The sequence below is a fragment of the Silene latifolia genome, chromosome 3, assembly GCF_048544455.1.
Source record: "Silene latifolia isolate original U9 population chromosome 3, ASM4854445v1, whole genome shotgun sequence".
Taxonomy (NCBI): Eukaryota; Viridiplantae; Streptophyta; class Magnoliopsida; order Caryophyllales; family Caryophyllaceae; genus Silene; species Silene latifolia.
Window position 1 is genome coordinate 93,276,317 of NC_133528.1, and position 144,179 is coordinate 93,420,495.

At 37.2% G+C, this 144,179-nt stretch overlaps 1 long non-coding RNA gene across 1 annotated transcript; it reads left to right on the forward strand.

The window, feature by feature from the left end:
- Positions 1-73,205: 73,205 nt before the first annotated feature.
- On the forward strand, positions 73,206-75,609 carry LOC141646174 (uncharacterized). The gene is made up of 3 exons (XR_012545403.1): positions 73,206-73,470; positions 73,583-73,654; positions 75,437-75,609. It is a non-coding gene; the product is annotated as an uncharacterized LOC141646174 (long non-coding RNA).
- Positions 75,610-144,179: the final 68,570 nt, after the last annotated feature.

Here is a 144,179-nt window from a genome sequence, read left to right on the forward strand (position 1 = left end):
GGAAATGTCAATGGAAGTAGCTTTGAAAGGAGGGCTGCCCTCCCACAAGTGTTCAAGCCAAACTGTGGTCTTGAAAGGGAAGGTAATGAGACCAAGAATCAAGTCGTGCCATTGTCCAAAGGTGACCAAGGATCGCACAAATTGAATGATCAAGCCAAGTCGTCATTTGGAGGTTTGCTCTTTGCTTCTCCTACAATTTCTGTCCCAATTTTAACTAATTCGTTTGGGAATGGTGCAACACATCTCTTGCCATTCACCATTCTAGTCTATGATCCGGGAGGAAGTCATGAGAGCCATCTCTTGAAGTGTGCTAGGTGATTTGATAAGTGGTAAGACAAAAGTCTTGGCAACAAGTCTCTTTAATTTGAACCAACAGAATTTGAGGACAAATTCTTTTCAAGAAAGGGAGTTTGAAACAAAATTGTTTCATTTTGATTCATTTTAAGGCCAAAAGAAACAGTCCAAGGAATGGTTAACAATTGAAAGTGTTTCATCGCTTTTTGAGGTATTATTCCAGCAGGCCTGACTTCCAATCTCTATATCTAAAGTTCTAACGGTTCAAGTCATATGATTCCTATGCCATTGGAAAGCTTAAGGTCTTATCTAAATCAGGGATTTGGAATTACCATCATAGCTATTTTATATCTTGAGATATGGCGGATGCAAACAGACTGCGCATTACTGGACAGCCCATGACCTACATGCACTAAACGTTCAATAACTCAAGATTTACTCAATGATTAAGGTTGATTCCTTTTGGATATGAAAGCTAACTCATTTAGCTTTCCAGTCAGCTATCATGAGCCCTTAAATTCATTGTGAGCTATGAGATATGCCCTCTACAAGATGCACCTGGTTTCCTGAGAATGCTGTCAAGCCCGGTTTTGGACACCATCACAATTCAAGGTCCAACTCCAAATACGTCTAACAAGATGTGCTGAGTTATGACTCTAGACTCTTCTATGATGAATTTTGAGACTTTTTGCCTAGGGACTTTTATTTAAATAAGGATCCAAGCTGAGATGAATTCGCAAGACAAAACCGAGTAACGAGTTTATCGGTTTTCAACAATCGAGCTTAGTTTGCTTCCAATCGGTCCCATCTTTTTATTAATCAAATGAAGACCATCCTAGGACTAAATCCAGCTGCTTGGACCGACCAAAACAATCCTAGGAGGCTGCTTTCTTTATTTTGAAGAATTTCAGCAACTTTTCCTTATTTTCTTGCTTGTTTTCTTGCTTGTTTTCTTGCTTTTTCCTTGTTTTCAGCAACTTTTCCTTGTTTTCTTGCTTGTTTAATGATTAGCCATTAGATGTAATTTGGATGGTTAAGATTAGAAGGACTTGGGCTATAAATAAACCAAGTTCCCAAGTGTAATATTCAGATTTGATTGAGTTAAAAAACGAGAAAGAAACCAAGTGTTTTCTTCACAAAAATCTCTTCTTTGCTTTGTGCTTGAAGAGCTCCATTGCTTTGTGCTTGGGGTTGGTAATTCATTTGCTGTGTGCTTTGAGTTATCGAGGCTAGTCCTATTGCTTTGTGTTCGGGTCTAGTCATATCCAAATCGTCCTCTAAGGACACGCCTAAATAAGGGTTTGTTTCATGCAAACTTAGGCTCATTTCTTTTTTCTTTTTCCGCTTAAATTGTCGAGTGGGAGGTTTCACTCCAGGTTCACACAACGAGTCACATATACTAATGAACAAGTACAATTGTTTAACACAACGAGTCACAAGGACTAATGAACAAGGACAAATGGTTCACGCAACGAGTCACATGGACTAATAAACAATTACAATTGTTTAACACAACGAGTCACATGGACTAATGAACAAGTACAATTGTTTTAAGACAACGAGTCACAAGGACTAATGGTTCACACAACGAGTCACATATACTAATGAACAAGTACAATTGTTTAACACAACGAGTCACAAGGACTAATGAACAAGGAGAAATGGTTCACACAACGAGTCACATGGACTAATAAACAATTACAATGGTTTAACACAACGAGTCACATGGACTAATGAACAAGTACAATTGTTTTAACACAACGAGTGACAAGGACTAATGAACAAGGACAAATGGTTAACACAACGAGCCACCAGGACAATGGGTTCGTACAACGAGTCACATGGACTAATGAACAAGTACAATAGTTTAACACAACGAGTCACAAGGACTAATGAACAAGGACAAATGGTTCACGCAACGAGTCACATGGACTAATAAAGAATTACAATTGTTTAACACAACGAGTCACATGGACTAATGAACAAGTACAATTGTTTTAAGACAATGATTCGCAAGGACTAATGGTTCACACAACGTGATATGTAAACACCCACCCTTACAATGATTTGACAAACTATTAAACCAAGACTGACAGAAAATGGGACAGTAGGACAGTGTGGGTGTTATTGTGAATAAAAGGGACTGTTTTTGGGATATAATTGTTTAACTACCTTCCACAGCAAGCACAGGAAGTTAACTTAACAATTTAGGTTGTTTAACTCAAGAGAACCACAGCTTAACACAGGAATACTTGAGTTGAAACAGACAATAAAGCTCAAACAATCCACAGCAAGCACAGGACTGTTCTCACCCTATTACTGGTCCTTATTCAATACTCACAAACAAGCAAGAGTATTAATAAGCCTGACTCTACCCTATGTTACTAACATAAGATTAAGAGATTTGAATTGAGAGTAAAACTCAGGTTTCATTCATGAAATCAGCTGCCTCTAACAGACTGATGCAAGGGTCCTTATATAGGCCTTGCTTTTAGGTTAAACATGAAATAAAAGGTTCATCTAAGGGCCAGGATTGTCCCATAAGTCAGGACAAGAGTCTAACTAATATATTACAACGACAAAAAGATCATAAATGTAAACTAGAGTGAAAACAAATTGAGTTTGCAGAGGACAGACAGGTGACAGTGACATCTTTGTTGCCTTTCAAGCTTTTCTGTGGTAGTTGTTGCTTTTCCTGCTCATGTGAGGACTAGTGGTCTCCTTAGTCTTGACTTGGTGTCCCAGTACCCTCTGATTTATGGAAATTTAAGCCAAAGAAGCTTCCCACACAGCTTTTCCTTGGTTTGTCCAAAAATGGCAATGTTACTTTTTGGAATCTCCCCATTTCTGCAACTTGTTTTCAGACTGGTTTTTCAATGCTTTGCAATGAGAATTTGGCCTGGCTCCCTAGGACTTTTTAATGCTCATATGAGTGTTCTATCAGCTGGCCATGGTGGCAGCTGATGATTTGCCTTGTGCTGGAACTTATGATCCTGCAAAGTAGACTGGTCAGTGGCCAGGTAGGAGTGGTTGTGGCCTGTAGTTGCCTGAGTTGCTTGACTATGGGATAGTTGATTGTCCTGGTTACTAGCTCCTGCATCAACCCCTCCTGGTTGAACAGGGCTTGTCCTCAAGCCTGTAACCTCCTCATCTCCGGAATCTTCATAGTATGGACTGAGATCACCCACATTAAAAGTCCCATGCACCCCATAGTCACCTGGCAGGTCAATCTTGTATGCATTTGGCCCAATCTTTTCAACAACTTCAAATGGACCATCTGATCTTGGCATGAGTTTACTTTTTCTTTTTGCTGGAAATCTTTCCTTCCTCAGATGTATCCATACCAGATCTCCTGGTTCAAACTCTTTCTTTCCCTTAGGCACCTTAAGATGCTTCTGGTATTTCTCATTTGTTCTTTCAATCTGCCTTTTCACTGTCTCATGTAGTTTCAGCAATTGCTCAGCTCTTTTCTTGGCATCCAGGTTGATGTTTTCCTTGGGTACAGAAGATAAATCCAGGGGCATCAGTGGATTGACCCCATAGACTATCTCAAAAGGACTGTGTCCAGTTGCAGATGATGGTGCTCTGTTGAATGCAAACTCTGCTGCTGCTAGCTTTATGCCGAGAGTGCATGACCCTCCAAAGGAACAAACTGTGTCCTGTGTCAGGATGAGCAACAATCTGGTCTGGACTGGCTTCTTTCTCAGGCTCCACCTCCTCTAAAACAAGAGCCTCATCCTCCTCATACTCTATCAAACCTTCCCTTTCCCATTCTGCAACTTCCATTGCAGTGAGTGTCCTAGCAGAAGGACAATCCTTCCTGAAATGGCCAAATCCATGGCACTGGAAGCACTTAATCTTGTCTCTGGATAAGGGTGGGTTGATTTTGGGGTTCATGGGTGCTTTTCCCTTATCCACAGTGGGTTGGGGGGTTATTTTGGGTGGTTCATTGATTTTGACACTAGAGTAAGGTCTGAAAACAGGTTTGGGTTTGACTGCAATGGGTTTGGTCTTCCCCATTTTCTCCACTCTTAGAGATAGGTTAACCACATCATCATAAGACCATAAAGGTTGCATTCTGACCTCTGTAGCAATACTCTTGTCAAGACCCTCTAAGAACCTAGCAATTCTTTGTTCAGGTTTTTCATTAATTTCACATTGAAGTGTTAATTGCTCAAATTCTCTTAAGTAGGCTTCAACAGTTTTCTCCTTTTGTTTAAGGTTGGACAGTTTGATGAATAAATCCTGAGTATAGTCTTTGGTGACAAACTTAGCCAACATTTTCTTTTTAAGTTTGGACCAAGACCTAAGAGGATCCTTACCCTCCTTTAACCTTTGATGCTTAAGATTATCATACCACAGTGAAGCATAACCTTTCAATTTTAAGACTGCAACTTTACAAGCCTTAGCATCATTATAATTTTTATACTCAAAGATTTTTTCAACATCTCTAATCCATTCTAGTAGGTCATCAGGGTTCAAACTACCAGAAAATTCAGGGATTTCTACCTTTATATGCCTGTCTGTTTGCTCAAGATGTTCTTCTTGTGTCCTGTTGCTTTCATCAGAGTCTGATCCATATTCTTCCTCTGGTTGTGGGTATCTTCTTCCTGCTCCCATGGCAAAGCCTCTCCCTCTACCCCTTCCTCTGGCAGGTTGCCTCCTAGGGTCCTGGGTTTGGGATTCTCTCCATGACAAAGCATGCATAGCATTCACCGGTGTATCCACATTTCGGCCGATTTCCAACTCGTGGCTTCAATGCCAGCTAGCCTCTCTTCACTCATGGTTATTTTTTGTGTTTTTAATGTAGGTAGGTTGATGAACTCACTATTCTCTCAATTCCCAAGATAAACACAAGATGGAATTGTGTTTAGCCTGGCTCTGATATACCAAGTTGATATGTAAACACCCACCCTTACAATGGTTTGACAAACTATTAAACCAAGACTGACAGAAAATGGGACAGTAGGACAGTGTGGGTGTTATTGTGAATAAAAGGGACTGTTTTTGGGATATAATTGTTTAACTACCTTCCACAGCAAGCACAGGAAGTTAACTTAACAATTTAGGTTGTTTAACTCAAGAGAACCACAGCTTAACACAGGAATACTTGAGTTGAAACAGACAATAAAGCTCAAACAATCCACAGCAAGCACAGGACTGTTCTCACCCTATTACCAGGTCCTTATTCAATACTCACAAAGCAAGCACGAGTATTAATAGGCTGACTCTACCCTATGTTACTAACATAAGATTAAGAGATTTGAATTGAGAGTAAAACTCAGGTTTCATTCATGAAATCAGCTGCCTCTAACAGACTGATGCAAGGGTCATTATATAGGCCTTGCTTTTAGGTTAAACATGAAATAAAAGGTTCATCTAAGGGCCAGGATTGTCCCATAAGTCAGGACAAGAGTCTAAGTAATATATTACAACGGCAAAAAGATCATAAATGTAAACTAGAGTGAAAACAAATTGAGTTTGCGAGAGGACAAGTCAGTGTGATGACATCTTTGTTGCCTTTCAAGCTTTTCTGTGGTAGTTGTTGCTTTTCCTGCTCATGTGAGGACTAGTGGTCTCCTTAGTCTTGACTTGGTGTCCCAGTACCCTCTGATTTATGGAAATTTAAGCCAAAGAAGCTTCCCACACAGCTTTTCCTTGGTTTGTCCAAAAATGGCAATGTTACTTTTTGGAATCTCCCTTTTCGCAACTTGTTTTCAGACTGGTTTTTCAATGCTTTGCAATGAGAATTTGGCCTGGCTCCCTAGGACTTTTTGATGCTCATATGAGTGTTCTATCAGCTGGCCATGGTGGCAGCTGATGATTTGCCTTGTGCTGGAACTTATGATCCTGCAAAGTAGACTGGTCAGTGGCCAGGTAGGAGTGGTTGTGGCCTGTAGTTGCCTGAGTTGCTTGACTATGGGATAGTTGATTGTCCTGGTTACTAGCTCCTGCATCAACCCCTCCTGGTTGAACAGGGCTTGTCCTCAAGCCTGTAACCTCCTCATCTCCGGAATCTTCATAGTATGGACTGAGATCACCCACATTAAAAGTCCCATGCACCCCATAGTCACCTGGCAGGTCAATCTTGTATGCATTTGGCCCAATCTTTTCAACAACTTCAAATGGACCATCTGATCTTGGCATGAGTTTACTTTTTTTTTTTTTGGAAATCTTTCCTTCCTCAGATGTATCCATACCAGATCTCCTGGTTCAAACTCTTTCTTTCCCTTAGGCACCTTAAGATGCTTCTGGTATTTCTCATTTGTTCTTTCAATCTGCCTTTTCACTGTCTCATGTAGTTTCAGCAATTGCTCAGCTCTTTTCTTGGCATCCAGGTTGATGTTTTCCTTGGGTACAGAAGATAAATCCAGGGGCATCAGTGGATTGACCCCATAGACTATCTCAAAAGGACTGTGTCCAGTTGCAGATGATGGTGCTCTGTTGAATGCAAACTCTGCTGCTGCTAGCTTTATGCCGAGAGTGCATGACCCTCCAAAGGAACAAACTGTGTCCTGTGTCAGGATGAGCAACAATCTGGTCTGGACTGGCTTCTTTCTCAGGCTCCACCTCCTCTAAAACAAGAGCCTCATCCTCCTCATACTCTATCAAACCTTCCCTTTCCCATTCTGCAACTTCCATTGCAGTGAGTGTCCTAGCAGAAGGACAATCCTTCCTGAAATGGCCAAATCCATGGCACTGGAAGCACTTAATCTTGTCTCTGGATAAGGGTGGGTTGATTTTGGGGTTCATGGGTGCTTTTCCCTTATCCACAGTGGGTTGGGGGGTTATTTTGGGTGGTTCATTGATTTTGACACTAGAGTAAGGTCTGAAAACAGGTTTGGGTTTGACTGCAATGGGTTTGGTCTTCCCCATTTTCTCCACTCTTAGAGATAGGTTAACCACATCATCATAAGACCATAAAGGTTGCATTCTGACCTCTGTAGCAATACTCTTGTCAAGACCCTCTAAGAACCTAGCAATTCTTTGTTCAGGTTTTTCATTAATTTCACATTGAAGTGTTAATTGCTCAAATTCTCTTAAGTAGGCTTCAACAGTTTTCTCCTTTTGTTTAAGGTTGGACAGTTTGATGAATAAATCCTGAGTATAGTCTTTGGTGACAAACTTAGCCAACATTTTCTTTTTAAGTTTGGACCAAGACCTAAGAGGATCCTTACCCTCCTTTAACCTTTGATGCTTAAGATTATCATACCACAGTGAAGCATAACCTTTCAATTTTAAGACTGCAACTTTACAAGCCTTAGCATCATTATAATTTTTATACTCAAAGATTTTTTCAACATCTCTAATCCATTCTAGTAGGTCATCAGGGTTCAAACTACCAGAAAATTCAGGGATTTCTACCTTTATATGCCTGTCTGTTTGCTCAAGATGTTCTTCTTGTGTCCTGTTGCTTTCATCAGAGTCTGATCCATATTCTTCCTCTGGTTGTGGGTATCTTCTTCCTGCTCCCATGGCAAAGCCTCTCCCTCTACCCCTTCCTCGGGCAGGTTGCCTCCTAGGGTCCTGGGTTTGGGATTCTCTCCATGACAAAGATGCATAGCATTCACCAGTGTATCCACATTTCTGGCCAGATTTCCAACTGTGGCTTCAATGCCAGCTAGCCTCTCTTCACTCATGGTTATTTTTTGTGTTTTTAATGTAGGTAGGTTGATGAACTCACTATTCTCTCAATTCCCAAGATAAACACAAGATGGAATTGTGTTTAGCCTGGCTCTGATATACCAAGTTGATATGTAAACACCCACCCTTACAATGATTTGACAAACTATTAAACCAAGACTGACAGAAAATGGGACAGTAGGACAGTGTGGGTGTTATTGTGAATAAAAGGGACTGTTTTTGGGATATAATTGTTTAACTACCTTCCACAGCAAGCACAGGAAGTTAACTTAACAATTTAGGTTGTTTAACTCAAGAGAACCACAGCTTAACACAGGAATACTTGAGTTGAAACAGACAATAAAGCTCAAACAATCCACAGCAAGCACAGGACTGTTCTCACCCTATTACCAGGTCCTTATTTAATACTCACAGCAAGCACAGAGTATTAATAGGCCTGACTCTACCCTATGTTACTAACATAAGATTAAGAGATTTGAATTGAGAGTAAAACTCAGGTTTCATTCATGAAATCAGCTGCCTCTAACAGACTGATGCAAGGGTCCTTATATAGGCCTTGCTTTTCGGTTAAACATGAAATAAAAGGTTCATCTAAGGGCCAGGATTGTCCCATAAGTCAGGACAAGAGTCTAACTAATATATTACAACGGCAAAAAGATCATAAATGTAAACTAGAGTGAAAACAAATTGAGTTTGCAGAGGACAGTCAGGTGACAGTGACATCTTTGTTGCCTTTCAAGCTTTTCTGTGGTAGTTGTTGCTTTTCCTGCTCATGTGAGGACGAGTGGTCTCCTTAGTCTTGACTTGGTGTCCCAGTACCCTCTGATTTATGGAAACTTAAGCCAAAGAAGCTTCCCACACAGCTTTTCCTTGGTTTGTCCAAAAATGGCAATGTTACTTTTTGGAATCTCCCCTTTTCTGCAACTTGTTTTCAAACTGGTTTTTCAATGCTTTGCAATGAGAATTTGGCCTGGCTCCCTAGGACTTTTTGGTGCTCATATGAGTGTTCTATCAGCTGGCCATGGTGGCAGCTGATGATTTGCCTTGTGCTGGAACTTATGACCCTGCAAAGTAGACTGGTCAGTGGCCAGGTAGGAGTGGTTGTGGCCTGTAGTTGCCTGAGTTGCTTGACTATGGGATAGTTGATTGTCCTGGTTACTAGCTCCTGCATCACAACGAGTCACATATACTAATGAACAAGTACAATTATTTAACACAACGAGTCACATGGACTAATGAAGAAGGACAAATGGTTCACACAACGAGTCACATGGACTAATGAACAATTACAATTGTATAACACAACGAGTCACATGGACCAATGAACAAGTACAATTGTTTTAACACAAAGTGTCACAAGGACTAATGGTTTACACAACGAGTCACAAGGACTAATGAATAAGGACAAATGGTCACTTAACGAGTCACATGAACTAATGAACAATTACAATTGTTTAACACAACGAGTCACATGGAAAAATGAACAAGAACAATTGTTTTAACACAACTAGTCACAAGGGCTAATGAACAAGGACATATGGTTTTCACAGCGAGTCATATGAACTATTTAACAAGTACAATTGTTTAACACAAAGAGTCACAAGGACTAATGAACAAGGACAAATGGTTCACACAACGAGTCACCTTTACTAATAAACAAGGATAAATGGCTCACACAACGAGTCACAAAGACTAATGAACAAGGAGAAATGGTTCACACAACGAGTCACATGGACTAATGAACAAGTACAATTGTTTTAACACAACAAAGTCACAAGGACTAATGAACAAGAAAAAATGGTTCACACAACGAGTCATATAGACTAATGAACAAGAACAATTGTTTAACACAACGAGTCACAAGGACTAACGAAAAAGGACAAATGGTTCACACAACGAGTCACATGGACTAATAAACAAGGACAAATGGTTCACACAACGAGTCACAAGGGCTAATGAATAAGGACAACTGGTTCACACAACGAGTCACATGGACTAATGAACAAGTACAATTGTTTTAACACAACGAGTGACAAGGACTAATGAACAAGGACAAATGGTTAACACAACGAGCCACCAGGACAATGGGTTCACACAACGAGTCACATGGACTAATGAACAAGTACAATAGTTTAACACAACGAGTCACATGGACTAATGAACAAGTACAATTGTTTTAAGACAACGAGTCACAAGGACTAATGGTTCACACAACGAGTCACATATACTAATGAACAAGTACAATTGTTTAACACAACGAGTCACATGGACTAATGAAGAAGGACAAATGGTTCACACAACGAGTCACATGGACTAATGAACAATTACAATTGTATAACACAACGAGTCACATGGACCAATGAACAAGTACAATTGTTTTAACACAAAGTGTCACAAGGACTAATGGTTTAAACAACGAGTCACAAGGACTAATGAATAAGGACAAATGGTCACTTAACGAGTCTCATGAACTAATGAACAATTACAATTGTTTAACACAACGAGTCACATGGAAAAATGAACAAGAACAATTGTTTTAACACAACGAGTCACAAGGACAAATTGTCCACACAACGAGTCACAAGGACTAATGAACAAGCACAACTAGTTCACATAACGAGACACATTTACTAATAAAAAAGGACAAATGGTTCACACAACAGGTCACAAGGGCTAATGAACAAGGACATATGGTTTTCACAACGAGTCATATGAACTATTTAACAAGTACAATTGTTTAACACAAAGAGTCACAAGGACTAATGAACAAGGACAAATGGTTCACACAACGAGTCACATTTACTAATAAACAAGGATAAATGGCTCACACAACGAGTCACAAGGACTAATGAACAAGGAGAAATGGTTCACACAACGAGTCACATGGACTAATGAACAAGTACAATTATTTTAACACAACAAAGTCACAAGTACTAAATAACAAGAACAAATGGTTCACACAACGAGTCATATAGACTAATGAACAAGAACAATTGTTTAACACAACGAGTCACAAGGACTAACAAAAAAGGACAAATGGTTCACACAACGAGTCACATGGACTAATAAACAAGGACAAATGGTTCACACAACGAGTCACAAGGGCTAATGAATAAGGACAACTGGTTTACACAACGAGTCACATGGAATAATGAACAAGTACAATTGTTTTAACACAACGAGTGACAAGGACTAATGAACAAGGACAAATGGTTAACACAACGAGCCACCAGGACAATGGGTTCACACAACGAGTCACATGGACTAATGAACAAGTACAATAGTTTAACACAACGAGTCACAAGGACTAATGAACAAGGACAAATGGTTAACTCAACGAGTCACATGGACTAATAAACAATTACAATTGTTTAACACAACGAGTCACATGGACTAATGAACAAGTACAATTGTTTTAAGACAACGAGTCACAAGGACTAATGGTTCACACAACGAGTCACATAAACTAATGAACAAGTACAATTGTTTAACACAACGAGTCACATGGACTAATGAAGAAGGACAAATGGTTTACACAACGAGTCACATGGACTAATGAACAATTACAATTGTATAACACAACGAGTCACATGGACCAATGAAGAAGTACAATTGTTTTAACACAAAGTGTCACAAGGACTAATGGTTTACACAACGAGTCACAAGGACTGATGAATAAGGACAAATGGTCACTTAACGAGTCACATGAACTAATGAACAATTACAATTGTTTAACACAACGAGTCACATGGAAAAATGAACAAGAACAATTGTTTTAACACAACGAGTCACAAGGACTAATGAACAAGGACAAATTGTCCACACAACGAGTCACAAGGACTAATGAACAAGTACAACTAGTTCACATAAGGAGACACATTTACTAATAAAAAAGGACAAATGGTTCACACAACGGGTCACAACGGCTAATGAACAAGGACATATGGTTTTCACAACGAGTCATATGAACTATTTAACAAGTACAATTGTTTAACACAAAGAGTCACAAGGACTAATGAACAAGGACAAATGGTTCACACAACGAGTCACATTTACTAATAAACAAGGATAAATGGCTCACACAACGAGTCACAAGGACTAATGAACAAGGAGAAATGGTTCACACAACGAGTCACATGGACTAATGAACAAGTACAATTGTTTTAACACAACAAAGTCACAAGGACTAATGAACAAGAACAAATGGTTCACACAACGAGTCATATAGACTAATGAACAAGAACAATTGTTTAACACAACGAGTAATAAGGACTAACGAAAAAGGACAAATGGTTCACACAACGAGTCACATGGACTAATAAACAAGGACAAATGGTTCACACAACGAGTCACAAGGGCTAATGAATAAGGACAACTGGTTCACACAACGAGTCACATGGACTAATGAACAAGTACAATTGTTTTAACACAACGAGTGACAAGGACTAATGAACAAGGACAAATGGTTAACACAACGAGCCACCAGGACAATGGGTTCACACAACGAGTCACATGGACTAATGACCAAGTACAATAGTTTAACACAACGAGTCACATGGACTAATGAACAAGTACAATTGTTTTAAGACAACGAGTCACAAGGACTAATGCTTCACACAACGAGTCACATATACTAATGAACAAGTACAATTGTTTAACACAACGAGTCACATGGACTAATGAAGAAGGAAAAATGGTTCACACAACGAGTCACATGGACTAATGAACAATTACAATTGTATAACACAACGAGTCACATGGACCAATGAACAAGTACAATTGTTTAAACACAAAGTGTCACAAGGACTAATGGTTTACACAACGAGTCACAAGGACTAATGGACAAGGTCAAATGGTTCACACAACGACTCACATAGACTAATGAACAAGTACAATTGTTTAACACAACGAGTCACATGGAAAAATGAACAAGAACAATTGTTTTAACACAACGAGTCACAAGGACTAATGAACAAGGACAAATTGTCCACACAACGAGTCACAAGGACTAATGAACAAATACAACTAGTTCACATAACGAGACACATTTACTAATAAAAAAGGACAAATGGTTCACACAACGGGTCACAAGGGCTAATGAACAAGGACATATGGTTTTCACAACGAGTCATATGAACTTTTTAACAAGTACAATTGTTTAACACAAAGAGTCACAAGGACTAATGAACAAGGACAAATGGTTCACACAAAGAGTCACATTTACTAATAAACAAGGATAAATGGCTCATACAACGAGTCACAAGGACTAACGAACAAGGAGAAATGGTTCACACAACAAGTCACATGGACTAATGAACAAGTACAATTGTTTTAACACAACAAAGTCACAAGGACTAATGAACAAGAACAAATGATTCACACAACGAGTCATATAGACTAATGAACAAGAACAATTGTTTAACACAACGAGTCACAAGGACTAACGAAAAAGGACAAATGGTTCACACAACGAGTCACATGGACTAATAAACAAGGACAAATGGTTCACACAACGAGTCACAAGGGCTAATGAATAAGAACAACTGGTTCACACAACGAGTCACATGGACTAATGAACAAGTACAATTGTTTTAACACAACGAGTGACAAGGACTAATGAACAAGGACAAATGGTTAACACAACGAGCCACCAGGAAAATGGGTTCACACAACGAGTCACATGGACTAATGAACAAGTACAATAGTTTAACACAACGAGTTACAAGGACTAATGAACAAGGACAAATGGTTCACGTAACGAGTCACATGGACTAATAAACAATTACAATTGTTTAACACAACGAGTCACATGGACTATTGAACAAGTACAATTGTTTTAAGACAACGAGTCACAAGGACTAATGGTTCACACAACGAGTCACATATACTAATGAACAAGGATAAATGGCTCACACAACGAGTCACAAGGACTAATGAACAAGGAGAAATGGTTCACACTACGAGTCACATGGACTAATGAACAAGTACAATTGTTTTAACACAACAAAGTCACAAGTACTAAATAACAAGAACAAATGGTTCACACAACGAGTCATATAGACTAATGAAAAAGAACAATTGTTTAACACAACGAGTCACAAGGACTAACTAAAAAGGACAAATGGTTCACACAACGAGTCACATGGACTAATAAACAAGGACAAATGGTTCACACAACGAGTCACAAGGGCTAATGAATAAGGACAACTGGTTTACACAACGAGTCACATGGAATAATGAACAAGTACAATTGTTTTAACACAACGAGTGACAAGGACTAATGAACAAGGACAAATGGTTAACACAACGAGCCACCAGGACAATGGGTTCACACAACGAGTCACATGGACTAATGAACAAGTACAATAGTTTAACACAACGAGTCACAAGGACTAATGAACAAGGACAAATGGTTCACTCAACGAGTCACATGGACTAATAAACAATTACAATTGTTTAACACAATGAGTCACATGGACTAATGAACAAGTACAATTGTTTTAAGACAACGAGTCACAAGGACTAATGGTTCACACAACGAGTCACATAAACTAATGAACAAGTACAATTGTTTAACACAACGAGTCACATGGACTAATGAAGAAGGACAAATGGTTCACACAACGAGTCACGTGGACTAATGAACAATTACAATTGTATAACACAACGAGTCACATGGACCAATGAAGAAGTACAATTGTTTTAACACAAAGTGTCACAAGGACTAATGGTTTACACAACGAGTCACAAGGACTAATGAATAAGGACAAATGGTCACTTAACGAGTCACATGAACTAATGAACAATTACAATTGTTTAACACAACGAGTCACATGGAAAAATGAACAAGAACAATTGTTTTAACACAACGAGTCACAAGGACTAATGAACAAGGACAAATTGTCCACACAACGAGTCACAAGGACTAATGAACAAATACAACTAGTTCACATAACGAGACACATTTACTAATAAAAAAGGACAAATGGTTCACACAACGGGTCACAAGGGCTAATGAACAAGGACATATGGTTTTCACAACGAGTCATATGAACTATTTAACAAGTACAATTGTTTAACATAAAGAGTCACAAGGACTAATGAACAAGGACAAATGGTTCACACAACGAGTCACATTTACTAATAAACAAGGATAAATGGCTCACACAACGAGTCACAAGGACTAATGAACAAGGAGAAATGGTTCACACAACGAGTCACATGGACTAATGAACAAGTACAATTGTTTTAACACAACAAAGTCACAAGGACTAATGAACAAGAACAAATGATTCACACAACGAGTCATATAGACTAATGAACAAGAACAATTGTTTAACACAACGAGTCACAAGGACTAACGAAAAAGGACAAATGGTTCACACAACGAGTCACATGGACTAATAAACAAGGACAAATGGTTCACACAACGAGTCACAAGGGCTAATGAATAAGAACAACTGGTTCACACAACGAGTCACATGGACTAATGAACAAGTACAATTGTTTTAACACAACGAGTGACAAGGACTAATGAACAAGGACAAATGGTTAACACAACGAGCCACCAGGACAATGGGTTCACACAACGAGTCACATGGACTAATGAACAAGTACAATAGTTTAACACAACGAGTTACAAGGACTAATGAACAAGGACAAATGGTTCACGCAACGAGTCACATGGACTAATAAACAATTACAATTGTTTAACACAACGAGTCACATGGACTATTGAACAAGTACAATTGTTTTAAGACAACGAGTCACAAGGACTAATGGTTCACACAACGAGTCACATATACTAATGAACAAGTACAATTGTTTAACACAACGAGTCACATGGACTAATGAAGAAGGACAAATGGTTCACACAACGAGTCACATGGACTAATGAACAATTACAATTGTATAACACAACGAGTCACATGGACCAATGAACAAGTACAATTGTTTTAACACAAAATGTCACAAGGACTAATGGTTTACACAACGAGTCACAAGGACTAATGAATAAGGACAAATGGTCACTTAACGAGTCACATGAACTAATGAACAATTACAATTGTTTAACACAACGAGTCACATGGAAAAATGAACAAGAACAATTGTTTTAACACAACGTGTCACAAGGACTAATGAACAAGGACAAATTGTCCACACAACGAGTCACAAGGACTAATGAACAAGTACGACTAGTTCACATAACGAGAACACATTTACTAATAAAAAAGGACAAATGGTTCACACAACGGGTCACAAGGGCTAATGAACAAGGACATATGGTTTTCACAACGAGTCATATGAACTATTTAACAATTACAATTGTTTAACACAAAGAGTCACAAGGACTAATGAACAAGGACAAATGGTTCACACAACGAGTCACATTTATTAATAAACAAGGATAAATGGCTCACACAACGAGTCACAAGGACTAATGAACAAGGAGAAATGGTTCACACAACGAGTCACATGGACTAATGAACAAGTACAATTGTTTTAACACAACAAAGTCACAAGGACTAATGAACAAGAACAAATGGTTAACACAACGAGCCACCAGGACAATGGGTTCACACAACGAGTCACATGGACTAATGAACAAGTACAATAGTTTAACACAACGAGTCACATGGACTAATGAACAAGTACAATTGTTTTAAGACAACGAGTCACAAGGACTAATGGTTCACACAACGAGTCACATATACTAATGAACAAGTACAATTGTTTAACACAACGAGTCACATGGACTAATGAAGAAGGACAAATGGTTCACACAACGAGTCTCATGGACTAATGAACAATTACAATTGTATAACACAACGAGTCACATGGACCAATGAACAAGTACAATTGTTTTAACACAAAGTGTCACAAGGACTAATGGTTTACACAACGAGTCACAAGGACTAATGGACAAGGTCAAATGGTTCACACAACGACTCACATAGACTAATGAACAAGTACAATTGTTTAACACAACGAGTCACATGGAAAAATGAACAAGAACAATTGTTTTAACACAACGAGTCACAAGGACTAATTAACAAGGACAAATTGTCCACACAACGAGTCACAAGGGCTAATGAACAAATACAACTAGTTCACATAACGAGACACATTTACTAATAAAAAAGGACAAATGGTTCACACAACGGGTCACAAGGGCTAATGAACAAGGACATATGGTTTTCACAACGAGTCATATGAACTATTTAACAAGTACAATTGTTTAACACAAAGAGTCACAAGGACTAATGAACAAGGACAAATGGTTCACACAACGAGTCACATTTACTAATAAACAAGGATAAATGGCTCACACAACGAGTCACAAGGACTAATGAACAAGGAGAAATGGTTCACACAACGAGTCACATGGACTAATGAACAAGTACAATTGTTTTAACACAACAAAGTCACAAGGACTAATGAACAAGAACAAATGATTCACACAACGAGTCATATAGACTAATGAACAAGAACAATTGTTTAACACAACGAGTCACAAGGACTAACGAAAAAGGACAAATGGTTCACACAACGAGTCACATGGACTAATAAACAAGGACAAATGGTTCACACAACGAGTCACAAGGGCTAATGAATAAGAACAACTGGTTCACACAACGAGTCACATGGACTAATGAACAAGTACAATTGTTTTAACACAACGAGTGACAAGGACTAATGAACAAGGACAAATGGTTAACACAACGAGCCACCAGGACAATGGGTTCACACAACGAGTCACATGGACTAATGAACAAGTACAATAGTTTAACACAACGAGTTACAAGGACTAATGAACAAGGACAAATGGTTCACGCAACGAGTCACATGGACTAATAAACAATTACAATTGTTTAACACAACGAGTCACATGGACTATTGAACAAGTACAATTGTTTTAAGACAACGAGTCATAAGGACTAATTGTTCACACAACGAGTCACATATACTAATGAACAAGTACAATTGTTTAACACAACGAGTCACATGGACTAATGAAGAAGGACAAATGGTTCACCCAACGAGTCACATGGACTAATGAACAATTACAATTGTATAACACAACGAGTCACATGGACCAATGAACAAGTACAATTGTTTTAACACAAAGTGTCACAAGGACTAATGGTTTACACAACGAGTCACAAGGACTAATAAATAAGGACAAATGGTCACTTAACGAGTCACATGAACTAATGAACAATTACAATTGTTTAACACAACGAGTCACATGGAAAAATGAACAAGAACAATTGTTTTAACACAACGAGTCACAAGGACTAATGAACAAGGACAAATTGTCCACACAACGAGTCACAAGGACTAATGAACAAGTACGACTAGTTCACATAACGAGAACACATTTACTAATAAAAAAGGACAAATGGTTCACACAACGGGTCACAAGGGCTAATGAACAAGGACATATGGTTTTCACAACGAGTCATATGAACTATTTAACAATTACAATTGTTTAACACAAAGAGTCACAAGGACTAATGAACAAGGACAAATGGTTCACACAACGAGTCACATTTACTAATAAACAAGGATAAATGGCTCACACAACGAGTCACAAGGACTAATGAACAAGGAGAAATGGTTCACACAACGAGTCACATGGACAAATGAACAAGTACAATTGTTTTAACACAACAAAGTCACAAGGACTAATGAACAAGAACAAATGGTTCACACAACGAGTCATATAGACTAATGAACAAGAACAATTGTTTAACACAACGAGTCACAAAGACAAACGAAAAAGGACAAATGGTTCACACAACGAGTCACATGGACTAATAAACAAGGACAAATGGTTCACACAACGAGTCACATTTACTAATAAACAAGGACAAATGGTTCATACAATGAGTCACAAGGGCTAATGAATAAGAACAAATGGTTCACACAACGAGTCACATGGACTAATGAACAAGTACAATTGTTTTAACACAACAAGTCACAAGGACTAATGAACAAGGACAAATGGTTTACACAACGAGTCACAAGGACTTATGGTTAACACAACGATTCACATGGACTAATGAACAAGTACAATTGTTTAACACAACGAGTCACGGGGACTAATGCACAAGGACAAATGGTTCATGCAACAAGTCACATGGACTAATGAAATATTACAATTGTTAAACACAACGAGTCACATGGACTAATGAACAAGTACAATTGTTTTAACACAACGTGTCACAAGGACTAATGAACAAGGACTAATGGTTTCCACAACGAGTCACAAGGACTAATGAAAAAGGACAAATGGTTCACACAACAAGTCACATGGACTAATGATCAATTACAATTGTTTAACACATCGAGTCACAAAGACTAATGAACAAGGACAAATGGTTCACAGAACGAGTCACATTTACTAATAAACAAGGACAAATGGTTCACACAACGAGTCACAAGGGCTAATGAATAAGGACAACTAGTTCACACAACGAGTCACATGGACTAATGAACAAGTACAATAGTTTAACACAACGAGTTACAAGGAGTAATGAACAAGGACAAATGGTTCACGCAACGAGTCACATGGACTAATAAACAATTACAATTGTTTAACACAACGAGTCACATGGACTATTGAACAAGTACAATTGTTTTAAGACAACGAGTCACAAGGACTAATGGTTCACACAATGAGTCACATATACTAATGAACAAGTACAATTGTTTAACACAACGAGTCACATGGACTAATAAAGAAGGACAAATGGTTCACACAACGAGTCACATGGACTAATGAACAATTACAATTGTATAACACAACGAGTCACATGGACCAATGAACAAGTACAATTGTTTTAACACAAAGTGTCACAAGGACTAATGGTTTACACAACGAGTCACAAGGACTAATGAATAAGGACAAATGGTCACTTAACGAGTCACTTGAACTAATGAACAATTACAATTGTTTAACACAACGAGTCACATGGAAAAATGAACAAGAACAATTGTTTTAACACAACGAGTCACAAGGACTAATGAACAAGGACAAATTGTCCACACAACGAGTCACAAGGACTAATGAACAAGTACGACTAGTTCACATATCGAGAACACATTTACTAATAAAAAAGGACAAATGGTTCACACAACGGGTCACAAGGGCTAATGAACAAGGACATATGGTTTTCACAACGAGTCATATGAACTATTTAACAATTACAATTGTTTAACACAAAGAGTCACAAGGACTAATGAACAAGGACAAATGGTTCACACAACGAGTCACATTTACTAATAAACAAGGATAAATGGCTCACACAACGAGTCACAAGGACTAATGAACAAGGAGAAATGGTTTACACAACGAGTCACATGGACTAATGAACAAGTACAATTGTTTTAACACAACAAAGTCACAAGGACTAATGAACAAGAACAAATGGTTCACACAACGAGTCATATAGACTAATGAACAAGAACAATTGTTTAACACAACGAGTCACAAGGACTAACGAAAAAGGACAAATGGTTCACACAACGAGTCACATGGACTAATAAACAAGGACAAATGGTTCACACAACGAGTCACATTTACTAATAAACAAGGACAAATGGTTCACACAATGAGTCACAAGGGCTAATGAATAAGAACAAATGGTTCACACAACGAGTCACATGGACTAATGAACAAGTACAATTGTTTTAACACAACAAGTCACAAGGACTAATGAACAAGGACAAATGGTTTACACAACGAGTCACAATGACTTATGGTTAACACAACGATTCACATGGACTAATGAACAAGTACAATTGTTTAACACAACGAGTCACGGGGACTAATGCACAAGGACAAATGGTTCATGCAACAAGTCACATGGACTAATGAAATATTACAATTGTTAAACACAACGAGTCACATGGACTAATGAACAAGTACAATTGTTTTAACACAACGTGTCACAAGGACTAATGAACAAGGACTAATGGTTTCCACAACGAGTCACAAGGACTAATGAAAAAGGACAAATGGTTCACACAACAAGTCACATGGACTAATGATCAATTACAATTGTTTAACACATCGAGTCACAAAGACTAATGAACAAGGACAAATGGTTCACAGAACGAGTCACATTTACTAATAAACAAGGACAAATGGTTCACACAACGAGTCACAAGGCCTAATGAAAAGGACAAATGGTTCACACAACGAGCACATGGACTAATGAACAAGGACAAATGGTTTACGCAACGAGTCACAAGGACTAATGAACAACGACAAATGGTTCACACAACGAGTCCTATAGACTAATGAACAAGTATAATTGTTTAACACAATGAGTCACAAGGACTAATGAACAAGGACAAATGGTTCACACAAGAAGTCACATGGACTAATGAACAAAGATAAATGGTTCACACAACGAGTCACTATTACTAATAAACAAGGACAAATGGTTCACACAACGAGTCACAAGGGCTAATGAATAAGGACAACTGGTTCACACAACGAGTCACATGGACTAATGAACAAGTACAATTGTTTTAACACAACGAGTGACAAGGACTAATGAACAAGGACAAATGGTTAACACAACGAGCCACCGGGACAATGGGTTCACACAACGAGTCACATGGACTAATGAACAAGTACAATAGTTTAACACAACGAGTCACAAGGACTAATGAACAAGGACAAATGGTTCACGCAACGAGTCACATGGACTAATAAACAATTACAATTGTTTAACACAACGAGTCACATGGACTAATGAACAAGTACACTTGTTTTAAGACAACGAGTCACAAGGACTAATGGTTCACACAACGAGTCACATATACTAATGAACAAGTACAATTGTTTAACACAACGAGTCACATGGACTAATGAAGAAGGACAAATGGTTCACACAACGAGTCACATGGACTAATGAACAATTACAATTGTATAACACAACGAGTCACATGGACCAATGAACAAGTACAATTGTTTTAACACAACGTGTCACAAGGACTAATGAACAAGGACTAATGGTTTAAATAACGAGTCACAAGGACTAATGAATAAGGACAAATGGTCACTTAACGAGTCATATGAACTAATGAACAATTACAATTGTTTAACACAACGAGTCACATGGACAAATGAACAAGAACAATTGTTTTAACACAACGAGTCACAAGGACTAATGAACAAGGACAAATGGTTTACACAACGATGCAACAAAAGTTGTTGCATTGTGATTCATTTTTAAGCCAAAATAAAAATTCCAAGGGATGGATCACAATTGAATGCATTTCATCGCCTTTTTGAAGTGTCCTTACAACAGGCCTGATTTCTTTGTCTTATATCTCAAGTTATACTCATGCAAAACCTTTGATTCTTATGTCAATGGAAAGCTTGGGATCTTAGCTAAACAATGGAATTTGAATCACCACTATATCTGTTCTATAGCTTGAGATATGGCGGATGCAAACAGACTGCGCATTACTGGACAGCCCATGACCTACGTGAACTAAAAGTTCAATAACTCAAGATTTACTCAACGTATAAGGTTGATTCATTTTGAAAGTGAAAGTTAACTCCCTTAGCTTTCAAATGAGCTATCATGTGCCCTGATATTCATCCGGAGCTAAGAGATATGCCTCTTACAAGATGCGACTGAGTTCCTGAGATGTTCTACAACCCGGTTTTGGCTCGTCTTCTGTTTTGGGGTCACACTCAAAATCCGTCTAGGAAAGCATGGTAATTTTTGTCATGTCTCAACTCTATAATGAATTTTGAGACTTTTTGTGTAGGGACTTTTATTTAAATAAGGATCCGAGCTGAGATGAATTCACGAGACAAAACCGAGTAACGAGTTTATCGGTTTTCAACAATCGAGCTTAGTTTGCTATCAATCGGTCCCATCTTTTTATTAATCAAATGAAGACCATCCTAGGACGAATTCCAGCTGCTTGGACCGACCAAAACAGTCCTAGGAGGCTGTTTTCTTTATTTTGAAGAATGAGCTCAAATGTCGCTTTCAAGGAAGGTCCAAAGTGTCACTATCATTCTTACAATTGTGTAAGAGCTTTGGGGGCTGCTCTCAAGGGCTTATACCAGCCGAAATTTGACTAAGGAAGCCTCCAATTGTGTGTTCCTAGGATAGCTCTTATGTCCCTTTCATTGTAAGACCTTGAGAAGACCATTTGGATTGTTCTTGCTTGGTTGATGCTCACGGCTGCCTAGGAGGGGATTTCAGCAACGTTTTCTTGTTTTCTTACTTGTTTAATGTTAGCCATTAGATGTAATTTGGATGGTTAAGATTAGAAGGACTTGGGCTATAAATAAACCAAGTTCCCAAGTGTAATATTCAGATTTGCTTAAGTTAAAAACCAAGTAAGAAACATGAGTTTTCTTCATTAAAATCTCTTCTTTGCTTTGTGCTTGAAGAGCTCCTTTGCTGTGTGCTTGGAGTTTGGTAGTTTACTTGCTTGTGTGCTTTAAACTATCGAGTCTATTCCTATTGCTTTGTGTTCGGGTCTAGACATATCCTCAATCGTCCCTCAAGGACACGCCTAAAATTTCAGTTTGTTTCATGCAAACTTAGGCTCATTTTCTTTAGTTTTTCCACTTAAATTATCGAGTGAGAGGTTTCACTCCAACTTGGTATCAGAGCTTTGGTTAGTCTTGTGAGTTCATTTTCCTAACTACATTTAAAAACATAAAAAAAAAGAACCCAATGAGTGAAGAGAGTTTATCAAAACTTTGGTTTGTTGTTTGAAAAATCTGTTTTTATTAGTGTTGTCATTCGGTTTTTTCCATTGGAAAATCAGTAGCAATGGAGTATGTCCCTCATGTTCCATGCTCAAAGATGAAGCCTTGTGACCTTGGTTCCATCTCCAAGTTCTTAGAAGCACCTATGGTGAAGTTGCAAGCTCTAACAAGAAGGCATGAAGATGATGTGCCTACAAGGAGTGCAACCGGATGTCATAGAGTTCCGAGAGAACCAAAACCTCCTGATTTGTGCCATGGAGAACACCTCCTTGAAGGAAATGTAGATTCATATACATATAAACATACTCATATATGTCAAAACTAATTTGTCATAAAATTAAAACGGATTTTATGCATGCAAACAACAATATAAATAGAGGAGAAATCATATCCTTACATAGATGTTTCGGTTTTATGGGGCACAAAAGAAATCTCCTTTTCTTTTGTTCTTGAGCTTTCCTTATGGATGAACAAGATCTAAGTTTAAGATCTCTCCCCAAGCTTTATACCCAAGGCTAACTCTTAATCTAATTAATATTATTTGATCTAGTATAATATTAATCTTATGAAAAATTGAACCAAAATATTTGGTATTTTAGCTCTCAAAACCGGTTGAGAGAAGAGGAGAGGAAGAGAAATTATTTTTATCTCTCTAAAAATAATTATGTTTAGTGAATGAATCATTATCTTACACCCACTATGCATATAGTGAAAGATAAAATAAAAATGAAAAAGAACCCTTGTTCTTTCCAAGGGAGAACCGGGTAGGGTGAGGGAATTGGCCTATGCATGGCCTTTGTGCTCTTACACAAAAGGCACTAGGTGTGCATGCCTACATTAGATAAATGATGATTAATCCCACTAATCTAAATTAACATAATATGTTAATAATTCCCAATATTTTGGTCCACATTATATTATGGATTCCATATTATTTTTGTCAAATGTCAATATGTCACATGTCATATGTAACATAAATTGTTTATGTATTTTTAACATATTAAAAATCAACGTATTAATAAAATACGTCATATACAAAATTGACTTAGTAATTCATAATTACTCGTACCAAAATATTTTACCGTTTATAAATCGCATTTATAATAATTCATTCAAATTCAATTGTTTCTTTAAACAATAATTTCATCCGAGTAATAATTTGATTACTCAGACCGTATCTCATTTAATCATATTTCAATTTGATACGTAAATTTTACTTCCAAAATCGTCCGTCAATTTTTCAAGTAATTTAATTAACTCGTAACATTATACGATTAATTAAATGATCAATTAAGAGTATCGCCCTATAGGTATGACCTAGGGGGTCAACTGATCACCACCGTCACACGACAGTAATGTCAAACTCTAGTCAGCCAATCATTACCGATATATGTTGACCAGTTGACAGTAACAATATTACTTCCCAATTGTATTCTTTAAAATGAGATTTAATAATGATATTTAAATCATGTGATCGCACTATTGTTGAGGACACATTTCCCAACAATCTCCCACTTGTCCTCGACAAGTGTGCGTCACCAATTCTCTTGTCCTATTACTATCTCCCACTCAATGCAAGGTGTCTTTCAGGTCGTACTTGCAAGTGATCATATCGAGAGTGGTTTCCTCGATCTGGAGAATAACTGATTGACCGGACTTATCTATCATAGATACTTTCCGAGCGTGGCCACGCATTTCCAGTTCATTACTCCTCGAGTGGCCCTGAGATATTGTTTTAACCCTGACAAGGGGGTGGACAATTCCTATCGCACTCATTCCCTTCGACTAGCCACAGCCATCATAACCCAAAATATGCCCATTTGACCCCATTTACGAAGGTCGTAGTAACACAAATCAAAGTTAACAAGTCGTGCCATCTTAGGTGAATAGTCTTTAGTCAAAAGAATCGACTCATTAGAATACTATAGTAGCTCTCGCCACGACCAGGCTATATAAATTTGCCAGAACTCTATAAGCGGTCATTAGGCCCGACAAAATGTTCTTAACAGTCTGCCTATGTGATCGACTAGTCATCTCACATGACTCTATGACACTTGAACTTGCCATCAATCGCCTCACACTCTAGTCACTTCGAGACGTCACCTCATACAAGTGACTATGGGCAAATACAATGCTAATCCGTGTTCACTTTAACGGGGTTCAATTGTCTCTACAACCCGTTTGGATGTAACAAAGTATAATAAAAGAGTTTTAAAGTAAAACTCGAACGACAAATGCGATTATCACATATGAATAGTCAATGCCTGATTACTATTTCATGTTCTATAATCTAATTTGATCTTGTACGTAGTTGTTCATTTCAATTCAATTGAAATGACATGACTCATCATGTTTAGCCTTTGAGAAGGCTTTGGTTAGTAGGTTTTATCAATTTCTTGTACCTTACTCAACCTCACTACATACTCGTTTTCCTTTGTAATGTATACATTTGCATCACAAAACTTTCTGAGTACGTGTCGAGATCCAATCAAGACATAGGCCTTCTATCCTTAGAACACTCCCACTTTGTTTTTCGCAGTGTGCGGGACTCTTCCTTCTTGCACATCCCATGATTGCAAGTGTACTCAATTTCCGTTATAAATATTTCTCATTGTTCTTTATTTCCTAGAACGATTCTAGAAAATCTACTTCTTAATTAATATAGCCACAATGGTATCTTAACCATCTTAATGTGTTTTGATTATGGTTTTGTCGGAAACCATGCGCAATCTCAATTGTCAATTGTCACTTGTGTAACACCCTTACACAACATTGCATCATAAACACTTTGCTTTACTTCTTTAATGCTTCTGCAAGCACTTAAGGGTAATCTTTATAGCTTACTTGGTAAAGATTACTTAAATTCGATTTTGAAAACAATTCATCATACTCAAAGCATATGAAGTGTTATACATCATTTCCTTTTAATTGATTCGGCAGCGGAAGCAAATGAAATCAATCAAATATGTTCAATTTAATTGAACTAGTCATGAATCTTATCAACATAAGACTTCTTGCTGACGCTAATATCATGTGGATTTATCTTCATAAATCCGGATATTCAAGATGTATTATAATACTCCAAAAGTCTTGAATCATTCTTAATGATCAATATGTCATCCACATATCGGACTAATTAAAAATTCCGTAACTCCCACTAAACTCCATGTATAAACACAACTTCTCGACTTATCGAGAAATGTTTTATCACATGATCAAAATGTTGATTCTAACTCATTGATGTCCTACTTAAGACTCTCTCTTAAGTTTCACATTATCTTAGGATTGCAAGAATCTTCAAAACTCAAGACATGTATTGAATACATTCCTTCTAATTGAAGAAGTGAGTTTTAGATTCACTTGCTATGTATTTCATAATAATGAAATACAATCCCAAAGAAGATCCAAATAGACTTAAGCATTTCAATTAGTGCAAAACCCTTTGCAACCAATCTTGCTTTGAAATATCTCTTTATTAGTGCAAAACCCTTTGTCACTAATCAAGCCTTTTATTTTGGATTCTCATGGCTCTAAGCCTTGTATTGAGTTGTGACTTAAAAACTCTTATTGAAAGTCATTTGTTCATTACTTACCAGAAGTAATCAACTTGAATCAAACAATTTCTTTTGTAAGTTATAAGCTCTTTACTTTCTTAAAAGTATCATGAATTCATCATTTTCAACAAGTGACGAATTTAACCTCCTAGGTTTTAAAGAAACAACATCTTACACAAAACGTCTCATGTAGCCAAGAAAGACCAGTTTCTTGCGACATAACATTCTTTGTGGCTCTTGAATAATTTCTCCCACTCTGTCTTCTAGAAATAAACTTGTATTTTAGAAAGACAGCTTCACGAGCCGCAAACCCGTCGTACTCGTGATAATTGAAAGGGAAAAATGAGCATTTGTTTCTTTGTGAAAACTTACAAATATGGCACATTACCATTTCATATCTCATATGATTTAGTGGAAAATAAATTAGACAAAAATGATAAATTCCCCAAAAGGATCAAGTAACTCAAATTTACTTGATTGAAGTCCAAACCATATCGAATGGCGTTTGAATTCATATCCAACCACACATTATTCAATAATGCGTGTTAAGAGAGATTAACTTGTGATACTATATCACATTTCCTTTGGCTTATATCAAAGTCTTCACTTTGATAATCCCATCACGACTTAAATCGTGATTCCTTGAACTCTTTGAAATTCTTCAAAGATTTCTCTATTTACCTTATTAAGTGAACACATTAGCGTCAACCTAAATCGTTGGTAAAAGAAAATGATCAACCTATTTTGGATCAATGATTTAAAACCTCGATCTCCTTTTCAACCAAAAAGCACGAGACATCTTGCTTTGAATACAAGATACGCATATACCATTAACAATCTAATGGTTTCAAGAGTACTCGTTAACTCTTTGCGTTCATCATTCCAGAATTTAAGATTTAATCTTGGGTTACCAATTTGAGTCTTGCATCATCTTCATGATATATCATTCTAGTTTGGTTTAGAATATAATCACCTTGATGATGGGCTAGCCATTCATCAAATCGTGGTGTATAGGGTCACAAAAGTGAAAACTTCTTTTGTATCTTAACAAATTTGTATTCTTATTTAGAGTTTATGTACTTAATAGTCACAATTAAGTACAACTCCAAACCCGAAAACTAGATTGAGTACACAATGACTCTATCTCTCGACATCATTGATGCTAGTCGTCATATTCTAATCATCCTATGTATCAAGTACAATGATGAAAACCTCCATTGGTTTCTAATATTGATTTAAGTAGTACTAGCAAAATTTATGTTTAATCAAATAAACATTTAAAGAAGAAGGTCCCATTAGATGTCCCACAACTAACTTGTTGATTCTTTAATAATTTGGGGTAGTTTCCTTTCTCGTGTCTAACATTTAAGACAACGGAAACTTTATCGGTCGGGATTGATAGGTTTAGTATCGTCATTCTCAACAACTTTACTTTTAACATTACCTTGTATCAATTCCATTATAATCCTTACTTCTTGAACCTCGTTCTCATCTTAACGGTTTAAGAGAATGCTCCCACTCATTTCAATGAGTCTTTGCTTTGAGAAGCAAAATTGAATTCATGAAGAACACTCTTCATTTGTTCGTTTTAGTCTTAAAAACTTTCATTGAGTTGGTTGCGTTATTTTGGTCAATTACGAATTCTTGACAAAACTAATTACCAAAATAATTTATCGCTTCAAGGTACTTAATTCAATTAAGTATATGAATAACAATCCATTGTAAGTAGAAGTGTTAGTCAAGAATCAAAAACCTGTTTGATAATGAATAACTTTAATCTATACTCTTTACAAGAGATCCTTAGCAATGGTTCATACGAGGTCTTTAGAAGAAAATTCATATTTTGTCTTTAGTTACGATGTTTTAATGGAGTTTTGAATCAAAATCGAAATGATATCGTATATGAATAGTGGTAAAGAAATAGAACAATATGATAACGGAATAGGGGAAAACAAAACATTCATCGTTATATTAATACTTGTAAACAAGTATAGCATTTACATAGTGACCTCTACCCAACTATGATAAATGATTCCAAGATCCAAATTCATATTAACTTGGGCACGGGGGAGCCGATGAAACCCTTATCAATATAACTCGGTGGATTAACTCTTTAATCGATTCTACTTTTAGAACTCTCGGTCGATAAAATTACTCTAATATTTATCTATAGCCCAAAACACATCAACAAGGGCACGGGGTAGCCGATGAAACCCTTATCAATTACTTTTGTTGAGTTCAATCCAAATTTCGAATAAATGTGTCCATTATCCAAACCCATATTAATTTAGGCACGGGGTAGCCGATGAAACCCTCATCAACATGAATTCGGTGGATTAGACATTTATCACCCACTTCCCCTACGTAACAAGGTTTGTACCCCGGGGTAGCCGAGTGCACTCCCTCGCGAAATAGGTTTTCATGGTTTCTACTATTTGGTAAGGCTATGTCTCAATTAGTTGTTTTAGCGAGAGGTCATGTCAATTTATTATCTATCACGTTTTAAGTGAACTAAAGCGGTGAACTACGATAATTCGAATTGACACGGTCGATAAACTCGATAAAATAACAATGCATGTTTAGTTATGGCGATTTAGCGATGCATGTGACATAAAATAAAATGCAAGCATAAAATAAATAAATCCTAGTATGGCCTTTCCTAAAATAGAAAAACTATTTAACTATTACATATTCGGAAACCAACTCCATTGGTCCCTTGAACTTCGGTTGTGGCACACATCTCGAGGTAACACCGTCTTTATGAATCGCCATTCTTGAAGTAATCCGTCTTTTGGAACTCCGGAATGAATAAAATTACATAATAAATTACATAATTTCCTATTATACATTTGTAATTAAAATAAAATAAATCTATTAAATTACAAAACGGTGATACGAGATCACAATAAAAATTACAACCGAATCGATATTCCCATACATTTCGGGAAATATCAATTAAAATCTAAGGCCATACTAAGTAAAATTACATAATTCAAAATTACATAAATTAAAATTATGACAATCATAAAGGAAAAATGCAGCATTATAATATGTATGAACATGCTCAATTTTTTTTTTATGCTAAATCGCCTTTAATTAGCCAATATCATATATTACTCGGTTTTTACGGATTTGCGTGATTTCAACATTTTATAATCACAAAAATACATAAACTCATATTTATGCATAAGTTAATTACCCTAACCTCTTAGGACTCAAAATATAGTCTTCACTAATAATTTTGACCATAATTAACTTTTATTTACAAAATTGTTCATAAATGGACCAAAATTACAAAAATAAGCTATTAAGCTTCAAATAAATCCAAAAATTTCAAATAAATTCAAAATTTGAAATTTAAATTCATGAACATTCTGGAAAAATTCCACGACACTCATAATGTTCAAAATCTTAGGTTAAAAATTTCGAAAAATTTCCGGAAAAACAATGTTGCGGTTTATCGATATTTAATAAAATAATCATAAAAACATGGAAAAAATTATTTTCATTAACTTTTCAATTTTAGATCTGAAAAATACAATAGAATGCAACATTAGACGTTTTTCCTAAGTCATAGATTATGTTTTATTAATTTTACACTAATAATGTCACTATTTATGCTAATTTTTCTTCAAAAATTCATAAATCATGCTAAAAGACTTCTTTATATCCAATTATTTTACACACATTTTGTAAAATTGCATGTGACAACATATTAATTTTCTATGACCAGATTCGAAATTTAACTCATATTAACCTATTTTTCTCTTAAATCCGAATTTAATGATGAAAAAATCATTTTTCGAGCATAACAAGTCCAAAAATTATGAAAATTTACAGGTTATCTCAAAATAATATATGTAACAACATATCCAAAAACCAAGTGAAAATTCGAAGTATAGCTATTTTTAAACCAAAAATGACATTTTTATTCATAAAATCACATTTAAATGTCATTATTGTAAATTATGAACAATAAAAAACCGAAAAATTAACCAAAATATCCTAAAACATTTTAGGACCAGAAATATTAACATGCATGTAATAATTTCGTGATATATCATAATAACACAAATTTTACAAGTTTTATTTTGTTATTCATATAACTCGGAAAAACTTTTAACCAATTTGCATGCAAACAACCGTGGCTCTGATACCAATTGAAGGAAATGTAGATTCATATACATATAAACATACTCATATATGTCAAAACTAATTTGTCATAAAATTAAAACGGATTTTATGCATGCAAACAACAATATAAATAGAGGAGAAATCATATCCTTACATAGATGTTTCGGTTTTATGGGGCACAAAAGAAATCTCCTTTTCTTTTGTTCTTGAGCTTTCCTTATGGATGAACAAGATCTAAGTTTAAGATCTCTCCCCAAGCTTTATACCCAAGGCTAACTCTTAATCTAATTAATATTATTTGATCTAGTATAATATTAATCTTATGAAAAATTGAACCAAAATATTTGGTATTTTAGCTCTCAAAACTGGTTCACACAACGAGTCACATGGACTAATGAACAAGTACAATTGTTTTAACACAACGAGTGACAAGGACTAATGAACAAGGACAAATGGTTAACACAACGAGCCACCAGGACAATGGGTTCACACAACGAGTCACATGGACTAATGAACAAGTACAATAGTTTAACACAACGAGTTACAAGGACTAATGAACAAGGACAAATGGTTCACGCAACGAGTCACATGGACTAATAAACAATTACAATTGTTTAACACAACGAGTCACATGGACTATTGAACAAGTACAATTGTTTTAAGACAACGAGTCACAAGGACTAATTGTTCACACAACGAGTCACATATACTAATGAACAAGTACAATTGTTTAACACAACGAGTCACATGGACTAATGAAGAAGGACAAATGGTTCACCCAACGAGTCACATGGACTAATGAACAATTACAATTGTATAACACAACGAGTCACATGGACCAATGAACAAGTACAATTGTTTTAACACAAAGTGTCACAAGGACTAATGGTTTACACAACGAGTCACAAGGACTAATGAATAAGGACAAATGGTCACTTAACGAGTCACATGAACTAATGAACAATTACAATTGTTTAACACAACGAGTCACATGGAAAAATGAACAAGAACAATTGTTTTAACACAACGAGTCACAAGGACTAATGAACAAGGACAAATTGTCCACACAACGAGTCACAAGGACTAATGAACAAGTACGACTAGTTCACATAACGAGAACACATTTACTAATAAAAAAGGACAAATGGTTCACACAACGGGTCACAAGGGCTAATGAACAAGGACATATGGTTTTCACAACGAGTCATATGAACTATTTAACAATTACAATTGTTTAACACAAAGAGTCACAAGGACTAATGAACAAGGACAAATGGTTTCCACAACGAGTCACAAGGACTAATGAAAAAGGACAAATGGTTCACACAACAAGTCACATGGACTAATGATCAATTACAATTGTTTAACACATCGAGTCACAAAGACTAATGAACAAGGACAAATGGTTCAGTAAGCGAGTCACATTTACTAATAAACAAGGACAAATGGTTCACACAACGAGTCACAAGGGCTAATGAATAAGGACAACTAGTTCACACAACGAGTCACATGGACTAATGAACAAGTACAATAGTTTAACACAACGAGTTACAAGGAGTAATGAACAAGGACAAATGGTTCACGCAACGAGTCACATGGACTAATAAACAATTACAATTGTTTAACACAACGAGTCACATGGACTATTGAACAAGTACAATTGTTTTAAGACAACGAGTCACAAGGACTAATGGTTCACACAACGAGTCACATATACTAATGAACAAGTACAATTGTTTAACACAACGAGTCACATGGACTAATAAAGAAGGACAAATGGTTCACACAACGAGTCACATGGACTAATGAACAATTACAATTGTATAACACAACGAGTCACATGGACCAATGAACAAGTACAATTGTTTTAACACAAAGTGTCACAAGGACTAATGGTTTACACAACGAGTCACAAGGACTAATGAATAAGGACAAATGGTCACTTAACGAGTCACTTGAACTAATGAACAATTACAATTGTTTAACACAACGAGTCACATGGAAAAATGAACAAGAACAATTGTTTTAACACAACGAGTCACAAGGACTAATGAACAAGGACAAATTGTCCACACAACGAGTCACAAGGGCTAATGAACAAGTACGACTAGTTCACATATCGAGAACACATTTACTAATAAAAAAGGACAAATGGTTCACACAACGGGTCACAAGGGCTAATGAACAAGGACATATGGTTTTCACAACGAGTCATATGAACTATTTAACAATTACAATTGTTTAACACAAAGAGTCACAAGGACTAATGAACAAGGACAAATGGTTCACACAACGAGTCACATTTACTAATAAACAAGGATAAATGGCTCACACAACGAGTCACAAGGACTAATGAACAAGGAGAAATGGTTTACACAACGAGTCACATGGACTAATGAACAAGTACAATTGTTTTAACACAACAAAGTCACAAGGACTAATGAACAAGAACAAATGGTTCACACAACGAGTCATATAGACTAATGAACAAGAACAATTGTTTAACACAACGAGTCACAAGGACTAACGAAAAAGGACAAATGGTTCACACAACGAGTCACATGGACTAATAAACAAGGACAAATGGTTCACACAACGAGTCACATTTACTAATAAACAAGGACAAATGGTTCACACAATGAGTCACAAGGGCTAATGAATAAGAACAAATGGTTCACACAACGAGTCACATGGACTAATGAACAAGTACAATTGTTTTAACACAACAAGTCACAAGGACTAATGAACAAGGACAAATGGTTTACACAACGAGTCACAAGGACTTATGGTTAACACAACGATTCACATGGACTAATGAACAAGTACAATTGTTTAACACAACGAGTCACGGGGACTAATGCACAAGGACAAATGGTTCATGCAACAAGTCACATGGACTAATGAAATATTACAATTGTTAAACACAACGAGTCACATGGACTAATGAACAAGTACAATTGTTTTAACACAACGTGTCACAAGGACTAATGAACAAGGACTAATGGTTTCCACAACGAGTCACAAGGACTAATGAAAAAGGACAAATGGTTCACACAACAAGTCACATGGACTAATGATCAATTACAATTGTTTAACACATCGAGTCACAAAGACTAATGAACAAGGACAAATGGTTCACAGAACGAGTCACATTTACTAATAAACAAGGACAAATGGTTCACACAACGAGTCACAAGGCCTAATGAAAAGGACAAATGGTTCACACAACGAGCACATGGACTAATGAACAAGGACAAATGGTTTACGCAACGAGTCACAAGGACTAATGAACAACGACAAATGGTTCACACAACGAGTCCTATAGACTAATGAACAAGTATAATTGTTTAACACAATGAGTCACAAGGACTAATGAACAAGGACAAATGGTTCACACAAGAAGTCACATGGACTAATGAACAAAGATAAATGGTTCACACAACGAGTCACTATTACTAATAAACAAGGACAAATGGTTCACACAACGAGTCACAAGGGCTAATGAATAAGGACAACTGGTTCACACAACGAGTCACATGGACTAATGAACAAGTACAATTGTTTTAACACAACGAGTGACAAGGACTAATGAACAAGGACAAATGGTTAACACAACGAGCCACCGGGACAATGGGTTCACACAACGAGTCACATGGACTAATGAACAAGTACAATAGTTTAACACAACGAGTCACAAGGACTAATGAACAAGGACAAATGGTTCACGCAACGAGTCACATGGACTAATAAACAATTACAATTGTTTAACACAACGAGTCACATGGACTAATGAACAAGTACACTTGTTTTAAGACAACGAGTCACAAGGACTAATGGTTCACACAACGAGTCACATATACTAATGAACAAGTACAATTGTTTAACACAACGAGTCACATGGACTAATGAAGAAGGACAAATGGTTCACACAACGAGTCACATGGACTAATGAACAATTACAATTGTATAACACAACGAGTCACATGGACCAATGAACAAGTACAATTGTTTTAACACAAAATGTCACAAGGACTAATGGTTTACACAACGAGTCACAAGGACTAATGAATAAGGACAAATGGTCACTTAACGAGTCACATGAACTAATGAACAATTACAATTGTTTAACACAACGAGTCACATGGAAAAATGAACAAGAACAATTGTTTTAACACAACGAGTCACAAGGACTAATGAACAAGGACAAATTGTCCACACAACGAGTCACAAGGGCTAATGAACAAGTACGACTAGTTCACATATCGAGAACACATTTACTAATAAAAAAGGACAAATGGTTCACACAACGGGTCACAAGGGCTAATGAACAAGGACATATGGTTTTCACAACGAGTCATATGAACTATTTAACAATTACAATTGTTTAACACAAAGAGTCACAAGGACTAATGAACAAGGACAAATGGTTCACACAACGAGTCACATTTACTAATAAACAAGGATAAATGGCTCACACAACGAGTCACAAGGACTAATGAACAAGGAGAAATGGTTTACACAACGAGTCACATGGACTAATGAACAAGTACAATTGTTTTAACACAACAAAGTCACAAGGACTAATGAACAAGAACAAATGGTTCACACAACGAGTCATATAGACTAATGAACAAGAACAATTGTTTAACACAACGAGTCACAAGGACTAACGAAAAAGGACAAATGGTTCACACAACGAGTCACATGGACTAATAAACAAGGACAAATGGTTCACACAACGAGTCACATTTACTAATAAACAAGGACAAATGGTTCACACAATGAGTCACAAGGGCTAATGAATAAGAACAAATGGTTCACACAACGAGTCACATGGACTAATGAACAAGTACAATTGTTTTAACACAACAAGTCACAAGGACTAATGAACAAGGACAAATGGTTTACACAACGAGTCACAAGGACTTATGGTTAACACAACGATTCACATGGACTAATGAACAAGTACAATTGTTTAACACAACGAGTCACGGGGACTAATGCACAAGGACAAATGGTTCATGCAACAAGTCACATGGACTAATGAAATATTACAATTGTTAAACACAACGAGTCACATGGACTAATGAACAAGTACAATTGTTTTAACACAACGTGTCACAAGGACTAATGAACAAGGACTAATGGTTTCCACAACGAGTCACAAGGACTAATGAAAAAGGACAAATGGTTCACACAACAAGTCACATGGACTAATGATCAATTACAATTGTTTAACACATCGAGTCACAAAGACTAATGAACAAGGACAAATGGTTCACGTAAGCGAGTCACATTTACTAATAAACAAGGACAAATGGTTCACACAACGAGTCACAAGGCCTAATGAAAAGGACAAATGGTTCACACAACGAGCACATGGACTAATGAACAAGGACAAATGGTTTACGCAACGAGTCACAAGGACTAATGAACAACGACAAATGGTTCACACAACGAGTCCTATAGACTAATGAACAAGTATAATTGTTTAACACAATGAGTCACAAGGACTAATGAACAAGGACAAATGGTTCACACAAGAAGTCACATGGACTAATGAACAAAGATAAATGGTTCACACAACGAGTCACTATTACTAATAAACAAGGACAAATGGTTCACACAACGAGTCACAAGGGCTAATGAATAAGGACAAATGGTTCACACAACGAGTCACATGGACTAATGAACAAGTACAATTGTTTTAACACAACGAGTGACAAGGACTAATGAACAAGGACAAATGGTTAACACAACGAGCCACCGGGACAATGGGTTCACACAACGAGTCACATGGACTAATGAACAAGTACAATAGTTTAACACAACGAGTCACAAGGACTAATGAACAAGGACAAATGGTTCACGCAACGAGTCACATGGACTAATAAACAATTACAATTGTTTAACACAACGAGTCACATGGACTAATGAACAAGTACACTTGTTTTAAGACAACGAGTCACAAGGACTAATGGTTCACACAACGAGTCACATATACTAATGAACAAGTACAATTGTTTAACACAACGAGTCACATGGACTAATGAAGAAGGACAAATGGTTCACACAACGAGTCACATGGACTAATGAACAATTACAATTGTATAACACAACGAGTCACATGGACCAATGAACAAGTACAATTGTTTTAACACAACGTGTCACAAGGACTAATGAACAAGGACTAATGGTTTACATAACGAGTCACAAGGACTAATGAATAAGGACAAATGGTCACTTAACGAGTCATATGAACTAATGAACAATTACAATTGTTTAACACAACGAGTCACATGGACAAATGAACAAGAACAATTGTTTTAACACAACGAGTCACAAGGACTAATGAACAAGGACAAATGGTTTACACAACGAGTCACAAGGACTAATGGACAAGGTCAAATGGTTCACACAACGACTCACATAGACTAATGAACAAGTACAATTGTTTAACACAACGAGTCACAAGGACTAATGAACAAGGACAAATGGTTCACACAACGAGTCACATGGACTAATGAACAATTACAATTGTTTAACACAACGAGTCACAAAGACTAATGAACAATTACAAATGGCTCACACAACGAGTCACATTTACTAATAAACAAGGACAAATGGTTCACACAACTAGTCACAAGGTCTAATGAAAAGGTCAAATGGTTCACACAATGAGTCACATGGACTAATGAACAAGGACAAATGGTTTACGCAACGAGTCACAAGGACTAATGAACAAGGAAAAATGGTTCACACAACGAGTCACATAGACTAATGAACAAGTATAATTGTTTAACACAGAGAGTCACAAGAACTAATGAACAAGGACAAATAGTTCACACAAGAAGTCACATGGACTAATGAACAAAGACAAATGGTTCACACAACGAGTCACTATTACTAATAAACAAGGACAAATGGTTCACACAACGAGTCACAAGGGCTAATGAATAAGGACAACTGGTTCACACAACGAGTCACATGGACTAATGAACAAGTACAATTAGTAAATGGAACACCGGGAGACGTTTTTAAACCCACTCGAGGTATTCGACAAGGAGACCCACTTTCGCCATATATATTTATTATATGCGCTGAGATTTTAGCAAGATCTCTACAAAAAAATAGTGATGTTAGCTCTAGTGACATTGGTATTAGAATTGGGTCCGGAGTGGAGAAAATTCCTTTTCTCACTTTTGCGGATGACACTATCATTTTCGCTAAAGCCTCTAACCAGAGTTGTAGAACTATTAAGTCTATTTTAGATAAATTTTGCACGATTTCCGGACAATTTGTTAATTTTGACAAATCCACTTTTCAATGCACTAGAAATATTGAGCGTTCTCTTCGTGAATCCTTTAGAGGCATTCTTCATATGAACGAGGAAGCTCATTTGGGTAAGTATTTAGGATGTCCTATAATTGATAGCAGAGTGACTAAAAATACTTTCGAGAACATTATTCAATCTTCTTGCACTCAATTATCGAAATGGGAAGCGAATTCTCTATCTCAAGCAGGTAGACTAGTTCTTGTCAATGCTAATTTAGTCGCGAAGGGAACTTTTCAGATGCAAAGCTTCCTCCTCCCTTCATCGATCCATAATAGATTAGATAAGATTAATAGAGTCTTTCTTTGGAATAAGAATCCTTCCCAGCGTTCTCCTAATTTGGTTGGTTGGCATAAAGTTTGTTTACCAAAGTCGGTTGGTGGTTTAGGAATTAAATCTTCTGAAGCAGCTAATAAAGCTCTTCAAATGAAACTTTTATGGAAAATTCTTATGGATAAGGAAAGTATATGGGTCAAAGTGGTATCTAAAAAATACTTGAGAAATTGTTCACTATTTGATCATAAGCCTAACTCAGCCTCTTCTTGGCAATGGCGTAAACTAATGAGTCTTCGGACTCTATTTAGAAAAGGACTGAGATGGCAGGTAGGTAATGGTAGCAACATTAAGTTTTGGTCTGATAATTGGGTTTTTTCACACCCACTTACAAGCAGTATGGTTGATGATGATAGTAACCGTGATCTTAATCTTTTGGTTAAAGATTTCATAACCTCAGACAAACAATGGGATGTTTGTAAATTATCCAGTTTAGTGAATAACGATATTGTTAATCAGATTACTAACATTCCAGTGCCACATAATGATATTCCAGATAATCTAATTTGGGGGTTGTCCGTAGATGGAAATTTCTCTACCAAAACAGCAACTTGGTTAGCGCAAGGTTTGTTCGATCAAGCTCTTGACAAATGTGAATTTCAGTGGATTTGGAAATTGAATATTCCTCCTAAATTGAAATTTTTTCTTTGGAAAGCCTGTGTTGACGGCCTTCCAACGAAAAGTAGACTTCTCAAGAGTCATATTGATGTCCCACCTCATTGTGTTCTGTGCAACAACCCTATTGAAAACAAAGATCATTTCTTTTACGAATGTTCCTTGATTGGGTCTGTCATCCAAGACATGAACATTAATAGTTTCAACGAGTTTTTGTCAAATTATGATACAATTAAGTCAAAGTTTTCTAACGAAACTTAATTATCTCAAGGATTTAATTTCAAAAGATGACTTTATAAAGATTATCTTTATTTGGTGGAATGCATGGTTCCATAGAAATGATATTATCTTTAATAATGTTAATTTAAGTATCAGCAAACTTATTACTTTATGTAATAATAGCACTAAGACATGGAATGTAACTAGATTTAAGGATCTCAACAATCCCGAGGTAGAAGAGTCGGCTAGAAACAATTCTAGTAAGGAAGAGATTTGGTGGGAAAAACCTACAAACGGTTTCCTAAAGCTAAATTTTGATGGATCGAGAATAGAAGGTAATAAAGCTGCGTTAGGATATTCTTTAAGAGATCACAATGGTAAAGTCGTTTTGTTGGGAGCAAAAAAGTGCGGATCCAATAGTATCCTTGTTGCGGAAGCACTTGCTTTAAAAGAAGGTATTTTAGCAGCTAAATACTTAGGAATCTCAAAGTTAATTGTGGAGGGTGATAACTTATGTGTTATTAACTCGATTCGAGGTACTTGGCAAATTCCTTGGGAAATTTCTAGTATTATCAAGGATGTGAAATTAGACCTTCATTTTTTCGATGAAGTGATAATTAAACATTGCTTTCGTGAAGCCAACAAGGTTGCTGACTTCATGGCTTCAGTTGGACATTCATGTCCAACTCTTTCGAGGTGGTTTGATAGCCGGTGGTTTCAACTTACCTCCCTCATTCGAAAGGATGAGATAGGTTGGTCCTACCCTAGAGGATCAACCTAGTTTTCTTACCTAATAAATAAAAAAAAAAAAAAAAAAATTGTTTTAACACAACGAGTCACAAGGACTAATGAACAAGGACAAATGGTTTACACAACGAGCCACAAGGACAATGGGTTCACACAACGAGTCACATGGACTAATGAACAAGTACAATAGTTTAACACAACGAGTCATAAGGACTAACGAACAAGGACAAATGGTTAACGCAACGAGTCACATGGACTAATAAACAATTACAATTGTTTAACACAACGAGTCACATGGACTAATGAACAAGTACAATTGTTTTAAGACAACGAGTCACAAGGACTAATGGTTCACACAACGAGTCACATATACTAATGAACAAGTACAATTGTTTAACACAACGCGTCACAAGGGCTAATGAATAAGAACAACTGGTTCACACAACGAGTCACATGGACTAATGAACAAGTACAATTGTTTTAACACAACGAGTGACAAGGACTAATGAACAAGGACAAATGGTTAACACAACGAGCCAACAGGACAATGGGTTCACACAACGAGTCACATGGACTAATGAACAAGAACAATTGTTTTAACACATCGAGTCACAAAGACTAATGAACAAGGACAAATGGTTCACAGAACGAGTCACATTTACTAATAAACAAGGACAAATGGTTCACACAACGAGTCACAAGGACTAATGAACAAGGACAAATGGTTCACACAACAAGTCACATTTACTAATAAACAAGGACAAATTTTTCACACAACGTGTCACAAGGGCTAATGAACAAGGACAAATGGTTCACACAATGAATCACAGAAACTTTCACACACCGAGTCACATTCACTAATAAACAAGGACAAATGGTTCACACAACGAGTCACAAGGGCTAATGAACAAGGACAAATGGTTCACACAACGAGTCACAAGGACTCATGAACAAGTACAACTAGTTCACATAACGGGACACATTTACTAATAAAAAAGGACAAATGGTTCACACAACGGGTCACAAGGGCTAATGAACAAGGACATATGGTTTTCACAACGAGTCACATGAACTAATTAACAAGTACAATTGTTTAACACAAAGAGTCACAAGGACTAATGAACAAGGACAAATGGTTCACACAACGAGTCACATTTACGAATAAACACAGATAAATGGCTCACACAACGAGTCACAAGGACTAATGAACAAGGAGAAATGGTTCACACAACGAGTCACAAGGGCTAATGAATAAGGACAACTGGTTCACACAACGAGTCACATGGACTAATGAACAAGTACAATTGTTTTAACACAACGAGTGACAAGGACTAATGAACAAGGACAAATGGTTAACACAACGAGCCACCAAGACAAATGGTTCACACAAGAAGTCACATGGACTAATGAACAAAGACAAATGGTTAACACAACGAGTCACTATTACTAATAAACAAGGACAAATGGTTCACACAACGAGTCACAAGGGCTAATGAATAAGGACAAGTGGTTCACACAACGAGTCACATGGACTAATGAACAAGTACAATTGTTTTAACACAACGAGTGACTAGGACTAATGAACAAGGACAAATGGTTAACACAACGAGCCACCAGGACAATGGGTTCACACAACGAGTCACATGGACTAATGAACAAGTACAATAGTTTAACACAACGAGTCACAAGGACTAATAAACAAGGACAAATGGTTCACGCAACGAGTCACATGGACTAATAAACAATTACAATTGTTTAACACAACGAGTCACATGGACTAATGAACAAGTACAATTGTTTTAAGACAACGAGTCACAAGGACTAATGGTTCACACAACGAGTCACATATACTAATGAACAAGTACAATTGTTTAACACAACGAGTCACATGGACTAATGAAGAAGGACAAATGGTTCACACAACGAGTCACATGGACTAATGAACAATTACAATTGTATAACACAACGAGTCACATGGACCAATGAACAAGTACAATTGTTTTAACACAACGTGTCACAAGGACTAATGAACAAGGACTAATGGTTTACAATTGTTTAACACAACGAGTCACATGGACAAATGAACAAGAACAATTGTTTTAACACAACGAGTCACAAGGACTAATGAACAAGGACAAATGGTTTACACAACGAGTCACAAGGACTAATGGACAAGGTCAAATGGTTCAAACAACGACTCACATAGACTAATGAACAAGTACAATTGTTTAACACAACGAGTCACAAGGACTAATGAACAAGGACAAATGGTTCACACAACGAGTCACATGGACTAATGAACAATTACAATTGTTTAACACAACGAGTCACAAAGACTAATGAACAATTACAAATGGCTCACACAACGAGTCACATTTACTAATAAACAAGGACAAATGGTTCACACAACGAGTCACAAGGTCTAATGAAAAGGTCAAATGGTTCACACAACGAGTCACATGGACTAATGAACAAGGACAAATGGTTTACGCAACGAGTCACAAGGACTAATGAACAAGGAAAAATGGTTCACACAACGACTCACATAGACTAATGAACAAGTATAATTGTTTAACACAATGAGTCACAAGAACTAATGAACAAGGACAAATAGTTCACACAAGAAGTCACATGGACTAATGAACAAAGGCAAATGGTTCACACAACGAGTCACTATTACTAATAAACAAGGACAAATGGTTCACACAACGAGTCACAAGGGCTAATGAATAAGGACAACTGGTTCACACAACGAGTCACATGGACTAATGAACAAGTACAATTGTTTTAACACAACGAGTCACAAGGACTAATGAACAAGGACAAATGGTTTACACAACGAGCCACAAGGACAATGGGTTCACACAACGAGTCACATGGACTAATGAACAAGTACAATAGTTTAACACAACGAGTCATAAGGACTAATGAACAAGGACAAATGGTTAACGCAACGAGTCACATGGACTAATAAACAATTACAATTGTTTAACACAATGAGTCATATGGACTAATGAACAAGTACAATTGTTTTAAGACAACGAGTCACAAGGACTAATGGTTCACACAACGAGTCACATATACTAATGAACAAGTACAATTGTTTTACACAACGAGTCACATGGACTAATGAAGAAGGACAAATGGTTCACACAACGAGTCACATGGACTAATGAATAATTACAATTGTTTAACACAACGAGTCACATGGACTAATGAACAAGAACAATTGTTTTAACACATCGAGTCACAAAGACTAATGAACAAGGACAAATGGTTCACAGAACGAGTCACATTTACTAATAAGCAAGGACAAATGGTTCACACAACGAGTCACAAGGACTAATGAACAAGGACAAATGGTTCACACAACAAGTCACATTTACTAATAAACAAGGACAAATTTTTCACACAACGTGTCACAAGGGCTAATGAACAAGGACAAATGGTTCACACAATGAGTCACAGAAACTTTCACACACCGAGTCACATTCACTAATAAACAAGGACAAATGGTTCACACAACGAGTCACAAGGGCTAATGAACAAGGACAAATGGTTCACACAACGAGTCACAAGGACTCATGAACAAGTACAACTAGTTCACATAACGGGACACATTTACTAATAAAAAAGGACAAATGGTTCACACAACGGGTCACAAGGGCTAATGAACAAGGACATATGGTTTTCACAACGAGTCACATGAACTAATTAACAAGTACAATTGTTTAACACAAAGAGTCACAAGGACTAATGAACAAGGACAAATGGTTCACACAACGAGTCACATTTACGAATAAACACAGATAAATGGCTCACACAACGAGTCACAAGGACTAATGAACAAGGAGAAATGGTTCACACAACGAGTCACAAGGGCTAATGAATAAGGACAACTGGTTCACACAACGAGTCACATGGACTAATGAACAAGTACAATTGTTTTAACACAACGAGTGACAAGGACTAATGAACAAGGACAAATGGTTAACACAACGAGCCACCAAGACAAATGGTTCACACAAGAAGTCACATGGACTAATGAACAAAGACAAATGGTTAACACAACGAGTCACTATTACTAATAAACAAGGACAAATGGTTCACACAACGAGTCACAAGGGCTAATGAATAAGGACAAGTGGTTCACACAACGAGTCACATGGACTAATGAACAAGTACAATTGTTTTAACACAACGAGTGACAAGGACTAATGAACAAGGACAAATGGTTAACACAACGAGCCACCAGGACAATGGGTTCACACAACGAGTCACATGGACTAATGAACAAGTACAATAGTTTAACACAACGAGTCACAAGGACTAATGAACAAGGACAAATGGTTCACGCAACGAGTCACATGGACTAATAAACAATTACAATTGTTTAACACAACGAGTCACATGGACTAATGAACAAGTACAATTGTTTTAAGACAACGAGTCACAAGGACTAATGGTTCACACAACGAGTCACATATACTAATGAACAAGTACAATTGTTTAACACAACGAGTCACATGGACTAATGAAGAAGGACAAATGGTTCACACAACGAGTCACATGGACTAATGAACAATTACAATTGTATAACACAACGAGTCACATGGACCAATGAACAAGTACAATTGTTTTAACACAACGTGTCACAAGGACTAATGAACAAGGACTAATGGTTTACATAACGAGTCACAAGGACTAATGAATAAGGACAAATGGTCACTTAACGATTCATATGAACTAATGAACAATTACAATTGTTTAACACAACGAGTCACATGGACAAATGAACAAGAACAATTGTTTTAACACAACGAGTCACAAGGACTAATGAACAAGGACAAATGGTTTACACAACGAGTCACAAGGACTAATGGACAAGGTCAAATGGTTCAAACAACGACTCACATAGACTAATGAACAAGTACAATTGTTAAACACAACGAGTCACAAGGACTAATGAACAAGGACAAATGGTTCACACAACGAGTCACATGGACTAATGAACAATTACAATTGTTTAACACAACGAGTCACAAAGACTAATGAACAATTACAAATGGCTCACACAACGAGTCACATTTACTAATAAACAAGGACAAATGGTTCACACAACGAGTCACAAGGTCTAATGAAAAGGTCAAATGGTTCACACAACGAGTCACATGGACTAATGAACAAGGACAAATGGTTTACGCAACGAGTCACAAGGACTAATGAACAAGGAAAAATGGTTCACACAACGAGTCACATAGACTAATGAACAAGTATAATTGTTTAACACAATGAGTCACAAGAACTAATGAACAAGGACAAATAGTTCACACAAGAAGTCACATGGACTAATGAACAAAGGCAAATGGTTCACACAACGAGTCACTATTACTAATAAACAAGGACAAATGGTTCACACAACGAGTCACAAGGGCTAATGAATAAGGACAACTGGTTCACACAACGAGTCACATGGACTAATGAACAAGTACAATTGTTTTAACACAACGAGTCACAAGGACTAATGAACAAGGACAAATGGTTTACACAACGAGCCACAAGGACAATGGGTTCACACAACGAGTCACATGGACTAATGAACAAGTACAATAGTTTAACACAACGAGTCATAAGGACTAATGAACAAGGACAAATGGTTAACGCAACGAGTCACATGGACTAATAAACAATTACAATTGTTTAACACAACGAGTCATATGGACTAATGAACAAGTACAATTGTTTTAAGACAACGAGTCACAAGGACTAATGGTTCACACAACGAGTCACATATACTAATGAACAAGTACAATTGTTTTACACAACGAGTCACATGGACTAATGAAAAAGGACAAATGGTTCACACAACGAGTCACATGGACTAATGAACAATTACAATTGTTTAACACAACGAGTCACATGGACTAATGAACAAGAACAATTGTTTTAACACATCGAGTCACAAAGACTAATGAACAAGGACAAATGGTTCACAGAACGAGTCACATTTACTAATAAGCAAGGACAAATGGTTCATACAACGAGTCACAAGGACTAATGAACAAGGACAAATGGTTCACACAACAAGTCACATTTACTAATAAACAAGGACAAATTTTTCACACAACGTGTCACAAGGGCTAATGAACAAGGACAAATGGTTCACACAATGAGTCACAGAAACTTTCACACACCGAGTCATATTCACTAATAAACAAGGACAAATGGTTCACACAACGAGTCACAAGGGCTAATGAACAAGGACAAATGGTTTTCACAACGAGTCACATGAACTAATTAACAAGTACAATTGTTTAACACAAAGAGTCACAAGGACTAATGAACAAGAACAAATGGTTCACACAACGAGTCACATTTACGAATAAACACAGATAAATGGCTCACACAACGAGTCACAAGGACTAATGAACAAGGAGAAATGGTTCACACAACGAGTCACATTGACTAATGAACAAGTACAATTGTTTTAACACAACAGTCACAAGGACTAATGAACAAGAACAAATGTTTAACACAACGAGTCGCAAGGACTAACGAACAAGGACAAATGGTTCACACAACGAGTCACATGGACTAATAAACAAGGACAAATGGTTCACACAACGAGTCACAAGGGCTAATGAATAAGGACAACTGGTTCACACAACGAGTCACATGGACTAATGAACAAGTACAATTGTTTTAACACAACGAGTGACAAGGACTAATGAACAAGGACAAATGGTTAACACAACGAGCCACCAAGACAAATGGTTCACACAAGAAGTCACATGGACTAATGAACAAAGACAAATGGTTCACACAACGAGTCACTATTACTAATAAACAAGGACAAATGGTTCACACAACGAGTCACAAGGGCTAATGAATAAGGACAAGTGGTTCACACAACGAGTCACATGGACTAATGAACAAGTACAATTGTTTTAACACAACGAGTGACAAGGACTAATGAACAAGGACAAATGGTTAACACAACGAGCCACCAGGACAATGGGTTCACACAACGAGTCACATGGACTAATGAACAAGTACAATAGTTTAACACAACGAGTCACAAGGACTAATGAACAAGGACAAATGGTGCACGCAACGAGTCACATGGACTAATAAACAATTACAATTGTTTAACACAACGAGTCACATGGACTAATGAACAAGTACAATTGTTTTAAGACAACGAGTCACAAGGACTAATGGTTCACACAACGAGTCACATATACTAATGAACAAGTACAATTGTTTAACACAACGAGTCACATGGACTAATTAAGAAGGACAAATGGTTCACACAACGAGTCACATGGACTAATGAACAATTACAATTGTATAACACAACGAGTCACATGGACCAATGAACAAGTACAATTGTTTTAACACAACGTGTCACAAGGACTAATGAACAAGGACTAATGGTTTACATAACGAGTCACAAGTACTAATGAATAAGGACAAATGGTCACTTAACGATTCATATGAACTAATGAACAATTACAATTGTTTAACACAACGAGTCACATGGACAAATGAACAAGAACAATTGTTTTAACACAACGAGTCACAAGGACTAATGAACAAGGACAAATGGTTTACACAACGAGTCACAAGGACTAATGGACAAGGTCAAATGGTTCAAACAACGACTCACATAGACTAATGAACAAGTACAATTGTTTAACACAACGAGTCACAAGGACTAATGAACAAGGACAAATGGTTCACACAACGAGTCACATGGACTAATGAACAATTACAATTGTTTAACACAACGAGTCACAAAGACTAATGAACAATTACAAATGGCTCACACAACGAGTCACATTTACTAATAAACAAGGACAAATGGTTCACACAACGAGTCACAAGGTCTAATGAAAAGGTCAAATGGTTCACACAACGAGTCACATGGACTAATGAACAAGGACAAATGGTTTACGCAACGAGTCACAAGGACTAATGAACAAGGAAAAATGGTTCACACAACGAGTCACATAGACTAATGATAAGGTATAATTGTTTAACACAATGAGTCACAAGAACTAATGAACAAGGACAAATAGTTCACACAAGAAGTCACATGGACTAATGAAGAAAGACAAATGGTTAACACAACAAGTCACTATTACTAATAAACAAGGACAAATGGTTCACACAACGAGTCACAAGGGCTAATGAATAAGGACAACTGGTTCACACAACGAGTCACATGGACTAATGAACAAGTACAATTGTTTTAACACAACGAGTCACAAGGACTAATGAACAAGGACAAATGGTTTACACAACGAGCCACAAGGACAATGGGTTCACACAACGAGTCACATGGACTAATGAACAAGTACAATAGTTTAACACAACGAGTCATAAGGACTAATGAACAAGGACAAATGGTTAACGCAAAGAGTCACATGGACTAATAAACAATTACAATTGTTTAACACAACGAGTCATATGGACTAATGAACAAGTACAATTATTTTAAGACAACGAGTCACAAGGACTAATGGTTCACATAACGAGTCACATATACTAATGAACAAGTACAATTGTTTTACACAACGAGTCACATGGACTAATGAAGAAGGACAAATGGTTCACACAACGAGTCACATGGACTAATGAACAATTACAATTGTTTAACACAACGAGTCACATGGACTAATGAACAAGAACAATTGTTTTAACACATCGAGTCACAAAGACTAATGAACAAGGACAAATGGTTTCACGTAACGAGTCACATTTACTAATAAACAAGGACAAATGGTTCACACAACGAGTCACAAGGACTAATGAACAAGGACAAATGGTTCACACAACGAGTCACATTTACTAATAAACAAGGACAAATTTTTCACACAACGTGTCACAAGGGCTAATGAACAAGGACAAATGGTTCACACAATGAGTCACAGAAACTTTCACACACCGAGTCACATTCACTAATAAACAAGGACAAATGGTTCACACAACGAGTCACAAGGGCTAATGAACAAGGACAAATTGTTCACACAACGAGTCACAAGGACTAATGAACATGTACAACTAGTTCACATAACGGGACACATTTACTAATAAAAAAGGACAAATGGTTGACACAACGGGTCACAAGGGCTAATGAACAAGGACATATGGTTTTCACAACGAGTCACATGAACTAATTAACAAGTACAATTGTTTAACACAAAGAGTCACAAGGACTAATGAACAAGGACAAATGGTTCACACAACGAGTCACATTTACTAATAAACAAGGACAAATGGTTAACACAACGAGTCACTATTACTAATAAACAAGGACAAATGGTTCACACAACGAGTCACAAGGGCTAATGAATAAGGACAACTGGTTCACACAACGAGTCACATGGACTAATGAACAAGTACAATTGTTTTAACACAACGAGTCACAAGGACTAATGAACAAGGACAAATGGTTTACACAACGAGCCACAAGGACAATGGGTTCACACAACGAGTCACATGGACTAATGAACAAGTACAATAGTTTAACACAACGAGTCATAAGGACTAATGAACAAGGACAAATGGTTAACGCAACGAGTCACATGGACTAATAAACAATTACAATTGTTTAACACAACGAGTCATATGGACTAATGAACAAGTACAATTATTTTAAGACAACGAGTCACAAGGACTAATGGTTCACACAACGAGTCACATATACTAATGAACAAGTACAATTGTTTTACACAACGAGTCACATGGACTAATGAAGAAGGACAAATGGTTCACACAATGAGTCACATGGACTAATGAACAATTACAATTGTTTAACACAACGAGTCACATGGACTAATGAACAAGAACAATTGTTTTAACACATCGAGTCACAAAGACTAATGAACAAGGACAAATGGTTCACAGAACGAGTCACATTTACTTATAAACAAGGACAAATGGTTCACACAACGAGTCACAAGGACTAATGAACAAGGACAAATGGTTCACACAACGAGTCACATTTACTAATAAACAAGGACAAATTTTTCACACAACGTGTCACAAGGGCTAATGAACAAGGACAAATGGTTCACACAATCGATTCGAAACTTTCACACACCGAGTCACATTCACTAATAAACAAGGACAAATGGTTCACACAACGAGTCACAAGGGCTAATGAACAAGGACAAATTGTTCACACAACGAGTCACAAGGACTAATGAACATGTACAACTAGTTCACATAACGGGACACATTTACTAATAAAAAAGGACAAATGGTTCACACAACGGGTCACAAGGGCTAATGAACAAGGACATATGGTTTTCACAACGAGTCACATGAACTAATTAACAAGTACAATTGTTTAACACAAAGAGTCACAAGGACTAATGAACAAGGACAAATGGTTCACACAACGAGTCACATTTACTAATAAACAAGGACAAATGGTTCACACAACGAGTCACATTGACTAATGAACTAGTACAATTGTTTTAACACAACGATCCACAAGGACTAATGAACAAGAACAAATGGTTCACACAACGAGTCATATAGACTAATGAACAAGAACAATTGTTTAACACAACGAGTCGCAAGGACTAACGAACAAGGACAAATGGTTCACACAACGAGTCACATGGACTAATAAACAAGGACAAATGGTTCACACAACGAGTCACAAGGGCTAATGAATAAGGACAACTGGTTCACACAACGAGTCACATGGACTAATGAACAAGTACAATTGTTTTAACACAACGAGTGACAAGGACTAATGAACAAGGAAAAATGGTTAACACAACGAGCCACCAGGACAAATGGTTCACACAAGAAGTGATGTAAAACCAGGTCGATTTTATGGGTTTGAACAAAGACGTTGGACTGTTCGATTTGTGTTGTAAAATACGCAGCGGAATATTAAACTTTTTATTTGATTTTTATATGTTTTGAACGAAAATTAAAAGGATATGACGTGAATAAACTCTCCTCCCTCGCAAGGAACTCGAACTCACACACGGCTGGGTTTTTGTGACTCTCACCTCGCAAGGATCAACCACACTCTAATCTCTCCCTCGCAAGAAAGAAATAAGACTCTCAAAGCTCGCAAGCAATAAGCAACAAGAAAACTTGTATTAATCTCTAAACTTGAATGAATAAAACTGAATACAAAAGTCCCTATTTATACTATAAGGAAACCGACCTCCCTTCCCTAAACTTCCTTAACTTGTCCTAAACTGATTAGGAAATCCGACCCATATTATGGCAAATTGCCTTATTAGAATCTTGCTAAGATTAGGAAAGAAACTATAAGGAAATAACAACACTACCTTAAATTTATTGACTAGAATTAGGAAAGCAAAAATAAGGAAACTAATAATCTTAAACACCTTCATCAGCACCGACCTTGACCCTCCTTGGTTGGCGTGTTGACTTAGACGGACTCCAACCCGTCACCTTGACTTCTCCATGCTATCATATTCACGATACTTGAGCCCATTTTGAAACCTTCGGAAATGTGAGTTACATTTCGACTAATTAAGACTTCATTTTCATTTTCTTCAAGTGCTCCTGCATCATTCTCTCCTTCTTTTTGAGAATTTGACCTCAAATTTTCGTCATCTAAGTATGGTGACAAATCTCCAACATTGAATGTCGCACTTACACCTCCATACTCACTTGGAAATTCTAACTTGTAGGCATTAGTCCCATAGCTTTCAAGTATCTTGAATGGTCCATCGGCTCTTGGCATCAACTTATTCTTCCTCTTGGATGGAAAACGTTCCTTCCTTAAGTGTAACCATACTAAATCCCCAACTTTGAAAACAGGTTGCTTTCGATGTTTATTTGCTTTCTCCTTGTATCTAGCATTGGCTTTCTCGATTTGTGCTTTAACTTGCTCACAAACTCGAAAAAATGCAGCTTGTCTTTCCTTTGCTTCGAAACTCAACACATCTTTCTTCGGTATAGGAACCAAATCAATAGGAAGATACGGATTCACCCCATAAACAATCTCGAATGGTGATCTTCCCGTAGTCATTGACGGCGTTCGGTTATATGCAAACTCAGCATGAGCTAACTTAACATCCCAATCTTTCGTACTCTTGCTAACCAAACCTCGTAACAAGCTTCCCAAAGTTCTATTAGTCACCTCGGTTTGTCGATCTGTTTGTGGATGATGAGAAGTACTAAATAACAACTTCGTTCCAACCAATCTCCATAATGTCTTCCAAAAGTAGCTTAAGAACTTAACATCTCGATCCGACACAATAGTAAGCGGAATACCATGTAATCGAACAATCTCTTTGTAATAAAGTTCAGCGATATTAGTAGCGTCATCGGTTTTATGACATGGGACGAAATGCGCCATCTTTGAAAATCGATCCACAACAACCATAATTGAATCCTTTCCTCTTTGAGTTCTAGGTAAACCAAGTATAAAGTCCATACTTACCTCATTCCACGGTTGTGTAGGTACGGGCAGGGGCGTATAAAGTCCCTTATTGAACGTACTCTTTGCCTTTTGACACACCACACACTTAGCCACGATCTCTTGCACATCTTTGCTCATCTTTGGCCAATAAAAATGCTCACTCAAAACATCATTAGTCTTGTTTACTCCAAAGTGTCCAGCTATTGCACCACCATGAGCTTCACGAATCAAAAGCTCTCGAATTGAACCGTTGGGAATACATAATCGATTGCCTTTGAATAGATAACCGTCTTGAACAGTATATAACCCCGTTGGCTCAACAATCTCCTTAGCAAAATCTGGATCAGTTTTGTACAGTTCTTTGATATGTTCAAACCCAAGCATTCTCGCATCTAACTCGATCAATAAAGTATGTCTTCGAGACAACGCATCAGCAACAACATTAGAAGCTCCCGTCTTATACTTTGATGAGAAAGTAAAAGATTGTAGAAACTCAACCCACTTGGCATGTCTTTGATTTAACTTCTGTTGTCCATGAATATGTTTCAATGCTTCATGATCCGAATGTAACACAAATGGTTTAGGTCGCAAATAATGACCCCAATGATCCAATGCTCTCACAATTGCATAGAACTCCTTATCATAAGTCGAGTAATTCAATCGCGCACCACCCAACTTTTCACTAAAGTAAGCTACTGGCCGTTTATCTTGCACCAAAACAGCCCCAATCCCAACTCCACTCGCATCACACTCAACTTCGAACAATTTGTCAAAATTAGGAAGTGTTAAAACAGGTGCGGAGCTTAGTTTAGATTTTACCTCTTCGAATGCTTTATCTGCACTAGGAGTCCATACAAATTCACCCTTCTTCGTCAACTCGGTTATAGGCGCCATGATTGTACTGAAATTTTGAATAAATATTCGATAAAACGAAGCCAAACCATGGAAACTACGAACCTCAGTTGTTGATTTAGGAACCGGCCATGCCTTGATTGCCTCCACCTTGGACGGATCCATGCTCACACCATTCTCACCAACAATGTATCCTAGGAACACCACGCTTGGCATCATGAATGTACACTTCTCCATTTTGCCATATAGTTTCTGTTTTCGTAGCATTTTAAACACTTCACGGAGATGTTCAATATGTTCCTCTTTGCTCTTGCTATAAATAAGAATGTCATCGAGATACACCACAACAAACTTGTTTAAGAACGGCCTCAATACTTCATTCATCAACCTCATAAACGAACTAGGAGCATTGCAAAGACCAAATGGCATAACGAGCCACTCATACAACCCTTGCTTAGTTTTGAACGCTGTTTTCCATTCGTCACCTTCACGAATTCTCATTTGATGATAGCCACTTCGTAAATCAAGCTTCGAAAATACTCGTGACCCACTCAACTCGTCTAACATATCATCCAACCTCGGCATAGGAAATCGATATTTTATTGTGATATTGTTAACGGCCCTACTATCAATACACATCCTCCAAGTCCCATCTTTCTTTGGAACCAATAGAGCTGGTACGGCACAAGGACTCAAACTTTCTTGAACATAACCCCTATCAATTAACTCTTGCACTTGCCTTTGTAATTCTTTTGCTTCTTCGGGATTACAACGATAGGCTGGTTTATTTGGCAATTGAGCTCCTGGAATTAAGTCAATTTGATGTTCAATACCTCTTAAAGGAGGTAATCCAACCGGTAATTCTTCGGGAAATACATCGCAAAACTCTTTTAATAGCCCTTGAACTTCACGGCTGCTTCCTTCACCATTGGCTTCTAATTCACGAACCATAAGAACATAGGCTGGTTTTCCACGAGCTAGAACCTCTTCAACCTCACGAGCTTCCATAAATAAGCTCCCCTTCTTGGATTTCAGCCCCTTGATTTTATTAGGTGATAAAGGCTTCAAATTGAATGTTGTTTTGCCCTTGGTCACGCTATATATGTTAGTTCTTCCATCATGTTCAACCTTTCGATCAAACTGCCATGGTCGTCCCAATAGAATATGGCACGCACTCATAGGAATCACGTCGCACCAAATATCATCATTATAAGGTCCCAAACTCAAAGAAACTAATGCTTGCTTCCTTACTTGAATTCCATTATCCCCATTCAACCAATGCAATTTATATGGCTTATTATGATTCTTGGTTTGTAATTTCAGCTCATCAACTAACTCCTTTGACACAACATTGGTACATGATCCACTATCAATGATTAGATTGCAAATTTTAGAATGTACCTTGCAACGAGTGTGAAATATTTGCTCCCTTTGTTCAGCTTCAACCGGAGTTGTTTCTACATGAAGATTACGAATTACCAAGCACTCCTCTTCACTCAACGGATCAACATCATAAGCGACACCTTCTTCTTCGTCCTCCTCAATATCGAGAGATTCGTGGACTGTTCAGTTTGAACGAATGCTGGAACTATGTTGCGCAATTCCTGAGCGGTGAGTGATCTCTTTTGTGGACATTCATTAGCTATGTGACCATAGCCTTGGCATTTAAAACAGCGTCTTAATGAGTTACCCTTAGGTTCCACGACACCCTTACCTTTATCCTTTACTTCTTCTGTCACAACTTCCTTTTGCTTGCTCGTTGTTGGTTTAGAATAAGAACTCGAGCCAGAACTTGCTCCTTTCGAATAGGTATAGGACTTCTTTGTTTTGTCTTGCTTTTCGAATTTTAGAGCCAAACGACACACATCATCAAACCCATTGTAAATCTGAACCTCAACTTTTGACGCAAGTGACGGTATTAGACCCTTGATGAACCTTGCAACTCTAAGCTCTTCCTTCTCTTCAAGATCACAAACAATCATCATCCTCTCGAATTCTTTAATGTATTCGGCCACGGACAGGTTTTCTTGCGATAAAGACTGTAATTTTAGGTAATTTTCTTGCTCATAATCTCTTGGTAAGAATCTCCTCATAAGATGCTTCTTAAGTTTCTCCCAAGTATCAATTTTGCTCTTCTTATCTCGCTTTCTCTGTTTTTTCAAGTTTTCATACCACAACGATGCATATTTAGTAAGTTTTAGAATAGCTACCTTGAATTGCTTATGCTCATCGTATTCCTTGTATTCGAAAACTCGTTCTGCTTGCCTAATCCAATCCAAAAACTTTTCGGGATCCAAATCTCCATTAAAATCAGGTATGTCAAGTTTTAGACCTCGATCGTCATCATTTTTGTTCTCCTTTTTGGACTTGGAAACCGCATCATCAGAATATGATTCACGAGACCTACTCCGACTTGGACTTCGTTCTCTACCTCGTCCAATTGGAAGGTTCTTCATCATATACTTTAGCTCGGCCATAGCTTGTTTCATCTCATCTAGCTGTTCTTGAATTGTGCTTGAACCATCACCGGTGCCCTTGCTGGAATCGGCTTCTCCCGACATCTTTACTTCCCAAGATTAACTTGTTAAGAAACAAATTAATAACCTTGCTCTGATACCAAATTGATGTAAAACCAGGTCGATTTTATGGGTTTGAACAGTACGTTGGACTGTTCGATTTGTGTTGGAAAATACGCAGCGGAATATTAAACTTTTTATTTGATTTTTATATGTTTTGAACGAAAATTAAAAGGATATGACGTATATAAACTCTCCTCCCTCGCAAGGAACTCGAACTCACACACGGCTGGGTTTTTGTGACTCTCACCTCGCAAGGATCAACCACACTCTAATCTCTCCCTCGCAAGAAAGAAATAAGACTCTCAAAGCTCGCAAGCAATAAGCAACAAGAAAACTTGTATTAATCTCTAAACTTGAATGAATAAAACTGAATACAAAAGTCCCTATTTATACTATAAGGAAACCGACCTCCCTTCCCTAAACTTCCTTAACTTGTCCTAAACTGATTAGGAAATCCGACCCATATTATGGCAAATTGCCTTATTAGAATCTTGCTAAGATTAGGAAAGAAACTATAAGGAAATAACAACACTACCTTAAATTTATTGACTAGAATTAGGAAAGCAAAAATAAGGAAACTAATAATCTTAAACACCTTCATCAGCACCGACCTTGACCCTCCTTGGTTGGCGTGTTGACTTAGACGGACTCCAACCCGTCACCTTGACTTCTCCATGCTATCATATTCACGATACTTGAGCCCATTTTGAAACCTTCGGAAATGTGAGTTACATTTCGACTAATTAAGACTTCATTTTCATTTTCTTCAAGTGCTCCTGCATCAAGAAGTCACATGGACTAATAAACAAAGACAAATGGTTCACACAACGAGTCACTATTACTAATAAACAAGGACAAATGGTTCACACAACGAGTCACAAGGGCTAATGAATAAGGACAACTGGTTCACACAACGAGTCACATGGACTAATGAACAAGTACAATTGTTTTAACACAATGAGTGACAAGGACTAATGAACAAGGACAAATGGTTAACACAACGAGCCACCAGGACAATGGGTTCACACAACGAGTCACATGGACTAATGAACAAGTACAATAGTTTAACACAACGAGTCACAAGGACTAATGAACAAGGACAAATGGTTCACGCAAGGAGTCACATGGACTAATAAACAATTACAATTGTTTAAAACAACGAGTCACATGGACTAATGAATAAGTACAATTGTTTTAAGACAACGAGTCACAAGGACTAATGGTTCACACAACGAGTCACATATACTAATGAACAAGTACAATTGTTTAACACAACGAGTCACATGGACTAATGAAGAAGGACAAATGGTTCACACAACGAGTCACATGGACTAATGAACAATTACAATTGTATAACACAACGAGTCACATGGACCAATGAACAAGTACAATTGTTTTAACACAACGTGTCACAAGGACTAATGAACAAGGACTAATGGTTTACATAACGAGTCACAAGGACTAATGAATAAGGACAAATGGTCACTTAACGAGTCATATGAACTAATGAACAATTACAATTGTTTAACACAACGAGTCACATGGACAAATGAACAAGAACAATTGTTTTAACACAACGAGTCACAAGGACTAATGAACAAGGACAAATGGTTTACACAACGAGTCACAAGGACTAATTAACAAGGTCAAATGGTTCACACAACGACTCACATAGACTAATGAACAAGTACAATTGTTTAACACAACGAGTCACAAGGACTAATGAACAAGGACAAATGGTTCACACAACGAGTCACATGGACTAATGAACAATTACAATTGTTTAACACAATGAGTCACAAAGACTAATGAACAATTACAAATGGCTCACACAACGAGTCACATTTACTAATAAACAAGGACAAATGGTTCACACAACGAGTCACAAGGTCTAATGAAAAGGTCAAATGGTTCACACAACGAGTCACATGGACTAATGAACAAGGACAAATGGTTTACTCAACGAGTCACAAGGACTAATGAACAAGGAAAAATGGTTCACACAACGAGTCACATAGACTAATGCACAAGTATAATTGTTTAACACAATGAGTCACAAGAACTAATGAACAAGGACAAATAGTTCACACAAGAAGTCACATGGACTAATGAACAAAGACAAATGGTTCACACAACGAGTCACTATTACTAATAAACAAGGACAAATGGTTCACACAACGAGTCACAAGGGCTAATGAATAAGGACAACTGATTCACACAACGAGTCACATGGACTAATGAACAAGTACAATTGTTTTAACACAACGAGTCACAAGGACTAATGAACAAGGACAAATGGTTTACACAACGAGCCACAAGGACAATGGGTTCACACAACGAGTCACATGGACTAATAAACAAGTACAATAGTTTAACACAACGAGTCATAAGGACTAATTAACAAGGACAAATGGTTAACCCAACGTGTCACATGGACAAATAAACAATTACAATTGTTTAACACAACGAGTCACATGGACTAATGAACAAGTACAATTGTTTTAAGACAACGAGTCACAAGGACTAATGGTTCACACAACGAGTCACATATACTAATGAACAAGTACAATTGTTTAACACAACGAGTCACATGGACTAATGAAGAAGGACAAATGGTTCACACAACGAGTCACATGGACTAATGAACAATTACAATTGTTTAACACAACGAGTCACATGGACTAATGAACAAGAACAATTGTTTTAACACATCGAGTCACAAAGACTAATGAACAAGGACAAATGGTTCACGTAAGCGAGTCACATTTACTAATAAACAAGGACAAATGGTTCACACAACGAGTCACAAGGACTAATGAACAAGGACAAATGGTTCACACAACGAGTCACATTTACTAATAAACAAGGACAAATTTTTCACACACCGTGTCACAAGGGCTAATGAACAAGGACAAATGGTTCACACAATGAGTCACAGAAACTTTCACACACCGAGTCACATTCACTAATAAACAAGGACAAATGGTTCACACAACGAGTCACAAGGGCTAATGAACAAGGACAAATGGTTCACACAACGAGTCACAAGGACTAATGAACATGTACAACTAGTTCACATAACGGGACACATTTACTAATAAAAAAGGACAAATGGTTCACACAACGGGTCACAAGGGCTAATGAACAAGGACATATGGTTTTCACAACGAGTCACATGAACTAATTAACAAGTACAATTGTTTAACACAAAGAGTCACAAGGACTAATGAACAAGGACAAATGGTTCACACAACGAGTCACATTTACTAATAAACAAGGACAAATGGTTCACACAACGAGTCACATTGACTAATGAACTAGTACAATTGTTTTAACACAATGATCACAAGGACTAATGAACAAGAACAAATGGTTCACACAACGAGTCATATAGACTAATGAACAAGAACAATTGTTTAACACAACGAGTCGCAAGGACTAACGAACAAGGACAAATGGTTCACACAACGAGTCACATGGACTAATAAACAAGGACAAATGGTTCACACAACGAGTCACAAGGGCTAATGAATAAGGACAACTGGTTCACACAACGAGTCACATGGACTAATGAACAAGTACAATTGTTTTAACACAACGAGTGACAAGGACTAATGAACAAGGAAAAATGGTTAACACAACGAGCCACCAGGACAAATGGTTCACACAAGAAGTGATGTAAAACCAGGTCGATTTTATGGGTTTGAACAGTACGTTGGACTGTTCGATTTGTGTTGTAAAATACGCAGCGGAATATTAAACTTTTTATTTGATTTTTATATGTTTTGAACGAAAATTAAAAGGATATGACGTGAATAAACTCTCCTCCCTCGCAAGGAACTCGAACTCACACACGGCTGGGTTTTTGTGACTCTCACCTCGCAAGGATCAACCACACTCTAATCTCTCCCTCGCAAGAAAGAAATAAGACTCTCAAAGCTCGCAAGCAATAAGCAACAAGAAAACTTGTATTAATCTCTAAACTTGAATGAATAAAACTGAATACAAAAGTCCCTATTTATACTATAAGGAAACCGACCTCCCTTCCCTAAACTTCCTTAACTTGTCCTAAACTGATTAGGAAATCCGACCCATATTATGGCAAATTGCCTTATTAGAATCTTGCTAAGATTAGGAAAGAAACTATAAGGAAATAACAACACTACCTTAAATTTATTGACTAGAATTAGGAAAGCAAAAATAAGGAAACTAATAATCTTAAACACCTTCATCAGCACCGACCTTGACCCTCCTTGGTTGGCGTGTTGACTTAGACGGACTCCAACCCGTCACCTTGACTTCTCCATGCTATCATATTCACGATACTTGAGCCCATTTTGAAACCTTCGGAAATGTGAGTTACATTTCGACTAATTAAGACTTCATTTTCATTTTCTTCAAGTGCTCCCGCATCAAGAAGTCACATGGACTAATAAACAAAGACAAATGGTTCACACAACGAGTCACTATTACTAATAAACAAGGACAAATGGTTCACACAACGAGTCACAAGGGCTAATGAATAAGGACAACTGGTTCACACAACGAGTCACATGGACTAATGAACAAGTACAATTGTTTTAACACAATGAGTGACAAGGACTAATGAACAAGGACAAATGGTTAACACAACGAGCCACCAGGACAATGGGTTCACACAACGAGTCACATGGACTAATGAACAAGTACAATAGTTTAACACAACGAGTCACAAGGACTAATGAACAAGGACAAATGGTTCACGCAAGGAGTCACATGGACTAATAAACAATTACAATTGTTTAAAACAACGAGTCACATGGACTAATGAATAAGTACAATTGTTTTAAGACAACGAGTCACAAGGACTAATGGTTCACACAACGAGTCACATATACTAATGAACAAGTACAATTGTTTAACACAACGAGTCACATGGACTAATGAAGAAGGACAAATGGTTCACACAACGAGTCACATGGACTAATGAACAATTACAATTGTATAACACAACGAGTCACATGGACCAATGAACAAGTACAATTGTTTTAACACAACGTGTCACAAGGACTAATGAACAAGGACTAATGGTTTACATAACGAGTCACAAGGACTAATGAATAAGGACAAATGGTCACTTAACGAGTCATATGAACTAATGAACAATTACAATTGTTTAACACAACGAGTCACATGGACAAATGAACAAGAACAATTGTTTTAACACAACGAGTCACAAGGACTAATGAACAAGGACAAATGGTTTACACAACGAGTCACAAGGACTAATTAACAAGGTCAAATGGTTCACACAACGACTCACATAGACTAATGAACAAGTACAATTGTTTAACACAACGAGTCACAAGGACTAATGAACAAGGACAAATGGTTCACACAACGAGTCACATGGACTAATGAACAATTACAATTGTTTAACACAATGAGTCACAAAGACTAATGAACAATTACAAATGGCTCACACAACGAGTCACATTTACTAATAAACAAGGACAAATGGTTCACACAACGAGTCACAAGGTCTAATGAAAAGGTCAAATGGTTCACACAACGAGTCACATGGACTAATGAACAAGGACAAATGGTTTTTAACGAGTCACAAGGACTAATGAACAAGGAAAAAGGTTCACACAACGAGTCACATAGACTAATGCACAAGTATAATTGTTTAACACAATGAGTCACAAGAACTAATGAACAAGGACAAATAGTTCACACAAGAAGTCACATGGACTAATGAACAAAGACAAATGGTTCACACAACGAGTCACTATTACTAATAAACAAGGACAAATGGTTCACACAACGAGTCACAAGGGCTAATGAATAAGGACAACTAATTCACACAACGAGTCACATGGACTAATGAACAAGTACAATTGTTTTAACACAACGAGTCACAAGGACTAATGAACAAGGACAAATGGTTTACACAACGAGCCACAAGGACAATGGGTTCACACAACGAGTCACATGGACTAATAAACAAGTACAATAGTTTAACACAACGAGTCATAAGGACTAATTAACAAGGACAAATGGTTAACCCAACGTGTCACATGGACAAATAAACAATTACAATTGTTTAACACAACGAGTCACATGGACTAATGAACAAGTACAATTGTTTTAAGACAACGAGTCACAAGGACTAATGGTTCACACAACGAGTCACATATACTAATGAACAAGTACAATTGTTTAACACAACGAGTCACATGGACTAATGAAGAAGGACAAATGGTTCACACAACGAGTCACATGGACTAATGAACAATTACAATTGTTTAACACAACGAGTCACATGGACTAATGAACAAGAACAATTGTTTTAACACATCGAGTCACAAAGACTAATGAACAAGGACAAATGGTTCACAGAACGAGTCACATTTACTAATAAACAAGGACAAATGGTTCACACAACGAGTCACAAGGACTAATGAACAAGGACAAATGGTTCACACAACGAGTCACATTTACTAATAAACAAGGACAAATTTTTCACACACCGTGTCACAAGGGCTAATGAACAAGGACAAATGGTTCACACAATGAGTCACAGAAACTTTCACACACCGAGTCACATTCACTAATAAACAAGGACAAATGGTTCACACAACGAGTCACAAGGGCTAATGAACAAGGACAAATGGTTCACACAACGAGTCACAAGGACTAATGAACATGTACAACTAGTTCACATAACGGGACACATTTACTAATAAAAAAGGACAAATGGTTCACACAACGGGTCACAAGGGCTAATGAACAAGGACATATGGTTTTCACAACGAGTCACATGAACTAATTAACAAGTACAATTGTTTAACACAAAGAGTCACAAGGACTAATGAACAAGGACAAATGGTTCACACAACGAGTCACATTTACTAATAAACAAGGACAAATGGTTCACACAACGAGTCACATTGACTAATGAACTAGTACAATTGTTTTAACACAACAGTCACAAGGACTAATGAACAAGAACAAATGGTTCACACAACGAGTCATATAGACTAATGAACAAGAACAATTGTTTAACACAACGAGTCGCAAGGACTAACGAACAAGGACAAATGGTTCACACAACGAGTCACATGGACTAATAAACAAGGACAAATGGTTCACACAACGAGTCACAAGGGCTAATGAATAAGGACAACTGGTTCACACAACGAGTCACATGGACTAATGAACAAGTACAATTGTTTTAACACAACGAGTGACAAGGACTAATGAACAAGGAAAAATGGTTAACACAACGAGCCACCAGGACAAATGGTTCACACAAGAAGTGATGTAAAACCAGGTCGATTTTATGGGTTTGAACAGTACGTTGGACTGTTCGATTTGTGTTGTAAAATACGCAGCGGAATATTAAACTTTTTATTTGATTTTTATATGTTTTGAACGAAAATTAAAAGGATATGACGTGAATAAACTCTCCTCCCTCGCAAGGAACTCGAACTCACACACGGCTGGGTTTTTGTGACTCTCACCTCGCAAGGATCAACCACACTCTAATCTCTCCCTCGCAAGAAAGAAATAAGACTCTCAAAGCTCGCAAGCAATAAGCAACAAGAAAACTTGTATTAATCTCTAAACTTGAATGAATAAAACTGAATACAAAAGTCCCTATTTATACTATAAGGAAACCGACCTCCCTTCCCTAAACTTCCTTAACTTGTCCTAAACTGATTAGGAAATCCGACCCATATTATGGCAAATTGCCTTATTAGAATCTTGCTAAGATTAGGAAAGAAACTATAAGGAAATAACAACACTACCTTAAATTTATTGACTAGAATTAGGAAAGCAAAAATAAGGAAACTAATAATCTTAAACACCTTCATCAGCACCGACCTTGACCCTCCTTGGTTGGCGTGTTGACTTAGACGGACTCCAACCCGTCACCTTGACTTCTCCATGCTATCATATTCACGATACTTGAGCCCATTTTGAAACCTTCGGAAATGTGAGTTACATTTCGACTAATTAAGACTTCATTTTCATTTTCTTCAAGTGCTCCTGCATCAAGAAGTCACATGGACTAATAAACAAAGACAAATGGTTCACACAACGAGTCACTATTACTAATAAACAAGGACAAATGGTTCACACAACGAGTCACAAGGGCTAATGAATAAGGACAACTGGTTCACACAACGAGTCACATGGACTAATGAACAAGTACAATTGTTTTAACACAATGAGTGACAAGGACTAATGAACAAGGACAAATGGTTAACACAACGAGCCACCAGGACAATGGGTTCACACAACGAGTCACATGGACTAATGAACAAGTACAATAGTTTAACACAACGAGTCACAAGGACTAATGAACAAGGACAAATGGTTCACGCAAGGAGTCACATGGACTAATAAACAATTACAATTGTTTAAAACAACGAGTCACATGGACTAATGAATAAGTACAATTGTTTTAAGACAACGAGTCACAAGGACTAATGGTTCACACAACGAGTCACATATACTAATGAACAAGTACAATTGTTTAACACAACGAGTCACATGGACTAATGAAGAAGGACAAATGGTTCACACAACGAGTCACATGGACTAATGAACAATTACAATTGTATAACACAACGAGTCACATGGACCAATGAACAAGTACAATTGTTTTAACACAACGTGTCACAAGGACTAATGAACAAGGACTAATGGTTTACATAACGAGTCACAAGGACTAATGAATAAGGACAAATGGTCACTTAACGAGTCATATGAACTAATGAACAATTACAATTGTTTAACACAACGAGTCACATGGACAAATGAACAAGAACAATTGTTTTAACACAACGAGTCACAAGGACTAATGAACAAGGACAAATGGTTTACACAACGAGTCACAAGGACTAATTAACAAGGTCAAATGGTTCACACAACGACTCACATAGACTAATGAACAAGTACAATTGTTTAACACAACGAGTCACAAGGACTAATGAACAAGGACAAATGGTTCACACAACGAGTCACATGGACTAATGAACAATTACAATTGTTTAACACAATGAGTCACAAAGACTAATGAACAATTACAAATGGCTCACACAACGAGTCACATTTACTAATAAACAAGGACAAATGGTTCACACAACGAGTCACAAGGTCTAATGAAAAGGTCAAATGGTTCACACAACGAGTCACATGGACTAATGAACAAGGACAAATGGTTTACGCAACGAGTCACAAGGACTAATGAACAAGGAAAAAAGGTTCACACAACGAGTCACATAGACTAATGCACAAGTATAATTGTTTAACACAATGAGTCACAAGAACTAATGAACAAGGACAAATAGTTCACACAAGAAGTCACATGGACTAATGAACAAAGACAAATGGTTCACACAACGAGTCACTATTACTAATAAACAAGGACAAATGGTTCACACAACGAGTCACAAGGGCTAATGAATAAGGACAACTGATTCACACAACGAGTCACATGGACTAATGAACAAGTACAATTGTTTTAACACAACGAGTCACAAGGACTAATGAACAAGGACAAATGGTTTACACAACGAGCCACAAGGACAATGGGTTCACACAACGAGTCACATGGACTAATAAACAAGTACAATAGTTTAACACAACGAGTCATAAGGACTAATTAACAAGGACAAATGGTTAACCCAACGTGTCACATGGACAAATAAACAATTACAATTGTTTAACACAACGAGTCACATGGACTAATGAACAAGTACAATTGTTTTAAGACAACGAGTCACAAGGACTAATGGTTCACACAACGAGTCACATATACTAATGAACAAGTACAATTGTTTAACACAACGAGTCACATGGACTAATGAAGAAGGACAAATGGTTCACACAACGAGTCACATGGACTAATGAACAATTACAATTGTTTAACACAACGAGTCACATGGACTAATGAACAAGAACAATTGTTTTAACACATCGAGTCACAAAGACTAATGAACAAGGACAAATGGTTCACAGAACGAGTCACATTTACTAATAAACAAGGACAAATGGTTCACACAACGAGTCACAAGGACTAATGAACAAGGACAAATGGTTCACACAACGAGTCACATTTACTAATAAACAAGGACAAATTTTTCACACACCGTGTCACAAGGGCTAATGAACAAGGACAAATGGTTCACACAATGAGTCACAGAAACTTTCACACACCGAGTCACATTCACTAATAAACAAGGACAAATGGTTCACACAACGAGTCACAAGGGCTAATGAACAAGGACAAATGGTTCACACAACGAGTCACAAGGACTAATGAACATGTACAACTAGTTCACATAACGGGACACATTTACTAATAAAAAAGGACAAATGGTTCACACAACGGGTCACAAGGGCTAATGAACAAGGACATATTGTAACACCCGCGAATTTTCTATTTTGGCAATTATAATTTAATTAACCGTTTCATTGTCTTATTTATATTTTAATTATTTAATTTAATTAATTTCATTATTAAACATGATTTTTATAAATATTATATTTTTAAAGCTTAAGTTATACAAAATAAATATTTTGGTCGGATAATAATGATAATAATAATAATATCTCCCGTCTTGAGTTATAGTGGGCTTGAGACGAAAATTCTAGCTTTTAAACCGACTCAATTTGAGTTGTTGGGCTTTTTATAACTTATGGGCCTTTTCTCCTTCTCTTTTCTTTTCATAAAACCCTCACCTAACACCTCACAACTTCATCTCCCTCTTCATTTTTCTGAAATTCATCTTCAACAACCCTCACCATTTTTATACATCTATCTTACAAATCTTCAAAACACCATAATTTGCTCAATTCTTATCCGATTCAAGTGATTTTCGCGTCTATCTCATCCTCTCATCGCCCTCCTTCTTTCTAGGTAAGAAAAGATCCGACTTTCCTCCATTATTGGGGCTGTCGAGCCATCCTCTATATGGTACCCTTTTTCTAGTTTCGATTTTTAGTCTTATTTTGTGTTTTCTTATGTTTAGGAGAAAGGTGAGTTGGCCCGGAAGTGGATTCTTGCTTGTGAGACGATTACATTAGAGATTAAGAGCAAAAAGGTAACGGTGATGGGTTACTCGACATTATGTCAAATTTGTGTGTTTATATTTTGTAGTTTGTTCATATGTATGTTAAAGTTTGAATCTTTTCTTGTTTCACATGTATGTTGTTGAATGAGTTTGTATGAACAACCATCTCATGGTTGGTTGAAGAGTTTTAAGCATGTTGTTACATTGATTTTCAATTGGGTAAAGTTGTGATGTTTGGATGAATTAATTGTTTGATTTTGGGTCAAAATCTTGTGCTTGAATCCATCAAGATGTGTGACAATTACATTCTTGTGGTTTCTATTAGGTATTATTGTGTTAACATGTATATTTAAGAGGAATTTGGGATGAAAAATTGGTAGGAATCGACTTTCGGAAAGGGTAGGAAATTGTCGTGCAAACAGTCCGGTGGCAGGGGAAAACCGCAGGCTCCGGCACCCACCGCAGGCTCCGGCACCCACCGCAGGCTCCGGCCACTATCGCAGGCTGCGGTTTAAGCCTGACCAGTTTTCGTAAAATGGCCATAACTTCTTCATTACTTGTTTGTTTGAGGCTTATGACCTACCGTTAGAACCGTAAGAGGATAAGCTATCACCTCCAACTGGTTTCACCTCATTATCATGTATAGAACTCAAGTTATGACCGTTTGAAGTTGACCCTTGTTGTAGTCGAGTACTAAACTTGTTGTTATAGATTGGGTTTTGAGTTTCTTGTTGGGTATGCATCTTAACTTTGGTTCTAATGCTTGTGTATGATGTGTTGAGACTCTTTTATCATGGGAGTACTTGATATTTGTTATACTCTTATACTTATACATGCTTCACATGAATTGTTTACGTTATGTTTGTGCAATCATTGTTACTCGTACTTGTGACCGGAGCGTGACGGTTTACATTGTGTGACTACTCGACATTCCTTATTTATTTGCCCTCGGCCATTGGGTCACGATTATGTGCCATTGTTTCCGAGTTGGGCTGTCTTCCTTCCGCCTCTTCGGACCTTGGGGTACGGATAGGTACCATGGTTCCGATTTGGGGTTACTCGACCTTGGGGCACGGCTAGGTGTCATGGATCGAGTCTTGGATACGATTTGGGATTGTATGTCGAATCGGGTGTCGTCCATCCCGAGAGTCTGGCCAGATTTAGACTAGGACCGTATTATGATCGTCGTCCTACCAGGAGGTTGGAGTCTAGAGGTTTGTCTTGTTTTGAGTCAATCCTTTGTAAATGTCTTGCTTGTTACGGTCATTGGCGTGTTCTTATATACGAGAGTGCACGTCTTCCATAACTATTTGTGAGAGTCTTGGTCCTATCGGATACTAGTGGTGAGATGCAAGCCCCTAGTTGCGATATGATCGCCGGGATTGATGTTCCCATCCGTTCTTATGGTGAGATGTAAGCCATAAGTATGAATGTGACATTAGTAGCCACGTCCTGTGCTATGGTTGTTAAGAGGTTTTCAAAGGAATGGCTATTGGTTTCCATCCATGTATTTTCTATTCAATTGATCCGTTGTTTACCTTCTTCATATGATTCGATGTCTAATCTCATATCCATGTTTTGGTTACCTTGAATGCATGTTTAATATAATGTACCATGCCTATCTCATTAAGAATGCAATGTGCCTATCTCATTATGATTATCGTTTATATTCCCTTGTTCATATTATTCAAGTATGATGCATGATCAATATGTTTAATTAAGTTCTTGCTTATGTGCATTTTGACATATTGTGGTGGGAGAACCCCGAGTTACTCCCCATGACCGTGGCGTTCATGTTTACATGAATGACAGGTTTGTGATGCAGATTATGGGGAAGACGTGTGAGCTAGCGAGAACGTTGAACCTTGGACCTTAGTTATAGTTTGCTTAGACTCACCTATCGTTAGACTTGTGTTTATTCGTGGGATATCTTTTCCCCAACGCACTTCGTTTTTAATTGTAAAACTTATTCGTCTTACTTTTCATTTTCGTTTGATCACTTATGGTGAATTTCGCACTTTAAACTCTTAAAGGTTTTTTTTTAAATCTCGTAATTTCCGCTTTATTTTTGATGCCCTATCGAGGGATCTCACAGTTGGTATCAGAGCATATGTTGCTCCCGATGCACACACGTGTACCCCGAATTTAAATGTGAACTTGACCTTAAATAATGAATGAGAGATGGGTAGACTTAAGGACCTAAGGTGGTAGTCTGTAGTGTGTTTGCTCTTTGTTAGGTTCTAACATGTTTGTTGATTGTCCTTTAATAATTTGTGTGCCCTTGGATCAATAACCGTAAACTTACCAATGTGGTGATCAAGATTTGGTGCCTATTGCTGAGGATTGAAGATTTGTTCAACATTTGAAGAATGCTTCTGCTTCCTCAAAGATGTTTCTCATTTCTTCGTGTATCTTGCCTTATTCTTTATCTCTTGGTGCTTATCCTTCTTCTAAACTCTCTTCTGTTTTGCTTGGAAGCTACTCCTATACCCCATAACTTGTTCCTTGTTCCTTGCTTATCCTCCCTTAACGCCTTTTGATAATACTCTTTCTTTTGAGGAATGTTGACCTTGGTTGGAAATTTGACCTTTGAGGAGATTGTTTGTGGTTGACTCTTAATCCTGGTTTGGAGAGGATTTGATGTTGGAAAGACTTAGGTAGTGAGATGAGACATACTTAATGATTCTTAGACCTAAATCCTTGGTAAAGTGAGTAATCTTGATTGGTGGCATTATTTATGTTGTCAAGTGTGAGTTGCATTTGTTACTAAGGTTATAGAACTTGGCTTGTTGTTTATGGGTGAGATTTGAAAACCTTGGGAAGTGTAGTGAGACGTGCCTTGGGATACTAATGCTTAGTACTTGACTTAAAATGGATAAAACTGAATGGTGGATTTGAGGATGTAGGATTTATTAAGTAAGTCGAGTTTGTGAATGGCTTTCGTAATCACTTTAGATATGAGAGTTTGATAATGTACATGTGACCATATGAGAAATGCTAATTGTGGGATTATTAGTTGGTTTTAGTGAGTGATATTGATTACCACCTGAGGTATGGTATGAGAGTGAGACTAAGGTACATCATTGGAAAGTTTTAGCATTTGTTTTAGTAACTAGAAAGGATAATGGTATGTTGATGACCATAATGGATTGGTGATGTGATTTGATATTAGCTGACCCTTGAGGGTTCTTGAGTTGAGAGAGACTTAGTATTGATAAGTCTTTGTTAACCCTATGGTTTTAGGAACATTGAGGTCGTGTCAAGTACTTGAGGTAAATGGGTGCTTTTATACTTGAGTGGTAGATTTGCTTTAGAGAAATCCTAATATGTGATAGGATAGGTGAACAACGAATCTAACCAATTTATCAACCCTTAAGCGAGCGTTTATTTTTACCTTGATCAGTCATAGAGGTGTAACCCTTTAAGAGAGACTTGCATATAAGGAATGAGATGAATTGCCTTGACCCTCGTTTTGAAATTTGGTCGTTTTGTTATGACGGTACGATATCCTAATAGGCGTGGCCTTGTTAGAGAGAACCTTAAGTCTTAGAAAGCGTATGGTTTAAGCCTTAAAATCCCCCTTCGTACCTTTAATCATCTTCCTTCCCTTCGTTCATACCTTGATTAGATTTATTCCTTAAGTATAAAAGTTTACTTGTCGTTTCCTTGACTTGAATACCTCTCTAATTCTAATGTCTCTTACTGGTGTTAACTAGTTACCTTTACTATTGACTCCTTTAATCTCACACCTCGTCATGTTCTTGTATCCCATTGAAATTTCCTATCATTTCTTGACCTAGTTATTGCTCTTGTTTCTTTAGTGGAGTGATGGCATTGTTGGCTACGTTGTAGAGTGAGTGAGATGCTCTTTGAGGATTCTTTGTGAACCTTGATTTCGTCAAAATTGGATTAGTGGAACTCGAGTTGAGTTGGGTAGGAAAAATTGTATGACAAACCTATTTACTTTTGGTTGGTGGTCTTTATGATTTGGGGAATGTGATCATCTATGCTTGTGAATTCAGGTGTGAATAAGATTTTGGTTTGGAGTGTTAGAAAGTATGAAGACCTTGAGATTTTGACCTTTTATTAAGGATTTTACCATAGTGAGAACTCCTAGTAGTCGATAGTTGGTTATGTGTGTAACTCTGTTAGTAGTTTTGATCTTTCGTGGAAATCGTTTATAGATGACTTATATTTGAGGGTTATGGAATCACAATTGTGGTGGAGTGACTTGACCCACGGGATAGCATAGGAGTAAAGTGTGCAAGTATTTTGAGGAAATTCTTGGGAGTTATGTGGTCATGAGTTACCGTTCAGGATGACTTTGTTGTTTGAGATTTGACTTTCTGGCGTTTCCTTGTTGTTTAAATTCCTTCCTTCCTTAAGCATGAGCATTTCCGTTCATACCTCTCTTCTTCGCTCCATCATGCTCCTCCTTTAAATTTGATACTCGTAACTTGTGAAATTCAATCTTTGATATCCTCGTAGACTCGATTTCAACACTTCTCCTAGGAAGTTCATCATAGCTCTTTTGTTGGTAAAGTTTGAACCCTCTTAGCGTACCTTGTGTTCATGATATCTAAGTTCTCTTCATTTCGTACTATTTCTAAACATTTCAAGCTACCACTTTTGATCCATTGTTAAAAGTTTATGTTACTTTTATAAAACCCTACCTATTTTAAAGGTTTGAAAATGGGAATTTGATTTAGTTCTCCTTTTGTTCTATGAGTACAACTTCTTTTTATTGATTTTAATTGCTAAACCCGAGTTACTTTTAATTTTGCTCAATTTCTAACTAACTTTGACCTACTTATGATTCCTTTGTCAGAGTTTAATATTATATTTTCGGAAATTTGACTCCATTTGAGTTTAAAAGTGAAACCTCTATCTCTAATTTGGCTTTGGCAAAAGAAAACTTGAGTGAATTACCTTTTTCTTTTGATTTTGACGTTGATCGGATGTTAGAACTCGTTATTTGAAACGTTTAATAACTTGTTCTGCGCTTGTCGGCGAATGATTTTTGTTTTAAATTTGTCTTAGACTTGGAAAGTTAGCGTTCTTGTGTGCACGACAAGAGCAATTTCGTTCCATGAATGAGACTTATACTTTTGAAAACTCTTCATCAATGTCTTTGAAAGTATTTTGATTTTTGATTTATACAAATGATTTGCTTTTGACCATATCTTTGATTTGGAATGTGATGTTCTTGAATGCGCAACGAGAGCATTTTCGTTCCTTTGATGAGAATCGGTTCATTCGGAAAATTTTAATTGAGACTTCTGAAGAGATTTTGATTCTTACGATAAGTAACCTTTTGAATGTTTTGGTTACCGAATTCAAAATTCCGGTTTTATTTTATACGACATTTCATTTCCATTTTCAAGTTTCGAGGACGAAACTTTTTAAAAGATGGGGTGATTGTAACACCCGCGAATTTTCTATTTTGGCAATTATAATTTAATTAACCGTTTCATTGTCTTATTTATATTTTAATTATTTAATTTAATTAATTTCATTATTAAACATGATTTTTATAAATATTATATTTTTAAAGCTTAAGTTATACAAAATAAATATTTTGGTCGGATAATAATGATAATAATAATAATATCTCCCGTCTTGAGTTATAGTGGGCTTGAGACGAAAATTCTAGTGGAAACCGACTCAATTTGAGTTGTTGGGCTTTTTATAACTTATGGGCCTTTTCTCCTTCTCTTTTCTTTTCATAAAACCCTCACCTAACACCTCACAACTTCATCTCCCTCTTCATTTTTCTGAAATTCATCTTCAACAACCCTCACCATTTTTATACATCTATCTTACAAATCTTCAAAACACCATAATTTGCTCAATTCTTATCCGATTCAAGTGATTTTCGCGTCTATCTCTTCCTCTCATCGCCCTCCTTCTTTCTAGGTAAGAAAAGATCCGACTTTCCTCCATTATTGGGGCTGTCGAGCCATCCTCTATATGGTACCCTTTTTCTAGTTTCGATTTTTAGTCTTATTTTGTGTTTTCTTATGTTTAGGAGAAAGGTGAGTTGGCCCGGAAGTGGATTCTTGCTTGTGAGACGATTACATTAGAGATTAAGAGCAAAAAGGTAACGGTGATGGGTTACTCGACATTATGTCAAATTTGTGTGTTTATATTTTGTAGTTTGTTCATATGTATGTTAAAGTTTGAATCTTTTCTTGTTTCACATGTATGTTGTTGAATGAGTTTGTATGAACAACCATCTCATGGTTGGTTGAAGAGTTTTAAGCATGTTGTTACATTGATTTTCAATTGGGTAAAGTTGTGATGTTTGGATGAATTAATTGTTTGATTTTGGGTCAAAATCTTGTGCTTGAATCCATCAAGATGTGTGACAATTACATTCTTGTGGTTTCTATTAGGTATTATTGTGTTAACATGTATATTTAAGAGGAATTTGGGATGAAAAATTGGTAGGAATCGACTTTCGGAAAGGGTAGGAAATTGTCGTGCAAACAGTCCGGTGGCAGGGGAAAACCGCAGGCTCCGGCACCCACCGCAGGCTCCGGCACCCACCGCAGGCTCCGGCCACTATCGCAGGCTGCGGTTTAAGCCTGACCAGTTTTCGTAAAATGGCCATAACTTCTTCATTACTTGTTTGTTTGAGGCTTATGACCTACCGTTAGAACCGTAAGAGGATAAGCTATCACCTCCAACTGGTTTCACCTCATTATCATGTATAGAACTCAAGTTATGACCGTTTGAAGTTGACCCTTGTTGTAGTCGAGTACTAAACTTGTTGTTATAGATTGGGTTTTGAGTTTCTTGTTGGGTATGCATCTTAACTTTGGTTCTAATGCTTGTGTATGATGTGTTGAGACTCTTTTATCATGGGAGTACTTGATATTTGTTATACTCTTATACTTATACATGCTTCACATGAATTGTTTACGTTATGTTTGTGCAATCATTGTTACTCGTACTTGTGACCGGAGCGTGACGGTTTACATTGTGTGACTACTCGACATTCCTTATTTATTTGCCCTCGGCCATTGGGTCACGATTATGTGCCATTGTTTCCGAGTTGGGCTGTCTTCCTTCCGCCTCTTCGGACCTTGGGGTACGGATAGGTACCATGGTTCCGATTTGGGGTTACTCGACCTTGGGGCACGGCTAGGTGTCATGGATCGAGTCTTGGATACGATTTGGGATTGTATGTCGAATCGGGTGTCGTCCATCCCGAGAGTCCGGCAGATTTAGACTAGGACCGTATTATGATCGTCGTCCTACCAGGAGGTTGGAGTCTAGAGGTTTGTCTTGTTTTGAGTCAATCCTTTGTAAATGTCTTGCTTGTTACGGTCATTGGCGTGTTCTTATATACGAGAGTGCACGTCTTCCATAACTATTTGTGAGAGTCTTGGTCCTATCGGATACTAGTGGTGAGATGCAAGCCCTAGTTGCGATATGATCGCCGGGATTGATGTTCCCATCCGTTCTTATGGTGAGATGTAAGCCATAAGTATGAATGTGACATTAGTAGCCACGTCCCGTGCTATGGTTGTTAAGAGGTTTTCAAAGGAATGGCTATTGGTTTCCATCCATGTATTTTCTATTCAATTGATCCGTTGTTTACCTTCTTCATATGATTCGATGTCTAATCTCATATCCATGTTTTGGTTACCTTGAATGCATGTTTAATATAATGTACCATGCCTATCTCATTAAGAATGCAATGTGCCTATCTCATTATGATTATCGTTTATATTCCCTTGTTCATATTATTCAAGTATGATGCATGATCAATATGTTTAATTAAGTTCTTGCTTATGTGCATTTTGACATATTGTGGCTGGGAGAACCCTGAGTTACTCCCCACTGACTGTGGCGTTCATGTTTACATGAATGACAGGTTTGTGATGCAGATTATGGGGAAGACGTGTGAGCTAGCGAGAACGTTGAACCTTGGACCTTAGTTATAGTTTGCTTAGACTCACCTATCGTTAGACTTGTGTTTATTCGTGGGATATCTTTTCCCCAACGCACTTCGTTTTTAATTGTAAAACTTATTCGTCTTACTTTTCATTTTCGTTTGATCACTTATGGTGAATTTCGCACTTTAAACTCTTAAAGGTTTTTTTTTAAATCTCGTAATTTCCGCTTTATTTTTGATGCCCTATCGAGGGATCTCACAGTTGGTATCAGAGCATATGTTGCTCCCGACGCACACACGTGTACCCCGAATTTAAATGTGAACTTGACCTTGAATAATGAATGAGAGATGGGTAGACTTAAGGACCTAAGGTGGTAGTCTGTAGTGTGTTTGCTCTTTGTTAGGTTCTAACATGTTTGTTGATTGTCCTTTAATAATTTGTGTGCCCTTGGATCAATAACCGTAAACTTACCAATGTGGTGATCAAGATTTGGTGCCTATTGCTGAGGATTGAAGATTTGTTCAACATTTGAAGAATGCTTCTGCTTCCTCAAAGATGTTTCTCATTTCTTCGTGTATCTTGCCTTATTCTTTATCTCTTGGTGCTTATCCTTCTTCTAAACTCTCTTCTATTTTGCTTGGAAGCTACTCCTATACCCCATAACTTGTTCCTTGCTTATCCTCCCTTAACGCCTTTTGATAATACTCTTTCTTTTGAGGAATGTTGACCTTGGTTGGAAATTTGACCTTTGAGGAGATTGTTTGTGGTTGACTCTTAATCCTGGTTTGGAGAGGATTTGATGTTGGAAAGACTTAGGTAGTGAGATGAGACATACTTAATGATTCTTAGACCTAAATCCTTGGTAAAGTGAGTAATCTTGATTGGTGGCATTATTTATGTTGTCAAGTGTGAGTTGCATTTGTTACTAAGGTTATAGAACTTGGCTTGTTGTTTATGGGTGAGATTTGAAAACCTTGGGAAGTGTAGTGAGACGTGCCTTGGGATACTAATGCTTAGTACTTGACTTAAAATGGATAAAACTGAATGGTGGATTTGAGGATGTAGGATTTATTAAGTAAGTCGAGTTTGTGAATGGCTTTCGTAATCACTTTAGATATGAGAGTTTGATAATGTACATGTGACCATATGAGAAATGCTAATTGTGGGATTATTAGTTGGTTTTAGTGAGTGATATTGATTACCACCTGAGGTATGGTATGAGAGTGAGACTAAGGTACATCATTGGAAAGTTTTAGCATTTGTTTTAGTAACTAGAAAGGATAATGGTATGTTGATGACCATAATGGATTGGTGATGTGATTTGATATTAGCTGACCCTTGAGGGTTCTTGAGTTGAGAGAGACTTAGTATTGGTAAGTCTTTGTTAACCTTATGGTTTTAGGAACATTGAGGTCGTGTCAAGTACTTGAGGTAAATGGGTGCTTTTATACTTGAGTGGTAGATTTGCTTTAGAGAAATCCTAATATGTGATAGGATAGGTGAACAACGAATCTAACCAATTTATCAACCCTTAAGCGAGCGTTTATTTTTACCTTGATCAGTCATAGAGGTGTAACCCTTTAAGAGAGACTTGCATATAAGGAATGAGATGAATTGCCTTGACCCTCGTTTTGAAATTTGGTCGTTTTGTTATGACGGTACGATATCCTAATAGGCGTGGCCTTGTTAGAGAGAACCTTAAGTCTTAGAAAGCGTATGGTTTAAGCCTTAAAATCCCCCTTCGTACCTTTAATCATCTTCCTTCCCTTCGTTCATACCTTGATTAGATTTATTCCTTAAGTATAAAAGTTTACTTGTCGTTTCCTTGACTTGAATACCTCTCTAATTCTAATGTCTCTTACTGGTGTTAACTAGTTACCTTTACTATTGACTCCTTTAATCTCACACCTCGTCATGTTCTTGTATCCCATTGAAATTTCCTATCATTTCTTGACCTAGTTATTGCTCTTGTTTCTTTAGTGGAGTGATGGCATTGTTGGCTACGTTGTAGAGTGAGTGAGATGCTCTTTGAGGATTCTTTGTGAACCTTGATTTCGTCAAAATTGGATTAGTGGAACTCGAGTTGAGTTGGGTAGGAAAAATTGTATGACAAACCTATTTACTTTTGGTTGGTGGTCTTTATGATTTGGGGAATGTGATCATCTATGCTTGTGAATTCAGGTGTGAATAAGATTTTGGTTTGGAGTGTTAGAAAGTATGAAGACCTTGAGATTTTGACCTTTGATTAAGGATTTTACCATAGTGAGAACTCCTAGTAGTCGATAGTTGGTTATGTGTGTAACTCTGTTAGTAGTTTTGATCTTTCGTGGAAATCGTTTATAGATGACTTATATTTGAGGGTTATGGAATCACAATTGTGGTGGAGTGACTTGACCCACGGGATAGCATAGGAGTAAAGTGTGCAAGTATTTTGAGGAAATTCTTGGGAGTTATGTGGTCATGAGTTACCGTTCAGGATGACTTTGTTGTTTGAGATTTGACTTTCTGGCGTTTCCTTGTTTAAATTCCTTCCTTCCTTAAGCATGAGCATTTCCGTTCATACCTCTCTTCTTCGCTCCATCATGCTCCTCCTTTAAATTTGATACTCGTAACTTGTGAAATTCAATCTTTGATATCCTCGTAGACTCGATTTCAACACTTCTCCTAGGAAGTTCATCATAGCTCTTTTGTTGGTAAAGTTTGAACCCTCTTAGCGTACCTTGTGTTCATGATATCTAAGTTCTCTTCATTTCGTACTATTTCTAAACATTTCAAGCTACCACTTTTGATCCATTGTTAAAAGTTTATGTTACTTTTATAAAACCCTACCTATTTTAAAGGTTTGAAAATGGGAATTTGATTTAGTTCTCCTTTTGTTCTATGAGTACAACTTCTTTTTATTGATTTTAATTGCTAAACCCGAGTTACTTTTAATTTTGCTCAATTTCTAACTAACTTTGACCTACTTATGATTCCTTTGTCAGAGTTTAATATTATATTTTCGGAAATTTGACTCCATTTGAGTTTAAAAGTGAAACCTCTATCTCTAATTTGGCTTTGGCAAAAGAAAACTTGAGTGAATTACCTTTTTCTTTTGATTTTGACGTTGATCGGATGTTAGAACTCGTTATTTGAAACGTTTAATAACTTGTTCTGCGCTTGTCGGCGAATGATTTTTGTTTTAAATTTGTCTTAGACTTGGAAAGTTAGCGTTCTTGTGTGCACGACAAGAGCAATTTCGTTCCATGAATGAGACTTATACTTTTGAAAACTCTTCATCAATGTCTTTGAAAGTATTTTGATTTTTGATTTATACAAATGATTTGCTTTTGACCATATCTTTGATTTGGAATGTGATGTTCTTGAATGCGCAACGAGAGCATTTTCGTTCCTTTGATGAGAATCTGGTTCTGTCGGAAAATTTTAATTGAGACTTCTGAAAGGATTTTGATTCTTACGATAAGTAACCTTTTGAATGTTTTGGTTACCGAATTCAAAATTCCGGTTTTATTTTATACGACATTTCATTTCCATTTTCAAGTTTCGAGGACGAAACTTTTTAAAAGATGGGGTGATTGTAACACCCGCGAATTTTCTATTTTGGCAATTATAATTTAATTAACCGTTTCATTGTCTTATTTATATTTTAATTATTTAATTTAATTAATTTCATTATTAAACATGATTTTTATAAATATTATATTTTTAAAGCTTAAGTTATACAAAATAAATATTTTGGTCGGATAATAATGATAATAATAATAATATCTCCCGTCTTGAGTTATAGTGGGCTTGAGACGAAAATTCTAGCGGAAACCGACTCAATTTGAGTTGTTGGGCTTTTTATAACTTATGGGCCTTTTCTCCTTCTCTTTTCTTTTCATAAAACCCTCACCTAACACCTCACAACTTCATCTCCCTCTTCATTTTTCTGAAATTCATCTTCAACAACCCTCACCATTTTTATACATCTATCTTACAAATCTTCAAAACACCATAATTTGCTCAATTCTTATCCGATTCAAGTGATTTTCGCGTCTATCTCTTCCTCTCATCGCCCTCCTTCTTTCTAGGTAAGAAAAGATCCGACTTTCCTCCATTATTGGGGCTGTCGAGCCATCCTCTATATGGTACCCTTTTTCTAGTTTCGATTTTTAGTCTTATTTTGTGTTTTCTTATGTTTAGGAGAAAGGTGAGTTGGCCCGGAAGTGGATTCTTGCTTGTGAGACGATTACATTAGAGATTAAGAGTAAAAAGGTAACGGTGATGGGTTACTCGACATTATGTCAAATTTGTGTGTTTATATTTTGTAGTTTGTTCATATGTATGTTAAAGTTTGAATCTTTTCTTGTTTCACATGTATGTTGTTGAATGAGTTTGTATGAACAACCATCTCATGGTTGGTTGAAGAGTTTTAAGCATGTTGTTACATTGATTTTCAATTGGGTAAAGTTGTGATGTTTGGATGAATTAATTGTTTGATTTTGGGTCAAAATCTTGTGCTTGAATCCATCAAGATGTGTGACAATTACATTCTTGTGGTTTCTATTAGGTATTATTGTGTTAACATGTATATTTAAGAGGAATTTGGGATGAAAAATTGGTAGGAATCGACTTTCGGAAAGGGTAGGAAATTGTCGTGCAAACAGTCCGGTGGCAGGGGAAAACCGCAGCTCGGCACCCACCGCAGCTCCGGCCACTATCGCAGGCTGCGGTTTAAGCCTGACCAGGTTTCGTAAAATGGCCATAACTTCTTCGTTACTTGTTTGTTTGAGGCTTATGACCTACCGTTAGAACCGTAAGAGGATAAGCTATCACCTCCAACTGGTTTCACCTCATTATCATGTATAGAACTCAAGTTATGACCGTTTGAAGTTGACCCTTGTTGTAGTCGAGTACTAAACTTGTTGTTATAGATTGGGTTTTGAGTTTCTTGTTGGGTATGCATCTTAACTTTGGTTCTAATGCTTGTGTATGATGTGTTGAGACTCTTTTATCATGGGAGTACTTGATATTTGTTATACTCTTGTACTTATACATGCTTCACATGAATTGTTTACGTTATGTTTGTGCAATCATTGTTACTCGTACTTGTGACCGGAGCGTGACGGTTTACATTGTGTGACTACTCGACATTCCTTATTTATTTGCCCTCGGCCATTGGGTCACGATTATGTGCCATTGTTTCCGAGTTGGGCTGTCTTCCTTCCGCCTCTTCGGACCTTGGGGTACGGATAGGTACCATGGTTCCGATTTGGGGTTACTCGACCTTGGGGCACGGCTAGGTGTCATGGATCGAGTCTTGGATACGATTTGGGATTGTATGTCGAATCGGGTGTCGTCCATCCCGAGAGTCTGGCCAGATTTAGACTAGGACCGTATTATGATCGTCGTCCTACCAGGAGGTTGGAGTCTAGAGGTTTGTCTTGTTTTGAGTCAATCCTTTGTAAATGTCTTGCTTGTTACGGTCATTGGCGTGTTCTTATATACGAGAGTGCACGTCTTCCATAACTATTTGTGAGAGTCTTGGTCCTATCGGATACTAGTGGTGAGATGCAAGCCCCTAGTTGCGATATGATCGCCGGGATTGATGTTCCCATCCGTTCTTATGGTGAGATGTAAGCCATAAGTATGAATGTGACATTAGTAGCCACGTCCCGTGCTATGGTTGTTAAGAGGTTTTCAAAGGAATGGCTATTGGTTTCCATCCATGTATTTTCTATTCAATTGATCCGTTGTTTACCTTCTTCATATGATTCGATGTCTAATCTCATATCCATGTTTTGGTTACCTTGAATGCATGTTTAATATAATGTACCATGCCTATCTCATTAAGAATGCAATGTGCCTATCTCATTATGATTATCGTTTATATTCCCTTGTTCATATTATTCAAGTATGATGCATGATCAATATGTTTAATTAAGTTCTTGCTTATGTGCATTTTGACATATTGTGGCTGGGAGAACCCTGAGTTACTCCCCACTGACTGTGGCGTTCATGTTTACATGAATGACAGGTTTGTGATGCAGATTATGGGGAAGACGTGTGAGCTAGCGAGAACGTTGAACCTTAGTTATAGTTTGCTTAGACTCACCTATCGTTAGACTTGTGTTTATTCGTGGGATATCTTTTCCCCAACGCACTTCGTTTTTAATTGTAAAACTTATTCGTCTTACTTTTCATTTTCGTTTGATCACTTATGGTGGATTTCACACTTTAAACTTTAAAAGTTTTAAAAATCCCTTATTTTCCGCTTAGATTTAATAGTTCTTTTGATGCCTCATCGAGGGGTGTCACACATATGGTTTTCACAACGAGTCACATGAACTAATTAACCAGTACAATTGTTTAACACAAAGAGTCACAAGGACTAATGAACAAGGACAAATGGTTCACACAACGAGTCACATTTACTAATAAACAAAGATAAATAGCTTACACAACGAGTCACAAGGACTAATGAACAAGGAGAAATGGTTCACACAACGAGTCACATTGACTAATGAACAAGTACAATTTTTTTTAACACAACAGTCACAAGGACTAATGAACAAGAACAAATGGTTCACACAACGAGTCATATAGACTAATGAACAAGAACAATTGTTTAACACAACGAGTCGCAAGGACTAACGAACAAGGACAAATGGTTCACACAACGAGTCACATGGACTAATAAACAAGGACAAATGGTTCACACAACGAGTCACAAGGGCTAATGAATAAGGACAACTGGTTCACACAACGAGTCACATGGACTAATGAACAATTACAATTGTTTAACACAACGAGTCACAAAGACTAATGAACAATTACAAATGGCTCACACAACGAGTCACATTTACTAATAAACAAGGACAAATGGTTCACACAACGAGTCACAAGGTCTAATGAAAAGGTCAAATGGTTCACACAACGAGTCACATGGACTAATGAACAAGGACAAATGGTTTACGCAACGAGTCACAAGGACTAATGAACAAGGAAAAAAGGTTCACACAACGAGTCACATAGACTAATGCACAAGTATAATTGTTTAACACAATGAGTCACAAGAACTAATGAACAAGGACAAATAGTTCACACAAGAAGTCACATGGACTAATGAACAAAGACAAATGGTTCACACAACGAGTCACTATTACTAATAAACAAGGACAAATGGTTCACACAACGAGTCACAAGGGCTAATGAATAAGGACAATCGATTCACACAACGAGTCACATGGACTAATGAACAAGTACAATTGTTTTAACACAACGAGTCACAAGGACTAATGAACAAGGACAAATGGTTTACACAACGAGCCACAAGGACAATGGGTTCACACAACGAGTCACATGGACTAATAAACAAGTACAATAGTTTAACACAACGAGTCATAAGGACTAATTAACAAGGACAAATGGTTAACCCAACGTGTCACATGGACAAATAAACAATTACAATTGTTTAACACAACGAGTCACATGGACTAATGAACAAGTACAATTGTTTTAAGACAACGAGTCACAAGGACTAATGGTTCACACAACGAGTCACATATACTAATGAACAAGTACAATTGTTTAACACAACGAGTCACATGGACTAATGAAGAAGGACAAATGGTTCACACAACGAGTCACATGGACTAATGAACAATTACAATTGTTTAACACAACGAGTCACATGGACTAAAGAACAAGAACAATTGTTTTAACACATCGAGTCACAAAGACTAATGAACAAGGACAAATGGTTCACAGAACGAGTCACATTTACTAATAAACAAGGACAAATGGTTCACACAACGAGTCACAAGGACTAATGAACAAGGACAAATGGTTCACACAACGAGTCACATTTACTAATAAACAAGAACAAATTTTTCACACACCGTGTCACAAGGGCTAATGAACAAGGACAAATGGTTCACACAATGAGTCACAGAAACTTTCACACACCGAGTCACATTCACTAATAAACAAGGACAAATGGTTCACACAACGAGTCACAAGGGCTAATGAACAAGGACAAATGGTTCACACAACGAGTCACAAGGACTAATGAACATGTACAACTAGTTCACATAACGGGACACATTTACTAATAAAAAAGGACAAATGGTTCACACAACGGGTCACAAGGGCTAATGAACAAGGACATATGGTTTTCACAACGAGTCACATGAACTAATTAACCAGTACAATTGTTTAACACAAAGAGTCACAAGGACTAATGAACAAGGACAAATGGTTCACACAACGTGTCACATTTACTAATAAACAAAGATAAATAGCTTACACAACGAGTCACAAGGACTAATGAACAAGGAGAAATGCTTCACACAACGAGTCACATTGACTAATGAACAAGTACAATTTTTTTAACACAACAGTCACAAGGACTAATGAACAAGAACAAATGGTTCACACAACGAGTCATATAGACTAATGAACAAGAACAATTGTTTAACACAACGAGTCGCAAGAACTAACGAACAAGGACAAATGGTTCACACAACGAGTCACATGGACTAATAAACAAGGACAAATGGTTCACACAACGAGTCACAAGGGCTAATGAATAAGGACAACTGGTTCACACAACGAGTCACATGGACTAATGAACAAGTACAATTGTTTTAACACAACGAGTGACAAGGACTAATGAACAAGGACAAATGGTTAACACAACGAGCCACCAGGACAAATGGTTCACACAAGAAGTCACATGGACTAATGAACAAAGACAAATGGTTCACACAACGAGTCACTATTACTAATAAACAAGGACAAATGGTTCACACAATGAGTCACAAGGGCTAATGAATAAGGACAACTGGTTCACACAACGAGTCACATGGACTAATGAACAAGTACAATTGTTTTAACACAACGAGTGACAAGGAGTAATGAACAAGGACAAATGGTTAACACAACGAGCCACCAGGACAATGGGTTCACACAACGAGTCACATGGTCTAATGAACAAGTACAATAGTTTAACACAACGAGTCACAAGGACTAATGATCAAGGACAAATGGTTCACGCAACGAGTCACATGGACTAATAAACAATTACAATTGTTTAACACAACGACTCACATGGACTAATGAACAAGTACAATTGTTTTAAGACAACGAGTCACAAGGACTAATGGTTCACACAACGAGTCACATATACTAATGAACAAGTACAATTGTTTTACACAACGAGTCACATGGACTAATGAAGAAGGACAAATGGTTCACACAACGAGTCACATGGACTAATGAACAATTATAATTGTATAACACAACGAGTCACATGGACCAATGAACAAGTACAATTGTTTTAACACAACGTGTCACAAGGACTAATGAACAAGGACTAATGGTTTACATAACGAGTCACAAGGACTAATGAATAAGGACAAATGGTCACTTAACGAGTCATATGAACTAATGAACAATTACAATTGTTTAACACAACGAGTCACATGGACAAATGAACAAGAACAATTGTTTTAACACAACGAGTCACAAGGACTAATGAACAAGGACAAATGGTTTACACAACGAGTCACAAGGACTAATGGACAAGGTCAAATGGTTCACACAACGACTCACATTGACCAATGAACAAGTACAATTGTTTAACACAACGAGTCACAAGGACTAATGAACAAGGACAAATGGTTCACACAACGAGTCACATGGACTAATGAACAATTACAATTGTTTAACACAACGAGTCACAAAGACTAATGAACAATTACAAATGGCTCACACAACGAGTCACATTTACTAATAAACAAGGACAAATGGTTCACACAACGAGTCACTAGGTCTAATGAAAAGGTCAAATGGTTCACACAACGAGTCACATGGACTAATGAACAAGGACAAATGGTTTACGCAACGAGTCACAAGGACTAATGAACAAGGAAAAATGGTTCACACAACGAGTCACATAGACTAATGAACAAGTATAATTGTTTAACACAATGAGTCACAAGAACTAATGAACAAGGACAAATAGTTCACACAAAAAGTCACGTGGACTAATGAACAAAGACAAATGGTTCACACAACGAGTCACTATTACTAATAAACAAGGACAAATGGTTCACACAACGAGTCACAAGGGCTAATGAATAAGGACAGCTGGTTCACACAACGAGTCACATGGACTAATGAACAAGTACAATTGTTTTAACACAACGAGTCACAAGTACTAATGAACAAGGACAAATGGTTTACACAACGAGCCACAAGGACAATGGGTTCACACAACGAGTCACATGGACTAATGAACAAGTACAATAGTTTAACACAACGAGTCATAAGGACTAATGGACAAGGACAAATGGTTAACGCAACGAGTCACCAGGACAAATGGTTCACACAAGAAGTCACATGGACTAATGAACAAAGACAAATGGTTCACACAACGAGTCACTATTACTAATAAACAAGGAGAAATGGTTCACACAACGAGTCACAAGGGCTAATGAATAAGGACAACTGGTTCACACAACGAGTCACATGGACTAATGAACAAGTACAATTGTTTTAACACAACGAGTCACAAGGACTAATGAACAAGGACAAATGGTTTACACAACGAGCCACAAGGACAATGGGTTCACAGAACGAGTCACATGGACTAATGAACAAGTACAATAGTTTAACACAACGAGTCATAAGGACTAATTAACAAGGACAAATGGTTAACCCAACGAGTCACATGGACAAATAAACAATTACAATTGTTTAACACAACGAGTCACATGGACTAATGAACAAGTACAATTGTTTTAAGACAACGAGTCACAAGGACTAATGGTTCACACAACGAGTCACATATACTAATGAACAAGTACAATTGTTTAACACAACGAGTCACATGGACTAATGAAGAAGGACAAATGGTTCACACAACGAGTCACATGGACTAATGAACAATTACAATTGTTTAACACAACGAGTCACATGGACTAATGAACAAGAACAATTGTTTTAACACATCGAGTCACAAAGACTAATGAACAAGGACAAATGGTTCACAGAACGAGTCACATTTACTAATAAACAAGGACAAATGGTTCACACAACGAGTCACAAGGACTAATGAACAAGGACAAATGGTTCACACAACGAGTCACATTTACTAATAAACAAGGACAAATTTTTCACACACCGTGTCACAAGGGCTAATGAACAATGACAAATGGTTCACACAATGAGTCACAGAAACTTTCACACACCGAGTCACATTCAGTAATAAACAAGGACAAATGGTTCACACAAGGAGTCACAAGGGCTAATGAACAAGGACAAATGGTTCACACAACGAGTCACAAGGACTAATGAACATGTACAACTAGTTCACATAACGGGACACATTTACTAATAAAAAAGGACAAATGGTTCACACAACGGGTCACAAGGGCTAATGAACAAGGACATATGGTTTTCACAACGAGTCACATGAACTAATTAACAAGTACAATTGTTTAACACAAAGAGTCACAAGGACTAATGAACAAGGACAAATGGTTCACACAACGAGTCACATTTACTAATAAACAAAGATAAATGGCTTACACAACGAGTCACAAGGACTAATGAACAAGGAGAAATGGTTCACACAACGAGTCACATTGACTAATGAACAAGTACAATTTTTTTAACACAACAGTCACAAGGACTAATGAACAAGAACAAATGGTTCACACAACGAGTCATATAGACTAATGAACAAGAACAATTGTTTAACACAACGAGTCGCAAGGACTAACGAACAAGGACAAATGGTTCACACAACGAGTCACATGGACTAATAAACAAGGACAAATGGTTCACACAACGAGTCACAAGGGCTAATGAATAAGGACAACTGGTTCACACAACGAGTCACATGGACTAATGAACAAGTACAATTGTTTTAACACAACGAGTGACAAGGACTAATGAACAAGGACAAATGGTTAACACAACGAGCCACCAGGACAAATGGTTCACACAAGAAGTCACATGGACTAATGAACAAAGACAAATGGTTCACACAACGAGTCACTATTACTAATAAACAAGGACAAATGGTTCACACAACGAGTCACAAGGGCTAATGAATAAGGACAACTGGTTCACACAACGAGTCACATGGACTAATGAACAAGTACAATTGTTTTAACACAACGAGTGACAAGGAGTAATGAACAAGGACAAATGGTTAACACAACGAGCCACCAGGACAATGGGTTCACACAACGAGTTACATGGTCTAATGAACAAGTACAATAGTTTAACACAACGAGTCACAAGGACTAATGATCAAGGACAAATGGTTCACGCAACGAGTCACATGGACTAATAAACAATTACAATTGTTTAACACAACGACTCACATGGACTAATGAACAAGTACAATTGTTTTAAGACAACGAGTCACAAGGACTAATGGTTCACACAACGAGTCACATATACTAATGAACAAGTACAATTGTTTAACACAACGAGTCACATGGACTAATGAAGAAGGACAAATGGTTCACACAACGAGTCACATGGACTAATGAACAATTATAATTGTATAACACAACGAGTCACATGGACCAATGAACAAGTACAATTGTTTTAACACAACGTGTCACAAGGACTAATGAACAAGGACTAATGGTTTACATAACGAGTCACAAGGACTAATGAATAAGGACAAATGGTCACTTAACGAGTCATATGAACTAATGAACAATTACAATTGTTTAACACAACGAGTCACATGGACAAATGAACAAGAACAATTGTTTTAACACAACGAGTCACAAGGACTAATGAACAAGGACAAATGGTTTACACAACGAGTCACAAGGACTAATGGACAAGGTCAAATGGTTCACACAACGACTCACATTGACCAATGAACAAGTACAATTGTTTAACACAACGAGTCACAAGGACTAATGAACAAGGACAAATGGTTCACACAACGAGTCACATGGACTAATGAACAATTACAATTGTTTAACACAACGAGTCACAAAGACTAATGAACAATTACAAATGGCTCACACAACGAGTCACATTTACTAATAAACAAGGACAAATGGTTCACACAACGAGTCACTAGGTCTAATGAAAAGGTCAAATGGTTCACACAACGAGTCACATGGACTAATGAACAAGGACAAATGGTTTACGCAACGAGTCACAAGGACTAATGAACAAGGAAAAATGGTTCACACAATGAGTCACATAGACTAATGAACAAGTATAATTGTTTAACACAATGAGTCACAAGAACTAATGAACAAGGACAAATAGTTCACACAAAAAGTCACGTGGACTAATGAACAAAGACAAATGGTTCACACAACGAGTCACTATTACTAATAAACAAGGACAAATGGTTCACACAACGAGTCACAAGGGCTAATGAATAAGGACAGCTGGTTCACACAACGAGTCACATGGACTAATGAACAAGTACAATTGTTTTAACACAACGAGTCACAAGGACTAATGAACAAGGACAAATGGTTTACACAACGAGCCACAAGGACAATGGGTTCACACAACGAGTCACATGGACTAATGAACAAGTACAATAGTTTAACACAACGAGTCATAAGGACTAATGGACAAGGACAAATGGTTAACGCAACGAGTCACCAGGACAAATGGTTCACACAAGAAGTCACATGGACTAATGAACAAAGACAAATGGTTCACACAACGAGTCACTATTACTAATAAACAAGGACAAATGGTTCACACAACGAGTCACAAGGGCTAATGAATAAGGACAACTGGTTCACACAACGAGTCACATGGACTAATGAACAAGTACAATTGTTTTAACACAACGAGTCACAAGGACTAATGAACAAGGACAAATGGTTTACACAACGAGCCACAAGGACAATGGGTTCACACAACGAGTCACATGGACTAATGAACAAGTACAATAGTTTAACACAACGAGTCATAAGGACTAATTAACAAGGACAAATGGTTAACCCAACGAGTCACATGGACAAATAAACAATTACAATTGTTTAACACAACGAGTCACATGGACTAATGAACAAGTACAATTGTTTTAAGACAACGAGTCACAAGGACTAATGGTTCACACAACGAGTCACATATACTAATGAACAAGTACAATTGTTTAACACAACGAGTCACATGGACTAATGAAGAAGGACAAATGGTTCACACAACGAGTCACATGGACTAATGAACAATTACAATTGTTTAACACAACGAGTCACATGGACTAATGAACAAGAACAATTGTTTTAACACATCGAGTCACAAAGACTAATGAACAAGGACAAATGGTTCACAGAACGAGTCACATTTACTAATAAACAAGGACAAATGGTTCACACAACGAGTCACAAGGACTAATGAACAAGGACAAATGGTTCACACAACGAGTCACATTTACTAATAAACAAGGACAAATTTTTCACACAACGTGTCACAAGGGCTAATGAACAAGGACAAATGGTTCACACAATGAGTCACAGAAACTTTCACACACCGAGTCACATTCAGTAATAAACAAGGACAAATGGTTCACACAAGGAGTCACAAGGGCTAATGAACAAGGACAAATGGTTCACACAACGAGTCACAAGGACTAATGAACATGTACAACTAGTTCACATAACGGGACACATTTACTAATAAAAAAGGACAAATGGTTCACACAACGGGTCACAAGGGCTAATGAACAAGGACATATGGTTTTCACAACGAGTCACATGAACTAATTAACAAGTACAATTGTTTAACACAAAGAGTCACAAGGACTAATGAACAAGGACAAATGGTTCACACAACGAGTCACATTTACTAATAAACAAAGATAAATGGCTTACACAACGAGTCACAAGGACTAATGAACAAGGAGAAATGGTTCACACAACGAGTCACATTGACTAATGAACAAGTACAATTTTTTTAACACAACAGTCACAAGGACTAATGAACAAGAACAAATGGTTCACACAACGAGTCATATAGACTAATGAACAAGAACAATTGTTTAACACAACGAGTCGCAAGGACTAACGAACAAGGACAAATGGTTCACACAACGAGTCACATGGAATAATAAACAAGGACAAATGGTTCACACAACGAGTCACAAGGGCTAATGAATAAGGACAACTGGTTCACACAACGAGTCACATGGACTAATGAACAAGTACAATTGTTTTAACACAACGAGTGACAAGGACTAATGAACAAGGACAAATGGTTAACACAACGAGCCACCAGGACAAATGGTTCACACAAGAAGTCACATGGACTAATGAACAAAGACAAATGGTTCACACAACGAGTCACTATTACTAATAAACAAGGACAAATGGTTCACACAACGAGTCACAAGGGCTAATGAATAAGGACAACTGGTTCACACAACGAGTCACATGGACTAATGAACAAGTACAATTGTTTTAACACAACGAGTGACAAGGAGTAATGAACAAGGACAAATGGTTAACACAACGAGCCACCAGGACAATGGGTTCACACAACGAGTTACATGGTCTAATGAACAAGTACAATAGTTTAACACAACGAGTCACAAGGACTAATGATCAAGGACAAATGGTTCACGCAACGAGTCACATGGACTAATAAACAATTACAATTGTTTAACACAACGACTCACATGGACTAATGAACAAGTACAATTGTTTTAAGACAACGAGTCACAAGGACTAATGGTTCACACAACGAGTCACATATACTAATGAACAAGTACAATTGTTTAACACAACGAGTCACATGGACTAATGAAGAAGGACAAATGGTTCACACAACGAGTCACATGGACTAATGAACAATTATAATTGTATAACACAACGAGTCACATGGACCAATGAACAAGTACAATTGTTTTAACACAACGTGTCACAAGGACTAATGAACAAGGACTAATGGTTTACATAACGAGTCACAAGGACTAATGAATAAGGACAAATGGTCACTTAACGAGTCATATGAACTAATGAACAATTACAATTGTTTAACACAACGAGTCACATGGACAAATGAACAAGAACAATTGTTTTAACACAACGAGTCACAAGGACTAATGAACAAGGACAAATGGTTTACACAACGAGTCACAAGGACTAATGGACAAGGTCAAATGGTTCACACAACGACTCACATTGACCAATGAACAAGTACAATTGTTTAACACAACGAGTCACAAGGACTAATGAACAAGGACAAATGGTTCACACAACGAGTCACATGGACTAATGAACAATTACAATTGTTTAACACAACGAGTCACAAAGACTAATGAACAATTACAAATGGCTCACACAACGAGTCACATTTACTAATAAACAAGGACAAATGGTTCACACAACGAGTCACTAGGTCTAATGAAAAGGTCAAATGGTTCACACAACGAGTCACATGGACTAATGAACAAGGACAAATGGTTTACTCAACGAGTCACAAGGACTAATGAACAAGGAAAAATGGTTCACACAACGAGTCACATAGACTAATGAACAAGTATAATTGTTTAACACAATGAGTCACAAGAACTAATGAACAAGGACAAATAGTTCACACAAAAAGTCACGTGGACTAATGAACAAAGACAAATGGTTCACACAACGAGTCACTATTACTAATAAACAAGGACAAATGGTTCACACAACGAGTCACAAGGGCTAATGAATAAGGACAGCTGGTTCACACAACGAGTCACATGGACTAATGAACAAGTACAATTGTTTTAACACAACGAGTCACAAGGACTAATGAACAAGGACAAATGGTTTACACAACGAGCCACAAGGACAATGGGTTCACACAACGAGTCACATGGACTAATGAACAAGTACAATAGTTTAACACAACGAGTCATAAGGACTAATGGACAAGGACAAATGGTTAACGCAACGAGTCACATGGACTAATAAACAATTACAATTGTTTAACACAACGAGTCACATGGACTAATGAACAAGTACAATTGTTTTAAGACAACGAGTCACAAGGACTAATGAACAAGGACAAATGGTTTACACAACGAGCCACAAGGACAATGGGTTCACACAACGAGTCACATGGACTAATGAACAAGTACAATAGTTTAACACAACGAGTCATAAGGACTAATTAACAAGGACAAATGGTTAACCCAACGAGTCACATGGACAAATAAACAATTACAATTGTTTAACACAACGAGTCACATGGACTAATGAACAAGTACAATTGTTTTAAGACAACGAGTCACAAGGACTAATGGTTCACACAACGAGTCACATATACTAATGAACAAGTACAATTGTTTAACACAACGAGTCACATGGACTAATGAAGAAGGACAAATGGTTCACACAACGAGTCACATGGACTAATGAACAATTACAATTGTTTAACACAACGAGTCACATGGACAAATGAACAAGAACAATTGTTTTAACACATCGAGTCACAAAGACTAATGAACAAGGACAAATGGTTCAAAGAACGAGTCACATTTACTAATAAACAGGGACAAATGGTTCACACAACGAGTCACAAGGACTAATGAACAAGGACAAATGGTTCACACAACGAGTCACATTTACTAATAAACAAGGACAAATTTTTCACACACCGTGTCACAAGGGCTAATGAACAAGGACAAATGGTTCACACAATGAGTCACAGAAACTTTCACACACCGAGTCACATTCACTAATAAACAAGGACAAATGGTTCACACAAGGAGTCACAAGGGCTAATGAACAAGGACAAATGGTTCACACAACGAGTCACAAGGACTAATGAACATGTACAACTAGTTCACATAACGGGACACATTTACTAATAAAAAAGGACAAATGGTTCACACAACGGGTCACAAGGGCTAATGAACAAGGACATATGGTTTTCACAACGAGTCACATGAACTAATTAACAAGTACAATTGTTTAACACAAAGAGTCACAAGGACTAATGAACAAGGACAAATGGTTCACACAACGAGTCACATTTACTAATAAACAAAGATAAATGGCTTACACAACGAGTCACAAGGACTAATGAACAAGGAGAAATGGTTCACACAACGAGTCACATTGACTAATGAACAAGTACAATTTTTTTAACACAACAAATCACAAGGACTAATGAACAAGAACAAATGGTTCACACAACGAGTCATATAGACTAATGAACAAGAACAATTGTTTAACACAACGAGTCGCAAGGACTAACGAACAAGGACAAATGGTTCACACAACGAGTCACATGGACTAATAAACAAGGACAAATGGTTCACACAACGAGTCACAAGGGCTAATGAATAAGGACAACTGGTTCACACAACGAGTCACATAGACTAATGAACAAGTACAATTGTTTTAACACAACGAGTGACAAGGACTAATGAACAAGGACAAATGGTTAACACAACGAGCCACCAGGACAAATGGTTCACACAAGAAGTCACATGGACTAATGAACAAAGACAAATGGTTCACACAACGAGTCACTATTACTAATAAACAAGGACAAATGGTTCACACAACGAGTCACAAGGGCTAATGAATAAGGACAACTGGTTCACACAACGAGTCACATGGACTAATGAACAAGTACAATTGTTTTAACACAACGAGTGACAAGGAGTAATGAACAAGGACAAATGGTTAACACAACGAGCCACCAGGACAATGGGTTCACACAACGAGTCACATGGTCTAATGAACAAGTACAATAGTTTAACACAACGAGTCACAAGGACTAATGATCAAGGACAAATGGTTCACGCAACGAGTCACATGGACTAATAAACAATTACAATTTTTTAACACAACGACTCACATGGACTAATGAACAAGTACAATTGTTTTAAGACAACGAGTCACAAGGACTAATGGTTCACACAACGAGTCACATATACTAATGAACAAGTACAATTGTTTAACACAACGAGTCACATGGACTAATGAAGAAGGACAAATGGTTCACACAACGAGTCACATGGACTAATGAACAATTATAATTGTATAACACAACGAGTCACATGGACCAATGAACAAGTACAATTGTTTTAACACAACGTGTCACAAGGACTAATGAACAAGGACTAATGGTTTACATAACGAGTCACAAGGACTAATGAATAAGGACAAATGGTCACTTAACGAGTCATATGAACTAATGAACAATTACAATTGTTTAACACAACGAGTCACATGGACAAATGAACAAGAACAATTGTTTTAACACAACGAGTCACAAGGACTAATGAACAAGGACAAATGGTTTACACAACGAGTCACAAGGACTAATGGACAAGGTCAAATGGTTCACACAACGACTCACATTGACCAATGAACAAGTACAATTGTTTAACACAACGAGTCACAAGGACTAATGAACAAGGACAAATGGTTCACACAACGAGTCACATAGACTAATGAACAATTACAATTGTTTAACACAACGAGTCACAAAGACTAATGAACAATTACAAATGGCTCACACAACGAGTCACATTTACTAATAAACAAGGACAAATGGTTCACACAACGAGTCACTAGGTCTAATGAAAAGGTCAAATGGTTCACACAACGAGTCACATGGAATAATGAACAAGGACAAATGGTTTACGCAACGAGTCACAAGGACTAATGAACAAGGAAAAATGGTTCACACAACGAGTCACATAGACTAATGAACAAGTATAATTGTTTAACACAATGAGTCACAAGAACTAATGAACAAGGACAAATAGTTCACACAAGAAGTCACATGGACTAATGAACAAAGACAAATGGTTCACACAACGAGTCACTATTACTAATAAACAAGGACAAATGGTTCACACAACGAGTCACAAGGGCTAATGAATAAGGACAAATGGTTCACACAACGAGTCACATGGACTAATGAACAAGTACAATTGTTTTAACACAACGAGTCACAAGGACTAATGAACAAGGACAAATGGTTTACACAACGAGCCACAAGGACAATGGGTTCACACAACGAGTCACATGGACTAATGAACAAGTACAATAGTTTAACACAACGAGTCATAAGGACTAATGAACAAGGACAAATGGTTAACGCAACGAGTCACATGGACTAATAAACAATTACAATTGTTTAACACAACGAGTCACATGGACTAATGAACAAGTACAATTGTTTTAAGACAACGAGTCACAAGGACTAATGGTTCACACAACGAGTCACATATACTAATGAACAAGTACAATTGTTTAACACAACGAGTCACACGGACTAATGAAGAAGGACAAATGGTTCACACAACGAGTCACATGGACTAATGAACAATTACAATTGTTTAACACAACGAGTCACATGGACTAATGAACAAGAACAATTGTTTTAACACATCGAGTCACAAAGACTAATGAACAAGGACAAATGGTTCACAGAACGAGTCACATTTACTAATAAACAAGGACAAATGGTTCATACAACGAGTCACAAGGACTAATGAACAAGGACAAATGGTTCACACAACGAGTCACATTTACTAATAAACAAGGACAAATTTTTCACACAACGTGTCACAAGGGCTAATGAACAAGGACAAATGGTTCACACAATGAGTCACAGAAACTTTCACACACCGAGTCACATTCACTAATAAACAAGGACAAATGGTTCACACAACGAGTCACAAGGGCTAATGAACAAGGACAAATGGTTCACACAACGAGTCACAAGGACTAATGAACAAGTACAACTAGTTCACATAACGGGACACATTTACTAATAAAAAAGGACAAATGGTTCACACAACGGGTCACAAGGGCTAATGAACAAGGACATATGGTTTTCACAACGAGTCACATGAACTAATTAACAAGTACAATTGTTTAACACAAAGAGTCACAAGGGATAATGAACAAGGACAAATGGTTCACACAACGAGTCACATTTACTAATAAACAAAGATAAATGGCTTACACAACGAGTCACAAGGACTAATGAACAAGGAGAAATGGTTCACACAACGAGTCACATTGACTAATGAACAAGTACAATTGTTTTAACACAACAAATCCACAAGGACTAATGAACAAGAACAAATGGTTCACACAACGAGTCATATAGACTAATGAACAAGAACAATTGTTTAACACAACGAGTCGCAAGGACTAACGAACAAGGACAAATGGTTCACACAACGAGTCACTTGGACTAATAAACTAGGACAAATGGTTCACACAACGAGTCAATAGGGCTAATGAATAAGGACAACTGGTTCACACAACGAGTCACATGGACTAATGAACAAGTACAATTGTTTTAACACAACGAGTGACAAGGACTAATGAACAAGGACAAATGGTTAACACAACGAGCCACCAGGACAAATGGTTCACACAAGAAGTCACATGGACTAATGAACAAAGACAAATGGTTCACACAACGAGTCACTATTACTAATAAACAAGGACAAATGGTTCACACAACGAGTCACAAGGGCTAATGAATAAGGACAACTGGTTCACACAACGAGTCACATGGACTAATGAACAAGTACAATTGTTTTAACACAACGAGTGACAAGGACTAATGAACAAGGACAAATGGTTAACACAACGAGCCACCAGGACAATGGGTTCACACAACGAGTCACAGGGTCTAATGAACAAGTACAATAGTTTAACACAACGAGTCACAAGGACTAATGATCAAGGACAAATGGTTCACGCAACGAGTCACATGGACTAATAAACAATTACAATTGTTTAACACAACGACTCACATGGACTAATGAACAAGTACAATTGTTTTAAGACAACGAGTCACAAGGACTAATGGTTCACACAACGAGTCACATATACTAATGAACAAGTACAATTGTTTAACACAACGAGTCACATGGACTAATGAAGAAGGACAAATGGTTCACACAACGAGTCACATGGACTAATGAACAATTATAATTGTATAACACAACGAGTCACATGGACCAATGAACAAGTACAATTGTTTTAACACAACGTGTCACAAGGACTAATGAACAAGGACAAATGGTTTACATAACGAGTCACAAGGACTAATGAATAAGGACACATGGTCACTTAACGAGTCATATGAACTAATGAACAATTACAATTGTTTAACACAACGAGTCACATGGACAAATGAACAAGAACAATTGTTTTAACACAACGAGTCACAAGGACTAATGAACAAGGACAAATGGTTTACACAACGAGTCACAAGGACTAATGGACAAGGTCAAATGGTTCACACAACGACTCACATGGAATAATGAACAAGGACAAATGGTTTACGCAACGAGTCACAAGGACTAATGAACAAGGAAAAATGGTTCACACAACGAGTCACATAGACTAATGAACAAGTATAATTGTTTAACACAATGAGTCACAAGAACTAATGAACAAGGACAAATAGTTCACACAAGAAGTCACGTGGACTAATGAACAAAGACAAATGGTTCACACAACGAGTCACTATTACTAATAAACAAGGACAAATGGTTCACACAACGAGTCACAAGGGCTAATGAATAAGGACAGCTGGTTCACACAACGAGTCACATGGACTAATGAACAAGTACAATTGTTTTAACACAACGAGTCACAAGGACTAATGAACAAGGACAAATGGTTTACACAACGAGCCACAAGGACAATGGGTTCACACAACGAGTCACATGGACTAATGAACAAGTACAATAGTTTAACACAACGAGTCATTAGAACTAATGAACAAGGACAAATGGTTAACGCAACGAGTCACATGGACTAATAAACAATTACAATTGTTTAACACAACGAGTCACATGGACTAATGAACAAGTACAATTGTTTTAAGACAACGAGTCACAAGGACTAATGGTTCACACAACGAGTCACATATACTAATGAACAAGTACAATTGTTTAACACAACGAGTCACACGGACTAATGAAGAAGGACAAATGGTTCACACAACGAGTCACATGGACTAATGAACAATTACAATTGTTTAACACAACGAGTCACATGGACTAATGAACAAGAACAATTGTTTTAACACATCGAGTCACAAAGACTAATGAACAAGGACAAATGGTTCACAGAACGAGTCACATTTACTAATAAACAAGGACAAATGGTTCACACAACGAGTCACAAGGGCTAATGAACAAGGACAAATGGTTCACACAACGAGTCACAAGGACTAATGAACAAGTACAACTAGTTCACATAACGGGACACATTTACTAATAAAAAAGGACAAATGGTTCACACAACGGGTCACAAGGGCTAATGAACAAGGACATATGGTTTTCACAACGAGTCACATGAACTAATTAACAAGTACAATTGTTTAACACAAAGAGTCACAAGGGATAATGAACAAGGACAAATGGTTCACACAACGAGTCACATTTACTAATAAACAAAGATAAATGGCTTACACAACGAGTCACAAGGACTAATGAACAAGGAGAAATGGTTCACACAACGAGTCACATTGACTAATGAACAAGTACAATTGTTTTAACACAACAGTCACAAGGACTAATGAACAAGAACAAATGGTTCACACAACGAGTCATATAGACTAATGAACAAGAACAATTGTTTAACACAACGAGTCGCAAGGACTAACGAACAAGGACAAATGGTTCACACAACGAGTCACTTGGACTAATAAACTAGGACAAATGGTTCACACAACGAGTCAATAGGGCTAATGAATAAGGACAACTGGTTCACACAACGAGTCACATGGACTAATGAACAAGTACAATTGTTTTAACACAACGAGTGACAAGGACTAATGAACAAGGACAAATGGTTAACACAACGAGCCACCAGGACAAATGGTTCACACAAGAAGTCACATGGACTAATGAACAAAGACAAATGGTTCACACAACGAGTCACTATTACTAATAAACAAGGACAAATGGTTCACACAACGAGTCACAAGGGCTAATGAATAAGGACAACTGGTTCACACAACGAGTCACATGGACTAATGAACAAGTACAATTGTTTTTAACACAACGAGTGACAAGGACTAATGAACAAGGACAAATGGTTAACACAACGAGCCACCAGGACAATGGGTTCACACAACGAGTCACGGTGGTCTAATGAACAAGTACAATAGTTTAACACAACGAGTCACAAGGACTAATGATCAAGGACAAATGGTTCACGCAACGAGTCACATGGACTAATAAACAATTACAATTTTTTAACACAACGACTCACATGGACTAATGAACAAGTACAATTGTTTTAAGACAACGAGTCACAAGGACTAATGGTTCACACAACGAGTCACATATACTAATGAACAAGTACAATTGTTTAACACAACGAGTCACATGGACTAATGAAGAAGGACAAATGGTTCACACAACGAGTCACATGGACTAATGAACAATTATAATTGTATAACACAACGAGTCACATGGACCAATGAACAAGTACAATTGTTTTAACACAACGTGTCACAAGGACTAATGAACAAGGACTAATGGTTTACATAACGAGTCACAAGGACTAATGAATAAGGACAAATGGTCACTTAACGAGTCATATGAACTAATGAACAATTACAATTGTTTAACACAACGAGTCACATGGACAAATGAACAAGAACAATTGTTTTAACACAACGAGTCACAAGGACTAATGAACAAGGACAAATGGTTTACACAACGAGTCACAAGGACTAATGGACAAGGTCAAATGGTTCACACAACGACTCACATTGACCAATGAACAAGTACAATTGTTTAATACAACGAGTCACAAGGACTAATGAACAAGGACAAATGGTTCACACAACGAGTCACATGGACTAATGATCAATTACAATTGTTTAACACAACGAGTCACAAAGACTAATGAACAATTACAAATGGCTCACACAACGAGTCACATTTACTAATAAACAAGGACAAATGGTTCACACAACGAGTCACAAGGTCTAATGAAAAGGTCAAATGGTTCACACAACGAGTCACATGGACTAATGAACAAGGACAAATGGTTTACGCAACGAGTCACAAGGACTAATGAACAAGGAAAAATGGTTCACACAACGAGTCACATAGACTAATGAACAAGTATAATTGTTTAACACAATGAGTCACAAGAACTAATGAACAAGGACAAATAGTTCACACAAGAAGTCACGTTGACTAATGAACAAAGACAAATGGTTCACACAACGAGTCACTATTACTAATAAACAAGGACAAATGGTTCACACAACGAGTCACAGGGGCTAATGAATAAGGACAACTGGTTCACACAACGAGTCACATGGACTAATGAACAAGTACAATTGTTTTAACACAACGAGTCACAAGGACTAATGAACAAGGACAAATGGTTTACACAACGAGCCACAAGGACAATGGGTTCACACAACGAGTCACATGGACTAATGAACAAGTACAATAGTTTAACACAACGAGTCATAAGGACTAATGAACAAGGACAAATGGTTAACGCAACGAGTCACATGGACTAATAAACAATTACAATTGTTTAACACAACGAGTCACATGGACTAATGAACAAGTACAATTGTTTTAAGACAACGAGTCACAAGGACTAATGGTTCACACAACGAGTCACATATACTAATGAACAAGTACAATTGTTTAACACAACGAGTCACACGGACTAATGAAGAAGGACAAATGGTTCACACAACGAGTCACATGGACTAATGAACAATTACAATTGTTTTAACACATCGAGTCACAAAGACTAATGAACAAGGACAAATGGTTCACAGAACGAGTCACATTTACTAATAAACAAGGACAAATGGTTCACACAGCGAGTCACAAGGACTAATGAACAAGGACAAATGGTTCACACAACGAGTCACATTTACTAATATACAAGGAAAAATTTTTCACACAACGTGTCACAAGGGCTAATGAACAAGGACAAATGGTTCACACAATGAGTCACAGAAACTTTCACACACCGAGTCACATTCACTAATAAATAAGGACAAATGGTTCACACAATGAGTCACAAGGGCTAATGAACAAGGACAAATGGTTCACACAACGAGTCACAAGGACTAATGAACAAGTACAACTAGTTCACATAACGGGACACATTTACTAATAAAAAAGGACAAATGGTTCACACAACGGGTCACAAGGGCTAATGAACAAGGACATATGGTTTTCACAACGAGTCACATGAACTAATTAACAAGTACAATTGTTTAACACAAAGAGTCACAAGGACTAATGAACAAGGACAAATGGTTCACACAACGAGTCACATTTACTAATAAATAAAGATAAATGGCTTACACAACGAGTCACAAGGACTAATGAACAAGGAGAAATGGTTCACACAACGAGTCACATTGACTAATGAACAAGTACAATTGTTTTAACACAACAGTCACAAGGACTAATGAACAAGAACAAATGGTTCACACAACGAGTCATATAGACTAATGAACAAGAACAATTGTTTAACACAACGAGTCGCAAGGACTAACGAACAAGGACAAATGGTTCACACAACGAGTCACATGGACTAATAAACTAGGACAAATGGTTCACACAACGAGTCACAAGGGCTAATGAATAAGGACAACTGGTTCACACAACGAGTCACATGGACTAATGAACAAGTACAATTGTTTTAACACAACGAGTGACAAGGACTAATGAACAAGGACAAATGGTTAACACAACGAGCCACCAGGACAAATGGTTCACACAAGAAGTCACATGGACTAATGAACAAAGACAAATGGTTCACACAACGAGTCACTATTACTAATAAACAAGGACAAATGGTTCACACAACGAGTCACAAGGGCTAATTAATAAGGACAACTGGTTCACACAACGAGTCACATGGACTAATGAACAAGTACAATTGTTTTAACACAACGAGTGACAAGGACTAATGAACAAGGACAAATGGTTAACACAACGAGCCACCAGAACAATGGGTTCACACAACGAGTCACATGGTCTAATGAACAAGTACAATAGTTTAACACAACGAGTCACAAGGACTAATGATCAAGGATAAATGGTTCACGCAACGAGTCACATGGACTAATAAACAATTACAATTGTTTAACACAACGACTCACATGGACTAATGAACAAGTACAATTGTTTTAAGACAACGAGTCACAAGGACTACTGGTTCACACAACGAGTCACATATACTAATGAACAAGTACAATTGTTTAACACAACGAGTCACATGGACTAATGAAGAAGGACAAATGGTTCACACAACGAGTCACATGGAGTAATGAACATTTACAATTGTATAACACAACGAGTCACATGGACCAATGAACAAGTACAATTGTTTTAACACAACGTGTCACAAGGACTAATGAACAAGGACTAATGGTTTACATAACGAGTCACAAGGACTAATGAATAAGGACAAATGGTCACTTAACGAGTCATATGAACTAATGAACAATTACAATTGTTTAACACAACGAGTCACATGGACAAATGAACAAGAACAATTGTTTTAACACAACGAGTCACAAGGACTAATGAACAAGGACAAATGGTTTACACAACGAGTCACAAGGACTAATGGACAAGGTCAAATGGTTCACACAACGACTCACATAGACCAATGAACAAGTACAATTGTTTAACACAACGAGTCACAAGGACTAATGAACAAGGACAAATGGTTCACACAACGAGTCACATGGACTAATGAACAATTACAATTGTTTAACACAACGAGTCACAAAGACTAATGAACAATTACAAATGGCTCACACAACGAGTCACATTTACTAATAAACAAGGACAAATTGTTCACACAACGAGTCACAAGGTCTAATTAAAAAGTCAAATGGTTCACAAAACGAGTCACATGGACTAATGAACAAGGACAAATGGTTTACGCAACGAGTCACAAGGACTAATGAACATGGAAAAATGGTTCACACAACGAGTCACATAGACTAATGAACAAGTTTAATTGTTTAACACAACGAGTGATACGAAAATTGCGCGGAAGCGGTTTAATAGAATAATGAACAATAATTAAAAAGGATATTTGCTTCGAAATCTGTCTTGAAATCGAAAAAATGGGATATTTGCGCGATCTAGACCTATAGATCGAACAATGGTGATTGAATCGCAAGACCTATTGCTATCAATCGGGTTAGAGTTTGAAAACGCGTCAAACAATAACAAAGCTTGGAACGAACGCGTCGATCCGAAATTCACAATTGCATGCAGCAAAGCAAAGTTCTGTATTTTTTTTTTTAATTCTCAATTCTGTTTGATAAACAATACATTAGATCTCCTTATATAGGAGTTAGAAACCAACCTAGCTAACCTAAAACACAATCTGAAACTTACCTAAAACCGTCTTGCCTTATTCTGTTAACTAGGAAATAAAATAAACTAATAATAATCTAATTAGGAAATAAACTAGTCCTAATAATTTATGGAAAACCTTTATTTTGTATCATACTCCCTTTCTTCAAAAGAATCGTCCCGATTCTTAGAACCATGGAATCCACCGGGATCGAATATAATCCTAGTAAATTCAGATGTAAAATTGACTAAGAACATGAAGTTATTCGTGAAAATCATTGCTCTCCTTTTCACTCGTCATCTTTTGACCTTGAAGCTTATCCATCTTTTCCCATATGAGCTCGTGCCTTCCACCCCACCACCCTCCTTGCACGACATCAAGCTTTAATCTTTTTGAATCACCTATGTCAACTACAGGAATCCGGTTCATAATATAATTATGCTCTTCAGCATTACCAAATAATTTTCCATTGGTGCACTTATTAACTAGATCTTGTTCTTGAAAAATAACATCACCATTAACCTCAATTGTCTCCTCATCATTATATTCATCAAAAATAGGAGGCAATTTCGGATCAAACTTAACCTTCTCCTCATAGAACCTTTCAAACGAGAACACCGCCGACATTTTTTTTTTGCGGATGAACAGTACCGCCGCACGTGAACAGTAACTTTTTTTTTTTTTGCAACCGTCACGCCTTGAGTAGCAAGTTACTAGAACCGTGCTCCTTGGATCAAAACCGATTAACCCTCGAACTACCAGTTGTCCTTATTCATTAGCCCTTGTGACTTATTGTGTGAACCATTTGTCCTTGTTTATTAGTAATAGTGACTCGTTGTGTGAACCATTTGTCTTTGTTCATTAGTCCATGTGACTTCTTGTGTGAACCATTTGTCCTTGTTCATTAGTCCTTGTGACTCATTGTGTTAAACAATTATACTTGTTCATTAGTCTATATGACTCGTTGTGTGAACCATTTGTCCTTGTTCATTAGTCCTTGTGACTCGTTGCGTAAACCATTTGTCCTTGTTCATTAGTCCATGTGCTCGTTGTGTGAACCATTTGTCCTTTTCATTAGGCCTTGTGACTCGTTGTGTGAACCATTTGTCCTTGTTTATTAGTAAATGTGACTCATTGTGTGAACCATTTGTCCTTGTTCATTAGTCTTTGTGACTCTATGTGTTAACAATTGTAATTGATCATTAGTCCATATGACTTGTTGTGTGAACCATTTGTCCTTGTTCATTAGTCCTTGTGACTCGTTGTGGAAACCATTAGTCCTTGTTCATTAATCCTTGTGACATGTTGTGTTAAAACAATTGTACTTGTTCATTAGTCCATGTGACTCGTTGTGTTTAACAATTGTAATATTTCATTAGTCCATGTGACTTGTTGCGTGAACCATTTATCCTTGTGCATTAGTCCATGTGACTCGTTGTGTTAAACAATTATACTTGTTCATTAGTCCATGTGAATCGTTGTGTTAACCATAAGTCCTTGTGACTCGTTGTGTAAACCATTTGTCCTTGTTCAGTAGTCCTTGTGACTTGTTGTGTTAAAACAATTGTACTTGTTCATTAGTCCATGTGACTCGTTGTGTGAACCATTTGTTCTTATTCATTAGCCCTTGTGACTAGTTGTGTGAACCATTTGTCCTTGTTCGTTAGTCCTTGTGACTCGTTGTGTTAAACAATTGTTCTTGTTCATTAGTCTATATGACTCGTTGTGTAAAGCATTTGTTCTTGTTCATTAGTCGTTGTGACTTTGTTGTGTTAAAGCATTTGTTCTTGTTCATTAGTCGAGTAGCTCGGTTAGCGGGTGATAATTCGACGGGTTTTGTTAATAACACGGATTAATATATAAATCTTTCCGTCACTTTCATAATACACTTTTACAAACCTAATAACATTAAAAGGGAGATTCAAGTTATGTTCTTCGCATTCATCCGTGTTGTTGACAAATCCCGGAGCTTTAGAGGTCGAATTCCATCGTTCTTTATACCTTTGTGATCCTTGCGTCGAGGGTAAGATCTACATACCAATTTTATAGTATTTCGTCAAGTTTTGTTAAACCCTAATTTTGGGATTGGGGGTTTTTTTGTAGATCATGATTGGTAGTGATTATGTGTATGTATGATATGAGAAGGATTTGTAGAAGAGGCTTTTTTATACAGCTGTTGAGACCGTCTGATTGTGTTGCTGTTCCAGGTAGAATTTCCTACTCAGTATTAGTCCCATAATGGGATGATTGTTGATGTGTTGTGGTTGATTGAATAATATAGTAATTGTATTGTAACGGTTGTGATTGTGATTGTGATTGTGATTGCTGTCTGTGGTTCTCGAGGCGTGTCCTCGGCTGAGTGGGGTCACTTGCGGGAGTGGCTTCACGCCCTAGTTTCGCCCTTCGTGGAACCCGCCACGGAAGGGGATGTGCACATTAATGGACAGGGTTATCGCTCACTATGTGGAGCGGGGATTTGGTGGGTACGACTGCGGTCCCCCACTGGCAGGGCTGGTCATGTGGACAGTCAGTGATTGAGATGATTGGTGTGGTTGTGTGTGTGACGGTTGAGCTGTCTGTTTATCTTATTGTTGATATATATATTGAGTTGTGTGATTAGTACTGACCCCGTTTAAATGTTTTAAAAACTGTGGTGATCCATTCGGGGGTGGTGAGCAGTTATTGAGCAGGTATGATGTGATGCGTATGGGATAGCTGGGATGAGTCATCACGTGGCAGTTAGAAGTCTTCATTGTGTGTCGACGATGTTTTATAACTTTGATAGTTTTAGCGATGAGACCGTCTGAGGATCTTGTATTTCTTTTTATCAGTTTGGTATTGCTATGTAATCACTTTAAACTTTATTTACTTTTAAAGTTGTTTCGTTATTGTCTTATGAATATCATGCCTCGGGTAACCGAGATGGTAATACCTTCATACCTGAGTGGTCCTGGTAAGGCACTTGGAGTATGGGGGTGTTACACATTTCTCCTTGTTCATTAGTCCTTGTGACTCGTTGTGGAAACCATTAGTCCTTGTTCATTAGTCCTTGTGACGCGTTGTGTTAAAACAATTGTACTTGTTCATTAGTCCATGTGACTCGTTGTGTTTAACAATTGTAATATTTCATTAGTCCATGTGACTTGTTGCGTGAACAATTTGTCCTTGTGCATTAGTCCCTGTGACTCGTTGTGTTAAACAATTGTACTTGTTCATTAGTCCATGTGAATCGTTGTGTTAACCATAAGTCCTTCTGACTCGTTGTGTAAACCATTTGTCCTTGTTCATTAGTCCTTGTGACTTGTTGTGTTAAAACAATTGTACTTGTTCATTAGTCCATGTGACTCGTTGTGTGAACCATTTTTTCTTATTCATTAGCCCTTGTGACTCGTTGTGTGAACCATTTGTCCTTGTTTATTAGTAAATGTGACTCGTTGTGTGAACCATTTCTTCTTGTTCGTTAGTCCTTGTGACTCGTTGTGTTAAACAATTGTTCTTGTTCATTAGTCATTATGACTCGTTGTGTGAACCATTTGTTCTTGTTTATTAGTTCTTGTGACTGTTGTGTTAAAACAATTGTACTTGTTCATTAGTCAATGTGACTCGTTGTGTGAACCATTTCTCCTTGTTCATTAGTCCTCTTGACTCGTTTGTGAGCCATTTTTCTTTGTTTATTAGTAAATGTGACTCGTTGTGTGAACCATTTGTCCTTGTTCATTAGTCCTTGTGACTCTTTGTGTTAAACAATTGTACTTGTTAATTAGTTCATGTGACTCGTTGTGAAAACCATATGTCCTTGTTCATTAGCCCTTGTGACCCGTTGTGTGAACCATTTGTCCTTTTTTATTAGTAAATGTGTCCTGTTATGTGAACTAGTTGTACTTGTTCATTAGTCCTTGTGACTCGTTGTGGAAACCATTAGTCCTTGTTCATTAGTCCTTGTGACACGTTGTGTTAAAACAATTGTACTTGTTTATTAGTCCATGTGACTCGTTGTGTTTAACAATTGTAATATTTCATGCGTCCATGTGACTTGTTCCGTGAACCATTTGTCCTTGTGCATTAGTCCCTGTGACTCGTTGTGTTAAACAATTGTACTTGTTCATTAGTCCATGTGAATCGTTGTGTTAACCATAAGCCCTTGTGACTCGTTGTGTAAACCATTTGTCCTTATTCATTAGTCCTTGTGACTTGTTGTGTTAAAACAATTGTACTTTTTCATTAGTCCATGTGACTCGTTGTGTGAACCATTTGTTCTTATTCATTAGCCCTTGTGACTCGTTGTGTGACCATTTGTCCTTGTTTATTAGTAAATGTGACTCGTTGTGTGAACCATTTGTCCTTGTTTATTAGTCCATGTGACTCGTTGTGTGAACCATTTGTCCTTGTTCGTTAGTCCTTGCGACTCGTTGTGTTAAACAATTGTTCTTGTTCATTAGTCTATATGACTCGTTGTGTGAACCATTTGTTCTTGTTCATTAGTCCTTGTGACTGTTGTGTTAAAACAATTGTACTTGTTCATTAGTCAATGTGACTCGTTGTGTGAACCATTTCTCCTTGTTCATTAGTCCCTGTGACTCGTTGTGTGAGCCATTTATCTTTGTTTATTAGTAAATGTGACTCGTTGTGTGAACCATTTGTCCTTGTTCATTAGTCCTTGTGACTCTTTGTGTTAAACAATTGTACTTGTTAATTAGTTCATGTGACTCGTTGTGAAAACCATATGTGTTCATTAGCCCTTGTGACCCGTTGTGTGAACCATTTGTCCTTTTTTATTAGTAAATTTGTCCCGTTATGTGAACTAGTTGTACATGTTCATTAGTCCTTGTGACTCGTTGTGTGAACCATTTGTCCTTGTTCATTAGCCCTTGTGACTCGTTGTGTGAACCATTTGTCCTTGTTTATTAGTGAATGTGACTCGGTGTGTGAAAGTTTTTGTGACTCATTGTGTGAACCATTTGTCCTTGTTCATTAGCCCTTGTGACACGTTGTGTGAAAAATTTGTCCTTGTTTATTAGTAAATGTGACTCGTTGTGTGAACCATTTGTCCTTGTTCATTAGTCCTTGTGACTCGTTGTGTGAACCATTTGTCCTTGTTTATTAGTAAATGTGACTCGTTCTTTGAACCATTTGTCCTTGTTCATTAGTCTTTGTGACTCGATGTGTTAAAACAATTGTTCTTGTTCATTAGTCCATGTGACTCATGGTGTTAAACAATTGTAATTGTTCATTAGTCCATGTGACTGGTTGTGTGAACCATTTGTCCTTCTTCATTAGTCCGTGTGACTCGTTGTGTTAAACAATTGTACTTGTTCATTAGTATATGTGACTCGTTGTGTGAACCATTAGTCCTTGTGACTCGTTGTCTTAAAACAATTGTACTTGTTCATTAGTCCATGTGACTCGTTGTGTTAAACAATTGTAATTGTTTATTAGTCCATGTGACTCGTTGCGTTAACCATTTGTCCTTGTTCATTAGTCCTTATGACTCGTTGTGTTAAACTATTGTACTTGTTCATTAGTCCATGTGACTCGTTGTGTGAACCCATTGTCCTTGTGGCTCGTTGTGTAAACCATTTGTCCTTGTTCATTAGTCCTTGTGACTCGTTGTGTTAAAACAATTGTACTTGTTCATTAGTCCATCTGACTCGTTGTGTGAACCAGTTGTCCTTATTCATTAGCCCTTGTGACTCGTTGTGTGAACCATTTGTCCTTGTTTATTAGTAATAGTGACTCGTTGTGTGAACCATTTGTCTTTGTTCATTAGTACATGTGACTTCTTGTGTGAACTATTTGTCCTTGTTCATTAGTTCTTGTGACTCGTTGTGTTAAACAATTAAACTTGTTCATTAGTCTATGTGACTCGTTGTGTGAACCATTTTTCCTTGTTCATTAGTCCTTGTGACTCGTTGCGTAAACCATTTGTCCTTGTTCATTAGTCCATGTGACTCGTTTTGTGAACCATTTGACTTTTTAATTAGACCTTGTGACTCGTTGTGTGAACAACTTGTCCTTGTTTATTAGTAAATGTGACTCGTTGTGTGAGCCATTTGTAATTGTTCATTAGTCTTTGTGACTCGTTGTGTTAAACAATTGTAATTGTTCATTAGTCCATGTGACTCGTTGTGTGAACCATTTGTTCTTGTTCATTAGTCCTTGTGACTGTTGTGTTAAAACAATTGTACTTGTTCATTAGTCAATGTGACTCGTTGTGTGAACCATTTCTCCTTGTTCATTAGTCCCTGTGACTCGTTGTGTGAGCCATTTATCTTTGTTTATTAGTAAATGTGACTCGTTGTGTGAACCATTTGTCCTTGTTCATTAGTCCTTTGACTCTTTGTGTTAAACAATTGTACTTGTTAATTAGTTCATGTGACTCGTTGTGAAAACCATCTGTGTTCATTAGCCCTTGTGACCCGTTGTGTGAACCATTTGTTTTTTTTATTAGTAAATTTGTCCCGTTATGTGAACTAGTTGTACATGTTCATTAGTCCTTGTGACTCGTTGTGTGAACCATTTGTCCTTGTTCATTAGCCCTTGTGACTCGTTGTGTGAACCATTTGTCCTTGTTTATTAGTGAATGTGACTCGGTGTGTGAAAGTTTTTGTGACTCATTGTGTGAACCATTTGTCCTTGTTCATTAGCCCTTGTGACACGTTGTGTGAAAAATTTGTCCTTGTTTATTAGTAAATGTGACTCGTTGTGTGAACCATTTGTCCTTGTTCATTAGTCCTTGTGACTCGTTGTGTGAACCATTTGTCCTTGTTTATTAGTAAATGTGACTCGTTCTGTGAACCATTTGTCCTTGTTCATTAGTCTTTGTGACTCGATGTGTTAAAACAATTGTTCTTGTTCATTAGTCCATGTGACTCATGGTGTTAAACAATTGTAATTGTTCATTAGTCCATGTGATTTGGTTGTGTGAACCATTTGTCCTTCTTCATTAGTCCGTGTGACTCGTTGTGTTAAACAATTGTACTTGTTCATTAGTATATGTGACTCGTTGTGTGAACCATTAGTCCTTGTGACTCGTTGTCTTAAAACAATTGTACTTGTTCATTAGTCCATGTGACTCGTTGTGTTAAACAATTGTAATTGTTTATTAGTCCATGTGACTCGTTGCGTTAACCATTTGTCCTTGTTCATTAGTCCTTATGACTCGTTGTGTTAAACTATTGTACTTGTTCATTAGTCCATGTGACTCGTTGTGTGAACCCATTGTCCTTGTGGCTCGTTGTGTAAACCATTTGTCCTTGTTCATTAGTCCTTGTGACTCGTTGTGTTAAAACAATTGTACTTGTTCATTAGTCCATCTGACTCGTTGTGTGAACCAGTTGTCCTTATTCATTAGCCCTTGTGACTCGTTGTGTGAACCATTTGTCCTTGTTTATTAGTAATAGTGACTCGTTGTGTGAACCATTTGTCTTTGTTCATTAGTCCATGTGACTTCTTGTGTGAACTATTTGTCCTTGTTCATTAGTTCTTGTGACTCGTTGATACGAAAATTACTCAAAAGAATAAAATTCGTTAGAGTTGCAGCGGAATTAACAAAACTGGACAGTGCTGAAGACTGTCTGATTGTCGGATTTATAAGATTTGAACGTTTTATTGAACTGTCTGATTCAGAACGACAACTTAGTAATTTTTATGTGTTTTTTATGATATAAACGAAACAAGAAAATAAAAGGATATTTGCTTGAGCTAGACCTATAGCTGAACCAATGGTGAATTATAATCAAGACCTATTGATTATAACTCGTGTTAATGTTCGAAAACGCGTCAAACAATAACGGTGTTTGGAACGAAACTCGTCGAACCTTGATGCTTACACAATGTAAACGAAAACTTTGCAAGTTTATTGATAATTCTTGGATGTGAAATAAGGATACAATAGCTCCCTATTTATACTAAGCTAGACCGACTCCTAGAGGACTTAAGGAAACAATCGACTTCCCTAATCTTACTCGACATATGCTATGGCTAATTTGCCTTATTATAATCCTAATACTTTTAGGGAAAATAATTAAAGAAAATAACAACTAGGAAATAATTAACTAAACCAGATTTTAAGAAAATTGGAAACTTTCCTAAAACCGAATAGACTACTAATTAGGAAAACTTAAATAAGGAAAGATATGGCAACCGACTTTGTGCTTGCCTATGCACGTTTCCTTGCTTCTCCACACTCGGTCTTTGTTGCTTGGCGTCCAAGGTAAGACTATACTTGGAGCCCAAGTAAACACACGACTCCTTTGGCTGATTCGGACTTGGCACCAAATAGTCGATGGATCGAGCAGTCCTCGGGATGTTTCATTTAGTCGCTCCAGGTCTAAGTTAACTTCCTCATCAATCAATATCGTATCATCCCCTCCCCCTTTGAAAGGAATTGTCCTCAATTCTGAAATCCCATCATCATCAAGGTATGGAGATAGATCCCCGACATTAAATGTAGCATGTACTCCATAGTCTCCTGGAAGTTCGATTTTGTATGCATTATCATTCACTTTCTCAATCACCTTGTAAGGTCCCTCGGCCCTTGGCATTAATTTGTTCTTCCTCTTGCTAGGGAACCTTTCTTTCCTCAAATGTAACCATACCAAATCTCCTGGATTGAAAAGCCTCGGCTTCCTATGTTTGTTTGATTTCTTTTTGTAAGCCTCATTAACGGTTTTGATCCGTTCTCTTACCTGTTCATGTAGCTTGATCATAGACTTCAACTTTGACTCCGCATCCTTATGCACCAATTCATCTTTAGGTAACGGTATCAAGTCTAACGGTAAGTAAGGATTTAAACCATAAACAACCTCAAATGGAGAGTGAGTTGTTGCAAACGTAGGAGAACGATTGTAAGCGAACTCGGCATGTGCTAATTTTACATCCCAATCCTTTTGAGTCTTGCTTACCAATCCTCGCAAAATAGTTCCAAGAATACGATTAGTAACTTCAGTTTGCCCATCTGTTTGTGGATGGTGTGAAGTACTAAACAAGAGCTTTGTTCCAACCTTCCTCCATAATGTGTTCCAAAAGTAACTCAAAAATTTGAATCACGATCGAAACTATTGTCTTTGGTATTCCATGTAGACGAACGATCTCCTTGTAATACAAATCAGCCACATTACTTGCATCATCCGTCTTGTTACAAGCCACAAAATGCGCCATCTTTGAGAAACGATCAACTACCACCATGATAGCATCCTTACCTCGTTGAGTGCGAGGCAAAGCAACAATGAAATCCATCGACACATCTTCCCATGGTCTAATTGGAATCGGCAATGGGGTGTATTCTCCGGGCTTGAACTTGCTTTTCATAAGATGACAAGTCACACACTTGCTCACAATGTTGTATACATCTCCTTGCATCTTTGGCCAATGAAAATGTTCCTTCAATACATCCAATGTCTTTTGCACACCAAAATGACCAGCTAACCCACCTCCATGTGCTTCACGCACCAACAATTCACGAACCGAATGCTTAGGTACACAAAGAAGATTACCTTTGAAGAGGAATCCGTCTTGAATCACGAATTCTTTGAATGAACCATCTTGACATTCCTTGTAAATCTTTCCAAAATCAATATCATCAATATAGTAATCTTTCAAGGTCTCAAAACCTAGCAAACGAACTTCAAGTGTAGATAATAATGAATAACGGCGTGAAAGAGCATCTGCCACAACGTTACTCTTACCATCCTTATACTTCGATGAAAAATAAAATGATTGTAGGAATTCAACCCACTTAGCATGCCTCGGATTCAACTTTTGTTGCCCATGTATATGTTTTAATGATTCATGATCCGAGTGTAAAATAAAATGACTAGGACGAAGATAATGACTCCAATGATTAAGAGCCCTAACAATAGCATAAAATTCCTTGTCATAGGTTGAATAATTAAGTCGAGCTCCTCCTAACTTCTCCGAGAAATAAGCAATGGGTCGCTTATTTTGAATAAGAACAGCTCCAATTCCTACACCACTAGCATCGCATTCGACTTCGAAAGGTTGTGAGAAGTCGGGTAATGCTAACACGGGAGCTTCACATAGCTTCCTTTTAATTGTTTCAAACGCCCCTTGGGCAGCCTCCCTCCAATGGAATGTGCCTTTCTTCATACACTCCGTAATGGGACTAGTAACGGTACTAAAATCACGAATAAAACGTCGATAGAAGGAAGCAAGTCCATGAAAAGATCTAACCTCAGTTACTGTTTTAGGACTTGGCCAAGAACGAATAGCCTCTATCTTTGTTTGATCAACCGATACTCCATCTTTCGAGACAACATAACCCAAGAACACCACGTTATCTACCAAGAATGTACACTTCTCGGACTTACCATATATAGCTTTGCTTTCAAGTGTTTCAAACACGCCCGTAAGTGTTCAAAATGCTCCTGGATACTCTTACTATAAATTAGAATATCGTCCAAGTAGACGACAACAAAATGTCCCAAGAATGGTTTCAAAACTTCATTCATTAATCTCATAAAGGTACTTGGGGCATTAGTGAGACCGAATGGCATTACCAACCATTCATATAAACCATGCTTCGTTTTGAACGCGGTCTTCCATTCATCACCTTCACGCATTCGAATCTGATGATAACCACTTCTCAAATCGATTTTTGAAAATATGACTGAACCATGAAGCTCATCTAACATATCATCAAGTCTTGGAATAGGAAAGCGATATTTGATAGTGATATTATTTACCGCTCTACTATCGATGCACATCCTCCACGTTCCATCCTTTTTTGGTACAAGCAATGCGGGAACGGCACAAGGACTCATACTCTCACTAACATAGCCACGCTCCATGAGTTCTTCAATTTGACGTTGTAACTCCTTGGTCTCCTCGGGATTACTACGATAAGCGGCCTTATTAGGAAGTGGTGCACCTGGTACGAGATCAATTTGATGCTCAATTCCACGAATAGGAGGCAAACCCGGTGGTACATCTTCGGGGAAGACATCCTTAAACTCGTGCAATAGTTCTTTAAGTATCCCATCTTCATGACTCGTTGTGATGGTCTTTGTAGGTGATGCGATTTGGCAGCGGAAATTGAAAAGTAATGTTTATTTGTTTTTTTGATATTGTGAAAGAAACAAGAAATAAAGATATTTGTTTCGAAATATGTGAATAAATCGAACCAATGGGATATTTGCTTGAGCTAGACCTATAACTCAAACAATGGTGAACTATAATCAAGACCTATTGATTATAACTCGGGTTAATGCTTGAAACGCGTCAAACAATAACAAAGGATTGGCCGCAACCATTTTCAACTCAAAACAAGTTTTTTCTAAATTTCTTCATTGATTTTATTCATAAGCTTCAAGGCTTTATATAATAGCCAAGGAACTTAAACAACCAGCTAAGAAGTTGAAGAGTTAAAGCCTAGAAAGTGAAAAGGTAAAGCTAAGAAGAGGTAAAGCCTAGAAGGTGAAGAGGTAAAGCTAGTAAGGTGAAGAGGTGATAATTCCTCTTCCCTTAATTACAAACATAATCTGAAAAATGCTAATAAAAAAGTAATGTTGGTCCGTCCTTTCCTTGGCATGCGTGTGTGATACATATTTGGACCATATTCAATAAAGTCGAGATTCATTTAATCATCCCGAGATTCATTAAACCAACCCAAAAAATCATCGGAATGCATTAAACTGATATCCGACATTCATTGAATCCGTCTTTCCATTGATCCGTATCCCAACTCGCATCATCCGCCCTTTCTTCAAAAAGAATCGTCCCGATTCTTGAACCTATGATATGGGTTATCAAAGTCGATCAACCCTCGAACTACCTCGCTCGAGTTTAACCTTTGAATTCCAATCGCAACCGGAAATTCAACCAACATCTTGACTTCGATACACCTTAAGACCGTTTGGGACATTTTTTTTTTTTTCTCACGGATGAACAGTAACACGGATGTGAACAGTATTTTTTTTTTTTTTTTTTTTTTTTTTTTTTTCCCTCTCCGTCATGGTTATCAAAAGTCGATCAACCCTCGAACTACCTCGCTCGAGTTTAACCTTTGAATTCCAATCGCAACCGGAAATTCAACCAACATCTTGACTTCGACACACCTTAAGACCGTTTGGGACCAATTTTTTTTTTTTTTTTTTTTTTTTTTTTTTTTTCTCACGGATGAACAGTGACACGGCTCATGAATAGTAATTTTTTTTTTTTTTTTTTTTTTTTTTTTTTTTTTGTCTCCGTCGCTCCTTGAATAACAAATTACTAGAAACTTGTTCCCGAGATGCAAAACCGATTAACCCTCGAACTACCTGTTCAAGTTTAACCTTTGAACTCCAATCGCAATCGGAAATTCAACTAAAAAGTTGGCTTTGACACGCCTAGGATCGTCTCGATTATGGAAAATCAAGAGCCGAAGCTCTGATACCATATGATGCGATTTGGCAGCGGAAATTGAAAAGTAATGTTTATTTGTTTTTTTGATATTGTGAAAGAAACAAGAAATAAAGATATTTGTTTCGAAATATGTGAATAAATCGAACCAATGGGATATTTGCTTGAGCTAGACCTATAACTCAAACAATGGTGAACTATAATCAAGACCTATTGATTATAACTCGGGTTAATGCTTGAAACGCGTCAAACAATAACAAAGGATTGGCCGCAACCATTTTCAACTCAAAACAAGTTTTTTCTAAATTTCTTCATTGATTTTATTCATAAGCTTCAAGGCTTTATATAATAGCCAAGGAACTTAAACAACCAGCTAAGAAGTTGAAGAGTTAAAGCCTAGAAAGTGAAAAGGTAAAGCTAAGAAGAGGTAAAGCCTAGAAGGTGAAGAGGTAAAGCTAGTAAGGTGAAGAGGTGATAATTCCTCTTCCCTTAATTACAAACATAATCTGAAAAATGCTAATAAAAAAGTAATGTTGGTCCGTCCTTTCCTTGGCATGCGTGTGTGATACATATTTGGACCATATTCAATAAAGTCGAGATTCATTTAATCATCCCGAGATTCATTAAACCAACCCAAAAAATCATCGGAATGCATTAAACTGATATCCGACATTCATTGAATCCGTCTTTCCATTGATCCGTATCCCAACTCGCATCATCATACCATATGATGCGATTTGGCAGCGGAAATTGAAAAGTAATGTTTATTTGTTTTTTTGATATTGTGAAAGAAACAAGAAATAAAGATATTTGTTTCGAAATATGTGAATAAATCGAACCAATGGGATATTTGCTTGAGCTAGACCTATAACTCAAACAATGGTGAACTATAATCAAGACCTATTGATTATAACTCGGGTTAATGCTTGAAACGCGTCAAACAATAACAAAGGATTGGCCGCAACCATTTTCAACTCAAAACAAGTTTTTTCTAAATTTCTTCATTGATTTTATTCATAAGCTTCAAGGCTTTATATAATAGCCAAGGAACTTAAACAACCAGCTAAGAAGTTGAAGAGTTAAAGCCTAGAAAGTGAAAAGGTAAAGCTAAGAAGAGGTAAAGCCTAGAAGGTGAAGAGGTAAAGCTAGTAAGGTGAAGAGGTGATAATTCCTCTTCCCTTAATTACAAACATAATCTGAAAAATGCTAATAAAAAAGTAATGTTGGTCCGTCCTTTCCTTGGCATGCGTGTGTGATACATATTTGGACCATATTCAATAAAGTCGAGATTCATTTAATCATCCCGAGATTCATTAAACCAACCCAAAAAATCATCGGAATGCATTAAACTGATATCCGACATTCATTGAATCCGTCTTTCCATTGATCCGTATCCCAACTCGCATCAGTAGGACTCTCACTTGAGACCAATGCATATACTGTTTCACCATCATCAATAGCTTGCTCCACCTCTCGTTCACTAGCAAACATAGATAAACTTGGTTTCTTACCCTTCTTTGCGTGCATAGCCCGAATTGCTTCCGGGGACATAGGACGCAACACTATCTTCTTGCCATTCACCAATAAAGAATATTCATTACTTCTTCCATTGTGATTAACATTACGATCAAATTGCCAAGGACGTCCTAAGAGAATATGACAAGCATCCATAGGAATAACATCACAAAGCACCTCGTCCTTGTAAGAACCCATTGTAAAACCAACACGTACCTGCCTTGTAACCTTCACCTTGCTACCATCATCAAGCCAATGTAAATTATAAGGTTTAGGATGTACCATAGTAACGAGTGCCAATTTTTCTACCATCTCCGTTGAAGCCACATTCGTGCAACTTCCTCCGTCAATAATCACACTACACCACTTGTCTTTCACTTGACACTTTGTATGAAAAATCTGGTCTCGTTGCTCCGTTGTAATAGGCTCTGTATTAGCTTGCAAAGTACGTCGTAGAACAAGATTAGTATCATACATAGGTGGTTCATAAGGCTCAAAATCCACCTCTCCCTCCTCGGCTTCATTCAATAGAAACAACCCATCTTCGTTGTCTTCTTCAAATAACTCATCACGAACATCCACGGCCTCTCGCAATATGATATTTCGTTTGTTAGGACAAGCATTCTGAAAGTGTCCAAAACCTTGACACTTAAAACAACGAACAGTAGCCAAACTCTTTTCCTTAGGCGTCTGAACAGTCTTAGGGACTGTTTGAGCGATCGGTGTTGCTTTGGAACAAAGAGGTTTCGAACTAGAACTCGAACTAGCTCCCATATTCTTAGACAAATCAGGTTTACTCCAAGGGTTAACTTTTGATGAGTTACTCACATAAGCACGTTTAGTCTTATTTTGCCCTTCCGCCTTGATACAAAGATCACATAACATATCGAAAGAAGAATAAGGGTGCATCTCGACCGCATGAGCAATATTAAGGTTTAACCCTCGAAAGAAACGAGCCATCTTTTGTTCCTCAATCTCCTCTACTTCACTCATAAGGGTTATTCTTTCAAATTCAGCAATATAATCGGCAATACTCAAGCTCCCTTGCATTAATTCAGCCAATTTACGATATAAATCAATCTTATGAGTTTTGGGAACAAACCTCTTTCGTAGCTTACGTTTTAAAGACTCCCATGAAGCTAGCTTTTCCTTCCCTTCACGTGCCCTAGCAGCCTTCAAACTTTCATACCATAAAGATGCATTCTTGCGTAGCTTCAAGATTGCATATTTGCAACGCTTCTCATCATCAATGTCCTTGAAGTCAAACATCCTCTCCATCTGTCTTTCCCATTCAAAATATTCCTCGGGATCCGTGCCACCAACAAACTCTGGAAGTTCATTGATTTTGAACTCATCCATGTACTTGACCGGTTCTCTCCGTGGTTGCATACGTTGTCCTGGGGTAAAGTTGATGTTCTTTAAAGCCTCTTGGAGATTTTGAAGAAAATTTGGATCATTAAAATCCATGATCACCGTCTTGGATCAACAAATCTGTCTCTGATGCCAAATGATACGAAAATTACTCAAAAGAATAAAATTCGTTAGAGTTGCAGCGGAATTAACAAAACTGGACAGTGCTGAAGACTGTCTGATTGTCGGATTTATAAGATTTGAACGTTTTATTGAACTGTCTGATTCAGAACGACAACTTAGTAATTTTTATGTGTTTTTTATGATATAAACGAAACAAGAAAATAAAAGGATATTTGCTTGAGCTAGACCTATAGCTCAACCAATGGTGAATTATAATCAAGACCTATTGATTATAACTCGTGTTAATGTTCGAAAACGCGTCAAACAATAACGGTGTTTGGAACGAAACTCGTCGAACCTTGATGCTTACACAATGTAAACGAAAACTTTGCAAGTTTATTGATAATTCTTGGATGTGAAATAAGGATACAATAGCTCCCTATTTATACTAAGCTAGACCGACTCCTAGAGGACTTAAGGAAACAATCGACTTCCCTAATCTTACTCGACATATGCTATGGCTAATTTGCCTTATTATAATCCTAATACTTTTAGGGAAAATAATTAAAGAAAATAACAACTAGGAAATAATTAACTAAACCAGATTTTAAGAAAATTGGAAACTTTCCTAAAACCGAATAGACTACTAATTAGGAAAACTTAAATAAGGAAAGATATGGCAACCGACTTTGTGCTTGCCTATGCACGTTTCCTTGCTTCTCCACACTCGGTCTTTGTTGCTTGGCGTCCAAGGTAAGACTATACTTGGAGCCCAAGTAAACACACGACTCCTTTGGCTGATTCGGACTTGGCACCAAATAGTGATGGATACGAGCAGGTCCTGGGGATTTGTTTCATTTAGCTGCTCCAGGTCTAAGTTAACTTCCTCATCAATCAATATCGTATCATCTATGATACGATTCCGCATGATGACATATTTAAAAATTCATTAGTTTATTTTCTAATTTAGTTATCTCCTTATCTCAATTTTAGGAAGTTTAATTATCTATTATATCTTTTAGGTAATTTATTATTTAGCAAGAATAAGAAAGATCTCATCAGAGATACTAATCGTTATTAGGTTATTTTTGAAGCCTATATAAGGTGTGTACTTGCAGCCACAATAGATGGAATATTGAATTTTGAATAAGAAAAAGAAACAAAATTGTTGTTGCAATTGTGCTATCCGGATCGACGCGTTTCGTTCCAACCCTAGTTCTTGTTTGACGCGTTTTCAAACATTAACTCGATCAACTAGCAATAGGTCTTGCGAAATTGATCATTATTGAACGATCTATAGGTCTAGATCGGTCAAATATCCTTTTTTCATTATTGTTCGTTAGTCTTTAAACCGCTTCCGCTCAATTTTCGTATCATAAGTGGTATCAGAGCTTCGGCTCTTGATTTCCTTAAATCTAGACGGTCCTAGGTGTGTCAAAGCCAATTTGTTAGTTGAATTTCTGATTGCGATTGGAGTTCAAGGGTTAAACTTGAACAGGTAGTTCGAGGGTTAATCGGTTTTGATCCAAGGAGCACGGTTCTAGTAACTTGCTACTCAAGGCGTGACGGTTGCAAAAAAAAAAAAAAAAAAAAGTTACTGTTCACGTGCGGCGGTACTGTTCATCCGCCAAAAAAAAAAAAAAAAAAAAAAAAATGTTGGGAGCTTTCTTGTTTGAAAGCAACTATGAAGGGAATGTTCAATTTGATCCGACATTGCCTCCTATTTTTGATGATTATAAGGATGAGGTGAATGTGAAAATTATGGAAATTATTCTCGTGCAAGGAGGGTGGAGGGGTGGAAGGCACGAGTTGAGACGACATAAGAGGATTATAGATGATTATTATGGTTGCAAATCAATCGAGATTGAAGATGATGAGCTGAAGACCAAATTAATGACACATAACTTTTTGTTCTTCATCGTCAATTTTGCATCTGAATTTGCTAGGATTGTATTCGATCCCGGTGGATTCCATTGTTCTAAGAATCGGGACGATTCTTTTGAAGAAAGGGAGTATGATACGATTCCGCATGATGACATATTTAAAAATTCATTAGTTTATTTTCTAATTTAGTTATCTCCTTATCTCAATTTTAGGAAGTTTAATTATCTATTATATCTTTTAGGTAATTTATTATTTAGCAAGAATAAGAAAGATCTCATCAGAGATACTAATCGTTATTAGGTTATTTTTGAAGCCTATATAAGGTGTGTACTTGCAGCCACAATAGATGGAATATTGAATTTTGAATAAGAAAAAGAAACAAAATTGTTGTTGCAATTGTGCTATCCGGATCGACGCGTTTCGTTCCAACCCTAGTTCTTGTTTGATGCGTTTTCAAACATTAACTCGATCAACTAGCAATAGGTCTTGCGAAATTGATCATTATTGAACGATCTATAGGTCTAGATCGGTCAAATATCCTTTTTTCATTATTGTTCGTTAGTCTTTAAACCGCTTCCGCTCAATTTTCGTATCATAAGAACAAAAAGACAGATGAACAATGGTACGAGTACGGAAGACGGCACCATTGATTCTTCCCTGGATTTAAATCATCCACCAATATTTGACGATTATGGTGATGAAGAAACGGTTGATGCTCTTGATGATGAAGTTTCAAAGATTGTGAATTTAGATGAGGATGATAACAAAAAAGTAGAGAAAAAAGAAATTGTTGAAGAATTGACATTGGACATTAATTCGATTCATAGCAATCTAATTCATGTCAAACCAACATTGATGAAGGGAAAATATAAATCACCATTGGAATCGTATATAGATGATTTCTTATATGGTGATAGGTATCCTGATCTTACTGTCTTCACTTCGGTGTTAATGGGGAATTATGAAGATATTGAAGGCAATGATAACTTCTTATTTGGCTCAATAGAGTTGAAAGAGGTGCATAGTTCTTATGTGCTCGGTATTCTAATGGATGTGAATGCGGCAACTGTTAAAAGATCATCATGTTCACTTGATCTTGAATATGCAGATATTAACAAGTTTCTAATTCTTGTGCACGGAGGGTGGAGGGGTGGAGGGCACGAGAGGAGTTTGGAAGCAAACAAGATAGATGAGCTTGAAGTTTTTATTGAAGATGATGAACTAAAAGATAATTCAAGTTTATTACTATTTCTTATAAATGAATTTGCATCCAGGTTTGTGAAGTTCATATTTGATCCCGGAGGATTGAAGCATCATGAATTGAGGACAATTCCTTTCGAAGGGGGAGGGGATGATACGAAAATGATGCCAGAACTGGTCGAAATGAACAGTCTCCGTGACTGTTCAGTTATATGCGCAGAAGAAACAGTCTTTGTAGCTGTTTACTCGGTTACTTGGCGCCCAAGGAAGAGGTGTCGAGACTTCTTTCCTAAAAGAAGTCATATCCTAATTGAATTAGTTTTATTATTTCCTAGAAGAATAAGTTATTTATTTACCAGTTGTGTTAGAAGTTCTAATTTCCTAAGTCTAAGTTTATTCGGTTTAGGAAAGTGTCCAAGTTTTCCTATTTCGTTTTAGGTAAGTATTTCCTATATCTTTAAGGAGTGTGTAATAAGGCAATTAGAATTGCCATAGAAGTCTTAATCTACACGAGTAGATCTAGGAGATCGGTTTAAGGAAGCTTGTTTCCTTAATCGGATTAGGAGTCTTTTTAATTAGTATAAATAGGAGTCATTGTATTCTTATTTTCAGCATTATATGATATATTGTTTAAAGAATAAAGCAGAAGCTTTTCCGTTTACATGATTTGTAAACCCTAGGTTCGACGAGTTTCGTTCCGAATTTCGTTATTGTTTGACGCGTTTTCGAACATTAACACGAGTTATAATCAATAGGTCTTGATTATAATTCACCATTGGTTGAGCTATAGGTCTAGCTCAAGCAAATATCCTTTTATTTTCTTGTTCGTTATATTACAAAAAAAACACATAAAAATAACTAAGTTCACATTCTGATTCAAACAGTTCACTAAACCGTTCAAATCATATAAATCCGACAATAAAACAGTCTTCAGCGCTGTCCAGTTAAGTTAATTCCGCTGCAACTCTAACGAATCTTATTCTTTTGAGTAATTTCGTATCATTCAATAATGAGCGGAAGCGGTTTAAAGACTAACGAACAATAATGAAAAAAGGATATTTGACCGATCTAGACCTATAGATCGTTCAATAATGATCAATTTCGCAAGACCTATTGCTAGTTGATCGAGTTAATGTTTGAAAACGCGTCAAACAAGAACTAGGGTTGGAACGAAACGCGTCGATCCGGATAGCACAATTGCAACAACAATTTTGTGATGATACGAAGCTTTTCCGTTTACATGATTTGTAAACCCTAGGTTCGACGAGTTTCGTTCCGAATTTCGTTATTGTTTGACGCGTTTTCGAACATTAACACGAGTTATAATCAATAGGTCTTGATTATAATTCACCATTGGTTGAGCTATAGGTCTAGCTCAAGCAAATATCCTTTTATTTTCTTGTTCGTTATATTACAAAAAAAACACATAAAAATAACTAAGTTCACATTCTGATTCAAACAGTTCACTAAACCGTTCAAATCATATAAATCCGACAATAAAACAGTCTTCAGCACTGTCCAGTTAAGTTAATTCCGCTGCAACTCTAACGAATCTTATTCTTTTGAGTAATTTCGTATCATAAGTGGTATCAGAGCTTCGGCTCTTGATTTCCCTAAATCTAGACGGTCCTCAGCGTGTCAAATCCAAGTCATTAGTTGAATTTCTGATTGCGATTGGAGTTCAAGGGTTAAACTCGTACAGGTAGTTCGAGGGTTAATCGGTTTTGATCCAAGGAGCACGGTTCTAGTAACTTGCTACTCAAGGCGTGACGGTTGCAAAAAAAAAAAAAAAAAAAAAAAAAAAAAAAAAAAGTTACTGTTCACGTGCGGCGGTACTGTTCATCCGCAAAAAAAAAAATGTCGGCGGTGTTCTCGTTTGAAAGGTTCTATGAGGAGAAGGTTAAGTTTGATCCGAAATTGCCTCCTATTTTTGATGAATATAATGATGAGGAGACAATTGAGGTTAATGGTGATGTTATTTTTCAAGAACAAGATCTAGTTAATAAGTGCACCAATGGAAAATTATTTGGTAATCTTTGAAGAGCATAATTATATTATGAACCGGATTCCTGTAGTTGACATAGGTGATTCAAAAAGATTAAAGCTTGATGTCGTGCAAGGAGGGTGGTGGGGTGGAAGGCACGAGCTCATATGGGAAAAGATGGATAAGCTTCAAGGCTGGGTTGAAGATGACGAGCTGAAAAGGAGAGCAATGATTTTCACGAATAACTTCATGTTCTTAGTCAATTTTACATCTGAATTTACTAGGATTATATTCGATCCCGGTGGATTCCATGGTTCTAAGAATCGGGACGATTCTTTTGAAGAAAGGGAGTATGATACAAAATAAAGGTTTTCCATAAATTATTAGGACTAGTTTATTTCCTAATTAGATTATTATTAGTTTATTTTATTTCCTAGTTAACAGAATAAGGCAAGACGGTTTTAGGTAAGTTTCAGATTGTGTTTTAGGTTAGCTAGGTTGGTTTCTAACTCCTATATAAGGAGATCTAATGTATTGTTTATCAAACAGATTGAGAATTAAAAAAAAAAAAATACAGAACTTTGCTTTGCTGCATGCAATTGTGAATTTCGGATCGACGCGTTCGTTCCAAGCTTTGTTATTGTTTTTGACGTTTTCAAACTCTAACCCGATTGATAGCAATAGGTCTTGCGATTCAATCACCATTGTTCGATCTATAGGTCTAGATCGCGCAAATATCCCATTTTTTCGATTTCAAGACAGATTTCGAAGCAAATATCCTTTTTAATTATTGTTCATTATTCTATTAAACCGCTTCCGCGCAATTTTCGTATCATAAGTATGATACAAAATAAAGGTTTTCCATAAATTATTAGGACTAGTTTATTTCCTAATTAGATTATTATTAGTTTATTTTATTTCCTAGTTAACAGAATAAGGCAAGACGGTTTTAGGTAAGTTTCAGATTGTGTTTTAGGTTAGCTAGGTTGGTTTCTAACTCCTATATAAGGAGATCTAATGTATTGTTTATCAAACAGATTGAGAATTAAAAAAAAAATACGAACTTTGCTTTTCTTTGCATGCAATTGTGAATTTCGGATCGACGCGTTCGTTCCAAGCTTTGTTATTGTTTGACGCGTTTTCAAACTCTAACCCGATTGATAGCAATAGGTCTTGCGATTCAATCACCATTGTTCGATCTATAGGTCTAGATCGCGCAAATATCCCATTTTTTCGATTTCAAGACAGATTTCGAAGCAAATATCCTTTTTAATTATTGTTCATTATTCTATTAAACCGCTTCCGCGCAATTTTCGTATCATTTGGCATCAGAGACAGATTTGTTGATCCAAGACGGTGATCATGGATTTTAATGATCCAAATTTTCTTCAAAATCTCCAAGAGGCTTTAAAGAACATCAACTTTACCCCAGGACAACGTATGCAACCACGGAGAGAACCGGTCAAGTACATGGATGAGTTCAAAATCAATGAACTTCCAGAGTTTGTTGGTGGCACGGATCCCGAGGAATATTTTGAATGGGAAAGACAGATGGAGAGGATGTTTGACTTCAAGGACATTGATGATGAGAAGCGTTGCAAATATGCAATCTTGAAGCTACGCAAGAATGCATCTTTATGGTATGAAAGTTTGAAGGCTGCTAGGGCACGTGAAGGGAAGGAAAAGCTAGCTTCATGGGAGTCTTTAAAACGTAAGCTACGAAAGAGGTTTGTTCCCAAAACTCATAAGATTGATTTATATCGTAAATTGGCTGAATTAATGCAAGGGAGCTTGAGTATTGCCGATTATATTGCTGAATTTGAAAGAATAACCCTTATGAGTGAAGTAGAGGAGATTGAGGAACAAAAGATGGCTCGTTTCTTTCGAGGGTTAAACCTTAATATTGCTCATGCGGTCGAGATGCACCCTTATTCTTCTTTCGATATGTTATGTGATCTTTGTATCAAGGCGGAAGGGCAAAATAAGACTAAACGTGCTTATGTGAGTAACTCATCGAAAGTTAACCCTTGGAGTAAACCTGATTTGTCTAAGAATATGGGAGCTAGTTCGAGTTCTAGTTCGAAACCCTCTTGTTCCAGCAACACCGATCGCTCAAACAGTCCCTAAGACTGTTCAGACGCCTAAGGAAAAGAGTTTGGCTACTGTTCGTTGTTTTAAGTGTCAAGGTTTTGGGCACTTTCAGAATGCTTGTCCTAACAAACGAAATATCACATTGCGAGAGGCCGTGGATGTTCGTGATGAGTTATTTGAAGAAGACAACGAAGATGGGTTGTTTCTATTGAATGAAGCCGAGGAGGGAGAGGTGGATTTTGAGCCTTATGAACCACCTATGTATCATACTAATCTTGTTCTACGACGTACTTTGCAAACTAATACAGAGCCTATTACAACGGAGCAACGAGACCAGATTTTTCATACAAAGTGTCAAGTGAAAGACAAGTGGTGTAGTGTGATTATTGACGGAGGAAGTTGCACGAATGTGGCTTCAACGGAGATGGTAGAAAAATTGGCACTCGTTACTATGGTACATCCTAAACCTTATAATTTACATTGGCTTGATGATGGTAGCAAGGTGAAGGTTACAAGGCAGGTACGTGTTGGTTTTACAATGGGTTCTTACAAGGACGAGGTGCTTTGTGATGTTATTCCTATGGATGCTTGTCATATTCTCTTAGGACGTCCTTGGCAATTTGATCGTAATGTTAATCACAATGGAAGAAGTAATGAATATTCTTTATTGGTGAATGGCAAGAAGATAGTATTGCGTCCTATGTCCCCGGAAGCAATTCGAGCTATGCACGCAAAGAAGGGTAAGAAACCAAGTTTATCTATGTTTGCTAGTGAACGAGAGGTGGAGCAAGCTATTGATGATGGTGAAACAGTATATGCATTGGTCTCAAGTGAGAGTCCTACAAAGACCATCACAACGAGTCATGAAGACGGAATACTTAAAGAACTATTGCACGAGTTTAAGGATGTCTTCCCCGAAGATGTACCACCGGGTTTGCCTCCTATTCGTGGAATTGAGCATCAAATTGATCTCGTACCAGGTGCACCACTTCCTAATAAGGCCGCTTATCGTAGTAATCCCGAGGAGACCAAGGAGTTACAACGTCAAATTGAAGAACTCATGGAGCGTGGCTATGTTCGTGAGAGTATGAGTCCTTGTGCCGTTCCCGCATTGCTTGTACCAAAAAAGGATGGAACGTGGAGGATGTGCATCGATAGTAGAGCGGTAAATAATATCACTATCAAATATCGCTTTCCTATTCCAAGACTTGATGATATGTTAGATGAGCTTCATGGTTCGGTCATATTTTCAAAAATCGATTTGAGAAGTGGTTATCATCAGATTCGAATGCGTGAAGGTGATGAATGGAAGACCGCGTTCAAAACGAAGCATGGTTTATATGAATGGTTGGTAATGCCATTCGGTCTCACTAATGCCCCAAGTACCTTTATGAGATTAATGAATGAAGTTTTGAAACCATTCTTGGGACATTTTGTTGTCGTCTACTTGGACGATATTCTAATTTATAGTAAGAGTTTCCAGGAGCATTTTGAACACTTACGGGCAGTGTTTGAAACACTTGAAAGCAAAGCAGACTATATGGTAAGTCCGAGAAGTGTACATTCTTGGTAGATAACGTGGTGTTCTTGGGTTATGTTGTCTCGAAAGATGGAGTATCGGTTGATCAAACAAAGATAGAGGCTATTCGTTCTTGGCCAAGTCCTAAAACAAGAATCGAGGTTAGATCTTTTCATGGACTTGCTTCCTTCTATCGACGTTTTATTCGTGATTTTAGTACCGTTACTAGTCCCATTACGGAGTGTATGAAGAAAGGCACATTCCATTGGAGCGAGGCTGCCCAAGGGGCGTTTGAAACAATTAAAAGGAAGCTATGTGAAGCTCCCGTGTTAGCATTACCCGACTTCTCACAACCTTTCGAAGTCGAATGCGATGCTAGTGGTGTAGGAATTGAGTGTTCTTATTCAAAATAAGCGACCCATTGCTTATTTCTCGGAGAAGTTAGGAGGAGCTCGACTTAATTATTCAACCTATGACAAGGAATTTTATGCTATTGTTAGGGCTCTTAATCATTGGAGTCATTATCTTCGTCCTAGTCATTTTATTTTACACTCGGATCATGAATCATTAAAACATATACATGGGCAACAAAAGTTGAATCCGAGGCATGCTAAGTGGGTTGAATTCCTACAATCATTTTATTTTTCATCGAAGTATAAGGATGGTAAGAGTAACGTTGTGGCAGATGCTCTTTCACGCCGTTATTCATTATTATCTACACTTGAAGTTCGTTTGCTAGGTTTTGAGACCTTGAAAGATTACTATATTGAAGATATTGATTTTGGAAAGATTTACAAGGAATGTCAAGATGGTTCATTCAAAGAATTCGTGATTCAAGACGGATTCCTCTTCAAAGGTAATCTTCTTTGTGTACCTAAGCATTCGGTTCGTGAATTGTTGGTGCGTGAAGCACATGGAGGTGGGTTAGCTGGTCATTTTGGTGTGCAAAAGACATTGGATGTATTGAAGGAACATTTTCATTGGCCAAAGATGCAAGGAGATGTATACAACATTGTGAGCAAGTGTGTGACTTGTCATCTTATGAAAAGCAAGTTCAAGCCCGGAGAATACACCCCATTGCCGATTCCAATTAGACCATGGGAAGATGTGTCGATGGATTTCATTGTTGCTTTGCCCCGCACTCAACGAGGTAAGGATGCTATCATGGTGGTAGTTGATCGTTTCTCAAAGATGGCGCATTTTGTGGCTTGTAACAAGACGGATGATGCAAGTAATGTGGCTGATTTGTATTACAAGGAGATCGTTCGTCTACATGGAATACCAAAGACAATAGTTTCTGATCGTGATTCGAAATTTTTGAGTTACTTTTGGAACACATTATGGAGGAAGGTTGGAACAAAGCTCTTGTTTAGTACTTCACACCATCCACAAACAGATGGGCAAACTGAAGTTACTAATCGTATTCTTGGAACTATTTTGCGAGGATTGGTAAGCAAGACTCAAAAGGATTGGGATGTAAAATTAGCACATGCCGAGTTCGCTTACAATCGTTCTCCTACGTTTGCAACAACTCACTCTCCATTTGAGGTTGTTTATGGTTTAAATCCTTACTTACCGTTAGACTTGATACCGTTACCTAAAGATGAATTGGTGCATAAGGATGCGGAGTCAAAGTTGAAGTCTATGATCAAGCTACATGAACAGGTAAGAGAACGGATCAAAACCGTTAATGAGGCTTACAAAAAGAAATCAAACAAACATAGGAAGCCGAGGCTTTTCAATCCAGGAGATTTGGTATGGTTACATTTGAGGAAAGAAAGGTTCCCTAGCAAGAGGAAGAACAAATTAATGCCAAGGGCCGAGGGACCTTACAAGGTGATTGAGAAAGTGAATGATAATGCATACAAAATCGAACTTCCAGGAGACTATGGAGTACATGCTACATTTAATGTCGGGGATCTATCTCCATACCTTGATGATGATGGGATTTCAGAATTGAGGACAATTCCTTTCAAAGGGGGAGGGGATGATACGATATTGATTGATGAGGAAGTTAACTTAGACTGGAGCGGCTAAATGAAACGAGTCCGAGGAAACATTCGGATCCATCACTATTTGGTGCCAAGTCCGAATCAGCCAAAGGAGTCGTGTGTTTACTTGGGCTCCAAGTATAGTCTTACCTTGGACGCCAAGCAACAAAGACCGAGTGTGGAGAAGCAAGGAAACGTGCATAGGCAAGCACAAAGTCGGTTGCCATATCTTTCCTTATTTAAGTTTTCCTAATTAGTAGTCTATTCGGTTTTAGGAAAGTTTCCAATTTTCTTAAAATCTGGTTTAGTTAATTATTTCCTAGTTGTTATTTTCTTTAATTATTTTCCCTAAAAGTATTAGGATTATAATAAGGCAAATTAGCCATAGCATATGTCGAGTAAGATTAGGGAAGTCGATTGTTTCCTTAAGTCCTCTAGGAGTCGGTCTAGCTTAGTATAAATAGGGAGCTATTGTATCCTTATTTCACATCCAAGAATTATCAATAAACTTGCAAAGTTTTCGTTTACATTGTGTAAGCATCAAGGTTCGACGAGTTTCGTTCCAAACACCGTTATTGTTTGACGCGTTTTCGAACATTAACACGAGTTATAATCAATAGGTCTTGATTATAATTCACCATTGGTTCAGCTATAGGTCTAGCTCAAGCAAATATCCTTTTATTTTCTTGTTTCGTTTATATCATAAAAAACACATAAAAATTACTAAGTTGTCGTTCTGAATCAGACAGTTCAATAAAACGTTCAAATCTTATAAATCCGACAATCGAGGAGTCTTCAAGATCTTTGTCCGATTTTTTGTTAATTCATTTGCAACTCTAACGAATTTTATTCTTTTGAGTAATTTTCGTATCAACGAGTCACAAGAACTAATGAACAAGGACAAATAGTTCACACAAGAAGTCACATGGACTAATGAACAAAGACAAATGGTTCACACAACGAGTCACTATTACTAATAAACAAGGACAAATGGTTCACACAACGAGTCACAAGGGCTAATGAATAAGGACAACTGGTTCACACAACGAGTCAGATGGACTAATGAACAAGTACAATTGTTTTAACACAACGAGTCACAAGGACTAATGAACAAGGACAAATGGTTTACACAACGAGCCACAAGGACAATGGGTTCACACAACGAGTCACATGGACTAATGAACAAGTACAATAGTTTAACACAACGAGTCATAAGGACTAATGAACAAGGACAAATGGTTAACGCAACGAGTCACATGGACTAATAAACAATTACAATTGTTTAACACAACGAGTCACATGGACTAATGAACAAGTACAATTGTTTTAAGACAACGAGTCACAAGGACTAATGGTTCACACAACGAGTCACATATACTAATGAACAAGTACAATTGTTTAACACAACGAGTCACACGGACTAATGAAGAAGGACAAATGGTTCACACAACCAGTCACATGGACTAATGAACAATTACAATTGTTTAACACCATGAGTCACATGGACTAATGAACAAGAACAATTGTTTTAACACATCGAGTCACAAAGACTAATGAACAAGGACAAATGGTTCGCGTAACGAGTCACATTTACTAATAAACAAGGACAAATGGTTTCACAACGAGTCACAAGGACTAATGAACAAGGACAAATGGTTCACACAACGAGTCACATTTACTAATAAACAAGGACAAATTTTTCACACAACGTGTCACAAGGGCTAATGAACAAGGACAAATGGTTCACACAATGAGTCACAAAAACTTTCACACACCGAGTCACATTCACTAATAAACAAGGACAAATGGTTCACACAACGAGTCACAAGGGCTAATGAACAAGGACAAATGGTTCACACAACGAGTCACAAGGACTAATGAACATGTACAACTAGTTCACATAACGGGACAAATTTACTAATAAAAAAAAACAAATGGTTCACACAACGGGTCACAAGGGCTAATGAACACAGATGGTTTTCACAACGAGTCACATGAACTAATTAACAAGTACAATTGTTTAACACAAAGAGTCAAAGGACTAATGAACAAGGACAAATGGTTCACACAACGAGTCACATTTACTAATAAACAAAGATAAATGGCTCACACAACGAGTCACAGGGACTAATGAACAAGGAGAAATGGTTCACACAACGAGTCACATTGACTAATGAACAAGTACAATTGTTTTAACACAACAGTCACAAGGACTAATGAACAAGAACAAATGGTTCACACAACGAGTCACATGGACTAATGAACAATTACAATTGTTTAACACAACGAGTCACAAAGACTAATGAACAATTACAAATGGCTCACACAACGAGTCACATTTACTAATAAACAAGGACAAGTTGTTCACACAACGAGTCACAAGGTCTAATTAAAAAGTCAAATGGTTCACAAAACGAGTCACATGGACTAATGAACAAGGACAAATGGTTTACGCAACGAGTCACAAGGTCTAATGAACAAGGAAAAATGGTTCACACAACGAGTCACATAGACTAATGAACAAGTTTAATTGTTTAACACAACGAGTCACAAGAACTAATGAACAAGGACAAATAGTTCACACAAGAAGTCACATGTACTAATGAACAAAGACAAATGGTTCACACAACGAGTCACTATTACTAATAAACAAGGACAAATGGTTCACACAACGAGTCACAAGGGCTAATGAATAAGGACAACTGGTTCACACAACGAGTCAGATGGACTAATGAACAAGTACAATTGTTTTAACACAACGAGTCACAAGGACTAATGAACAAGGACAAATGGTTTACACAACGAGCCACAAGGACAATGGGTTCACACAACGAGTCACATGGACTAATGAACAAGTACAATAGTTTAACACAACGAGTCATAAGGACTAATGAACAAGGACAAATGGTTAACGCAACGAGTCACATGGACTAATAAACAATTACAATTGTTTAACACAACGAGTCACATGGACTAATGAACAAGTACAATTGTTTTAAGACAACGAGTCACAAGGACTAATGGTTCACACAACGAGTCACATATACTAATGAACAAGTACAATTGTTTAACACAACGAGTCACACGGACTAATGAAGAAGGACAAATGGTTCACACAACCAGTCACATGGACTAATGAACAATTACAATTGTTTAACACCATGAGTCACATGGACTAATGAACAAGAACAATTGTTTTAACACATCGAGTCACAAAGACTAATGAACAAGGACAAATGGTTCAAAGAACGAGTCACATTTACTAATAAACAAGGACAAATGGTTCACACAACGAGTCACAAGGACTAATGAACAAGGACAAATGGTTCACACAACGAGTCACATTTACTAATAAACAAGGACAAATTTTTCACACAACGTGTCACAAGGGCTAATGAACAAGGACAAATGGTTCACACAATGAGTCACAAAAACTTTCACACACCGAGTCACATTCACTAATAAACAAGGACAAATGGTTCACACAACGAGTCACAAGGGCTAATGAACAAGGACAAATGGTTCACACAACGAGTCACAAGGACTAATGAACATGTACAACTAGTTCACATAACGGGACAAATTTACTAATAAAAAAGGACAAATGGTTCACACAACGGGTCACAAGGGCTAATGAACACATATGGTTTTCACAACGAGTCACATGAACTAATTAACAAGTACAATTGTTTAACACAAAGAGTCACAAGGACTAATGAACAAGGACAAATGGTTCACACAACGAGTCACATTTACTAATAAACAAAGATAAATGGCTCACACAACGAGTCACAGGGACTAATGAACAAGGAGAAATGGTTCACACAACGAGTCACATTGACTAATGAACAAGTACAATTGTTTTAACACAACAGTCACAAGGACTAATGAACAAGAACAAATGGTTCACACAACGAGTCATATAGACTAATGAACAAGAACAATTGTTTAACACAACGAGTCGCAAGGACTAACGAACAAGGACAAATGGTTCACACAACGAGTCACATGGACTAATAAACAAGGACAAATGGTTCACACAACGAGTCACATTTACTAATAAACAAGGACAAATGGTCACACAACGAGTCACAAGGGCTAATGAATAAGAACAAATGGTTCACACAACGAGTCACATGGACTAATGAAAAAGTACAATTGTTTTAACACAACAAGTCACAAGGACTAATGAACAAGGACAAATGGTTTACACAACGAGTCACAAGGGCTTATGGTTAACACAACGATTCACATGGACTAATGAACAAGTACAATTGTTTAACACAACGAGTCACAGGGACTAATGCACAAGGACAAATGGTTCACGGAACAAGTCACATGGACGCATGAAATATTACAATTGTTAAACACAACGAGTCACATGGACTAATAAACAAGTACAATTGTTTTAACACAACGTGTCACAAGGACTAATGAACAAGGACTAATGGTTTCCACAACGAGTCACAAGGACTAATGAACAAGTACAACTAGTTCACATAACAGGACACATTTACTAATAAAAAAGGACAAATGGTTCACACAACGGGTCACAAGGGCTAATGAACAAGGACATATGGTTTTCACAACGAGTCACATGAACTAATTAACAAGTACAATTGTTTAACACAAAGAGTCACAAGGACTAATGAACAAGGACAAATGGTTCACACAACGAGTCACATTTACTAATAAACAAAGAAAAATGGCTCACAAACGAGTCAAGAGGACTAATGAACAAGGAGAAATGGTTCACACAACGAGTCACATGGACTAATGAACAAGTACAATTGTTTTAACACAACAAATCACAAGGACTAATGAACAAGAACAAATGGTTCACACAACGAGTCATAATGACTAATGAACAAGAACAATTGTTTAACACAACGAGTCACAAGGACTAACGAACAAGAAGAAATGGTTCACACAACGAGTCACATTTACTAATAAACAAGGACAAATGGTTCACACAACGAGTCACAAGGGCTAATGAATAAGAAAAAATGGTTCACACAACGAGTCACATGGACTAATGAACAAGTACAATTGTTTTAACACAACAAGTCACAAGGACTAATGAACAAGGACAAATGGTTTACACAACGAGTCAGAAGGACTTATGGTTAACACAACGATTCACATGGACTAATGAACAAGTACAATTGTTTAACACAACGAGTCACGGGGACTAATGCACAAGGACAAATTGTTCACGCAACAAGTCACATGGACTAATGAAATATTACAATTGTTAAACACAACGAGTCACATGGACTAATGAACAAGTACAATTGTTTTAACACAACGCGTCACAAGGACTAATGAACAAGGACTAATGGTTTCCACAACGAGTCACAAGGACTAATGAACAAGGAGAAATGTGTAACACCCCCATACTCCAAGTGCCTTACCAGGACCACTCAGGTATGAAGGTATTACCATCTCGGTTACCCGAGGCATGATATTCATAAGACAATAACGAAACAACTTTAAAAGTAAATAAAGTTTAAAGTGATTACATAGCAATACCAAACTGATAAAAAGAAATACAAGATCCTCGACGGTCTCATCGCTAAAACTATCAAAGTTATAAAACATCGTCGACACGGCGGAAGACTTCTAACTCGCCACGTGATGACTCATCCCGCCTATCCCATACGCATCACATCATACCGCTCAATAACCGCTCACCACCCCGAATGGATCACCACAGTTTTAAAACATTTAAACGGGGTCGACTAATCACACAACTCAATATATATATCAACAATAAGATAAACAGACAGCTCAACCGTCACACACACAACCACACCAATCATCTCAATCATCGATCGTCCACAGGACCTAGCCCGCCCGAGTGGGGGACCGCAATCGTACCCACCAAATCCCCGCTCCACATAGTGAGCGATAACCCCTGTCCATTAATGTGCACATCCCCTTCCGTGGCGGGTTCCACGAAGGGCGAAACTAGGGCGTGAAGCCACTCCCGCAAGTGACCCCACTCAGCCGAGGACACGCCTCGAGAACCACAGACAGCAATCACAATCACAATCACAATCACAACCGTTACAATACAATTACTATATTATTCAATCAACCACAACACATCAACAATCATCCCATTATGGGACTAATACTGAGTAGGAAATCCTACCCGGAATAAAGAACACAATCGACGGTCTCAACAGCTGTATAAAAAAGCCTCTTCTACAAATCCTTCTCATATCATACATACACATAATCACTACCAATCATGATCTACAAAAAAACCCCCAATCCCAAAATTAGGGTTTAACAAAACTTGACGAAATACTATAAAATTGGTATGTAGATCTTACCCTCGACGCAAGGATCACAAAGGTATAAAGAACGATGGAATTCGACCTCTAAAGCTCCGGGATTTGTCAACAACACGGATGAATGCGAAGAACATAACTTGAATCTCCCTTTTAATGTTATTAGGTTTGTAAAAGTGTATTATGAAAGTGACGGAAAGATTTATATATTAATCCGTGTTATTAACAAAACCCGTCGAATTATCACCCGCTAACCGAGCTACTCGACTAATGAACAAGAACAAATGCTTTAACACAACAAAGTCACAACGACTAATGAACAAGAACAAATGCTTTACACAACGAGTCATATAGACTAATGAACAAGAACAATTGTTTAACACAACGAGTCACAAGGACTAACGAACAAGGACAAATGGTTCACACAACTAGTCACAAGGGCTAATGAATAAGAACAAATGGTTCACACAACGAGTCACATGGACTAATGAACAAGTACAATTGTTTTAACACAACAAGTCACAAGGACTACTGAACAAGGACAAATGGTTTACACAACGAGTCACAAGGACTTATGGTTAACACAACGATTCACATGGACTAATGAACAAGTATAATTGTTTAACACAACGAGTCACATGGACTAATGCACAAGGATAAATGGTTCACGCAACAAGTCACATGGACTAATGAAATATTACAATTGTTAAACACAACGAGTCACATGGACTAATGAACAAGTACAATTGTTTTAACACAACATGTCACAAGGATTAATGAACAAGGACTAATGGTTTCCACAACGAGTCACAAGGACTAATGAACAAGGACAAATGGTTCACACAACAAGTCATATGGACTAATGATCAATTACAATTGTTAACACATAGAGTCACAAAGACTAATGAACAAGGACAAATGGTTCACACAATGAGTCACATTTACTAATAAACAAGGACAAATGGTTCACACAACGAGTCACAAGGCCTAATGAAAAGGACAAATGGTTCACACAACGAGCACATGGACTAATGAACAAGGACAAATGGTTTACGCAACGAGTCACAAGGACTAATGAACAAGGACAAATGGTTCACACAACGAGTCATATAGACTAATGAACAAGTATAATTGTTTAACACAATGAGTCACAAGGACTAATGAACAAGGACAAATGGTTCACACAAGAAGTCACATGGACTAATGAACAAAGACAAATGGTTCACACAACGAGTCACTATTACTAATAAACAAGGACAAATGGTTCACACAATAAGTCACAAGGGCTAATGAATAAGGACAACTGGTTCACACAACGAGTCACATGGACTAATGAACAAGTACAATTGTTTTAACACAACGAGTGACAAGGACTAATAAACAAGGACAAATGGTTAACACAACGAGCCACAAGGACAATGGGTTCACACAACGAGTCACATGGACTAATGAACAAGTACAATAGTTTAACACAAGGAGTCACAAGGACTAATGAACAAGGACAAATGGTTCACGCAACGAGTCACATGGACTAATAAACAATTACAATTGTTTAACACAACGAGTCACATGGACTAATGAACAAGTACAATTGTTTTAACACAACGAAGTCACAACGACTAATGAACAAGAACAAATGGTTTACACAACGAGTCATATAGACTAATGAACAAGAACAATTGTTTAACACAACGAGTCACATGGACTAATGAAGAAGGACAAATGGTTCACACAACGAGTCACATGGACTAATGAACAATTACAATTGTTTAACACAACGAGTCACATGGACTAATGAATAAGTACAATAGTTTAACACAACGAGTCACAAGGACTAATGAACAAGGACAAATGGTTCACACAACGAGTCACAAGGGCTAATGAATAAGAACAAATGTTTCACTCAACGAGTCACATGGACTAATGAACAAGTACAATTGTTTTAACACAACAAGTCACAAGGACTAATGAACAAGGACAAATGGTTTACACAACGAGTCACAAGGACTTATGGTTAACACAACGATTCACATGGACTAATGAACAAGTACAATTGTTTAACACAACGAGTCACAAGGATTAATGAACAAGGAGAAATGGTTCACACAACGAGTCACATGGACTAATGAACAATTACAATTGTTTAACACAACGAGTCACATGGACTAATGAAGAAGGAGAAATGGTTCACACAACGAGTCACATGGACTAATGAACAATTACAATTGTTTAACACAACGAGTCACATGGACTAATGAACAAGGACAAATGGTTCACACAACGAGTCATATAGACTAATGAACAAGTATAATTGTTTAACACAATGAGTCACAAGGACTAATGAACAAGGACAAATGGTTCACACAAGAAGTCACATGGACTAATGAACAAAGACAAATGGTTCACACAACGAGTCACTATTACTAATAAACAAGGACAAATGGTTCACACAATAAGTCACAAGGGCTAATGAATAAGGACAACTGGTTCACACAACGAGTCACATGGACTAATGAACAAGTACAATTGTTTTAACACAACGAGTGACAAGGACTAATAAACAAGGACAAATGGTTAACACAACGAGCCACAAGGACAATGGGTTCACACAACGAGTCACATGGACTAATGAACAAGTACAATAGTTTAACACAAGGAGTCACAAGGACTAATGAACAAGGACAAATGGTTCACGCAACGAGTCACATGGACTAATAAACAATTACAATTGTTTAACACAACGAGTCACATGGACTAATGAACAAGTACAATTGTTTTAACACAACGAAGTCACAACGACTAATGAACAAGAACAAATGGTTTACACAACGAGTCATATAGACTAATGAACAAGAACAATTGTTTAACACAACGAGTCACATGGACTAATGAAGAAGGACAAATGGTTCACACAACGAGTCACATGGACTAATGAACAATTACAATTGTTTAACACAACGAGTCACATGGACTAATGAATAAGTACAATAGTTTAACACAACGAGTCACAAGGACTAATGAACAAGGACAAATGGTTCACACAACGAGTCACAAGGGCTAATGAATAAGAACAAATGTTTCAATCAACGAGTCACATGGACTAATGAACAAGTACAATTGTTTTAACACAACAAGTCACAAGGACTAATGAACAAGGACAAATGGTTTACACAACGAGTCACAAGGACTTATGGTTAACACAACGATTCACATGGACTAATGAACAAGTACAATTGTTTAACACAACGAGTCACAAGGATTAATGAACAAGGAGAAATGGTTCACACAACGAGTCACATGGACTAATGAACAATTACAATTGTTTAACACAACGAGTCACATGGACTAATGAAGAAGGAGAAATGGTTCACACAACGAGTCACATGGACTAATGAACAATTACAATTGTTTAACACAACGAGTCACATGGACTAATGAACAAGTACAATTGTTTTAACACAACGAAGTCACAACGACTAATGAACAAGAACAAATGGTTTACACAACGAGTCATATAGACTAATGAACAAGAACAATTGTTTAACACAACGAGTCACAAGGACTAACGAACAAGGACAAATGGTTCACACAGCGAGTCATATAGACTAATGAACAAGAACAATTGTTTAACACAACGAGTCACATGGACTAATGAAGAAGGACAAATGGTTCACACAACGAGTCACATGGACTAATGAACAATTACAATTGTTTAACACAACGAGTCACATGGACTAATGAATAAGTACAATAGTTTAACACAACGAGTCACAAGGACTAATGAACAAGGACAAATGGTTCACACAACGAGTCACATGGACTAATAAACAATTACAATTGTTTAACACAACGAGTCACATGGACTAATGAACAAGTACAATTGTTTAACACAACGAGTCACAAGGACTAATGAACAAGGACAAATGGTTCACACAACGAGTCACATGGACTAATGAACAATTACAATTGTTTAACACAACGAGTCACAAAGACTAATGAACAAGGACAAATGGCTCACACAACGAGTCACATTTACTAATAAACAAGGACAAATGGTTCACACAACGAGTCACAAGGCCTAATGAAAAGGACAAATGGTTCACACAACGAGCACATGGACTAATGAACAAGGACAAATGGTTCACACAATGAGTCACAAGGACTAATAAACAAGGACAAATGGTTCACACAAGAAGTCACATGGACTAATGAACAAAGACAAATGGTTCACACAACGAGTCACTATTACTAATAAACAAGGACAAATGGTTCACACAACAAGTCACAAGGGCTAATGAATAAGGACAACTGGTTCACACAACGAGTCACATGGACTAATGAACAAGTACAATTGTTTTAACACAACGAGTGACAAGGACTAATAAACAAGGACAAATGGTTAACACAACGAGCCACAAGGACGATGGGTTCACACAACGAGTCACATGGACTAATGAACAAGTACAATAGTTTAACACAACGAGTCACAAGGACTAATGAACAAGGACAAATGGTTAACGCAACGAGTCACATGGACTAATAAACAATTACAATTGTTTAACACAACGAGTCAGATGGACTAATGAACAAGTACAATTGTTTTAAGACAACGAGTCACAAGGACTAATGGTTCACACAACGAGTCACATATACTAATTAACAAGTACAATTGTTTAACACAACGAGTCACATGGACTAATGAAGAAGGAGAAATGGTTCACACAACGAGTCACATGGACTAATGAACAATTACAATTGTTTAACACAACGAGTCACATGGACTAATGAAGAAGGAGAAATGGTTCACACAACGAGTCACATGGACTAATGAACAATTACAATTGTTTAACACAACGAGTCACAAGGACCAATGAACAAGGACAAATGGTTCACACAACGAGTCAGATGGACTAATGAACAAGTACAATTGTTTTAAGACAACGAGTCACAAGGACTAATGGTTCACACAACGAGTCACATATACTAATTAACAAGTACAATTGTTTAACACAACGAGTCACATGGACTAATGAAGAAGGAGAAATGGTTCACACAACGAGTCACATGGACTAATGAACAATTACAATTGTTTAACACAACGAGTCATATGGACTAATGAAGAAGGAGAAATGGTTCACACAACGAGTCACATGGACTAATGAACAATTACAATTGTTTAACACAACGAGTCACATGGACTAATGAACAAGTACAATTGATTTAACACAACGAAGTCACAACGACTAATGAACAAGAACAAATGGTTTACACAACGAGTCATATAGACTAATGAACAATTACAATTGTTTAACACAACGAGTCACATGGACTAATGAACAATTACAATTGTTTAACACAACGAGTCACATGGACTAATGAAGAAGGAGAAATGGTTCACACAACGAGTCACATGAGCTAATAAACAATTACAATTGTTTAACACAACGAGTCACATGGACTAATGAACAAGAACAATTGTTTTAACACCACGAGTCACAAGGACTAATGAACAAGGACAAATGGTTCACACAACGAGTCACATAGACTAATGAACAGGTACAATTGTTTAATACAACGAGTCCCAAGGACTAATGAACAAGGACAAATGGTTCACACAACGAGTCACATTTACTAATAAACAAGGACAAATTTTTCACACAACGTGTCACAAGGGCTGATGAACAAGGAGAAATGGTTCACACAACGAGTCACAGAGACTTATGAACAAGGACAAATGGTTCACACACCGAGTCACATTCACTAATAAACAAGGACAAATGGTTCACACAATGAGTCACAAGGACTAATGAACAAGTACAACTAGTTCACATAACGAGACACATTTACTAATAAAAAAGGACAAATGGTACACACAACGGGTCACAAGGGCTAATGAACAAGGCCATATGGTTTTCACAACGAGTCACATGAACTAATTAACAAGTACAATTGTTTAACACAAAGAGTCACAAGGACTAATGAACAAGGACAAATGGTTCACACAACGAGTCACTTTTACTAATAAACAAGGATAAATGGCTCACACAACGAGTCACAAGGACTAATGAACAAGGAGAAATGGTTCACACAACGAGTCACATGGACTAATGAACAAGTACAATTGTTTTAACACAACAAAGTCACAACGACTAATGAACAAGAACAAATGGTTTACACAACGAGTCATATAGACTAATGAACAAGAACAATTGTTTAACACAACGAGTCACAAGGACTAACGAACAAGGACATATGGTTCACACAACGAGTCACAAGGGCTAATGAATAAGAACAAATGTTTCACTCAACGAGTCACATGGACTAATGAACAAGTACAATTGTTTTAACACAACAAGTCACAAGGACTAATGAACAAGGACAAATGGTTTACACAACGAGTCACAAGGACTTATGGTTAACACAACGATTCACATGGACTAATGAACAAGTACAATTGTTTAACACAACGAGTCACAAGGATTAATGAACAAGGAGAAATGGTTCACACAACGAGTCACATGGACTAATGAACAATTACAATTGTTTAACACAACGAGTCACATGGACTAATGAAGAAGGAGAAATGGTTCACACAACGAGTCACATGGACTAATAAACAATTACAATTGTTTAACACAACGAGTCACATGGACTAATGAACAAGAACAATTGTTTTAACACCACGAGTCACAAGGACTAATGAACAAGGACAAATGGTTCACACAACTAGTCACATAGACTAATGAACAGGTACAATTGTTTAATACAACGAGTCCCAAGGACTAATGAACAAGGACAAATGGTTCACACAACGAGTCACATTTACTAATAAACAAGGACAAATTTTTCACACAACGTGTCACAAGAGCTGATGAACAAGGACAAATGGTTCACACAACGAGTCACAGAGACTTATGAACAAGGACAAATGGTTCACACACCGAGTCACATTCACTAATAAACAAGGACAAATGGTTCACACAACGAGTCACAAGGGCTAATGAACAAGGACAAATGGTTCACACAACGAGTCACAAGGACTAATGAACAAGTAAACTAGTTCACATAACGAGACACATTTGCTAATAAAAAAGGACAAATGGTACATACAATGGGTCACAATGGCTAATGAACAAGGACATATGGTTTTCACAACGAGTCACATGAACTAATTAACAAGTACAATTGTTTAACACAAAGAGTCACAAGGACAAATGAACAAGGACAAATGGTTCACACAACGAGTCACTTTTACTAATAAACAAGGATAAATGGCTCACACAACGAGTCATAAGGACTAATGAACAAGGAGAAATAGTTCACACAACGAGTCACATGGACTAATGAACAAGTACAATTGTTTTAACACAACAAAGTCACAACGACTAATAAACAAGAACAAATGGTTTACACAACGAGTCATACAGACTAATGAACAAGAACAATTGTTTAACACAACGAGTCACAAGGACTAACGAACAAGGACAAATGGTTCACACAACGAGTCACAAGGGCTAATGAATAAGAACAAATGGTTCACTCAACGAGTCACATGGACTAATGAACAAGTACAATTGTTTTAGCACAACAAGTCACAAGGACTAATGAACAAGGACAAATGGTTTACACAACGAGTCACAAGGACTTATGGTTAACACAACGAGTCACATGGACTAATGAACAATTACAATTGTTTAACACAACGAGTCACATGGACTAATGAAGAAGGAGAAATGGTTCACACAACGAGTCACATGGACTAATGAACAATTACAATTGTTTAACACAACGAGTCACAAGGACCAATGAACAAGGACAAATGGTTCACACAACGAGTCAGATGGACTAATGAACAAGTACAATTGTTTTAAGACAACGAGTCACAAGGACTAATGGTTCACACAACGAGTCACATATACTAATTAACAAGTACAATTGTTTAACACAACGAGTCACATGGACTAATGAAGAAGGAGAAATGGTTCACACAACGAGTCACATGGACTAATGAACAATTACAATTGTTTAACACAACGAGTCATATGGACTAATGAAGAAGGAGAAA